This window comes from Lampetra planeri, chromosome 17 (genome assembly GCF_965212315.1).
Source record: "Lampetra planeri chromosome 17, kcLamPlan1.2.h2, whole genome shotgun sequence".
Classification (NCBI taxonomy): Eukaryota; Metazoa; Chordata; class Hyperoartia; order Petromyzontiformes; family Petromyzontidae; genus Lampetra; species Lampetra planeri.
Window position 1 is genome coordinate 3,092,658 of NC_136123.1, and position 142,274 is coordinate 3,234,931.

The window sequence follows — 142,274 nt, forward strand, 5'->3', positions numbered from 1 at the left end:
TTGGATGTGCCACCACGCCTGGTTATTCAATAGTTGATGTGGTTGGGTTGGCGTGGTCCCAGTCACCTCCCATTGGTGATGTATCCCACTTCCGATCAGCACGGTGGGCTACGTAACACGCGAAATAAGTTAAACATACCCCTGTGGCCACACGGGACCCGCTCTTGTGACCATGCATAGCCGGCAGCGACTGCAGTGGGGGTCATGACCACGAGATGCCCCCATGGTGCATAGCTCCTTAAGCGCCACTTGTTCAATGATTGATGACGTTGATTACCCTTTCCACAGTAGCCCCAGTAAGTCGGGCATCGTTTAGTCTGCGCCTTGCCTTTAATTATGTATACCTTCCTATTTTATTTCCATCTTAGTGCGGCCGATGTCTCCTCAAACTGCCGGTAGCTTAGCGGCGGGCGGGATGTTAATTTCGTTTTCTTTGTGGAGTGCAGTCGGTGTGTTTTTGAGAATTGCTGATTATGCTGCAAAGGCAGGTTGCAGATAGGAGCTGTGGTGTATTTCTTTCTGTAATGAGGCCAATTGCAGCTAAAGAAAAAAGGGGATGCGGGTCATTGTACGAGTCGACCCAACCTGCGTATAATTGGGAAGCGTTCCGTTACAGCTTCGACTTCCGTCGTGATGGGTAAAGCCATTTCCTCTGCAGAGAGGTGAAATCGGGTCGCATAAAAGTGGCCACTTCAGACAAGTTGATTCCCATCGTAGGCGCGGTTTGTGCATACAAGACGGTGGCATGTGTGGGCAGCTCTTTGCCAGTCCATCGCTGGTGAGGTCCCCCATTCTGTGCTGATCGTCGGGGCTGTTTGACCATACTTCGCACTTTCACTCTGGTCCGCCTGCGTTAATGAAGGCAGGGTGCTCAGACAATAGCGCAACGATTGATTCTTCTGCACTGTCCCCCTGCTGAACAACGTAGCCCCGCATCAGCCGACAAACAAGATTATATGCATGGCAATCGCCCATCCAAGCACTCTGCGGGGTAAGAACCGATTTAGCTTGTGAGTTGATTTAGTCATAGGCGTATACACGTGGTATACTAGCCTGCACACCCCCCCCCCTCTCTTTAATATGTAATTAGCGTGAAAGCAATTGGGATGGATATACCAATCAGGAATGCGCGTTAAATTCGATGATCCGTGACACCTGATTTTCTAAAAGGGTAAACTGCACGGGAGGCAGAAACGCACGGAACGTGCAAAGGGTGAGAGGGTGGGAGGGTGTTTGTGGCCCGTGATACGACGCGTGGCCAAAGTTGCACAGACGGAACATTCGACGAGGCGATGACCTGACAATTGAAGCATCGATGTGTTTTTTTTTTTGGGGGGGGGGGGTGTAAGTTAATATTGATGGTGTTTCCTTACCGTAAATCCTGTAGTAGGCACTCACTCGAGTTGCGTGCGTTCATAGAATATACGGATGTGATCGATTGTTTAATCTATTAACAAGGATACGTAACCTTTCTCACAAAACGTTACGTAATTATGCGCGCGCGCGTGTAGCAATTGATCATTTTATTCCAATATGTTCCAGTTTGGATGCTTTTGATGGTGTAATAGTGAGCACATACCAAGGCCGTAGCCATGGAGTCAACATTGGGGGGGACCAAATCTTCCAGGGGGTCTGGGGGTCCCCCCCTAGAAAAAAAATCTAAATTTGAAAAGAATTTCTTGTCTAAAATATAAAAACAAATCACTAACATATGGGATGGACTTTAAAAAAAATATTTTTTGCAATAATGTCTAATAGTGTATTGCATTACATTGCTGTTTTTTTTATTTTTTTACCTTGTTTCATTGTATATAATGGCAGAGATTCGGGATTAATAAAGTACAACCATAACCACAATCATATAAACATAAATCTATTTTATAGCAATATATTGGGGGGGGGGGCATTTTGAGCATATTTGAATATGGGGGGGGGGGGGAGGGGGTGTCCCCCCCCCCCCCCCAATATATATTATAATTACGGCCTTGGCACATACAATCCAGAGGTAGTGCGTCAATTTAAACAATGGGCACTTTTCTTATCCAAACTGGACGAACTCGGCGACCCGAGTTCGATTCCCGCTCGCGGCCACCAACACCCGGTGACGATTATCTGCACCGGTCCTGGGCCTCAAATGAGTGCCTGGTGCGGTGCGTAGACACCGCCACGGGCGTGGTGCTGGCCACCCACCCCCTCCCTCGTGTGCCGTGCCGGCCTTCATCGGTGCTACTCGCTAACAGCACTTTCCCCAGCAGTCTGTTAAGACTATACGGGGGAAATCTTTGTCTTTGTCCTCCCACCTCTTCCAAAGCGTCCGGTCAGCGTGTCAGAGTTGGATAACTAGAGCGCTTCTAGATCCCCCTCTAGTGGAGTCCCTTCTGACAGCAGTGGCGTGAGCAAGCGAATGCAGGGCTGCACCTTTACCTTCTTATTAACTTTCTTGTTTGCAATGGCATGGACACTCGAGGCCCGTACTGTCACCATAATGTTATACTGTTCGTGGAGTCATTACTGTGACCATTTGCGACAGTTGGCAATTATTACACCTTTAGTAAAAGCTACATTTTTAGATTGTCAACCAAAATTCAATTATAAATTTAATCATAACTTACAAATACAGTAATGAACAGACGTTTAAATATATTTATCACAATTATACTGGTTTTCACGCCTTTATTTTTGGTCAAAAAGAATGTGTCGACATGCAATCGTCTGCTTAATTAAGGTAGTCTGAATGGAATGTACGGGAAGAGTGAGCACTTATTTGCATTGCAAATCCTGGAAAATCAAGAATAACGGTGATTAATGATGAAACTGTCAAACCGAGCACGCTTAATTATTTAATCGCTTGGCCACCGCGTGGGCGTGTTAAGTTATTTGTAAAAGCCACTGGTGGTTGCTTTGCTCCTCGTCTTCAAAAAAGGTGGGTTTCTTGAACTCTGATGGAACGCCATCCAACAACAATAACAGAGCACGTCCGACACCCCGCGGTGCAACGAGTTGCAACCACGGGGCTTCGCGCGGGAATTCCTGTCACTTTGATTTAACGGGAATTCTAGTGCAAAACAAATGCATAATTGGGTTAAAAGTGTGCATCTGCTGTCTTGGAGTGAGTGGGGATTGTTATTATTTTCCGCGCGCGAAGTCGTAACGGCGTGCCAGTCCTCGTGTGTTATTAAATGCTCGGTGAAATCCTAAAATTGTATCCACTACAACCGTAGCGTCATCTTCAGCTGTGGTCTATCCACTGCTTGGCGCAGGTCTCTCCGAGCCGTCGTCAAATGTCGCGGTGTCGCGATGCGACAGCCCGCCTGGCATCTGCACACGAGGCGATTTCAAAACTCCGTCTACGCGGTTTCGCATCCCGTTGGATCGTGTGACCTCTTTCGGTTGCCACTCCGCCTCTGGTCCACCTTTGCACATCACCGCACGTATGTGTGTGTGTGTTGAACTTCTTTCGCACCGTACGTAGCCAACCCTGCTACTATATACTGCACAAACTCGTTACGCACCTCGACCCTTGGGTCATTATGGCTAACATCAAATATGATCAGAATTCCGTTCTGTGTCTTCACATTTCCATAATACAATACAAGATCATTGTATCAATCGTAGAGGGTTTTGGGTTAGATCGCGTAAATATAAATGCGTCGTTAAACCCGCAACCACCCGACACAGCCAATTAGTAGGGTTTGTCACGTAAATTAAACATGCTACATCGTTACGAGTACAGCACACAGGTGTGTTGGAGAGTAAACTCACAACATTTACAATTCGAGTGCAACGTTTCCCAACTAATTACAACTAGCTTTACCAGGCGACAGCGAGATCATATTAGTCCATCAGTCGATTGTCTATCAAGACCAATTTTATCAAACATTTGTATCAAGCAAGAAATCTCTGGACCAGTTTCAACATTATGGATCTCACCAGAAGAGTCGAGCTTGTTAAACAGCCTGTTAAACTCTGGGGAACTGTTAATGTATTTAAATGCGAGGACAGGATGGAGTTCTGCAAACGCATGGCTTAAACCGTACACGCACAACGTATTGCCCGTGCACAGGCGCGCGTGCCTCGGTCCATGTGACTGTTTAGTTGCTGACAGGCCAAAGTCTACTCGTTAAGGAGGAGGCCGGGATGACCCGTGACACGTTCACAGAGCATCGTGTGGCGAGGCGCATATTTTACCCGCGCGGCGATCGCATGCCGTGTCAACCCACGCGGTTTGAACCCGAATTCTTGTCCAGGGAAATTGAGTTTTCAAGTCCATACGGCGTACAGCCGTTTCAATACGAGCAACAATTAAATTGTCTGTTTGTTTGTGTTTCTCCCTTGTGATGGGACTTTGTGGGATTAACGTTGCGATTTATCAGGCGTACGGCAGGTGACCAATAAGGTCTGAATTGGTCCGTAATAAGTTAGGCACCGATAAGGGGTTGACAAGTATGCGATCAAAGTTCGATTTAAAGCTTTCGTGACTGCAGGGATTCATCTTCTTGGTTCTTTCGGTAAAGTAACGTAGAAGGGAAATAATAAAATAATAAAAATAAAACATAATAAAATAATTCTCACGACGTTTCGGCCACAACGCAAGCAGCCGAATTATTTTATTATGTTTTATTTTTATTATTTTATTATTTCCCTTCTACGTGACTTTACCGAAAGAACCAAGAAGAGGTATGCGATCGTCCGTTGACACATCACAAACCCGGGAGGAGCTGTCCAACATTTTCTTCAACGCTTTCCAACTTGAGAACGAGGGCCTTCTGTGTCTGTTTCGTTGCGAGGAGAGGAAGAGAGTCGCCGTAACTCGTAAATCCGTGAGCCAATATCGGTGAAATATTCGTGCAACGTTACGTGCCTCTTCTGGACTGTACCCTAAAAAGTTGCCCAACATTTTCGATACAAACCAGCACAAGGGAAATGTTTTACAGACACTCACCGATAGCCGTCAACCAATTATCAGTGCCCGACCTTATCACAAACCAATTCAGACCTCATTGGTCACCGCGTGCCCCTTATACATCACAGCATTCATCCTACAAAGTCCCATCACAAGGGAGAAACACAAACAAATAGACAAAAAACATGTCTTTGCCCGTATTGAAACGGCTGTACGCAGTACGGACCTGAACAATCGCGTGGGTTGACAGGTATGGTCAACCGTCGGCTCCTGTACTGCTAACCAAATACTGCCCTGTATCTACAAAGACAACCAATAACACGTGTTGGAAAACGCGACAAGAGAGGGCGCCACGGTGGCTAGGGAGATGTTAACTACCTCGCCTGGTGTACAAGGAGACCCTAACGCATGTATATTTGGAGTGTGAATGTTCTCCCCGTGGTCGCGTAAGATTTTTATTTTCCGGGTCCATCCGGTTTTTCCCTCCACAGTTGGGAGCATACGTTTATCGAGTACAGTATTTGACCGCTGTAAATGTCCACATGATAAGCCACTTACTGTAGTTGAGCAATCATTTGTGGCCCGCTGGCTTCCGGAAGAAGAACTATATAGCTCAGTGGACCTTACCTGGTAAAAGTAATAAACAAAGTTTAATTTAGACATCCATTGGGGCCGTCCATAAATGACGTCACGCACCTAGGGGGGGGGGGGTCAGTCATTTGTGACGATGTGTGACGAGGGGGGGGGGGGGGTTGAGATATGTGACGTCACATCAAAATGCGCAACTTTAAATACATATGGACAACACGTTCTACTTAATTTAATATAATTTAAATATGTTTTATCCTACAACATCAAAGTGCAGCACCACATTAAATACGCACTACAACGACAATAGTTTAAAGCGATTTGAAGCATGTTTCATTTTTTTTGGGGGAGGGGGGGCAGAACTTTGTGACGTCATATTTGAGGGGGGTTCTGACTTTTTGTGACGCCGTGTGACGAAGGGGAGGGGGGGTCAAGAATGGTCCAAACTCGCGTGACGTCATTTATGGACGGCCCCATACATGTGCATTCTTTTTTATGACTTGTTTGGAAGTGGACTTACCGGTGAGACACGTGCTCTGTTATCGTTTTACGACGCGTTAATCATTACCGTCCGTGTACAACTCCCAGGTGAGCGCCGTGCGAACTGCGCAGTGGGCGAAGTCGCTTCTCGAACGGGAATGTTCTTACCCCGTACACACACAGAGAGAGAGGGGGGGGCACATTGAACTTCTTTCACACCATTATGAGACCTCCTTTGCCAGTAGCAAGATATAGTAATAATGTTGTGGTTTCACGCTTCAACACACCGGTGGGCAAAAGCAGTGAAGTGTTTGTCTTTTCTTCTTCTTGGTTCTTTCGGTAAAGTCACGTAGAATGGAAATAATAAAATAATAAAAATAAAACATAATAAAATAATTCTCACGACGTTTCGGCCACAACGCAAGCAGCCGTCCTCAGGTGGAGAACAGGTCTGTCGAGGAGACAGAGTCTGACTGTCTTCTGAGGACGGCTGCTTGCGTTGTGGCAGAAACGTCGTGAGAATTATTTTATTATGTTTTATTTTTATTATTTTATAATTTCCATTCTACGTGACTTTACCGAAATAACCAAGAAGATGAATCCCTGCAGTCACGAAAGCTTTAAATCGATATTTGTCTTTTGTCAATGTGACACTTTTTTACTGATTGGCCGTGTCGGGTGGTGGAGGGTTACGACACATTTATAAATAACGCGATCTAAACCCAAAAACGTTGATTATGAATAGTAATAGGGTTTTACCCTTTTATCTTGCACCAAAACTGACACCTTTATACAAGGGATCATGTTTGCAATAACCACAACACAAGCAGTCGAAATGCAAACAAGAAGAGACAACTCTGGTAATGTATGCACTGTCCTTGAAATTGATTGATCCACACCCGAGACGGCTTTTCTTAGAGCCTAGTCTCCATTGGTGTTGGACCAGATGACGCCAAAAGGCGTACAACTCAAAAACAATGCACCATCAGAGTATTGAGAGCTCACCACCGTGCTTATCGGAGGTGAGGGGGTGGGGAAGGACATCAAACTAGAACGCAACGACAAGCAGTTCTAAAGAAAAGAGTTTTCAATCGAGATGATTTAAAAAGTGCGTAAGGTCTCAGTGGATTCCTAATATCGGAAGGAAGAGCGTTCCAGACGGCCGCAGAAGTAGCGATGCCGGTGACCGCCGCCTCCGTTCGATTTGTTCGCCAAAAGCCGCTCGGCGAAGATGACCGGAGGTCGCGTGATGGTGCGGGGAGCGGTGGCGCCGTGGTTAGCGCACAACGCCACGGAATGAATCGCGGGTGACCCGAGTTCGATTCCCAGCCACGGCTAACATAGGCGGCGAATGATATCAGAGGCCGTTCTGGGCCTTGCCCCGAAGGCGAGTCCACCCTCAAAATGGATACCCGATGCGGTGTGTAAATATCAACACGGAGGGGGGGGGGAGACAAAGGCGGTCGGGCGTGGTTAGGGGCCGTCCATAAATGACGTCACGCTATTTTGGACGATTTTTGACGATTTTTGACCCCCCCCCCCCCCCTCGTCACACGGCGTCACAAAAAGTCAGACCCCCCCTTAAATATGACGTCACAAAACTCTGCCCCCCCCCCTCGTCACACATCGTCACAAATGTCTGACCCCCCCCCCCCCAGGTGCGTGACGTCATTTATGGACGGCCCCTTAACCAACCAATACACAACCCTTGTCGTGCACCGTGCGGGCTTTGACAAGGTGCACTCGCGAACAGCAACTTAGCCTTGGGCAGCCTGTTGGAGGCTGGAGGAGTGGTGGGGCGCTGTTTGTCTTCGTTGGTGTTTGATGGCCGAGGGGGACACGAGGGTGGAATGGAGCAGGCGACAGGGCTTTGAGCCCCCCCCTCTCTCCGACAACCCACCCCTTCTAAAGGCTCAGCCCTCCCCCCCCACCTTGATATATCCTTAGTTGATATCGGGACAATAACACCAGTTATATGGCAGTATTTATTTATAATCAACGTTTTTGGGTTTAGATCGCGTTATTTATAAATGTGTCGTAACCCTCCACCACCCGACACGGCCAATCAGTAAAAAAAGTGTCACGTTGACAAAAGACAAATAGTTCACTGCTTTAGCCCACCCGGTGTGTTGAAGCGTGAAACCAAAACATCCAAATTTATAAATAACGCGATCTAAACCCAAAAACGTTGATTATGAATAATATTGGTCGCGAAAGCCTACGTGTTAAACTAAGTATTTATTTAGTTTGGAGTTTCACACTTGCGTTTAACGTTTGTTTAACACTTGTTTGACATTGACCGTGACCCCCCCCCCCCCCAAATATATTTTTAAATATCTCCCCCCCGCCCCCATTAAGCAAACTCGTGCTGCAGGGCTGCTTGCAGGGAGTCGGAAGTGGGCTGACAAGGTGGGGGGATGGTGGCGACAGGGATCGTAGAGAGGAACAGAGAAGTGAATGAATGGTTGGTTTGCGTGGGTGGAGTTGATGGGTTGGGTAGGAAGAGGAGGAGGAGGCAGTCACTCTAGGGGAGGGAGGGTACGTGGTGGAGAGAGAGAGGGTGGATTGTTGGGTGAATGGGTGGGTAGAGAGAGAGAGACGGGCGGTGTGGGTTGGGTCGGTGAGTGGCTGAGCGGGGGGGGTGGAGAACGCGAAGGAATGTGCACACGCACGCGGAGCGCACTAAACACGCCGCGGTCACATGACAGTGGCGCGCGCCGATGGGAGACGACGCCCGTGGAGCAAGTCTGTGCACCGAGCGGTCGTGCGCTCCACGGAGCAGCAGTAGCAGCAGCAGCAACGTGCTGGCCAGACTCGAGACCAGGGGCAGCTCACAAGCAGGAGGACACGGGCAAGGCGGCGGCGGCGGCGTTCTCTCTCTCTCCATCAGTAGCAACAGTCATGGCGACTTGCGGTGTCGGCGTGATGCCGAGGAGCGAGTTGCTGGAGGTGCTCGGGCGCGGAGGTCGCTGGGGCCGCGTGCGCGTGACGCTCTCCCGGGACGCGCTCACGCTCTCGGGCCCCGAAGAAGCGACGACGGCACTCGTCAACGGCACCGCCAACGGGGGAGGCGGCACGCCGCCGGTCCCCTCGCCGGGGACGGGAGGGTTGTCCAACGGGATTCGGAGTCCCAACCTGAGCCCCAGCCTTAGCCCGAGCCCAGGAGCGGTGGCGTTGAGCTGCGTCGGCGAGCCGCACACGGAGCAGAAGCGCGTCGTGCGCGTGTTGAAGCGGGAGTCGGGCGGCTTGGGGATCAGCATCAAGGGCGGCCGCGAGAACAGAATGCCCGTGGTCATCTCGAAGATCTTCCCGGGTCTCGCGGCCGAGCAGACGGGAGCTCTGCACGTGGGAGACGCGATCCTGGCGGTGAACGGAGCGGACCTGCGGGAAGCGACTCACGATCGAGCGGTGCAGGCGCTCAAGACGGCCGGCAGAGACGTGCTGCTGGAAGGTGCGGCGGGGAGGGATGGGGGGTTGGTTGGTTGGTTGGTCGTGGTGGTGGTGGCGGTGTTTGCCGGTCTTGTTTTTCTTGTTCGAATACTCTCCGCGAAATGTCGCCGAGACGTGCCCGAAAAAAGTGGCGTTGATTTTGGGGGAGCTGGTGGTCGCTACAAGTTGTAGCCAACTTAGCGATGTTTCGTCGCTAGTTGAAAGCGACTTTTTTTTTATGTGTGAATGTGTTCGCCCTAGCGGCTGTGTGTATATTTTGCCAAAGCGATGAGTGGTGTCGGCACGTTAAGCGACTTTGGGGAGATTGATGGCAGATATGAAGTTTGGGAGCGATTCCAGATTTTTGTGGCAAGTGTCTTCAGGATTGTAATTACAGCACCAGCGCGCACTGGGTTCTCTCTTACCGGGTATGTATTTAGAATGTTGCGTCGGATTACGATGTTTTAATAGTGGCAAGTTGCCTCGTGACGTAATTCCAGGTAGTTGTATTACGTGTCCTGTTTAAGTTGACAGTGTGTAATGCAGTTTACGTACCGTGTGCTTGGCTGTCGAGTAACATTAATCCGTTCTGCATTACGCACCCTGTATCAATTCACCACACCTGTCAACCCATACGGAATTACCCCGTGTTCTTGTACAGGGAAATGGAGTTTTCATGTTCCATACGGCGTACAGCCGCTTCAATACGGGCAAAAAAAATGTGTTTCTCCCTTGTGATGAGACTTTGTCGGATGAACGTTGAGATGTATAAGTGGCACGGGGTGACCACTACGGTCTGAATTGGCCTGTAACAATGTAGGGCACTGATGAGGGGGTTGACATGTATGTTCCGCTGTTAATACCTGGCCAAACTGTCCGTGGCGTGCGTTGTAATTATTCCACGGGCCCGTGGCCTCTTCTCAACCCAACTCCATCCAGCGTGAGAATATTTCTCAAGAAAAGCAAACGCGAACCTGTGACCGGTTTCGAACCCCTGGGGCGTCATCGGCAGAGCCGGGCCTTGTTAAAGCAAATGCCACCACTTTGACGGGTTGGTTCTCGGCCGCCGTTGAATCGAAAGTTTACAGTTAAAAAAATCTCACTGGCGCTGGGTGTGGTCAAAAAGTTTTGAGAGCTTCAAGATCTGACGACTCTTCTCTTGTCGGGCAACTTGTGATGGACGAGGCTAGCATCGCACGCGGTGCTGCCGTGCTCCCAGCACTCACGATGCCTGCTTCTCTGCAAGCATAGGTTCGATTCCCCGGGGCATGCGTTTTTAAATATCAGTGGGAAGTTGAATATTCGAACTTGACCTGTGGCTCTTATGCCATCGTGTGCGTAGTCCCCTGTGTGTGTCTGAGTGTATGTATCTGTGTGTATGTGTGTCTGTATGTATCTGCGTGTGTGTGTCTGAGTGTATGTATCTGTGTGTATGTGTGTATGTGTGTCTGTATGTATCTGCGTGTGTGTGTCTGAGTGTATGTATCTGTGTGTATGTGTGTCTGTATGTATCTGCGTGTGTGTGTCTGAGTGTATGTATCTGTGTGTATGTGTGTCTGTATGTATCTGCGTGTGTGTGTCTGAGTGTATGTATCTGTGTGTATGTGTGTCTGTATGTATCTGCGTGTGTGTGTCTGAGTGTATGTATCTGCGTGTGTGTGTCTGAGTGTATGTATCTGAGTGTATGTATCTGTGTGTATGTGTGTCTGTATGTATCTGCGTGTGTGTGTCTGAGTGTATGTATCTGTGTGTGTTTGGTGGGGAGCGGTGGTGCAGCGGTTAGCGCGCTGCGCTGCGCTGCGAATCCCGGCGACCCGAGTTCGATTTCCGCTCACGGCCAACACCAGTGACGATTATCTGAACCGGTCCCTGTGCATCTCCTAGGTCGACTCGGCCTCAAATGAGCAACCGGTGTGGTGTATCAACATAGCCATTAGGGAGACAAAGGCGGCCGAGAGGGTGCTCGCGAGAATCACTTTGCACTCAACCTTCCGTTAAGGCTATACGGGGGATTTTTGTCCTTGTTTGGGGAGCGGTGGTGCAACGGTTAGCGCACTGCCAAGGTCAGCGTGAGTGGCGAAGTGGCACTGGGTCGCCCCATGCGGCGTGTGAAGACGTCGGCAGTGGAGAGACGAAAGCGGTCGGGCGTGGAGATCCCCTGGCCGCAGCCACCTCTGTTTGGGCTGCACCACGAGGGGCCGTTCCGAGCCCGCGGCTCGGGATGAAGAGAGTGGCTTGGACGTTACCGACTCGGTGAGGAGTGGGTGGGTGGGTGGGGGGAGAGAGATCTGTGTGGCCAAGTGTTTCCTGTGTGGATGTGGGTGGGTGTTGTGTGTGTGCTTGGGTCTGCGTGTGTGTGTGCATGTGTGTGTGTTCTTGGGTCTGTGTGTGTGTGTGTTCTTGGGTCTGTGTGTGTGTGTGTGTTCTTGGGTCTGTGTGTGTGTGTTCTTGGGTCTGTGTGTGTGTGTGTTCTTGGGTCTGTGTGTGTGTGTGTTCTTGGGTCTGTGTGTGTGTGTTCTTGGGTCTGCGTGTGTTTGTGCTTGGGTCTGCGTGTGTGTGTTCTTGGGTCTGCGTGTGTGTGTTCCTGGGTCTGCGTGTGTGTGTTCTTGGGTCTGCGTGTGTGTGTTCCTGGGTCTGCGTGTGTGTGTTCTTGGGTCTGCGTGTGTGTGTGCTTGGGTGTGCGTGTGTGTGTGTTCTTGGGTGTGTGTTTTCTTGGGTCTGCGTGTGTGTGTGCTTGGGTTTGTGTGTGTGTGCGTGTGTTTGTGTTCTTGGGTCTGCGTGTGTGTGTGCTTGGGTTTGTGTGTGTGTGCGTGTGTTTGTGTTCTTGGGTCTGTGTGTGGGTGTGCTTGGATGTGGGTGTGTGTTCTTGGGTCTGCGTGTGTGTGTGCTTGGGTGTGTGTGTGTTCTTGGGTCTGTATGTGTGTGTGTGTGCTTGGGTCTGCGTGTGTGTGTGTTTTCGAGTCTCTCTGTGTACTCAAGTCTGTGTGTGTTAAGCAGTTAAGCAATGCTTTGAGCACTTGCACTAAGACCCCGGGCAACCCGGGTTTAATTTCCTTCGGTGGCGTAGTGAAGACATTATCAAGCTCAGGGGGTGCGGCGATCGGTCAGGTGGGGCCCCAATATTTAATTTGTCTCGCACGGTCGCACCTCGAGGCTATTTATACATCGCGGCTCCTCTTGCCCTGATCGCATCGTCGTTACGCTCACGGTCTCGAACATTTAGCGCTGTTGGAGCGTCACGTCTTCGCGAAATGAGAGCAACGACAGCTCCGTTGGTACCGCTTTGCAAGATTACGTTACCGCTCGAACTTAATTAAAATGAAACGTCGAAACGTTAAATGAAAGTTTTTTAATGCAAAAAAATGTAAACCGTGTTTAACATTTTTTTGTGTTCTGTTACACTTTTGTTGATGGATACAATCAATGGCGAGTGGTGCCAGAACTCTTCCTGAGCATACTCTTCGATCAGCACCTGATGTGATGCGTGTGACCATCAGCACTGGGGAGACGACGGCGGACAGGCGTGTTGGATATGCGGAGTTTTACTAGACATTTCTTTAAAAAAATAATTTCTTCAGAACTGCTTTTTCTGTGTTTAGTTTGTTGTCCTTCCCCCCGCACCTCCGATTAGCGCAGTTGCCTACGGAGCGGTGGAGCTTTCCAGACGGCCGCAGGAGCGCATCCGAAAGCGCGCGACGCGGTGACGGCCTTTGCTCGATGGCCAGCCAGAAGTTGCTGCCGTGGCATCATGGGTGGATGGATCAATACGTGCTAGGAATAGTGAACTAACGCATACCAGGAGCATCTTGTCGACCGATTTGAAGTCGTGTTAAGGGGGTCTTTTAGCGGCGAAAAAGTTGGTGACTGGATGGTCGCCAAAGGATTGGGAGAGAAAACGTGACCGGGGGGGCGGGGTGGGCACGGCCACCGTAGAGACGGAGCGATGGGGTCGGCTCACGTGCAGCAGCGAGATGATGGATCCGTGGCATTGTGCTTTCCCTTATCTACTACTTCCCGATGATGAAAAGGCCTTTCGTCCAGCAGTGGATAGACACCGGTTGAGGGTGATATGTAAATGTATAAACTATCGATGCCATCGGCAAATAGCGAACTGAATGAGCTGAGCTTTTACGATCGTGACCGACCTTTTCAAAACCTATCGCGGGCTTTTCAGAAGCCTCCCTTCGCGTTAAACACGGGAGGACATCGAGAGCCCGGCTTGTTTTATTGTGTCATGATTACATGGAACGGTTTAAAGTAAATACAAATAAATGACAGTGGTCAAGCAACTCGATTACATTATAGGACGCCGCTCATCTCACTCTCTTACAGCTCGTGCTCCGCTGTGGAAATCTTCACATTCCCTTGATGGAGCCCGAATTAGACATAGGCATCGCCTGCGAGTTGTGGAAAGGAGTTATTATTATATTGGAGCACGTCCATCGTGGAGAAGGAGCGATGAGATCGGCTCGCGTGTCGGTGCCGGGCGGTTTGTCGCATCGTGGGACCGCGATGGAATGGCGACGGCTTGAGGAGTGGTGTGGTTCGGTCATGTGGAGAGACAACAGGGAAATTATGTGGGTCAGAAAGTGGCGAGTGATGCAAGCGGAAGGAAAGAGATCAAGAGGAAGGCAGCAGAAGAAGAAGTGGGGGTGGGGGGGCGATGTGGGGCTATGGGACACGGTGGCCCGAGGAGTGGGAAGAGAGATGGGCGCAGGACAGGGCAGCGTGGAGAAGGTTGGCAAGGACAGCGGACACACACCACGTGAGTGGGACAAACGCGTGCAAGAAGAAGTAAGAATGGTCGTGGCTGATGATGACGATGTTGACGCTTTCAGATGCGCTTCTGCGGCCGTCTGAAACGCTCGTCCTTCCGACAGTAGGAAGTCACCGATCTTTTAAATCTAGATTTAAAACTAATTTCTTGAACTGATTTTTGTGTGTGTAAGCTTGTTGTCCCCCCCCCGTCCACGCACCTCCGATTAGCACAGTTTGCTACGTACGGTGCGATAGAAGTTCAACATAAGCACATGCGTACATACGTTGAGTCCGGGCCGTGACGAGCACATGGCTATCGATGGGCACTTAGGTTTAAGCGGTAGGCAAAGGTCACGATTATATCAATAATAGGTTGGATAACGTCAGATTTTGCCAGGATCCAATTCCTGAGCAGTGTTTGAGCAGCGTTAACATTACATTTTTTTACTTTACCGAGGTGGGCTGGGGACGGGTGCGAGCTATCCAGTGTGTAGGTGTCGCAACTCCAACCACGACCCACGGGGCTACAGGGGGCCCAGGTGCCAGGCCACGCCGGAGTTATTTTGGCAGGGAGGGGTAGGGCGGGTGGCCGGGTTGGGGCGATAGGAAGGGGAAATTGGACACGAGGCGCCTAATTCTAAACAAAATATTTATTTTTATTTTACCGGGTGAGGCCCCACTGAGCTGCATAGCTCTTTTTTTTCAGAAGCGACCTGGCCATCACCATGTATGTCATCATGTGTAGATTTATAGCAGCCAAATACTCGATTCTAAATGTGGAGGGAGAAACCGGAGGAACCGGAGAAGAATCCACACGACCACGGGGGGAGAGAGAATATGCACAAACTCCAAGTGTACAGGCATCAGGGTCGGGATCAAACCCACGGCCTCCTGCATTCCAGGTGAGGAGGTTAACATCTCGCCCACGCCAGCCACGCTTCGCCACCCGGCACCCGGCCTCATCATTCGCACAGCCACTCTGATCATTCCATCTCAGCGTCTTGGCATTGTGTGTCCAATGATGCGCTTGCTTGTGGGATTTGTGGGTGGGGGGAGAATGAAAGCTGGGGCGTGGGGGGGGGTTGGCACCTGAGCCCCCCCCCACTACATTCGTCGTGACATCGTCTAATCGATGCGCTCGATCCGTCCTCCGTGTGCGCCTGCCAGACCTCGCGAGATGAAATCACGCGGTGCGGCTTGAGATGCCGTCGATTTTTATTTTATTTTCTCCATATCCCGCCGCGGCGCGGTCGTGATGTTTGACGCCTGCGACGGAGGTCAAGGATCACGACAACGATGAGTGAGTGAACGTCATCTACTCTCCTGCACGGCACTGTGTCTATACTCCAGAGGTGGGACAAAGTCATTGTTATGCAAGTCCAAGTCGAGTCGCAAGTCATCAAATTCATGACTCGAGTCTGACTCGAGTCCAAGTCACATGACTCGAGTCCACATCTCATAGGTGGGACAAAGTCATTGTTATGCAAGTACAAGTCGAGTCGCAAGTCATCAAATTCATGACTCGAGTCTGACTCGAGTCCAAGTCACATGACTCGAGTCCACACCTCTGCTATACTCCGCTGAGTCGAGGGGCACGCCGGTGTGGTTTTTATGGTGAGGAGCGATCCACGAACAAGCCTCGTCTTGCTGGCGTGGCTCGGTAACGTTGAAACTGGTTCCGCAGAACGACGGGGGAGTGAGTTTAAGTCTTTTTTTTTTAAGTGAGACACAACAGGATTAAGAACGAGAATGGCTCTCTCATCTCGTCGTAATATTAGGGCGTTTCACGGGCTATCCGACGCACGTTTTAAGTGAACGAACTGGCCTGCCAGACCATACCAATATTACCAAACAGCATTTGTTTAAGCAAGCAAACTGCACTGGTTTTCACCTTTGTTGGGGGGCAGGGGTGGTGGTGTAATCAGCAGAGCCACCCAAGCTTGTTGAGTGCCTCACGTGAAATATCTGTCTCTGAAACTTCATACGGAGCGCCCTTGCCAATAAAACGTGGGAGTCCAGCAGCATCTGTTCATGGCAGTGTTCTTTACACAATTTCAGAGGCGGGAGGGGGGGGAGGCCCACTTTCGCCGATAAGACATCATCAGTGTGTGAGGGCCGCCACACATTCGAGACCATTGGGGTTCGGCAGCAGCACGATGATGGGGTGGGTGTGTTCACTCTGTGTATTATCGGGGGGGCCGCACTAAAGGCCACCGGTAAGGCCCACCGGTGGCCCCGCGTGGCCTTGCAATGAAGACCGCTGGTTTATGGCGTCCACCTCGGAGAGGGAGCGATGAAACCGGCTCGCGGTGCGGGCGCTCAAACGGCGCGTCGCTTCGCATGCACGCAAGACGTGGGGCGAGGCCCTTCTGCCAGCAGTGGATAGATCACGACTGACGACGACGATTATTATGGTGAAGATGTATTGCTCGGGGGTGGTGGGGGGAGGGGCTTTGGGGCGAGTGACAGCTATGGATAGGGGTTCGGGTTGGGGCATATAATCAGAAGCCATGATTATACCAATGATCGGATGTAATTACATGACGGGCCGACGGTGTTAATTTAATAAGCACGGGATTATGTACGCCGCATGCACATTCATGCAGCGGCTCTCGTCAATCTCTCAGGCTTCCTTGTGGGAGAGGTTTGCGGGTTTCTTTTGGGCGGCGGCGGTGGGGGGGGGTGCCTCCTTTATTTCTGCCTCTCGCTCCGCTCCCTCGCTCCTCACGAAATCCACCTCCTGAAGGTTCGTGCTCCTCAGAGTCTAATCCCCTTCAGAGCTGCCGGGGAGGCGTGATAACGGGGCGATCCTGTCTCGCGCCGTGCGTGTGGCATTTCGGAGCGAGTCTGCTCGGTCAGTGTGTTCACGTGTGTGCGTGTGTGTGCGCGTGTCATCCCAGTCAGTGAACCCATGGCACTGGGGTCTGTCCCGTGACCTGCCAGCGGGCGTTCGACACTTCACGTGGCCTTAAAATGCACGTAGCCTGGCACAAGTGCCCGTGGTGACGTCACCGTCGCTTAGCGGTGAATGGCGGTTGTTGTTGTTGTTGTGTGTCTGTACACAGTGGGGAGCGGGAGTGCAGCGATTAGCGCGCTGCACTGTGAACCGGCGACCCGAGTTCGATTCCCCGCTCCCAGCCAACACCAGTGGTGATTATTTAAACCGGTCCTGGGCCTCCCCTAGTTCGACTCAATCTCAAATGAGTGCGGTGTGTAAACATCGCGACTGGGGAGACAAAGGTGGTCGGGCGTGGTGCTGGCCACCCCCTCGTGTACCATGCCGGCCTTCATAGGTGCTCGCTAACAGCACTTGACCCCAACAGTCTGTTACAGGCTACACGGGGGATCTTTGTTTTTGGTGGTCATGAAACAGAACTTGCCCCAACAGTCTGTAATTACGAGAGGGGGGCTATCTTGTTGTCTATCTGCGTGCGCGGTTATATTGGGGAGCGGTGGCTTTAGTCAGTAGCGCCCTGCTCGACGGAAATCGCGACCGACCAGAGATCGATTCTCGCTGACCTCCACCACTCACGACGGATGTCCAAAACCAGTCCTGGGCCTCCTGCGAGTCGATTACGGGAAGTAAACATTCGGTACCCGTGCATACTGGGAAGACAAAGGCGGCCAGGCGTGGTGCTGGGCATTCCCGGCCGCCTCGTGTTTTAGTTGCTCGCTAACGGCACTTGCCCACAGCGGTCTGTGTGGCCACATTGGGGGGGGGGATCTGCCTTTGATTAGGTTGGCAAAAAACGAAAAGTCAAATTCTTCTGAAACATTCCTTCATGTGCTGCCTAGGGGGTTCTCAGGGACATTCATGGGGGAGGAAGGGGGGCAGGAAAGGCTAGCTGCCCCCCCCCCATCGGCCCCCCCCCATCGCCCCCCCCCCCCACCTCTCCTTGCCTTGAGACCAAAAATGTTGCCTCGCCTTTCTCCGGCTATCACGAGGAGTGAATCAGAATCCGAGTCTTTATTTATCCTGGAGAAATCCGAAGAGCTATGAAGCTCATTTCCTCCAAACATGTCCAGTAGTTTCACAGATGCCCGGAATTGCACCGATGCACGGACCCATCCGTTAATGTTGACTCGGTGGCGTAGTTTTGACGACATTATCGGTGGCGTAGTGACGACATTATCAAGCTCAGGGGGTGCGGAAATCGGTCGGTTGAGGCCCCAATATTTGATTTGTCTCGCACGGTCGCACCTCGAGGCTATTTATACATCGCGGCTCCTCTTGCCCTGATCGCATCGTCATGACGCTCACGGTCGCCAACATTTCACGCTTCAGGGGTGCTCTGTTTTCGCAAAATAAGTTGTTCTTATTTTTTTATTCTGCTGTTCAAAACATATCTCACGGTATTTGTCAAGGGGGCAACTCGTAGCTTTGGCCACTAAGGGAGTAGGGGGCCCAAGGCACCCCCTGCCCCCACGCCCATTCTAACATCCACGACACGCGCGTACGTAGGACCCCGTGTTTTCACCGTCGTCTGTGCAAACGCCACGCGAATTATTTGCCAATTTCTGCATTTCGGCCGACGGAGTAAACGTTGACGACGCGCAAAATGCGGGCGAGATTGCGGAATAAAATGAGACGGAAAGATTGCTTCATGCGATTTGCAACCCCCCCCCCAATAGCCTAGGGGTTTGATCGTTGCACTCCGAGTTACCTCCCTCAGGAGGCCAGAGGGGTGGAACACGTGATGGTACAAAAGTTCACTTGTAGGCCGCCAAAGGCAGAATTATGACCAATCCATTGATCCTCCCATCCATGCCTCGAATGTCACATGACCTCGCCGTACTGCGTGTGCAGTGCACGCGGCATCGTTTTAGGACCATCATCTGGCAAAGGGTGAACATTGTGGCCATGTGATTTTGGACGGGAACGGGAGGGGGTTGACGCAGCTGTACACTGGTTTCGCCCTCTTTTGGGGAGGCATCATTCGAGTCCGGCCGTCGTTGCCTCCTGCTGCTGCCTCGTGCGTCGAGGTCTCCGTGCGGAACGGCTCTTTTGTCATCGCTCCGGGCACGGCTTTGGCACTGCTTGAGGGTGGCAAAAACGTTCTAACACGTTTTGTAAATTAATGAAGAAATTCATCGCGTAGAAAAAGTGTAATAATTTTGCTTTTTTTTTTTTTCACGGCACCCCCGAGTTTGTCTTTCATTTTGCAGAAAGCGTTCGAATTCCGCTCATCGTCACCCTCGGCGAGGTGTTGGACGCTGCGGTGGCATCTCCCAGAACGAGGCCTCGCAAAGCCACTCTGCGGGACCCCCTGCCGTCCACACCCCTAAATATAGGTCCCCTCCGACGGGTCTCCCTTCCCGAAATGGAATCTTTCGGTCGGCCAAATGGAATGGTTTCTCGGTATGAGGGGTTCGGCTCGCGCGGCAGATGCAGCCTCCCGCTGCTGCTGCTGCTCATGAAGAATATTATTAACCAGCCCAGAGGCTCCGTGGCACCACCAAATGAGGCTGCCAAGGGTATGGAGGCTTCTGCTGTTCGTTCTCCAGTTATATTTTTTTCCCGACGGAGTTCCGAGCGCGCGTAGCGAAACGTTGGACATCGCGCCGAACAGCACGAGTCATAGCCCAGACACACGTCGGGGGAGCTGTAACGGCACAACTGCGGAAAACCTACGCAGGAGGGAAATCAGAAATGGTGAACGTCTTTCGATGCCACTATGGTGGCGGGAGCCGTTGCCCTGGAGACCGGGAGATCGTTGATCGAGGTTTGGTGATCGCCGGGGCTGATGACGCTATTGGTTGTGATTTCTCACTTAAAAGAGTGGGGCCCGCCTTCCACTCCAAATGCATCGGGAAGTTATTTTAGGCAGGCACAGGATCTATTCGGATATCACTCTCCATTGGCGCGAGCCCGTGGTCAGCAATCGAACTTCAAGACGCGGGGGTTCATAGCGCAGCATGCTAACCACTGCACCACCACTCCACCCCCCACGCTGGTATAGTTCATGGTACAACACAAAAACAAACAAAGGTGGAAATGTTCACGCTATCTCGGCAAAACAAAACAAACGCCATCTGAAAATAGGATATTAAATAACAGCGACAGGCCCAGCGGGATTTCGACAGGTACACATACATATCGTTTGGCGGTTTCATTTTCGTGCCACGTTATATAATTGAAAGTTAATTATCTTTTTTTCTCTATCAGCTTTTGAGGACGTGCATCATCCGTGCCCTCCTCCTCGGGGTCATTCGCTTATTAATTACTCGCCCGGAAAAGTGTGAAGAGAAGAAGCGTCACGCACGCACGCACACAACAATAACCGCCATTCGCTTCGCCCATTGAGGCTTTCATTGGTAAATAATAACCAGCTATGACATTTTTTTATTTTACCACCGAGCTGTGTAGCTCTTTTTCAGAAGCGACCTCACCAGAAATGATAGCTCCACAAAGTGAAAATGTACGGCAGCCAAATGCTCTGAACACATGACGTTGATTCTAAATGTGGAGGGAGAAACCGGAGGACCCGGAGAAAAATCCATGCGGCCACGGGGAGAAAGACACAAATTCCAATATACAGCAGGTGTCAGTGTCGAGATCGAACCCACGACCTCCTGCATACCAGGTGAGGCAGTTAACATCTCGCCACCATGGCAGCCCTGAAATTCCTTCCTCACACCACTGCTGTCAGAAAGGGCCTCCAACAGCGAGACCTCGAAGAGAGAAACCCTCTGGAGGTAACTCTTGCGTACTGGCCAGATGCCTTGTGAGAGATGGGAGTCCCCACACTGTGCCCCACCAAACACGTGGCCTGCCGACCGACTAATTCGGCAAGTAAAAAAACACACTCGTGATCAGCCATTTTCAATCCATTGCTGAACGAAGACCTCGCCAATTCGCCACCACATCCCCTAACGATCCTTCGTCGTAACGACCCACCTCACCACCTGCGCATGACCTCATCTCTTCGCTCCCATCTCCTCGGCGGAAGCACTTTCATACTCGAAATGTACATCTTGGGCTGTAGTGTGTGTGTGTGTGCGCGCCTGCACAACCGATTAGCCAGCCACTCGCTTGCGGGATTTTGCCCCGTTGCGAGGAGGGGGGGGAAGCTGTACCGATTACAGGGGCATTGGACCACAGTAAACCCACACCGTTAGCCACCAAAACAGCACACGTAATGCCCGTTAAATTGGGATCATTTTTAAGCGCCGTGATAACTCGTGGCACGTGCCTCTGCGTAAGAGAGAGAGAGATAGGCGGAGGAGGTTTTGAGACGCAGCCTCCATCTCTGGGGCCCAGGGGATTGAGGTGGTGGTGCTGGTGGGATTAGCGGTCGTGGTGGTGGAGGAAGTGGTGGTAGCAGAGGAGGTAGTGGAGCAGAATGTGGGGTGGCGTGAGCGATGATCGAGGGGGTGGTGCTTGTGGTATGAGGGGTGGTGTAGCAGTACTACGAACCGGGCGACTCGAGTTCAATTTGCGATCATGGCCGACATCGGTGACCATTATCTGAATCGGTCCTGGGCCTCTCCTAGGTCGACTCCGCCCCATGAATACCTGGTGCGGGGTGTAAACATCGCCACTACGAAGACAAAGGCGGCCGGGTGCGATGCTGGCAACCCACCCCCTCGTGTGCCGTGCCTACTTTCATAGCTGCTCCGCTAACAGCACTTGCCCCAGCACTCAGTGAAGGCTATACGGGGATCTTTGTATGTGTGGGTGTGTCTGCAAGCGTGGGAAGCGGTAGCCTCGTGGTTTGTGGGCTGAGCCACTAAACCCGGTGACCAGAGTTCGATTCCCGCTGACGACCGGTGGAAATATTTGATCTTGTCCTTCGCCTCCCCTAGGTCGACTTGGCCTAAAATTCAATAGCCGGTGTGGTGTGTTCAGGCTACACGGGGGGTCTTTGTCTTTGGTGGTGGAGGATGTGATGGCATTCGTGGTAGAGGAGGAGGTGGTGGTGGAGAATGTGGTGGCATTAATCATGGTGGAGAGGGGGAGGTTATTCTTAAGATATCAGTGGTGGAGGAGGAGGATGTGATGGTATTAGTGTTGGTTGGAGGTGGTGATTGTGTGGTGTATTAGTGGTGGTGGAGGAAGTGGTGGCGGTGTCTGTTACTAAATCCCCATTGCAGACGGTCGATTTTTGTATCGCCTTTCCCACCGTAAATTTAACTTAACTATTATTACATTTGTGATGGGGTAAAACATGACAGGAAATCGATGCGTCAGCCGTACGCGTGTTGCTGTGCACTCGCGCGGACACACAGTCGCCCTCCTTGTGAGGTCATAAAACAGACAAAGGTCCCCCGTGTAGCTTTCAAGCACTGTCGGGCACACAATGGGTGTGGTGTGAGCTGCCCCACGCCTGGCCACCTTTGTCTCCCCAGTGCTGTTTCCACACCTCATCAGGTACTCGGTGAAGGCTGCGTCGACCTAGGGAAGTCACACTTGCCGCTGAATATTTGCCATCGCCGGGAATCAAGACTCTCGAAACGCAGTGTTCGTAGCACGGTGTGCTAACCGTTGTGCCACCGCTCCCCACCAAGTGGTGAGCACAACACACAAAGGTAAAGGTTATCTCTATAGCCTGCACAGGCTGTTAGGGCAAGTGACGTCACCACGGCACTTGCGTCAGGCTATGTGCACTCTAAGGCCACGTAAGTGTTCGAACGCCCGCCGGCAGGAGGTCACGGGACAGACCCAGGTGCAATGGGTTGCCTGACTGAGATGACTGGCAGATGCACCCATGATGGCTGGAGCCAGAGCCATTCCACGGGAATTCTTGCTGTTTGTGGACTTTTTAAAATCCCAGCTCCCACAACTCTCCGTGTTTTCAGGTCGTGCCACGTGTTGCTTGTCGCGATGTCCGATGTTTCGCTGTTGGGAGCTTCGTCAGTGTTGGGTTGCCTGAGGAAGCTCTCGGCATCGTGCCGAACAGCACGCAGTACGACCCCGAAAACACATCGTTGAGCTGTACAGCAGCACGACCGCGGAAATCTACGCAGGAGAATTTCAGGTCTCCTTTGCAAAGTAGACCCGCCGTCTGAATCGTTTCTCTCGCTTGCTCGTGATTTGTTCATTTCACTCGGAATTCGACGAACGGCGTAGAACGTCTCCCACGTGGGACTTTGACATCCGCGTGTGATCGCAGCGGCTTCCAAACGCCAATCACCGCGATCCATCTGCACGGTCACCGACCTCTTCCCCGTTCCAATGCCAGCAGAGCATTGCCCGCCCCCCCCCCCCCCCCCCGATTGCCGAGCGTTGTTGGGACTCTCGAATTAACGCATGGGACGACGGAGCAGATCGCCCGAGCTCGCGTGCACCCGAGGTTTGGAAATCTCTCCCAGCCTCCCCACCCACCCACCCCCGTGTTGCGAAGTTGTGAACTCGCAAGCGAAGTCGTGGGCTCGCCGCGCCTCCGCGGAGCGTCAGATCCAAACGGCACCGCTGCACAGACCGCACGTCCGTCGTCGGCGTTCGTGTTGAGACCCCCCCGCGAGGTTTGTTTTTAATTCCCCGCTGCCGTCGGCCGCTCATTCGTTCGCAAGAGGGGGGCGGCCCGGCTCCAAATTCGCCAAATTTGGGAAAAATGACACCGCAAATGACTCTGAGCAATCACTGCCCCTAGCCTCCTTCCCCCCCCACGACCTCCCACCCCCTACTGGCAGCAGGGGGTGGCTTGGCGGTTGCGACATCATCACTCTCCGGGTTTGGTGCGAATAAGCCGTGCGCGTCTGTAGGAGCTCGTGGGTCCGTGCGCGATCGTCAGCCCGAGGAATCGATGGGCTCGTCAACCGATCGACGCACTCTCGCACCGCCTACTCCGTTGATGCGTCGCTAGCTCGCCGAGGGGTTAGTTCGGCATTCGAGCTCTGATCCTCGCACTTCCCTTCCAGGACCCCACTAATGTGGTCATAATCACTTTGTGCGGTTGTGATTTAAGAGGAGGAGGAGGCGGAGGGAGACACGTAAATGGGGGTTGGGGGGGGCATTGCGGGGGATAGTGGTAGAGTTAAACAAAGACAGATTCCCCTGTGTATAAGCCTTGTATGTACCGTGACCTTAACTGACTGTTGGAGCAAGAGTGCCGTTCGCGAGCACCTAGTGAAGGCCGGCACGGCACACGAGTGGTTGGGTGGCCAGCAACCCCGCACCCGACCACCGATGTTTACGCACTACACCAGGTACTCATTCGAGGCCGAGTCGACCTGGGGGAGGCCCAGGACCGGTTCGGATAATCGTCGCCGGTGTTGGCCATGAGCGGGAATCGAACTCGGGTCGCCGGGGGGTTCGTAGCGCGGGGTAAACGAACCTCGTGAGCGCCTCCGTCATCGCGCAGGGAGGCCACCTCTTTTCCCCTCCAGTGAGAGCCGTGAGACTAATTCACATTGCGAAGATTGGCAAACCTGAAATGTCAGATGTGGTGGGAGGTGGAGGAGGTAGCTGCGGCTGCCGCCATGATTGCGATTCGTGACAGTTTACTTATTGCCCCAACAACAACGACAAGTGACTCTTTTGGTTCTTTCGGTAAAGTCACATAGGAAGAAAAAGAAATTGAATAATAGCATACGACGTTTCGATTGCAACACAAGCAATCATCATGAGGTGCGAATGAATGAGAAAACAAACCGAGTAAACTTGGAAATATAATGCAATACAACACAGAGAGTCGGCTAACACAATAGTCAACACCCTAGCTGGTTGATTAACGTTCTTCCAAAGATTGCTAAATTTGAGAGAGAGAGACAAAACATAGACACGGAGACACATAGACAAACACATAAGCAGAGAGAGATAACACAGACACAGAGAGAGACACACACATAGGCACATAGAGAAACAACGCCTCTGTGTCGAGGCCTTAAATAGAGAGGGGGGGGGGGGTAGAGAAATTAGCGTGTCAATGACAGATTTGAAGCTTTCGTGACTGCAGGAAATATTAGAGGGACAACACGAGGACACACAGAGAGAGGGGGAAAGCAAAGAGTGATTTGGGTCACGGCGGTGTCGAACGGAATAACGCTGATTCTGCGCTACGAATAACTGCAACCAGCGCGGCAAAGTGGACGAGCAGCCACCCCGACCGAGGCACCACGGGCGTGGGGAGATGCCCTGGTCTAGCAGTGGACTTGCGCGATGGATCGGTTAGGCACCGATTCCTAAGCTGGTGGTGCGGCGCGTGCGACGAGTCGTGGTGCGCGTAAACATCGGCGTGGACTCGACGGTTGTACGCTCGTGGTTCCATTCGGCCAGTGGCACGGGCAATGCAGACGAAGGCTTGAAACATTGATTCTTGAAGCAACCTCGACCCTGAAACGTGACAAGTCGTAGAATTTGCCGAGGTCCGGGTTGAATTAGTGCAGCTACACGCAAAACCTGATTCGCGTGGGAGTGAATGGCTTCGCTCCGTTTCATGATTTATCGAGCACGATTGATTTAATTACGGCGAATGCTGATTTGATGATGATTCTCTTGGGGAGCATTCGGCGATGCGGCGATTCGCTGATGACGACGACGACGATGATGATGATGACGACGGCTCGGTGGAGATGATTGATTCATTAATGATTCGTTGCTTCATTTGTGATATAAATCGTGGAAGATGATTTCGGGATGGTTGATGACCGTCGTGAAGTTTTACAAATTGTTTGGCTGCCGCTGCTTGCGTTGGCAGTGGTGCAGATGCACAAACAACAACAACAACAACAAACAAAAAACTCAACATATTTGTCAACAACGCTGTGAACCGCTTTTTGTGTTTAGTTTGTTGTCCTACCCCCGCACCTCCAATTAGCACGAAAGAAGTTCAGCGTACGTACATGTGGCCTTGAAAATCTATAACGGGCGACGTTTCGGGCAACGGCTCTTCTTCACAGCACGTGGAGAGGCCAGAGAGGTCTGTCCATGACCACTTGGCTGCGATGAAAACGCATCGGCTGCCACGTTGCGTAGTTTCGAGAACGCCCTTGCGAGCACCGTGCGTGACCTCGCCCCGAAGTCGCACGTTCGCACGTTCGCACGCTTTAGGTAATCGCACACGGCAAACGCGTACATTGTTGGTCAATGGGCAGCCTGGTCGCCGTTCACCCGGTGGGCTCGTCAGGCGGGACAGAGGCCCAGGAAATGCCAGTGGTTTGGGCGAGGCTCTCAGAAATTATGTTTTGGAGAGTGTGCGTGTTTGTGTGTGCATGTGTGCGTGTTTGTGTGCGTGTTATGGGGAGCGGTGGTGTAGCGGTTAGCACGCTGCGTTACAAACCTGGCGACCCGGGTTCGATTCCCGCTCACGGCCAACACCAGTGACGATTAATATAAACCGGTCCTGGGCTTCCCCTAGGTCGACTCGGCCTCAAATGAGTACATGGTGCGGTGTGTAAACATCGTCACTGGGGAGACAAAGGCGGCCGGGCGTGGTGCTGGCCACCCACCCCCTCGTGTGCAGTGCCGGTCTTCATAGGCGCTCGTTAACAACACTTGCCCCGACAGTCTGTTAAGGCTACACGGGGGATCTTTGTCTTTGTATGTGTGGGTGTGTCTGCAAGGGTGGGATGCGGTAGCCTCGTGGTTTGTGGGTTTAGCCGCGAAACCCGGTGACCGCAGTTCGATTCCCGCTCATGACCGGTGGCAGTATTTGATCTCGTCCTTCGCATCCCCTAGGTCGACTTGGCCTTAAATTAAGTAACCGGTGCGGTGTGTAGACATCGGCATTGGGGAGACGAAGGTGGTCGTGCATGTTGCCAGCCAACCACCCACGCGTGCGCTTGTCTTGATGAGCAGCGCTAGCTTTCCCCATGTCTGTTCAAGGCTACGTGGGGCGGTCTGTTTCTTGGTTTGTGCCTGTGTGCGTGGGTGTGCGTGGGTGGGTGTGTGGAGCGATGTCGCGGTGATTCGCGCTATGAACCCGGCGACCTGCGTTCAAATTCTCTGCCACAGCCAACATCAGTTTCTCGAGATATCTGAACCCGTCCTGGGCTTCCATGGGCTTGACTCTTGAGTTAAATGAGTAGCTGGTGCGGTGTGCAAACATCGCCATCTGGGTTACAAATGTTGTGGTCTGGCCTTAATAGGTGCTCGCTAACAGCACTGGTCCCCAACATCATTTTCAGGGTTCGCCTAATATATTTTCGGGGTTTATTTTTGTTTTGCACAATATGCATGCCATGTGCAGTATGTACGTTATTGAACTTCTTTTGCACCGTACGTGGCGCAACCGTGCTAATCGGAGGTGCGGGCGGGGCAGGGAAGGACAATAAACTAACAGGCACAAAAAAAATCGTAGAAGATCATTTAGGGACGGCGATGACCACAGTGATGTTTACACAAATCATTTGGGTGCTGCTGTTGCCAATGTTGTGTTGGCAGCGGTGCAGAAGCACAGACCATCAAAAAATAATTTTTAAAAAACACTTTCGTAATTAGTGCTGCACGTGGCCTGCAATGTGTGTACGTTTGCTTTTGAACTTCTTTCGCACCGCATGTAGCCCAACCGTACTCATCGGAGGTGCGGAGGGGGTGGAAAAACTAAAACACAAGCAGCTCGAAAGAAACGAGTTTGTCCATCTGTATGATGATTTAAAAGCGCTTCGCTCCAGCGGCTCCCTAATATCGGAAGAGAGACTTTCGCAAGGTCTGTTGTGAAATTATTCACATCTCTCTCTCGCACTTCTAAGTTTCGTTTGTCGGCCACCGGGTTAGCCTGGCAGTGAGCCCCGCGCAGCGAACCGGTTTTCTCGTAGGCGTAGGTCGCATCCCCACATCCGCCCCCTTGAAATTTGCCCCGACGGTAATTACGAGCGAAGTGAATGAAGTGCTGTGAAGTGGAGCTTTAAAGAATGCCCCCCCCCCGCCCCGTGCCGTCATCTCTCACGAGAGTGCACGATCGTGCGCCCGCCTAAAGCCCAGACTCGTTCGTGTGCCCGCAGAAATGCCTCGCGAAGTGGTAATTTTTTGCCCTTAAGCACATCAGCCCATCTACGTGGGTGCACGGGTATCTTTTTCATAGTCAACGCTGAAGGCCTCTGGTGTGAAAGTCCGCAAGCCGCTCCTATTGCGCGGCACAACCCTCACGCCGCCTCCTTCTCCCCGCGTCTCCCCCTGACTTTGGACGGCATCTGTAGATGTGGCCGCATTTTAGACGAGCCAATTGCTTTGCACGTCCACAGGGCTTTGGTCAGCGCACTGCTGCATCGAGGGCCTCGCCACGTGGTGCAAATCACGAGGGGGGTTGTTTGACCGTACTTCGGTGCGGCCCGGTGAGAGTAGGGAGCATAGATGTGGCAGCATAGAAGAACGGTACAACAATGGATTTTGCTGCAATGCCCTTGAGGCCATAAACCCATCTCTATTTTACCAGGGAAGGCCCCACTGAGCTATGTGGCTCAACGAAGTGGCTTATCACGTGCCAATGTATAGCAGCAAAACTACTCTAAACGCACGTTGATTCTAAATGCGGAGGGAAAACACCGGAGGACCTGGAGAAAAGTCCACGCGACCACTGGGAGAGACACAAACTCCGAATATACATGTGTCAGGGTCGGCATCGAAACAACGACCTCCTGCATACCAGGCGAGGTAATTAACATCTCGCCACCGTGGCGCCCTAGCACAGCCCCGCAGTCAACTACAACAACCAGGAGCCCACGTCAATCAGCCATCCAAGCACTTGCCAGGCTCGGTGCAGCTTAGCTTTGCTTGCGAGATCGTGACGAGACTGGGCGCATTCCGGGCGGTTTGATGATCGGCGTAAATCCAAAGTGCGTTGTTATTAATCGTCTGCCGCGCGGTTCCATAAAGGATTTCGGTCACGTACTCATTGATTGCTTCATAAATAACGATGACAAGCTGCGTAAATATCTCTTGCGCAACGCATTCCACCTCTCTCTCTCTGTCTCTCCCCCGATAGGCGCTCGCAACTGCGGTGCCAAGCGCCGAGCTGCGAGTAATGCCAGGAATGATCCTTGCAGGTTTGAACGAGAGCCGCAAAAAAATTGCAATACAAATCACGCATTTAAAACAAGACAGCGTGGTTCTTTATTAACAGCGATGGTAATGAGAATAAGAATGTAATTCACGCCGCACAGCCCAATTGCCACCTGATGTTATCCAGACAGAATCCTGCGAGATAGCATTGCACACTGGCGATCACGCGTTTTCGAACTGCGAATTGTGCGCTGCCCAACGAATCCGGCAAACCGGCGTTCGATTCCAATCGGCGGCGAGTGACAAAGAGCCTCGCGATTCCGTCTCCCTGCCGAAGTGGATGCTCCCGAATCCACGAGCCCCTCTTGCCTGGAGTTGTGCCTTGGGGGTGTCACCTCCTCGTTCGAGACCTACGCACCCGTTCGGATCTCTCGCAGAGCGGTGCGGTCCTACACGTGGCAGAGCGGCCCACGGAAGCGAACGTCGCAGGGCCACCTCCTGAGGTTTGCCCCTTCCAGTGACGTCTGGTCCGCAGAGGACGGCACGTTCCCCGACCGCTCCGAGTGACGTTCACCGCGTCGCCGTTAACCGATAAACAACTCTCGGAGATGGAACTCGTCGTGATTCAGAATCAACATCTTTTATCATGGATGTCCACTCGGAACTGGTCAGAAGGTTACAGCAACAAATGCTGCTGTGATGTCGATCCGAATTAAATGTGGATCCAAACAGGCGGCAATGAACATCCGCTCCCTGCAACCCGAGAGCTCGCTGCATTCGAGAACCCAGTGGAGTCACGGGCGACCGTCTTGAATTCGTACCCCGCATCTCGGCGTTGTGACCTCCGCGCCGTCCGGCCGCTTCGTTCCGCCCCGCGTCGTATTTGATCGGCGCTCGCGGACAGTCCCGGCCCCCCCCCGCTCCTACTGGGAAGTCCTTGGGTTGTTGTACGCTCTGACAGCTGAGAGAATGGGGACACCTGGAGGGGGGAGGGAGGTGGAGCTTTTTGTACACCATCGGGGTAATTCCATCATTTCCCCCTCCCCTCCAAGCCTTGCAATTCTACACACACTTATCTAGCACCCAGCACTGCGGATTAACTTACTCGGCGGTGGGGAGGGGTGGAAAGGATGAAAAAACCGAATTCAAATTCATCTCGGATGGCGGTGGCAGCCCATGTGTGTGGTGCATGCGTGGGATGTGTCCATGCGTGGGGTGCGTGAGTGCGTGAGTGCGTGCAGTGCGTGGGGTGCGTGAGTGCGTGGGGTGTCGTAGTGCATGGGCTGCGTGCGTGCGTGCGTGAGGGTGCGTTCGTACGTGCGTCTGGGAGCCAGGGTCCCGTCGCGTGAACGGCTCTCCCTCGGCGTTCGCGAGCCATCGGCCACCTAGGCGTGCGTGCGAACGATGCAGATCGATCAGTTAATTGAAATGACTTCGCCGCGTTCGCAATTATCGCCGCCTTGGACATGTAAGGCGCCGCGGTGGCGAGATGTTACTGCCTCGTTTGGCATACAGGAGGTCGTGGGTTCGATCACGACCCTGACGCCTGCTGTATAATTAGAGGTTGCGTGTCTCTCCCCGTGGTCGCGTGGATTTTTCTTTGGGTCGTTTTTGCCTTCAAATTTAGAATGAACATCACACGTTTAGTGTGATGTTGATTCTAAATTGCGACTGCTATACATTTCCAAGTGATAAGCCACTTCGTTGAGCTATCATTGGTGGCCAGGTCGCTTCTAAAAAAGAGCTACATAGCTCAGTGGGGTCTTACCTGTTAAAATAAAAAAATTGTTTACAGTTCGTAAATGTACATGGGCGGCCTTCTTTGTCAAGTTTCATCGCGGGATGAGTGCGGGTTTGGTGAAAGCGGGGAATGTAGACGTGGGAGCTTAGAAGTAGAGTACAATGCGGGTTGACAAGAACGGGGGGGGGGGGGGCAGTGCCTGTTGATGTAGGTGCAAAGGAGACGTGTATACCAAAAACATGGAAAACGGTTGTCCGAAAGTTGCAAAGCCGGTCTCTCCATGAACACGAGTCCTGAGATTCAACGAGGCCTTCGGTCAGCACGCCTTATAAATCGCCTGTTTGTTTTGCTACCGCGCTTATTTCGATCGCTGGCATTGCAAATCCGCTGCCGGCGTGGCGAACCGTCTTGCGAGCGTTCGTCAAAAAAAAAGCCAACCCCAAAAGGCCGTTCGCCTAAAAGGACCCAAAAATTTGATGCTGTGGTGAGATATCGCACGGATATCGATTACGTGGTCACTTAGCTCCAGCGCCCTGGCTTTCTGCAGCAGCCCCCCTCCCCTCCCGCCTGCCCCCCCCCTCACTTCCCACACCATGCCTCTCTCCCCACCGTGGACAGCACCGTGGTAACCGAGGCTGAGTTTGCGTGCAGCGCCGAGACTCGAAGACTCACAAGTCAGCGCTGTAATTGAAACGGAGGGCGCCGAGTGAGATTGATGCGCGGCAATGGCTTTGGAAAGTGGGGGGGGGGGCGCACTGTGGGCGGTGATGGTGCCGCTGAGGGATGGGATGGGCGGGAGGGTGGGTGGTGTGGGAGGGGGGGGCGCATGCGGGGGCAGTGGCCAGTGGCGAAGCCGAAGAAATAAAAAAATATCTTTGGAGGGGTCAGAAATGGTTTTGCTATCAGATCGGGGATACGTTTTCCCAAGTCTGTTTATTTCGGCTGAAAACTGCCATTCCGTGACGGAATGGTGATGCAAAATAAAATGTGTAAGTCACTTAGACATTTGGTTTTGCAATTGTGAAAGAGCTCAAAAATTATTTCGCCTGTCAAAGCATGTTTGCAGGGGTGGGGGGTGGACGGGGCGGGGGGGCGGGGACTCGTGCCCCTTCACCCCAAACCACTCGGTTAGCCCCCCCACCCCCATGTGGAGGAGTCGGTTCAGAGCATGGTGATGGAGGGGGGCCCTTGCCGAGGGGGGTTTTGGCGGAGGGGGTCCCTGGCGGTTGATAGTGTCCGTGGGGGGGGTTGGCGACACCAGGGGGGGGGGATGTGGCGGAGTGGTGACGACGGTGTCGCGGTTATTTGCGCAGATGAGCAAACGGCGCCCCCCCCCACCCCTCCCCCTTAGTCCTCGGTCGGTCTCTCGTTGGAACCGGGCAATTCCCGAGGAGCTGGGGAAAACGCAACGCCGGCGCTACGGCAAACAAAGCCGCGGGCGCTTACGTGGCGGCGTTTACGCGTGCGTGTTGCTCGGACCTCGTCCTTGCGTTCAAACTTTAAAGGGGGGGGGGGGGGGTGAGCCCACGACCTCCTGCATACCAGGCAAGGTAGTTAACATCTCGCCACTGTGACGCCCCCGTAAGACGATAATTCACAGAGCATCCAGCTATCTTTCTGGCTTGGCAGATGGTGATGACGGTTGCAGGGCAGAAGAGCGAACGAAAGGCGGAAAGTGACGTGGGGGGACGTTGGATGCGAAGAGGGAAGAAGCAAAGAGTGGAAGTCACGTGGAAAAAGGAAATGTGAACTGCCAACCACGTTTGGCTGAGAAGACGGAACATAAGGGACCGTAGTTGGTTTTGGCCGCGAGGGTCGGCAAAAAGCCTCCTGGATTATTCATGCGGGCAGCGCCTGACCTTTTCCGCCTCGTTCAAGTTTTGCGCGATCCAGAAATAAGGCTCGGCAAAGGTCGCACTCGCCAGCAAGGCGGACGGGATGGAGGAAACCGGACAAGCTGCGGAGACGCTCTGAAGGAGTGTTTTTTTTTTATGTACGTACGTATGTCTGTTGAGCTTCTTTCGCACCGTACGTAGCCAACTGTGCTAATCGGAGTTCCAGGGAGAATGGCTCCAAACTTAACGCACAAAAAGGGATGTTAAAGAAATTAGTCAATCTAGACGATTTAAAAGTGCACAGCTCCAGTGGCTTCCTAATATCGGAAGGCAAGAGCGTTCCAGACGGCCGCAGAAGTGCATTTGAACGTGCGCGCGCGATGCATCGACCGTCTTTGTTTGATGGCCAGCCGTCGGAGGGTAGATAACGGTGTCCCGGTGGCAGTCCGCTGGCCGGCGGGTGCTCCTGCTTTTGTTCATTCGGATTTACGGGCAAGCGCTGCGACTGTCTTCGGCGCGGAGGTCACGTGCGGAGCTTACCGGATGAGCGACTGGCGCCGTCGCCAAGATGAGCCGCTGATGCTGCTGGTGCTGCGAAGGAGGAGGAGGAGTGGGAGGACCCGACAGATTCCATCGATTAATCTCCCTCGACCTCGTTGTGGAGTGGCATGTGCAAGCTTCGGCAGGGCGGCACTGTTGCATGAAAGCTCACGATGTGTGCATCATCGCACGTGTGTATACACACATATATATGTATACATGTATACACACATATATATGTATACATGTATACACATATATATGCATACATGTATACACACATATATATGTATACATGTTAAAACTAAACAAAATTGTATCGTTGCACACCAAAATATTGAGGCTCCAAAAATCCTGCTCGGCTTCCGAGGTCTGACGAGATCGGGCTCGCCCGGGGACATGGGCTCGTCACCACTCCCGTGTGCCCGTCGTTTGGCCGTGCAGGAGGCGGCGGCTAAGCCCATTTAATTTTCGTTCCGCGTAACCCCTTGCTGAAGGGAGCGCGGTCCGCTGCGTCGGATGTCCGGCGTTTTAACCGATCTGCGGAGGCCATTAGTGGGTTGGTGTACATCGGGCTGCACGTTCACGGCACAGCCGCAGAATTGGCGGCCTCGGGGGGGAGGGAGGGGGTCCGATGTTCACGGGGGGGGCGGCACACGACGTCGCTGCAATGGCCACTGCTGCCCTCTTTGTGCAGAGTTCCCTCTCTCTTTGACACCTACTGGATGAGAAAACCTGAGCTTCAGTCACCCTAAGCTGACACCAAGGGCTTAATCCCGTTTATGTATTAGAGCTTGGTTCCGATTGGATTCCAGATAACTGGCTCATAGGTGATGATGAAGAAGGCTGCTTACCATTGCTGCTTCCCATATATTGAACTGTTTCGTGTGTATATATTCGCACTGACCAGTGCGGTGAAGTATGGCGAAAAGAAACAGCAGTGACTGACATGGCGTAGGGAGGCCTTCATCGAGCAGTGGATGGAGAATGGCTGGAATTTATTTTTGATTTATAAAAAAAAAACATTGTGCATTGGTCATGAGTGGCTGATATAAATTCTGATGTTCAATGGGTGTCTACGGATTGAACATTTAAAAAATAAGTAGAAAAACCCCACTAATCTAAAGTAGCTTTTGACCTCCCAAACGTCGAAGGATTCCTTTTTTACTTTTAACTTTTTCATTTCTGAACCAAGGCCAACAAAATTTGCCGTCTGGAAGTTTGTGAAGGGTGATAAGTACAAATGTGGCTTCGGATAAAAAAAATTCCAGCATTTTCTATTTGAGATCTCCCCAAAATGGTTGGTCAAAGGTGTATTTATATAACTAGCCTTTTGCCCGTCCAAGGACGGGTGTTTTGCAGTCAATCTGAAACTTGCAATCGAAAAGCAGACCGCGACGTGATACATTGCATCCATTCGTGTGCAATTTGTATGGCCGTGTTGACACAGACTTATTTAATTTAATGGTTATAATCCCTTGTTCATCATGACGTCCTCTTTACTTCTATGTCTCAACAGCGTTACGGAGATCGCGTGACGTGAGGGTTCGGCCTTTGTCGTGAGGGTTGTAAGTTGATGTTGAAGAGGGGGGAGCAGGCGCCTCGCCCCCCCCCCCATGTGGAGTGACGTCACCCGCTAATTATTATTAATGAAGGTGGGGTGTCCATTTGGGGGACGTCACCTGTTCACGATTTATTAATGAGGGGGGCTGGACAACGTGGAGTGACGTCACGCGCGTTACACACAGACTTTCTTGGGTAAAATATAGTAGTCAATTTTTGAAAACCTAAGCCTACGGAACTTTCTTTCTTGAATGCTTTGAATGGTGAAGATGAAAGCAAATGTGCAGCCCGCCGTTGCTCGCTCTTGCCGCTGCTGGCAGAAACGCCTCTGCTCGAGGGAGCTCTGGAGAGTCCATCTACGAGGGTATTTGGCCTACTCCTCCACGCTGACCACTAACGTCAAATACAATATCCGTAACTCACTTTTCAAAAATCCTTTTTGAAAGACTACGACACTGACACATTGACAGAAGGTGGGCAAGGCCCCACGATCGATTACAGAGCTGGGATACAGAAGGGAAAAAAGCCCTTTGCGGTTTGTGCAGTTAGGGCCGAGTGGAAAACCGGGGGCGGGGGGGGGAGAACCTCGTTGATAGCGGAGGCAGAACATACAATGGAACTCCGTGATTTCAATGGACGGATATTATTTGTGGTTGATTAAACGGGCTTAGAGGAAACCGCGTCTCTTCAAAGGAATAACGTGACGCTGGGAAACGTAGGCTCTGCAGGGTGCTTGGCAGCATTTCACAGGGACCGTGTCCCCGCGAAAAACATGGGGCAAGGGTCTTGGATGAGCGGGAAGGCTCTGCTGCTGGGATGATAACAGCGCGAGTGATCCTGCAGTGCCACAAATTAGGCGACCTCAAGAGTCGTGATTTTAAAATGCTCATCGTTTCATGATCCTGCTAATGATGCATGTTGTGGGGGAGGCAGGCAAGCAAGCACCTGTGTATGTAGACAGGCGAGCAGTGTAAGTTGGTAGGTATGGTACGTTTGAGCCAGGTGAGAGCCCATCGAGTGAACGCGTGTCATTGGCACAGAAGACACGGGCCTGCTGTGCACTTGTGACAGGGCGATGTCCATCCCACGCGATAACTTACCCAAGCCATCATCATCATCGCCACTATCTTTACGTATGCATGTAGCCAACCGTGCTAATCGGGGGTGCGGCGGGAGGAAAGCAAGCTGAACACAAAAAGCAGCTCTAAAGAAATTCGTTTTCAAGCGAGATGATTTAAAAGTGCACAGCTCCAGCGGCTTCATGATATCGGAAGGAAGAGCATTCCAGACGGCCGCAGAAGCGCATCTGAAAGCGCACGATGCGATGACCGTCTTTGTTCGATGGTTAGCCAGATAGCCGCTGCGATGATGATGAGAAGTTTGCGTGATGGTTTACGCTCCTTGACGAGATCAGCGAGGTGTCGTGGTTCATTTGTGGCAAGCACTTTGTGTGTAACGAGTGCGACCTGATAACGTGTCCGTTCGGCAAGCGGAAGCCAGTGCAGCTCGGCGAGCACTGGACGGACTTGGTCGCATCTTGCAGTGCGCCTCGTGACGGGCACTGCAAGATCCCACCATGTCCGTCAGATGACCGCAGAAGCGCATCTGACAGCGCGCGATGCGCGGTGACCGTATTTATACCCCCGATGCTGACCCTGCTGACCCCCCCCCCGTCCCCTCCACCTCTCCGTCCCCCCCCCCCCCGCGTGCGCGGCTGCAGTCCAGTACATGCGCGAGTTCTCCGCCTTCTTCCACAAGGCGTCGCCGCTCTCCGACGTGGACTGGGCCGACGGCGATGTACCGTCGCCCCGGCAAGCGCGCGTCGACCTCCGCCACGGCACGACGCCGGGAACGCCGCCGGGCTCACCGGGCTCGCCGGGCTCGCTTGGGGGCCAGCGCCACAACGGCGGGGAGCGGCGCGTCATCGCGCTGCGCATGTGCTACGTCGCGCGCAACCTCAGCATGTCCGACCTGGAGAACAGGTGAGGCGGAGGCACGCGGCGTTGTGTTTCGCTCGCGGAGTCGTCGATGGTCGGGCGGGCGGGGGGGGGGGGGGGGGCGGGTGGGAGATTTTTATTTCGGGGGAGTGGGGGGGGTTGCTTCTTCCCTGGCACACGGAGCAAAACGTCGGACATCTAAACTAAACTATTTTTATCTTACCGGGTAAGGCTCCACTGGGCAATTTAGCTCTTTTTCAGAAGCGACTTGACTACCACAGATGATAGCCCAACGAAGTGGCTTGTCACGTGGAAATGTATAGTAGCCTCAAAGTACTCTCGAACCGGAGAAGACCCGGAGACAAATCCACGCGACCATGGGGTGAGAGAACACGCAAACCTCCAAATACACAGAAGCAGGCGTTAAAGGTCTGGATCGAACCCACGACCTCCTGTATACCAGGCGAGGTGGTTAAGGTCTCGCGCCCGCGCTTGGCGACGAGCGACGCGCGGCACGACCTGACGAAGCGTCGGAGGGCCGTGGTCGTACACAATGCTTGGCGGGGGAGGGGAGGGGAGGGGCCTGAAATAATTGCGTCAAGAAATTCTTACATTCGTTCAGAGAACGTTCAGAGGTCACACGAGCGGAGACGGAACAAATGTTGTCAAAGAGTAATCCATTCGTGAATTGAATCTTGACTCCCCAAGTCACGGCAATTATTTGAATTGTGGGCAGTGGGGCGATCGGTCTTTGTGCCTCACGGTGTCGTTTGCGACCGAGTGCATTCCCTTCAAAGCAAAGTCAAGTCAGAAGCAGAATATTTATTTATTTAATATACACTGCTTCCTCTGTTTGCGTGGGGCTGTGTGATACTCTTATCGAGCTCGCTGCCACAGCGGATTAGAGCTCGCGGCTCGTGATGGCAAGGCCGCAAGTTAGAGTCCCCGTTTTTCGGAAGCGCAACGACTCCATAATACAGGTTTTATTTGGCGTCTCTGAATATCACCATCCAGGGTCGATAAAATAAACGCTACCTTGTGAGAGTGGAGCGGTCCATGTGCTGCCCCCTGAACCCACAGACCTCGGTTCTAATCTAAACTGAAAACGAAACAATTGTATTATTCCAGGTAAGGCCCCACTGCGCCACGATTCTTTGTTTCAGGCGCGACCTGGCGAAATGATAGCTCAACGAGATGGCTTATCATCGTGCGGAAATGTACAGCGGCCAAGTACTCTAAACAGGTAACGTTGATTCGAAATGTGGAGGGAAAAACCGGAGGATCCGGAGAAAAATCTACGCGACCGCGGGGAGAGAGACACGTAAGCTCACAGGCGTCAGGGTCGGGATCGAACCCACGACCTCCTGTATACCAGGCGAGGTAGTTAACATCTCCTAGCCACCGTGGCGCTCATTCATCTTGAGCCCGGCGTCGCAGGCTTCATTGTCAGCTTCTTCGGTCGGCGCTTGCTTGGAATCGTACCGGATTTCCATTCTCGACAGTGGCACACACTGACCTGGTGATGTTATGGATTGTTTAGTAAATAAATAACATCAATCAGCCTTTTACACTCCTTGAAGCGCCTCTTAAGGGCGGCACAGCAGCGCAAGTGGGTGGCATGGCCTTTGAGGCTGCACGCACCTATACACACGTAACAAAGACAAAGATCCCCCGTGTGGCTTACACAGACTGTTGGGGCAAGTGCTGTGAGGTCAGAACAGCGTACGAAGGGGTAGGTGGCCAACACCACTCCCGGCCGCCTTTATCTTCCCATTGCTGATGTCTACACAACACACTGGGTGCCTAATTAAGGCCGAGTTGAGCTAGGGGGATAGTCTCAAGACCGGTTCACGTATTTGCCATCGTTATCGGTCGTGAGCGGGAATTGAACTCGGCTGGCCTGGGTTCGTAGTACGGCGCGCCAACTGCTGCACGTGCGCACACGCACACACGCACACGCGCACTCGCACGTGTGCATACCCACACGTGCGCACATGCACTCACGCACACGCGTGAACACCCACGCATGCGCAAGCGCACCCACGCGTACCCACGTGCGCGCACGCACGCACTCGCGCGCACGCGGTTGAGATGGCACACTACAAAGCGTGACGCGTCGCTCGCCCGCCCGCCCGGGGGATATTATTAGCGTTCGGATACTGAAGAGCAAAGTGGGAGGGGGAGGCAGCGGTGAATCGGAGCCAACCACTAATGAAAGCCCTTTGATTGGAAAGAAAAGAATGCCGGTCGGGAGGAGAAAGAAAAAGGAAATGATGACAGTGTGAATGAAGGGGGGTGTAGCGGCAGTTCTCGTTTATGTGTGGCAGCTGAGCGAGCCCCAGATGAAATATGCGTCGCGTACAATCACCGGTTCCCTTTGCCGACAAATCGTCCGGCATGCGCCCGACCATTGTCGCATCTCGGAAGCTCAGCAGGTTCGAGCCTGGATTGCGCTTGGCCTGGCGACCTTCCCTCGTGACGCGGGTTGTGTTGGAGGAGGTCGAGGGCGGAGCGGCAACATCCGTTGTTGGACACTGCTTCTGTGCTCCTCATGGATATGCTCGCTTACGCGCACTGACCAGCGTGGAAAAGTACGGCCAAATTAGCCCCCGTGCCCCGCACGAGGAGGCCCTCATCCAGCAGTGGATTGATAGGAGGGGCTCAACACGCACAGATAGACATTGCTAGGGCTTCACATTCGAACCCTGCTAAGCTGACTTGGAAGATGGGATTATCAGTGTAAGGCACTGCCACTAGATTACAAGGTACACCTGTCCACAAGGTGAAATCCTATTTTATCGTGCCGTGCGTTCGCACAATCCCGAGAATTGGTTCATAAATGTCGGGTGCATAGACGCAGTTTGACGGGGCACAAAACGAGGTCGATATGGACGTTGCGTGGGGCCGAAACACCTCCCTGGAATAGCACTCCGGACTGCCGCTGCACAAAACCTACAAGGAGGCCATGGCCAGTGCTGGATTATCCTAGTAGCAAAAGTAGCTACATATGTAGTAGCTACATGTGTAGTAGCTACATGTGTTGTAGCTACATGTGTTGTAGCTACATGTGTAGCAGCTACGGGCCCCACACTTTCAAGGGCCCCGCGCTAAATGCTTTCAAGCTATTCCGGTTCAGTGGTTCTGCACTTGCTCTATTACTATAGTACTATACTGCCTTCAACTTTTATGAACGACTGGGTGTTTAAGGTTAGAGATTTGTCGTATTATCTGGCTGTATTGCATTTGAAAAAATACAATTACTTTACTACGCAAGTAAAAAATCTGTGTTTGAATATTCACGTGTTTTTTTTTTACTTAGGGCCTTTTTATAACATATGCTACAGGCCCCGCACTAGCTTAATCCGGCACTGGCCACAGCGGTCGAATGTCCACGGTGGGGGGGGGGGGGGGTTGCGTTTGACGGCGACGGTGCGAACGTTCGAACGCGTCGACGGGACCCGGGCCATTCACACGCCGATGTCGGTACGTCACCGGGGGGGGTGTGCCGCTGACGGCGGCGATGACGACGGTGGCGATGTTGGCCATTGTTGTGTTGTCAGCTGCACGTGTCGCGTTGTCATGCCGGCGCACGCGCGGGGTCGTACACCGACGTCGTTGAGGGCTTCGTTTCTCTGACGCTCGAATACCCTGCTGGGACGCTCGCCGCAATCGCTTCCAGTGACCCCTCGCCCTACCCCCCCAAACCTCACCTACCACATTCACGTGACAAGAGGCTGCCTGGGGCCATAGGGGTAGAGAGTCAAAACGTGCAGCTTCCTCACTCCACTGCTGGTGGAAAGGCCTGCACAAGAGGGAGCTCGAAGTAGCTCCTTCGTCAAGTGATCTTTGGGTTTACTCTCCCGCAATGGCCAGGAGTGGTGGCGGGTGTAAGGTGGCGTTCGGTTGTTTTTTTTTCTAATGTAGCTCCGAATTCTTATTTGCCTCATTGCTCACCTTCATTTTATTTCATCGCTTTTGTCATTTCGGCGACCCGGGGTCACTTTGGCAATGAGATCTGGTGAATTCCCACGAGGTTAAACTAATACAAATTTTACCTGAACCCACAGACTTCATCCCCCACCACACCCCCAACCTGCCCATCGACCTGAGATTTTAGGAAAACTCGCCCCACTGCTTTCAACCGCCACGCCGAGAGATAGACACCGGGCCAGTGCATCGCGCGATGACCACGACACCAACACTGGCGTGGATTCGTATTGATTCTGAAGCCTTCAAAAACCCCTGTGGATAATCATCGATCGAAGTTCATTCGCCGCCGGATGTGTTGTGCTGCCCCCCCCCCCCCCCCCCAGCAAGCTGATTGAAGATGTTGTGCTGCCCTCCTGCCCCCCACCGCCCCCCGTGTACGCAGACTGATTGAGGTTCACTCTCCGGACGTGTCGCGCTGCCTGGTGCTCCGCGCGAGGGACGCGGCGTCGGCGAGCTCCTGGTTCTCGGCGCTGCGGGCCGCCACGGCGGCGCTGGTGCCGGCGGCCGTTGCCGAGGCCAACGAGGGGCCCCTGCACCACGGCGGGCTGCTGCACTCGCGAGCGCTCGGCAACCTGGGCTGGCTCGCCGAGCAGGTCAGAGGGGGTAGGGAAGGGGACGACGAGACGTGATTGGGGAGGAGGACGTTGGTTTGTTCATTTGCCGGTGTGCCGTGGTTGGCTGTGGCCCGAGACGCGTTTTTTCTTTTTGGGGCAACGTTTTCGTGTTAACATTTTTTTGAAGCACCCTGTATATGCCCAATGGCTGGGGAACAAAAGGCAAGCTGGAAGGCAACAGCTGGGCTGTGAGCCGCCGCGACCAACAAATGCCCAGGCTCTGCAGTCCTCCATATATGACAATGTTTTCAGGCCAATTAACGGGTATTTCCACATTTTTGGTTCTTTCGGTAAAGTCACGTAGAAGGGAAATAATCAAAAAAATAAAATAAAACTATAATTTTATTTTGTATTTTATAATGTTTTATTTTTTTATTTTATTATTTCTCTTCTACGTGACTTTACCGAAAGAACCAAGAATATGAATCCCTGCAGTCACGAAAGCGTTAAATGGGGTATTTCCACATTTCCGAGGAACACCGGAGCAACCGGAGAAAACCCCCACGCGCGGAGAAAACCCACGCGTGCGAGGGGGCAACGCTCTATCCCGTACAGACGGGACGGATGAGAGCACGCACTTTGCTGTGCCGCCTTCTCCGGGCGAGCGAGGGTGCGGTCACCTCCTCGACGCCCACGGGAAAGGGGAGTTTTTGACCAACCTCTCGCTGCTACCACCACAGTTCTGGATTGCAGGCAGCCACGTGCAGCGGAGCCGCCACCGCCACACGGTTATAGACGCTGCTCGAGCTGAAATTGTATTGTGGCCTGTCTCCCAAGTCCATTGGTCACCTGGCACGTGAGAAGTATATATTTTTGTTATATGGTTATCTTCCAGATAAGGTTTTTGATCATTAATGTATGGGCCCCTATTTAAGGTGGTTGCAATTTCAGGACCGCCCTCGCTTTGATGGGAAGTTTCTAGATTGCTATCTGAGCCACCCTTTATATAAATATTTATTTTGGTCAGTTAAGCCCGGTTCCCAGGCCACGGCCGACGTTTGTTGACGAGTGAGCTCTGAATTGGTCCTGAACTCCCCCCCTCCCCCCATCCCCTACCTTTTCTTCACCAACCCGTGGCACTCACTCACCAGTGCGGTGAAGTACGGTCAAACAAACCCCCATGACCGTCACGGTATGGGGGGGGAGTAAGGGAGGCGGGCGGCCTTCCAAACGAAGTGGTGGGCCTACAAAAGGGGTTGTCCACTAAAATAATGTTATTTTTTAAACGAACTACAAGTTTCCTAAAGCAAATAACACACCACCACCACCGCCGCCTCCTCCTCCTATCCGTTGTTGCTCATTGTGCTAGCGGTTTTTTATTCCTGCCATGCGGGTCTTTCCCTCCACTACTCCCCCCGTGTTTTTTGTTATTGTTCCCCCACTTCCAGAAATATGTCCGGTGCTTGCCGCCGCCTCCGCAGCCGTATAGCCTCCTCGCATGGGAATGTAAACACAGATTATATCAGGAGGCCCGGACCACATGGGTGGTGGGGGTGGCAGAGTGAGCGAGCTCTGTGCAGCTCTGTTAGTTGTTCAGTCTCTCCTGTGGATGTGTGTTTACCATGTTCTGTGAATTCTAAGGCACCACGGTGGCAAGATGTTAACTACCTTGCCTGGTATACAGGAGGTCGTGGGTTTGAGCCTGGCGTCTATATATTTGCATGTTCCCTCTGCCCGTAGTTACGTTGTTTTTTGCTCTCCGGGTCCTCCAGATTTTCCTTCCACATATAAAATGGACGTGCGTTTTGAGTATTTGGCTGCTATATATTGCCACGCGATAAGCCACTTCGTTGAGCTATCATTTGTGGCAGCCAGGTCGCTTCTGAAAAATAACTATAAAGCTCGGTGGGCTTTACCTGGTAAAATATAAAATAGTTTAGTTTTAGTTTAGTCTCAACGAGACTGCACCCCAGACTTGTGCCCGGTATGAATTAAGTTATGCGAATCTCCCAAGACCCGCGCGGCCGGCGTGGGGAGGCCTGTCATCTAGCAGCGGAGATTGGCGCAGACGGCTGCATGTGTGTACGAGGAGAGATAGACGCTCAGGCCCTCGGGGACATGAACCCAGGAGAAGCTCGGGGTTGCTGGTTCGTTGTTCCGGGTCGAACTGGGAATCGTCGCGCTCGTGTCGGCTCCAGCGGCTCACGAACGACCCTTCTAGGCCCTCGCACCGGACGCAAACTCATTTCTTTACAACCCGCTTTTTTGTGTTTAGTTTGTTGCCCTTCCCCCGCACCTCCGATTCGCACGGTCGGCTACGCACGGTGCGAAATAAGTTCAGCGTACACACGTCACACCCCCCCACGTGCTCTGAGCCCTGTCCTGACCCCGTGACCCCCGACCCCTGACCCCAAACTCCCCACGCAAGATCACGGGGGAGACGGGGCGGCAGACGTGGCGTCCGACGCTGGTGGCGCTGACGGACACGGACATGCTCCTGTACCACGCGTTGCCCACGACGCGCGAGGGCTGGCAGGCGCCCTACCGCACCTACCCGCTGCTCGCCACGCGGTAAGCACCGGCAATGCCGCCACAGCCACGACTCTCATTGCTACCAACGCCACCGCCGCCAACGACCAACTCCACCGTGACCACCGCTGTCATTACTACCGCCACGACCAAGACGATCATTACCACCACGTCTATCATTGTTGCAAACGTCGATTTAAAGCTTTCGTGACTGCAGGGATTCATCTTCTTGGTTCTTTCGGTAAAGTCACGTAGAAGGGAAATAATAAAATATTTTTTTTTTAATAAAACATAGTAAAATAATAATTGTATTATGTTTTTTTTCTTATTTTATTATTTCCCTTCTACGTGACTTTACTGAAAGAACCAAGAAGATGTTACAAACGTCATAAGCAGGACCATCGCTACTCGTACTACTATCGCAACAAGCACCCCAATGACTACCACGACAAGTATCATTACTCCTGCCATTGCCCGAATCAATGTCTTTTATATATACACATCTTGACTTAAAGCATTCGTGACTGCAGGAATTCATATTCTTTGGGTCTCTCGGTAAAGCCACCGTAGATAGAACAAATAAAAAATAGAAAAAATAAATAACTAACAATATCATATTTTTATTATTTTTATTATTTGTTCTATCTACGTGGCTTTTCCGAAAGACCCAAAGAATATATATATACATATTTATACTTTAAAGCAGTGTCAGTAAAAAACAGGCCTAAGCCAAATTTCGCTACGATTTAATTGTGCGTGCAGTGGCTTCCTAATATCGGAGCGGTGGAGCTTTCCAGACGGCCGCAGAAGCGCACCTGAAAGCGCGCGATGCGGTGACCACCGCCTTTCGTTCGATAGCTCGACAAAAGGCCGCTGCCGCCGCGAGGATGTCCGTTGCGTTGCCTGTGCGCCCGTGCCACGGTGGTGCGTGCTGCGCTGCCCGCGGTGACGCGTCACACGGCTCGCCACTCTTTTCGACATTAATCCGTACGTGCGTACGCTCCCAGGCTGGTGCAGGGCGGCATTCCCCGCGATGCTCCGACGCAGCCTGGCGCCGAGCTGTGCCTGGTGCTGCGCTCGGGGACCCCGCACGGCGTGGTGACGCACGTCCTGCGCGTGGAGACGCAGCGCGACCTCGCGCACTGGGGCCGCCTCCTCGTCGACGGCTGCCACGGCGCCGCCGCGCTCATGCGCGAGGCCACCGTCGGTGAGCGGCGGCCGCGTTCGTCGCGATCTTTTTATCTTTACCAGTTCACAGGGGGCGCGCCCCGGCGGCGAGATGTTAACTACCTCACCCGGTATGCAGGGAGTCGTGGGTTCAATTTCTGACTCTCTCCGCACATGCAACTTTTGTAGTTTGCGTGTTCTCCCCGTGGTCGTGTGGGTTTTTCTACGGGTCCTCCGGTTTGTCCCTTCGCATTGAGAAACAACATCACGCGTTTACAGTTTTTGGCTGCTCTAAATTTCCACGCAATGATGAGCCACTTTGTTGAGCTGCTATCATTTTCTTGGCCAGGTCGCTTATGAAAAAGAGCTGTATAGCTCAGTGGGCTCTTACCTGGTCAAAAACAACTTTTTCTATGTAAATAGTCATCCTCATCTCTCGCAGACGTCCGCAGAAGCGCATCTGAAAGCGCGCGAAGCGGCGACCGTCTTTGTTCGGTGGCCGGCCAAAAAACCGCCGCTGCTGCTGCGAGGACGAACGGAGCGAGCGAGTGACGCGGCGCCCCTGCCACCGCTGCCCCGCCGCGCAGTATAAGTCGACGATATTTTTTAAAAATTAGTTTAGTTTTCCTTTCTCGTGACGAGCAAGGTGTGTCGTCGCACGCCACCTCGGTTGCGCTACGTCAATCCCAGCGAGTTTCGCTGAAACGCCATTCCTCGTGGCTCACCACAGACCCACCCCTTCGCGATCACCAGTCGTTTACGTTCAAGTAGCAATGGAGTCGTTGCGCTGCGCGCATTTGTTAAACGGTGGCCCCATGCGACGGAGAAAATCTACAACAAAAATTGATAGAGATCTCGCGTGTGTGTGTGTGCGTGTGTGTGCGTGTGTGCCCCATGTAAAGTCGAGAATGCCGATTCAATTTTGAGATTGTGTGTGTACGTACGTGCGCGTGTGTGGGGTAGCGGGGGTGGTGCAGTGGTTAGTCCCGAAGTGCTGGAAACCCAGCGACCCGAGTTCAATTCCCGCTCGCGGTCAATACCGTGTGACAATTATCCGAACCGGTGCTGGGTCTCTCCCCTAGGTCGCCTCAGCCTAAAACGAGTACTCGGTGTGGTGTGTGCAAAACATCAGCACTGGGGAGGCAAAGGGGGCCCCGCGCGGTCGCTCGCCACGCCACCCAGTTCGCGTGCCGTGCCGGCTGTCACCGGAACTGCCAAACGGCTATGCGGAGAATAGAGGGTTTTTTTTTAGTTTGGCGTAAATATATCAATGTGTCGCTAAACCCGCCACCACCCGACCGACACAGCCAACTAGTAAGGGTTTACACATAAACGGAACATGGAAATTCGTTACTAGTACAGCACACCGGCGTGTTGGAGAGCCAAGCTACAACATTTACAATCTGAGATCGACGTTATGCGTGTGTCCACCACATGAAGTACGGAAGGACGGATTAAAAGTCGGCTTGGAGACCTTGGGTGTGCGTGCGTGTTCCACGCAATGTAGAGGGGGGGAGGTTGCTCAAATTAAGATGGAGATCTCTCGCGCGCGCGTGCGTTTGTATAAACGTATGCCTCCTATGATGTAGAGAACGACGACTCAAATTAAGATAGCGATCTTGAGTGAGTGTGTGTTCGTGTGCGCTTGCATGTCCGTCCCATGTGATGCAGAGAGCGCTGTGAACTGTAATCGGTGCTCTCCACATCATGTCTGAGCTGTCGTTTAGCAATCGTCGGGCGTGCGCTGCTTGTGACAACGAATGTTGCCTTTGAACGGGATAGTTTGGGTGGTAAACCTGGACAGGTGAACCGTGGTGAGTAAAAGTTTGGGAAACCCTGACTTGTACAATGGTCATATATCATCATCAGCAGCAGCAGCAGCTAAGCTCAGTCCACTGCTGGATGAAGGTCTCCCCAAGACGCAACACTTGATGTAACTTAACTCCATGGTGCGTTCCACTCCTTGGGCTGCTCTTCCGTCGCTAGTCTCGGCCAGCGGCCATCGTCCTCTCTAGAGACGTGCGCTGCCCAAGGGCCCTCGTAATAAAATACGGTGGTCAACTCTCTGTTATCCGTGGGCGGATTATTCGTGTTGCAGGTAAAACATGCCGCTAAAGGTGACTGACCGCCAGTGAGTGAGTAGCAGGAGTGAATTCGTGATCACCTTTTGCTCAATAACCATGATGTAATAATAATAATAATCGAGAGTTTGCTATAATCGGCCCCGTCACTTTGTGTTTAAAAAATGTACACGATTAACTCTTCGTGCGTCCCCATTTTCGTCGTCGTCATTGTTATTGTTATCATCGTTGTCATCATAATCGTCGTCATCGTCGTCATTGTCATCATCGTCGTTGTCGTCATTGTCATCATTGTCGTCGTCATCGTCTTCATTGTCATTGTCATTGTCCATCGCCGTTGTCATCGTCGTCGTCTTCATTGTCGTCGTTTTCGTCGCCGTCGGCGTCACTGTCGCCGTCCTTGCGTCACATCCGGGCGCAGCGTGCGTGTGGAAGGGCACCGACTGCCGACTGACGGTGCACTACGAGAGCGGCTTCACCCTGGCCATGGACCCGGGCCCCGGGGCGGCCGCGGGCGCCGCGCCGGCCGTGCTGCTCAGCTACCCGTTCGACCGCCTGCGCCGCTCCACGGACGACGGCGTCTCCACGCTGTGCCTCGACTTCGGCGGCCACGAGGGGGAGGTGGTACGTACTTTGGGCGCCGCGGCGGCTCGGAGATGTTAACTAGCTCGCCCGGTATACAGGAGGTCGTGGGTTCGATCCCGACCCTTGACTGCCTGTTGTATATTTGGAGATTGCGTGTGTCTCTCTCTCTTCCCCGTGGTCGCGTGGATTTTTGTCCGGGACCTCCGGTTGTTCCCCTCCACATTTAGCATCAACGTCACGCGTTAAATGTATTCGGCTGCTATACATTTCCACGTGATAAGCCACTTCGATGGGCTATCATTTGTGGCCAGGTCGCTTCGGAAAAAGAGCTACGTAGCTCAATGGGCCTTGCCTGGTAAAATAAACATAGTTTAGATTAAGTTCATAGTTAGATTTTTTATTTATTTCGCTGTTGCTAAGCGCAGGCCCGAGAGAGCCCCCCCCCCAATATGCCAAGCGGTCAGCAACAAACGGCACTGTCAAGAGTTGTAATGAAACGTTCAGGTGAAGGTGCAGCCCCTGCAATTGCCTTGCTCACGCCGCTGCTGGCCGATGGGTCTCCACCGGCGGGCGCTCTCGAGAGCCCCCTCTGCGGAGGGTACTTGGCCTACTCTTCCACGCTGTGCCTTGACTTCGGTGGTCTCAACCAGGGGAGGCGGAGGCGTTAGATGTCCTTTTTTTTAATGTTTTTGTAAAAAACAATAGATATATGTAAAACGTTCTCCGCGTACTGGCCCTTGAGGACCAAAAGGCCACACGTGAAGCGACAAACTGCACTGTTGAATGTGTAATAAAAAGTAAAGGTGCAGCCCTGCAATGCCTTGCTCACGGCCCTGCTGGCGGAATAGGCCTCCGACCACGGGAAGCTCTGAGAGAGCCCCTCTTGTGTTGGGGTGAAAGAACCCGAGAGATTTTACATCAAATGCGGTTGAGTGAACTTACCTCACCCACCGCTCATTCATGGCGTGCCAACTCTCTCTCTATCTCCGCTCGTCTCTTTTCTGTCTCTCCCCGTGCGTGCAACACCGCGCAGCGCATAGACCTCAAGGCCTGCCCCAAGCCCCTGGTGTTCATCCTCTACTCATTCCTGTCGGCCAAGGTGGCCCGCATGGGCCTACAGGAGGCGTGACATCGCCCGCGGTGCCGCCCCGGGGGCAGCCCACGGGACAAGACTCTCGCACCTGGCAGCTGACTTTGACCGGTGCCGGTTTTATTTTGTAACCCGCGCCTGGCCTGTCCACCACGCTTGGTACGGGGTCGTAGCTCACGGTCGATCCTGGAGCAGCAGACCTCACCCGGCTCCCTCGAGCGTCCGCCCGCGTCAAAGGCTAAAAACGGTGGGGGGGGGGGGGGTGGAGGAGGCTCAGGTTTGGAGCTCTTTGCCACGGATCCCGCCGCTCCATTCTGCGGCGGCCCCTATTAAGTGATGCAACTCGGTGAGCTGAGGGGAGGGGGGTGGGGGGGCTTGGAGGCGAGTGAGTGCAGAGTTTGCGGCGCACGGTGCCCCCCTCAACGCCTCCATGTAGCGGGGTTCATTTCGTCAGCACCTTCGTGTTTTGAGTCGGGGTCTCGTCGACGACAAGCTGCGGAATTGTCAGCACGTTTGAATTTGTGGATTTAATTTAGTCACGAAAATTTGTATTTTTTTAACGCTGACATAATTCAGACACCGGTGTTTGCCGTTGATTTTAGTCGGCGCTTAACGCCTGAGCTAAATCCACGGGCCATCGACTCGACCAACACAAGATTGTCACCGATATACGAATATGGAAGAGACTAAAATGCGGACTAAATGAACCACTGTGCCGGGGAGGCGGCTTCGGCCTGCACGGCCGGGGCCCTCCCGCCACGGGGCAGGATTCTCCGCGCTCAGAGCCATGGGACTCGCAAGAACTTGCCCTCCCGGAGGTTGTTACCGGGTGCCGTCGGATCCGGACAACGCCGTTGCCGCTGTGATTGATTGCCTTCTTCCCCCCTTCCCCGTTGCGCCCATGTGGTGCCAAACTAAACACGAACTGCTTGCCACTGATGTTAGCGTGGCCGGGAATTGAACTCGGCGCAATGTGCTAACCGCTGCCCCGCACTTCACTCCCATTGTTACATAGTCAGCCCCATACCTCCGACACCTCAGATTAGAACGGTCGGCTGCGTACGGTGCGAAAGAAGTTCAGCATACATATACGTACATTTGTTTCTGGGTAACTGTTGGCAAATAAAATTCCCAGGTTGGGGGGGGGGGGGAGTAACTTGGCCCATTATTCTCCGGTGGTGGTGGAGGAGGCAACACAAGGAGGGCCCTTCCACTTTGTGGAAAGTCCACGGCGGTCACCCTGTGGATTCAACGTCCACTTACAGCCACTCCTAACCGCATTATACATCGACATTGGAAACTCATTTCTTTCGGCACGGCTTTTCGTGTTTTAGTTTGGTGTCCTTCCCCCGCACCTCCGATGAGCACGGTTTAGCTACGCCACGGTGCGCAAAGAAGTTCAACCTGCGTACGCACAAGCCTCCCCCCGAGGACTGCGTGCCACTTGTCTTTGGCACCCGTACGTGTATATTTTGTTTTAAGATTCATTTCCTCGGCTTCATTATTATGGTGACGACTTCTAGTACTTTTCTTTGGATGCTGTCATCGGGGGATTTTGGGGACCTTCGTTGACGGGGCCCAAAGGCTGGCGAACTCTAGAAAAAACCCCGCGTCTGCTGAGCACAGCGTTGAGCCGACGTTGCATTTCAAAGTCCGGGAACGTTCACTCACTCATTTGTCAAGTCGGGAGTTTCTCAAATTCCAGCCGCATCGCTTTTGCCAGGTTCAACCGGGTGTGCGCGTCACGAGCAGCGGCTTTGATTTTCATACTTCGATGGAAAAGATTGGCGAAAGTAGACAAGGTTGGACCCCGAGATGTTACTCAAGGACTGGATTTTGCAATCTGCATCCACTCGGAAACTACCGAGACCCTCCGGGGCCACCCGCAGGCTTTTTAAGGGAGAATGTGTTGTGCTCTGCATCTACATCAGCCACGCGAAAGAAAAAACGGGAGAATAGGGTCAGGTGGACGGCCTTAAAGTTGTCGTGTTGCCGCCGGGTCGTGGTTCACGGTGGCTCAGCCCTCCGCAACGTCGCCGGATCGCGCTGCTCGGTGCACGATGCCCCGACGTTTCGCCCGCCTGCAAGTTACCGGAGCCGCATTTCGCTCTCGGCGGTCGCTGCAGGTGGACTCTCTCTCTCCCGAGTCACCGAGGAAACTCCTGCAGTGTGCGGAGCGAAACGTCTGAACGTGGGCGGCCGAGCGACACGCGGAAACGACCCGAAAAGACATTGGGAAGCGAGCCGTTACGGCACAAGCGGGAAAACCCACGCGGTGCCCTTCCACGGTGGGGTGGCGCTGCGTTGATTCTGCGGGTGCGTATTGTGCCGACGAGTGTGGGAACTCTGTGCTGCATCGGTGTCCAAAGAACAACTGCCTCTTTACATGGGGGCTGGCAGAGGGAGAAGGTTTAAAAATTGCTCTATAAATGGTTAAATGGTGCCACCGCATTAAATAACAAGCAGCACCCCCCCCCCCCGAAGACAACGCGCCACGCCGCGCCGCGTTGAATCTTTTCTCCGCTCGATTTTCGCTCCTCCTCTGCGAAACGCCGGCAGACCGCGGAGAGGACCCAGAGGCACTTGGGGACATCCGCCTGGGCCCCGCGTCCAGTGACAACAATTACCCCGCGGTGTCGCAGTGTAGCTGGCGCCTCCGCCGGGGCCGAGGTGAGACGTCGTGAGGTCGGCACAGGCGAAGCGTGGCACTTGCGGAACAGCGCGAGTGGGTGACAGGCTGATGGACCCGGACGAATAGACTATAAAGTGGAAATACTAACGTAATACAAATCTTAAGCCTCCTACTTGTAATGACAATCTTAAGCCTAATTCTAGTCATATGGCCCTAATTCTGGACCCTGACCCTAACCCTGAACCCTGGCCCTAACCTTAACAATAACCGGTAGCCTCTTAGTCTCTTTCTCATCATGTGATCCTAATCCTTAACCGAACCATGACTATAACTGTACTGTTCTTAGCCTGACTAATATAGTCCCGATGACCCAACCCTAAACCAGAACTCTGGCCCTCTAGCCCTAACCATAACAATAGCCCTCACTTCTACTAATCAGCCTCAATTCTAGTCGTAACTTAGGTCCTGGGCCGAACTCCACCGAATCCAAGCAATAGCGCAAGCCTGGTCACAAGCTCAACACGTGAGGCATGTGTGTAGCGATGTGGATTCTCTTCCACGCGACACATGCAGCGGGACCGCGCGGGAGAGGACCGATCGCGCGCGCATTTTTTTGCGATGTGCGCGATGGAAAAACGCCGGGGAGAAACTGAGGCAAGTGGAGCGGACAGGATTGCCGCAAACGAGAGACGGAACAATCGAGAAACGATACAAAAGAGGTGGTGGAAAAGAAACCGAGGAATTTATTTGTGAATAGGATCGCAACGCCTGATTGCGACCAGGTCATCGAATCGCGGCGGGTATTCAGTCCGCGGTAACTTGTCACAATGCACCTCTGCCCAACGGTGTCCTCGCTCTCAACATACCGTGTCAACGCATACGGTTTACCAGAGGTGGGACAAAGTCATTGTTATGCAAGTCCAAGTCGAGTCGCAAGTCATCAAATTCATGACTCGAGTCTGACTCGAGTCCAAGTCACATGACTCGAGTCCACATCTCATAGGTGGGACAAAGTCATTGTTATGCAAGTCCAAGTCGAGTCGCAAGTCATCAAATTCATGACTCGAGTCTGACTCGAGTCCAAGTCACATGACTCGAGTCCACATCTCATAGGTGGGACAAAGTCATTGTTATGCAAGTCCAAGTCGAGTCTCAAGTCATCAAATTCATGACTCGAGTCTGACTCGAGTCCAAGTCACATGACTCGAGTCCACACCTCTGCGGTTTACCCCATATTCTTGTACAGGGAAATTTCGTTTTCAGGTCAATACAGCGTATAGCCGTTTCAATGCGGGAAAATGTAGGTTTGTCTTTTTTGTGCGTTTCTCCCTTGTAATGAGACTTTGTAGGATGAACGTTGAGATTTAAGGTTTTAATTGGTCTGTAATAAAGTAAACACTTATAAGGGGTTGACAGATATTCCTCAACCAAAACCCTTAAGACCTGTGACCTCCTGTTCCTAACGCTGGCCACTAAACGCTAGGCTACACAAAAGCCGACCAATCGAAACTTTTGAAAAATCTGAATCAACGACCTGGGGGGGAGGGGGGGGTAGAGGGGGGCGGACAACTACAACGCCGCCGCTGCCGCACTGATGCCACGTTGAAAGATGAGCGAGCGAGCGAGCGGAGCCACCAGCCGGAGGACGAGGTGTGGAGCAGGAGGACGGGGAGAGGTCGCGTGGGTCACGCTCGGCGTCACCCCCGGGGGAAGCGTCGCCGGCGCTTCTCTGCTGCCACAAAAAGCCACGGACCGAAGTGGCCTTACGCTCGCCGGCTACGCGCCACCGTTGCTGCGTCGCGTTGGATCCGCAAGCGCCAAGCAGCCAGTGCGCTCGCGTCTGTCGCGCGGGAGGACGTTTAGAATGCGGGACGGTTGTCGCTGCCCGATGCAAGTGCTCGTGTTTCTTGAAGGCAGATTATAGTCGAGCGTGCGTGCGCGCGCGCCGCAGGAACAGCGGCGCAGCGGTGAGCACGCCGCGCTACGAACCCCGCGACCCGCATCCAATTTTCGGCCGCGGGTTGATAAGTGACGACGATTTTACGGCCCTGCGCGTCTCCCCCCCCCCCCCCCCCCCAAGGTTGACTCGGCCTTACAAAAAAATGAGCACCTGGTGCCGCGGCGCAAACGTCAGGCACGGGGGGGGGGGGTGGAAGACACGGCAGTCGGAGCGTGGGGCTTGCCGCACCCACCTCGTGCACGCCGTGTGTCGGCCTTAATAGGTGCTCGCTAACAGCACTTGCCCCCAACTGCCTGTGTAGGCTACGCGGGGAGGATCTTTGTGTGTGCGTGTGGGAAAATGTGTGCATGTGCACCGCTCGTGCAGTGCGTTACCTTGAAACTAACCCTGCTCACGGTTTTGGGGAATTTTCTACTCCTAATTTAGTATTTTATTTTGTCTGGCTCTGTATTAAATGTTGGTGCGCTTGACTGTTGTTTGCTGCCGCTGCTGCTGCTTCTCGAAGGATGATAATGATGACGAGGGCGGCGGTGCAGGTACTTGGCGACGGCGGGGTCTATCGACGCGGTATTTTGATTGTTGCGCAAAAAAATTAACAAAAACGGCGGAGGGAAAAGGGGCGGACCACGAGGAGCACTCCAGTGGTGATGGTGCAAATGATGATGATAATCACGGTGGTGAGCTGTTATTTGAATGTCAAAATGAGGCCTGGGACAACACTTACATAATTACACGTGCGGAGAAAGGACCGTTTTATATTAAAACGTTCAAGTATTACAACCGGCACACACTTTTTTTTTCCAAAAGCTTTATTCCAGTTTCGTTTTTTTTAAGTACACCCATATAATATTGAGATTTGACATCGCACTCGCATCCTTCCTTATGTTATAATAATAATAAACGCAAGTGTATACGGAGAGTTGTATGCCGTTCCACGTGAACCTTTGGGAAAACATTGTTCGCAGAGGATGTTTGTTGGTTTGTTGCGGGGAAATGTAGAGTAAATACAAAGCGTTTACTTGAAAACACTGGAAAATAAAGATTTGCTGGGAGGGGGGGGGATCGGGGTGGAAATAAAAATGTATTTTAACTACTAATAAATTAATCCTAGTTTTTCCTTGTCTCGCCACCGAAAGCCTCGGCTGAGTCTCGCGACTTATTTTCAGGAGGATGCTGCTCTTGAATGTTTTGGCAGTACTATTCTTTTTTTGAGCGCTGCCATGTCTGCTTATCGGGTTAATAAGCGGAGATCTCTGAGAAAAAAAAAACTATGCTAACGGGGGGGGGGGGGGGTTAAATTGTTCGGAATTTCACATGCAAAGCTAAGCGGCCTACTTGCTGAACTGCCATCTGCTGACACAAATCCGAATCTAGTTTCCACGCGTCTGTAGAGGATCCATTGCGGCTTTTCCAAATGCCACCTTGCCCTGGGCCGATGCGAGAGATTTCGGCCATTTAATCCGGCTCAAAGGGGCGCCTGTAAATCCCGTGGTGGGATCATTTTAAGTGGAACGGACCCTTGCAGTAGCTGCAAATGTGTAATAGACGTGCCCACAAATGGTGTCGATATTTTGTTTTCTTCTACAGGATCGAATGTTTAAGTGTGCAGAGCTGTGAAGGTTCACCCTCCCGCCTATATAGTCTTAAAGTCCATACAGCCAGTTAATGAATTCCCTTTCACAGACGTGCACGTGTGTGCACACATCCCACACACACAACCCTTGGCTTCGTGTTAACAGAGCCAGGCAGGTGTGATGTTGCTTTTTTAAAAGGTGTGCAAGACGACGGGGGTGCGGTGAGTCGCACGGCGAAGTGGTGACCGGTGCTAAACTTATCCTTTACAAGATTGGTGGCAGTCAGAGCAAGATGGCTCGTTGCCACCTTCAGACGTCAGTGTCGCCCGTATTCAAGACTTGCTTGCCGTGGTGTGTGACGGTGAGCACAGTTTGACCTTTAATGCAGGGTTCACCGGTATGACTCGATCTTCCGGCGCAGGAGTTGAAGCAATTGGCACGTTCCAAAAATCATGTCCGCCTCTGTCCACCCCTTCAGTATAAATGGCGACACCAAAGTCGATCGGCAAGGCCGCACGTGGTGGCTAAAGGGGTGGAAGGGTAGGCCCAAATACCCTCTAGAGCAGTGGTTCTTAACATTTTTGCTGCAGCCTGCACACCCCTTGGGTTCTCAGAAAGGGCATCTCCAGGGGATGCGTGCACCCCAGGTTACGAACCCGCTCCTCGAGAGGGACCTCCCTCTCTCTCTGGAAATGGTGCGGGCAATAAATGTGTAGGGCTGCCGACTTTAGATTTGTTTTTGTGTGTGTGCGTGTCTTCTTTATTCAAGACTCGAAACGCTCTTGCTTTGCTGGTTCTCTGGCGCGCACTTGCACTCTGTACAAAGTGTCCCGTCGTCCCATCGGCCAAGGCTTTCCGCGCCAGGGCTTTGCTTCTGCTCTAGCCCACAACAAAGCCATTAGCCGGGGCAGCTTTTATAACGTCTTATCGAACCACCGTGGCGAGGTCGCTACGATACCGGAGTGGCCGTTTACTTTTTGCTTTTTTGCCAAACGACGCGTCGTTGGAGGACCGATGTCGTTTGCAATTAAAGGGCGGCAGAGCGTTGATTGGTGGGTTGTTGGTCTCGCGCCTCGTGTGTCTTTTCGGAGCCGGCGTGAATTTGCGGTGCGCGCACCACGAGGCCACGCGCGATCGCGTACGAGCGTTGGGTAGCGCACGTGTGCGCTTACGTGCCATGTGTTGGGGGGGGGGGGATGTGTGCGCACCAAGGCCGTAATTATAATATATATTGGGGGGGACACATCTCCCCCAATATTCAAATATGCTCAAAATGTCCCCCCCCCAATATATTGCTATAACATATGTTAATATGATTGTGGTAATGGTTGTACTTGATTAATCGCTAATCTCTGCCATTTCATACTATGAAACAATGAAACAAAAAAAGGTAAAAAAAACAGAGCAATGTAATACAATCCACTATTAGACATTGTAAAAAATAAATAAATAAGTCCATCCTATGTGTTAGTGAATTTTTTAATATTTTAGGCAGGAAATTAGTTTTCAAATTTGGATTTTTTTCTGGGGGGGGGGGGGGGGTATCCCCAGACCCCCTGAAAAATTTGGTCCCGTCCCCCCCCCAATGTTGACTCCATGGCTATGGCCTTGTTGCGCACACGCGCACATGTGCGTACGGTATATCATCCTCTCGACGTGCAACGTTGGCCCAGCGGTGGCGTGTGGGTGGACAGAAATTGGCCGCAAGTTGGCCCAACGGCTCCACGTGTATTGGGTAATAAGAAGGTCTCCCTCGCTCGATGCGGTCGACGCGTTTCGAGAAAAGGGCGCACACAGCGGACACCGCACGAGACGGCTGCCTCCCGAGTAGCGCGCACAGGACACACACACGCATTTGCATTTCTGTATCTCTGTGTGTGCATCTGTGTGTCCGTGCTTATCGAGTAGGGCACAGAGTACACGCACACACAGTTGAATTTATGTATCTCTGTGGTTCTGAGACAGATGCCTACTTAGTAACGCACACAGTACACACACACCGAATGTATGTATTTCTGTATATCTGAGACAGATGCCCACTGAATAACGCACACAACACACACGCTGTTGAATGTATGTATCTCTGTGTGCATCTGTATGAGACGTCTGCCTACCGAGTAGCGCACACAGTACACACACACAATGTCGCTCCACGTCCGGCCGCATAGCCAACATCTGAGTGCACTCAACGCATCGTACAGCGAATTTTTAGGTAGAAATAGGTTACCCGCATATACGCAAAATCGCACCTCCGATCAGCGCCGTTGGCTAAGTACGGCGCGAAAGAAGTCCAACATACAGCGAGGGATACCTGCACTGTACACAAATACGATCGTGAGCGGGTGAGTGTCGATTCGAATGAAGGGCTTAAAAGAGCTGAAATTTGGCACGAAATTTAGTCGAACATATTACACTTACCACTGAAACAATATGTTTATATATATGGGCCCTCAATAAATAATATGGGCAGATGTACATTATATTTATTCGACAGAATACAAATTGGATTTATAGAGCGTCCAAATGCCACCGCATCTGACGATCAGAATCAGAATTCGAACTGCAGGAGGAATCCGACGAGCTGTAAAGCTCTTTTTCACAGACATCCAGTAAGGGCACGGGGTTAGCGAGTTACCACAACCAACAATACTACTACAACAACACCAACAATAAATAACGATAGACGTACAAAACAGAACAGTTAAGCAGGTCACTTCATAAATAATAATAATAAAAATACATGAGTGCAAATTGCATACGCCCATATAATCCTCACCTATTTTTCAAACACTGAATGCAAGCTTGGGGCAAGACCAGCAAAATATGCCGCACGGAATAGCGGGACTTGGGCAGCCTTGGGAAAGGAGCGTGTTTATTGATTTCTGTTTAGAGAGAGAGAGAGAGCCGAGGGTATTGAGCCTGGACATGCACAGGGGACAGGGCAGTAGTGGTCAGAGGACAGAGACAGCCCAATGCTCCACATTTATTTAATTCCCCGTGCTAAAGCGACACTCCTAACCACGTAAGTTGGCCTCCCATGGGGTGTAACACTTTGAGGCCGATATAAAAAACAAAGTGGTCAAGAGCACATCTGTCCACGTTAGTGTACGGTGTAATCTCAACAGACATTTGGAGCAAGTGCTGTTTGCGAGTAGCGCCTAAGAAGGTCGCTATGGCACTCGAGGGGGTGGGTGGCCAGCACCACGCCCGGCCGCCTTTGTCTCCCCAGTGGCGACGTTTGTACATCACAATCGGTACTCGCGTTTACAGAACAAGGACACGCACACCTACACACAAATACATGCACACATACCCAGGCATACACACATTTATCACACACATATACACACACACATGTACACGTACCCACACAATCTGCCTGCATGCATACAGAGGATGAATCAACCCCAACCCCCCCCCCCCCCATTTGAAACTAAACTTGAGATCTCAATGGGCTTTTATTGGATTATATATCCGCAGTGGAGCTACGTAGGCGTGCATACACACGTACACACGTGTGGGTGGTGCGGTGACGCAGTGGTTAGTTCACTGCTCTAAGCCCAGAAACTCGAGTGCAATTCCCCACCACAGAAATAATTAAGTGGCGAGCGATGTCATACAGCGGTGCCCGATTGCCAACGGAGTTGTAGATTTGCAGCAATCGTCGTGTGTTTTGTTAAATGGAACTAATTATTCTGAAGTACGCCGCTGCTTTTGGCAGCGGATCCATGCGCACGGTTAAACCTCAAACACAGCGGCCAACAGCACTGCCACCCGTCTGTGTGTCCCACCGCCGTTCAATAATTACACTGGCCGTCTTCACTTGAGGACGGCTGCTTGCGTTGTGGCCGAAACGTGGTGAGAATTATTTTATAATGTTTTATTTGTATTATTTTATTACTTCCCTTCTACGTGACTTTACCGAAAAAACCAAGAAGAAGTCTCCCACTTGTTCGCCATCGTTGTCAACGCGTGCCTGGAATCTTCTCCAGGTGGTCTCCAGAACCCGGAGGCACATTACTTGTGGCGTTGTTGCAAATTCTCAGAAGTGTTCACATTTTTTTTGAAGCACACCTGTAACAACGTGGAATGGATGGGACGGAATGGAAGACTCCCCCCGCGTGCCGAGCCCATGAAGTTTCCCAACGGAGGCTCACCGCGTGCCCTGGCTCGCCCCGATGATCCTGGCGCAATCCGCACGCCAACGTTACAATCCACGACTCCGCGATCCGTTCTTGAGTGCCGCTGCTTAAATTGCCCGTTCATTTCGCTCAAACAGAGAGCCATGTTGTTGTTTCTTCTTGTGTGTGTGTGCGCGTGTGTGACTTATGTGTCTGTCCTTGACTTGTTCAAGCATCATTTGTGATGTTGGTGATGGTTGTGGTGGGGTTTTTTTTTTCAAGAGGCACAACAGAGCAGCCTTTGTGACCCCCCCCCCCACAATCCTTGGCGAAGCGTCAAGCTAAATATTTGTTCTCGACTCTCTCTCTCTAAGAGTCCCCTTTCATTGTGTTTACCTACGCCTGTGTTCCCGTTTTATCCCGCGAGTTGTGTAAACCCACGCCGCTTGCTCGCCCGCCTGCCCGCCACGGACACCCAACCAGTACCGGATGAAGCGAGTGCCGGGGCCTTTGGCATCTATTATTTTTATCTGCATAATAAAGTACTGTAATTGTATTTTTTCATTTACTATACAGACAGATAATACGACAAATCGCTAACCTTAAACACCCAGTCGTTCATAAAAGCTGACGGCGGTATAGTACTATAGTAATAGAGCAAGTGCAGAATCACTGAACCGGAATTGATAGCTTGAAAGCATTTAGCGCGGGGCCCTTGAAAGTGCGGGGCCCGTAGCTCCTACACATGTAGCAGCTACTTTTGCTCCGAGGATAATCCGGCACTGTGAGCACGAAGCATTCATTGCGTCCCAAGCTGAAGGCGTAAGAATGTTAACTTCTGACCGCGGGTGTTGACGCACTGCAAAACTGCGGCGGTGTTTATTCTGGCGTCGCTTGCAAATTCTTGTTTAATTAGACGCCGCCGCCGCCGCCACTCGCCTCGTATGCGCGGTTGCTTTAGCGGTGTGTGCGTGTCCATGGGTCGGCACGTTTCGACTTGCAATCCAGGAGTCGCCGGTTCGATTCGATCTACCGGCTGGCAAGTTGTGAAACAATGCACGTGTCTCAAATCTTCGCCCCATCGCTTCTGACCACCCGGCAATATTAATGGGAACAACCAGTTAGTCGATGGGCGGTTCACGTTCGGCGAGAAAAAGCGTGGTGATGTCACACCTCTTCCAAAAATGTCTGGTCTACGTGGAAGAGTAGACCAAATACCATCTTCCCTTTCACCAGTAGTGGCGTGAACAAGCAATTGCAGGGCCACAGCGTTACCTTTTATTTTGTTAGCCAGTCGACGTGTGGGTGACTCCCTCTGTCACATCTCTCTCTCTCTCTGTATATTGTATGTACATGTCTGTATATTGATGTCTGTTTTTTTATTGTTGTATCTGTTTTAGTCTGTCTGTCTATCTCGATGTCTCCGCGCCAGTCTCTATTTGCCCGTCTCTGTTTCTGCGTCGAAATGTTAAACATTCCAACTTTCATCTCGTCCAATTAGCAAATGGAGGGAAATTTATGTCACGCAAAATTAAATTGGTTTGTCGCTTTGAGGCGTCTCAGCAGAAAGCAGAGCCCACTATTGGCAGAGGGGAGAGGGGGCATGGAGATCGACATGGGCAGAGACAGAGAGACAGACGCACGGAGACACACAGAGGTGCGTGCAGATAGACGGCGGGGAGAGACCGAGACACGGGGAGAGACAGGCACAGAGGCAGGGAGAGAGACAGACGAGGAGAGACACGGAGAGACTGGGAGACAGAGAGCCAGATGGATACAGACACAGAGAGACGTGGAGACATACACAGACACGGAGACACGGATATAGGGAGATACACAGAGGCATACACGGGTACAGAGAGGTGCGGAGAGAGGCCGACGGATACGGGAAGAGACAGAGACAGAGGCACACAGATACACCGAGAGACAAAAGACATTTTGGCAGGGACTAAAGAGAAGTAGGTCTGTCCCTAGTAAACATGGAACGACGGGAAAACCTTGATCCATCGGTTCTAACCACATGTCAACAACGTTGGTCCAAAGTTGTTGACATCTAGATTTGTGTATTGGGTCTGCACGTACACACACTGCACTTGCTGCTGCTAATGACTGCTTTATGACAATGATGATAACTGATAATTGTTTTTTTACCCTTTTATCTGGAAACAAAACTGACACCTTTTTTACAAGGAGTCATGTTTGCATTGACCACAATACCTGCGGTCGGAATGCAAACAAAAAAACACAACTCTGATAATGTATGCACTGTCCTTGAAATTGATAGGTCCACACCCGAGACAGCTTTTCTTAGAGCCTTGTCTCACATGCTGTTGGACCAGATGACGCCAAAAAGCACACCACTCAAAGACAATAAACCATCAGAGTATGAGAGCTCGGGGAAAGCATTTACATCATTGGAACCTCCTTTGCCGGTAGCAAAATATGATAATTGGTTTTTTACCCTTTTATCTGGCATATAGTCAAACTCCGCCTATACGTGTGACCGAAAATTAATTTTCCCCCAAATGTTATTTTCCTTTTGCATATTAATTTCTGTTTTAAACACTGTTAACCCTTACTTAAAAAAACACAAATTACGTTTTAGAGAATTAAATGGGGCTCGCAAGACATTCTTGGACCCCTTTGTACAATAACGCCCACAAAGCGTGACTCCCTCCACACGGACCGCCAGGCGGCGCGATTGAGCATTGCTATCTTATCGATCACGCGACTTGGGTCACTTTCACCCGCTTCCACCACCAACTCAGCCAAGGGTGAATTCCGGTTTAAATGGTTCTAATTGCAGAACCGCACTTCGCCAACTTCTCATCGATGGGCTTCATCCATTCCAAGCTAAGGAACTCACTGGCGCCCACGATTGTGGAGGAGAAGCTCCTCGTGTTCATCAAGACCAACCTGCCCGCCGCATTCTACGACTACCCCGTGCCCGACGGCCCCCCGAGTACGATAGCAGCACCGACGAGGAAGCAGCCTAAGCCTATCAGAGTTTCGTATTCATTAAACCAGGTTTTAATTCCCCGAAATCGGGTTTAATTGTATTAAAGAAAAAACCCGATGCCTGCCGCTGGAAAAATTGGGGGTTTTTTTCCACCCATGAACTCAGCAGCATTCCTTCCCCGGACCATCGCAACGTCAATCACTCCGCTAGTACCACACCACGTACGTGGGCTGAGGATCTCCAACCGACGTACTACAGCGAAGACGACGAGGCAGGGTTGGTGGATCACGCTGCGATGGAGCTATCAACTCACGTGTGATACGCCAACCTGGATGAAGGGATGGGGGGGTGTCATCATCGGCTATGCTTTATCCACCGCTGAATGAAGACCTCCCCAAGCTGTCGACGTCTTTCACGGCCGTGCGATGCAACGACCAATCCCGTATAGCTCCTGCACACGAGTTGAGCTCACCACTTCATTCTCTTTGGTAGACGTCCTCACGGGCGGGCAGATATGTTAACGCCCTCGCCTGGTATGCAGGAGGTCGTGGGTTCGATCCCGACGTCTGCTGTTTATTTGGAGTTTGCGTGTCTCTCTCTCTCCCCGTGGTTTCGTGGATTTTGTCCGGGTCCTCAGGGTTTTCCCTCCGCGTTTAGAATCAACATCACGCGTTTAGAGTATTTTGCAACTGCTATAAATTTCCACGTGATGAGCCACTGCGTTGAGCTATCATTTGTGGCCAGGTCGCTTCTGAAAAGAGCTATATAGCGCAATGGGCCTTACTTTGTGAATAAAGACAATTGACCATAATAAAGGTTTTTGGGTTAGATCGCGGTGGGCTGAAGTAGTAACTATTTGGAGTTTTGTTTACGTGACAAATCCCTTACTAATTGTGTCGAGTGAGTGGTGGAGGGTTTCGACACATTTATAGTTACGCGATCTAACTCAAAACCCTTTATTATGAATATTGGTCGCGAAAGCCTGCTACGTGTTAAACTCAAAACAATCGTTTAATAGTTTTTTTTTATTTGGCTGCCACTCGGTCTTCTCAACCCCTTATCATATAAATTTTGTATATATTTACATTTAATGACTTACTCTTTTGTTATTTTGGTAAAGTCACGTAGGTATAAAATAAAATACATTTGGTGGTAAAACCACAGCAATAATTTGTTTTGCTGTGGGTTTCCCACCTGATGATGATGATTGCTTGTGTTGCAATCGAAACGTCGTGATTTCATTTATTTTATTTTATACCTACGTGACTTTACCGAAAGAACCAAAGAGAATGGATCCCTGCAGTCACAAAAACTTCAAATCTAGATTTAATGACTTGCTTACAATTTGTTTTCAATCGTTGTTTTTGTTGTTGTTGTTTTTGTTGTTGTTGTATCGGTTGCTGTGTGTAACTTGCTTGCCCGCCCATACTGGACACCTGTGAACAGAAGATGCTTCCTGGCTCATCGGATTCCTCCCGCAGTCTCAGTGAAGAGTCTGATTCTGCTCTCGCCTTCGAGCGACGCGTCAAGGCTCAAATCCCACTTCGCGATCTTGCCTGTGTCGTCATCGCGCCGAATCCCGTCTCATCATCCCACGTGTCTCATTAAAAAAAAATGTAATTAACAGCATCTTTTTGCGCACTTTTCAGCCTTTTGTTCAATTTTCATCGCGATTGGCCATGTGTCTGGGTTTTTGTTTTAAATCAGTTGTCATACCAATTTAGTTTGCATTATTTACATTTTATTGGCTGAAATTGTGGACAATTGCCACATCAGACAGCGCATCTCATCGGCATAATCATTGACAGCAATTACATTTACCCTGCAATGTCTTGTCCCATGCCACCGCTGACGGCAGAGTGTCTGCGCGGTCACTAGAGGGCGCTATTGGACCAATACCGGACAGGCGACGAGACGTCTTGGCAAATGTGGGAGTACTGCACCCACCCTTTTCGCCAACACACGCGGCCTGCCCGTCGACTCTGGGTGTACACATTCATAACGGCTGCGTTGGACAGAGGCGGTGGGGGATGGGTGGGTGGGATTTAAGAAATGTGTCCAATATTTCAACATCGCATATCCCAGCGGGATATCGCATCGGACCGGCGAACTGTGGATTATACGTCTCCTGTACGCTACTAACAGTGACATCACGACAGCGTGGAGTTTATATTTAGGAGTGGTCTGTCTGTGCCGTGCCATGGTTAGCACGTGACCGCATCTCGCACGTGCGCAGCAGCTGATTTGCTTCGCACGTGGCATTTCAGCCGGCACGTGGGGGCAGGCGTCTATGGGGCCCACGTGGCCTCTCTCGGCCAATAGAATCGCAGGACGCAGCGCGCGTTGTCATTTCTGCACCCCTCCCCACCACCACGTGACTGCACCCCCCCCCGAGGTGGCCCCGCCCCTCGCTGCTCAGTGGAGCTTTGTCTGGAAGGATGGAGAATGATTTTATTATGTTTTATTTTTATTATTTTATTATTTCCCTTCTACGTGACTTTACCGAAAGAACCAAGAAGATGTATTTGTATGTTTTTATTATTACACGCTTTTATTTAACTCACACTCTGTTGTTGTTGTCGTTGTTGTATCCTCAAATATTGTAACTTAATTTTAACCCACTTCCGAATGTGGTATCGACTGCAAACTTGGTATACTTATATAAAAAATATATATACTTTTAAACATAATTTTTTATATGTTATGTTTCGGCTTGGATCTAATTGTCCACGGTAAACTGTCCACAGCCCCTTACGTTATGGCAAGCTTCGGGGCCACTTCCTGGAGTCGTGGAGTTTTTCCATTACTAGGACGGTACATTTCATTAAAGCGTATTTTAAAATATATATAATATTACTTATTTGGTGATTCGTTTACCTTTCCTATACTTTGCACTACTGTCGTGTTTTTTATTGTTTCTTGTTGTAACGTTCTTACCCCGTGCCCCTACTGGACATCTGTGAAAAAGAGCTTTGTAGCTCATCGGATTTTTCCTGCAGTATAAATACAAGATTCTGATTCGCTTCTCCCCTCTACTCGGCCCCGCCCCCTCATCACTTGGCCCCGCCCCTTTACCACCTGGCCACGCTCACTTCGCCGTCTGGTCACGCCCACTTGGTCGCCTGGTCACGCCCCCTTCATCACCTGGCCACGCCCACTTCACAACTCGACCACGCCCACTTCACCGCCTGGCCCCGCCCACTCCACAACCTGGCTCCGCCCACTTACAATTTGGCCACGCCTCCCTCCTTCATTCTGTTCCGCCCACAAACTTGGCCCCGCCCCTGTCCCCCCCACCCCACCCCACCGCAGCCGGCTCAGCCACACGTGTCAATACAGTGCACTCATTGTATACTGGATCGTAGCGACTGTTTACTGAACACTCTACCATTCGTATCGCTTACGCTACAGATATTTATTGTATTGATTGTTTTAACCATTGTATCGAGTATACACTGTTGTATTTATCACACAGTTGTATTGCCTTGTTGCGCACTATCGTATTAACCACCCTATTAATTATTTACAGTGAATATAATTACAGTAACAGTACCGTTAACGCACCGTTCGCTTGCCGATAATATTTACATCGTACGGTTGATATTCCTGTCTTGCGTGTGTGTGGTGGGTGTATTTAAGAATGCCGGACGTGACGGCGAGATTATTACACGGCTGCTTGAATTGAACAAAGCCGCTGTTTTGCGTCTCCTGTGTCTCGTCTTGGCCAGAGGAAGGGGTAAGAGACAATTCAGAAGGAGGAGGGAGGGAGGGAGGCTATAGACTTTGACTCTAGGCTGGGGAGAAGTCAGTGGGGTGAAGGGACATTCACTGGACACCACGACCGTGTTACATCATCCATCACGACTGGTCTCACGTCTTGATTTGTCTTTTATTTTCCGGGGGATTGAGCCACGGACATCGCTCCGCCTCCCACGTCGCGTTGCTGCTGTTTAGTCCATCACCACAACGCCAGTATTGTCTTGGGCACAGCGTGTTCGTGACACACGACATATACCGTGAGTGTGTGTCACCGTGTGTGTGGACAACACAGTCAAACACAAGCTGTATATTAACGTACACACACCGTGTAATTTCACGTATACACACACGTGTATAGGTTAGATTCTACACACAGATACAGTGTGATTTCACACGCTTAATACAGCACACGGTGTATATATATACACAAACATTGTGTACGTGTACATTGTGAGTATTTTATACAGACACGGTCACACACTGCACGCATCCATTCATTCACTCGCCACACACGGCGCAAGCAACACTTTCTGTTGCTGTCAACTAATACTATCGACTATAGTTTATCGGTATATTATTGATGGTTATAGTCTACGCTGCTTTGCGCTTGTATCCTATATGACACACACAGGTCTAACTGCATAGACTCCACGTACACCACACACGTGTGTCAATTGTAGACACACTACCACAAACGTGTCAATTGTAGACACACTACCACACACGTGTCAATTGAAGACACACTACCACACACGTGTCAATTGAAGACACACTACCACACACGTGTCAATTGTAGACACACTACCACACACATTAGACACACACACATCGAGACGACCGCGGTCACCAGCACACAACAGGAGGCACCAAAGTTCACACAACCACAGACAGACAGACACACAACCACACAACCACCATGGATCTGGGAAGATCGGGACTCCGGCTCCTGATGGCGAGGCTCTGCACGACGCACGCCGCAAACGCGTCCCAGCCACGGAGGCCGCTCGCCTCCACGCAGAGCCCCGCACCGGGGCTCGAACCCGGCCGGTCCGAGCGTTGGGGCGGCCTCACCCTCGAGTCCATGAACCCAAATGTGCGCGCCGTGGAGTACGCGGTGAGGGGTCCCATCGTGGTGCGCGCAGAGCAGGTGGAGAGGGAGCTCCTGCAGGTGAGGCTGGTGGTGGTGGTGAGTGAGTGGTGGTGAGTGATGGTGATGCTGTGGTGGTGAGTGTGGGGTGAGGGATGGTGGTGGTGAGTGGGTGGTGGTGGTGAGTGAGGGGTGGTGGTGAGTGAGGGGTGGTAGTGGTGATGGTGGGATGGTGGCTGCGGTGGTGGTGATGGTGAGTGAGTGAGGGGTGAGTGGTGGTGGTGATGCTGGTGGTGGTGAGTGAGTGGTGGTGGTGGTGAGTGGTGGTGACGCTGTGGTGGTGAGTGAGGGTGATGCTGGTGGTGGTGAGTGTTGGATGGTGGTGATGCTAGTGGTGGTGAGTGAGGGGTGAGGGATGGTGGTGATGCTGGTGGTGGTGGTGAGTGAGGGGTGAGGGATGGTTGTGATGCTGGTGGTGGTGGTGATGCTGGTGGTGGTGAGTGAGGGGGTGAGTGGTGGTGGTGGTGATGCTGGTGGTGGTGAGTGAAGGGTGGTGGTGAGGGGTGAGGGATGGTGGTGAGTGAGGGATGGTGGTGATGCTGGTGGTGGTGAGTGAGGGGTGAGGGGTGGTGATGAGTGAGGGATGGTGGTGCGTGAGGGATGGTGGTGATACTGGTGGTGGTGAGTGAGGGGTGAGGGGTGGTGATGAGTGAGGGATGGTGGTGCGTGAGGGATGGTGGTGATGCTTGTGGTGGTGAGTGAGGGGTGAGGGATGGTGGTAAGTGAGGGATGGTGGTGATGCTGGTGGTGGTGAGTGAAGGGTGGTGGTGATGCTGGTGGTGTGAGTGAGGGGTGAGGGATGGTGGTGCGTGAGGGATGGTGGTGATGCTTGTGGTGGTGAGTGAGGGGTGAGGGGTGGTGATGAGTGAGGGATGGTGGTGCGTGAGGGATGGTGGTGATGCTGGTGGTGTGAGTGAGGGGTGAGGGATGGTGGTGCGTGAGGGATGGTGGTGATGCTTGTGGTGGTGAGTGAGGGGTGAGGGGTGGTGATGAGTGAGGGATGGTGGTGCGTGAGGGATGGTGGTGATGCTGGTGGTGTGAGTGAGGGGTGAGGGATGGTGGTGAGTGAGGGATGGTGGTGATGCTGGTGGTGGTGAGTGGAATGGTGGTGGGATTCGAGCGCAGTGGTGGATGGGTTGTTGCCACCACTTTATTGGGATGGTTGGTAGCACTGTGGTACTTGGGAATTATTGGAAGCCCCACTCACTCTTATTCACGTGGACCCCCATGGCGTTTGCTTATATTAGTTTTGCTGCAATAATTTTTCACATGATGCAGCTACTTTGTGAAACTATCATTTGTGGCCAGGTCGCTTTTCAAAAATGTATTCTTTTATTTTATACCCACGTGACTTTACCGAAAGAACCAACGAGTATGGATTCCTGCAGTCACGAAAGCTTCAAATCAAGATTGACCTCGGTGGGATTCAAACGCAGTGGTGGATGGGTTGGTGCCACTGCGGTTGTGGTGGTTGTAGAACTGTGGTACTTGGGAATAATTGGACAGCTCCACTGATTGTTAATGGCTCTTGCTTAGATAATTTTTGCTGCTAGAAATTTCGACATTGTATCGCCACTTTGTTGACCTATCATTTGTGGCCAGGTCGCTTCTAATAAATGGGTTATTAAGCTTGGTGGGCTTTACCTGGTAAGATTAAAAAAATAGTTTAGTTTAATTTGAATACATGTTTTAGCGATTGTTTACCATTCCTATACCTTTGCATTCCTATCGTGTTCTTGTATTGTTTGTGATTGTAACGTTTTGACCCGTGCCCCATCCTGGGCATCTGTGGAAAAAATAACTTTATAGCTCATCGGATTCAACCAGTATATGAATACATATTCTGAAACTGGACATAGGGGTCACCACAGCTACGCATCTCCCACCACCTTTTAAATCTGTCCTTGGTGCCTGTCACCCGCAAGTGATGATTGTTGATGGCCATTATCCTGCTTCGGAAAGTTAATGTGGGTGGGTGTAATAGTTGTCAATGCTGCCACTTTCACTGATGCCACCTCCACTGATGCAACCGTAGTTAATGGTTCTGCCACCGGCTGCTGCTGACTTTGCCACAGCTGTTATCGACGTTACTGTTGTCGCTGCTGCTGCTGCTGCTAGGAAGTAGCTACTTCTGCTACTGATGTTACTGCTGATGTTGCTACAGACGTTGCTGCTGCTTCTGCTCCGTTGATTTTGCTGAGGTCGTTACAGTACTCCTGGCTACTGATGTACTACTGCCGCTGCTGCTGCTGCTACCAATGTTGGTGCTGCTGATGCTGCTGTTTTGGTAATAGCTGAGCTGTATGGGCCATTGGCTGGTGGCAGGCCACGTGCGCAACTGGATTTTAGATTAACCCTCAATAAATGCGTTGGCAGAAACATTGTAATGGCCATTGAGAGCAGAGGGAGTGGAAAAAAAAACGTACTGCCAAAGAGCATGATTTATTACTGAACTTGACAGTGTACACAATTGCCTTCAAAATACTGGGGACATTGAAGACAGTTTAAGCTGTTTCTTTCCTCCACACGATGTTTTTTTCTGTATGTTATTTCCTCGCATGTGTGGAGTTTCCCCGGGTAGTCAAGTTTCCTCCCATGTGCCAAAATAATAACGGTTTGGTCAAACGTCCCATTGCAGGACCCTCCTGAAAACAAGTCTTGAGACTCAGTGATGCTTCTTTCATGGATCCTACACACATTCTTAATTGTTTTCCCATGAGCCTGTTCTCACAATTCTGAATTTTGGCCTTGCTATACTGCGATATATGTAAACATTTGCATATATTTTATATACAAAATTATTATTAAGTACACCGTCATTTACATCTTGTACTATTCACAACATGTTTTATTTATCTTTGCGAGACTCTAATGAGATAATATTTTTCACGTTGGATTTGATTCTCCTCAAGGTGCCTCGGTGAAATGATAAAATTAATAACGGCATATTAAACACACAACTTGATATTGTTGTTAGCGGTCGCTGACCTGTAATTTATATTAAATATGTGAAAACATAAACAGGTAATTTTCTCAATTGGAATTTTGTTTACGACATTCGTGCCTGTGTTTGGATTCTGGATGTCTTGTACTTTTATAAATATTTAATATCCAAACTTGCCTATGAAAGTACTTTGTGTTCGTGACGTTTCTGCTATGCCCCCTGCTTACACCAAGCATGGTAAACTAGGACACCAGGATCCTAACTGCGTGGCAACTGCATTAACTGTTCTTCATCAGCCCGTATCGTGTAACCACGAGGGCTCATAATTCAATGCTGTCCAGCTGATTCGCCATCCGTCCAGGGTGCTGCGATCGCGAGACGTTAACTCCATCGCCTGGTGTGCAGGAGGTCGTGGGTTCGATCCCGACCCTGATGATGCCTGTATATTTGGAGTTTGCGCGTGTCTCTCTCTCTCTCTCCGTGGTCACGTGAATTTTTCTCCGTGTCCTCCGGTGTTTTCCCTCCACATTTAGAAACATGCATCAGGAGTATTTGGCCGCTATAAATTCCACGTGATAAGCCACTTTGTTGAGCAAGGTCGCTTCTGAATAGGAGCTATATCGCTTAGTGGCCGTTAACTGGTGAAACAAAAAAGATTGTCATCATCATCGTGATGATGAAAACATTGTGAGATTGGGCCATCGTGGCAATCAGTGTCTGTTTGGTGCTGCAAGTTGGGTTGGGTGCCAAGCTGGTTAACAGGCGTGTCACGTAATCACGCTTTATAGAACCAAAGTTGGATTTTTTTTATTTCTGCAGTTGTAATGAGCAAATAAAAAGATCATCATAGAAAGACTTGGACATCTTGTTTACAACACTTGGGTGGAAATTTGCCCCGTTCCTCTCGACACGATCACTTTTTGACTTTCCCCCAGCATGCCACCGATTTGATCGATGCCAATCGGACAAAGAGCTTGGTCAACAACGGACCAGCAGTTGAGCTCACGCTGCCTCTATCCCAATGCGCCACTCGTCCCAGTGTTGAAGCACATCTTTGTTTGCGCCGATCTGGAGGGTTATCGATCCGGCAGAGCCTATTTATCCGCATCGATGCATGGAAATTATGTAAAAAAATATGAATTTAGCACTTCTGGGAGATGACTTCGCGTTACGCAATAATAATTGTATACTGTCGTTTTATCCAGGTTACAAGATGGACCTTTTTCCCTTGTACGCTATCTTAAATAATATGTGGAGGGTCTCTCTTATAATCTGGTAGGCGTGTGTGTGTGACCAGAGTTCGATAGCTTTATTGACACCGGGAACACACAATCCAGAAAATACGGTAATATTACTTCACAGCGCTTTGTCAGTCCTGTGCTGCATGAAGGCCTCTCCTATGTATGTATGTTGAACTTTTTTCGCACCCTATGTAGCCAACAGTGCTGATCAGAGATGCGGGGGCGGCACAACAAACTAAACACGAAAAGCACCTCTAAAGAAATGAGTTTTCAATCCGGATTTAAAAGTGCGTAGCTCCAGTGGCTTCCTAATATTGGAAGGAAGAGCGTTCTACGTTACTTTACCGAAAGAACCAAAGAGTTTGATGTTACTTGGATACATTTTTGCATCTTCCCTGAGCTTGCTCAGCCTCCGTCGCTCATTTGGCTGCCACTCATTTGTTTGTCTCGATCCAAAGTGATCGTCTCTTCCCCAGACTGTTACCAAACAATAACTTGCCTCGTAAGCTGCCATTTAGGGCAGTGTTTCACCTTCAAAGCGGGAGTTGCCTCCACTGAACGGCCGTATTCTCTAGATTGGAATACGCACTTTTCTTCCCCCTTGTGTTTTAAGGTCAAAAGGTGAGGTTGCATCTTATAATCGGGAATGTGTTTGTGTGTGTGTGTGTGTTACCAGGTTTTCATACATTTACTCGCACCCCCACAGGCTTTCTGTGCACCTTACTCTCTCCAAAGCAATCTTCTTCTTTTCCCTCCGGAGAATACGGTATCTCCAGTCCTGAAGATGGACCGTTGCCGGAAACCGGTCGCCTCACGTTTAATTTACAACACATCACAGACGATGAGGCTGCTCTCGTGTCTTCACCGTGGTCGTGTTACAGTCCTGTCAATGAACATTCCGAAACGTTATTTTTAGGATGACCGCTGTCCCGTACAAGTCATTACTTCTCCGCCATGTGACCGATTGTATTGCCATTTGAAAAGTCACACTGGGTAGGTATTCGCGGTGTTTTGACGTGGGTCTCTCCGTTGCAATCACGGGACGTACCGCGTGTTGCCCGGCTCGATGTCCAACATCTGGATTCTCGTGCTGGGGGAGCGTCTTCAGCATGCGTCGCTACCCCAGGGGAGGTCACTTAATGTCAGTGTTACGTGTTTTATTTGTTATTGAAATACCATCCACAAACAAATCAACTGCCAATTAAGAAACCCTGGCCAAGAGGAGTACAAAATGAAAAACGCCTCCCCGCATTCATTTCGTGCGTGCGTGTGATCGAAACGCTCCACCTCCCCTTACAGAATGCCCTCCTTGTGCACCCAGAGGGACCTGAGGGCCTCGCAAAAACAAAACCGTGGTTCATTTTCGTTTTTACGTTGAGCAACACCTCCTGCGTTGCCGCCAAGGGTGCTTTCGTTGCGTTGCTTTGTGGTTGCGTCAGAAATTCTGAATTCCTCGCACTCGCCTTCAAATCCTCCACACCCCCCCCCCCCCGGGGATTTTCACTTCTTGGCCGCCCTCGTTTTGACCCTGGGTGTGGTGGACGCGGCTGGGCGGGTGGTCGAGCGACGCTCGCTCGGCTGTGGTGGTGGCCTGAAAAGATGGGAAATTGTCTCGGGTGCTGTGATTTGAAAAAAAACGAGAATCGGTGTCACGCCTAATTTAGTTTCATTCGCGTTGACGGACCTTTTGTTTTTCTCGTGAACACCTTTAGTTGATAGAGAACACCACTATTTATACTTTGCAATCCCATTCAGAGTGCACCACTGCATGAAGGCCTCCCCACGCCATGTCGGTTGGCCTGTGCAGGTTGTTAGGAACTGCCTCTGCTATTACTCGTGGCCGGTATTTTTACTTGGGTTGCCGGGATCACAGCGCAGCACGCGAACCACCGCTCGACCCAAACCCTCGATGCAAAACCACTGCGTTGCAAAACACATTAACTCGTTTGCACTGCGTTCCTCCGCCTTGCATGTGACCTGTGTTGTGGCCGTGGTGGTTCGCGCACTTGAATTGTAATCCAAAGGATGCTGGTTTTGATCTCCCGGCACGATAGTTGAGACAATGTGAAAGCTCCTGAAATCCGCGCCCCGCTTCTGTCCACGCGACAGTTGGTCAATTGTCAGTTTGCATGCGGTGGGTAATGCGTGAGCACTCTCCACGTCTTCCGAGTAATCCGGCCAGCCTGGAGGAGTATGCCAAATTAACCTCCAGAGGGGCTGTGTAGAGCTCCCTCGAGCAGGAGGCGATTTAACTAGCAGTGACCCAATCGGGCAGTCGCAGGGCTGCACCATTCCTTGCCTTTTTAACTCTTTATACCACTTGTGGCCGCAGCAGCCTCTTGTGACGCGACTGCGGCCGCTGAATAATTATCGGACGTACGTTTTGCTAAAACGGGACGGGCAATGGAGCGGTGCCTTCCCGAGAGAACGGGACATCACCGGGCGAGGCCGAGCTGTTAACGATGTCCCACGCCACCCTTTAATGGCCACAAAATATTCTCCGATATGATCGCCATAAATAACCATTCCAGCGGGACAGTGTTTGGCTGCGCGGCCAAATGAAGTTTTTTTTTTTCCAATCTGGGAACATCACCACTTGGCCCATCAAGGAAACCTGACCGTGTAATTTTTACTTTGGTATGTAATCATAACAGCGAGCGGCGCTGGAACTGGCTAGTCTTTAATTTGAGCTCGGGAGTATCGGAACGTCCTGAGCCGTGCAGACAGACATAGCATCTTGATGCAGTCTGTTTTGCTGTAACGCGTGTTGTTGTTCATAGCGTGAAATTGAATATACAACGCGATGATGAATGCAAATTGTATAGAACGCGATCGAGCGAACGGAACTACGTCGCGTGAGTAGGAATGAGCGGTTCGTACGGCTGCCTCCGCGTAGCGTCATCGCACGAGGCATTGGGATGCTGCTGGATGCTTCTAGACACTACCCACGCGCCTCGGTCTTTGTTCGGCCTACGTTACGCATATCACGCGTTATCGCGGACTGTGCTTTACCCCTACGTTATACATTACTTATCATAACGTGATTTTTCCATGCCGCGGGTGTTATTCAGCAACGCGACTTCTACCGCGTTCTGGGAGAAGAGACTGCACGACCAGAGAGAAAGAGAGAGGGGGATTGTTGTGCTCGGCGTGCGAGGGTGGTGCTGTACTCGCCCCTGTAGTCGAGGTGCATGCGGCGGATGCGGCCCGCGGTTGCATCGTTTTGACGGGACCTCGAAACGCTGGCCCGATGTTCGCTTTCCGCCCGTGCGTAATTCAGTGATGCAACCTGTCACCGCTAAGCCTCTGGCCACCCGGATTCGTTGACTGTGCCTCCACGTTTGCCTTGATGTTCTCCGGGCTAAGCTGATGCAAGTCTGAACAAGAACTGTCATGGGAAAGATGTCCATTTTTTTTGGCTATCACTCGACAGTCGGCTTGCGATGGCAGGCACTAAATAAACAACCCTACTACGGTTAGACAAGACATGCCGTTTATGTAGGTCAAGGTAAATGTGTACGCATGGTGAACTTCTTTCGCACCTTACCCCACGGACCGGCGGGACAAGCTGAAGGTCTTCCTGCAGGACTTCGACAGGGAAGGTGCGGGGGGAGGGGGTTGGCAGCCGTGGTTCTGTGGCTTGGTGATATGGGGGGTTTGGCAGCCGTGGTTCAATGCTTGGTGGGCTGGGTGGCGCGTCATCGACCCAGGGAAAAAAAAAACCACACCCCGGCACACCACATCAAGTATACAACTTGCCGTGGCTGCGGCTACTCGTCACCTATTGTATTATCCGGATTCTAAGACGCAAGGTTTTTTTTCTCGCTTGGATCTTTAAACGAACGTTGCGCGTATTGCATGTATGTCCCGTGTGGTGAACTTCTTTCGCACCGTGCGTGGCCGACCGTGCTCGTCGGAGGTGCGGGGGAAGGACATCAAACACGTGCAGCCCTGCAATTGCTTGCTCGTGTCAGTGCTGGCAGAAGGGCCTCTACTATTTGGTGTCCGTCACCAAATGTAGGAGGTGGGAGTACCCACACTTTACCCCACCACGTGCCGTACCCGTTGATACTGCCGGGATGACGGAGGTGGGGATGGGGGAGTCTAAGAAACTTGCCCCCCATTGTTGCAACCGCCGCACGAGGAGATCCAACCGAACCGGTGAACTCTGCATGGTATGTGTGTACGTTGAACTTCTTTCGCACCGTACGTATTCCAACCCATGCTAATCGGAGGTGCGGGCAAAGTCGTCGGCGCGCTGACATTCACACCACGGCAGCGTGCCCGCCGTTCGTGCAGTCCGTGCCGCTTGGACAAAACGTGTGGCGTTGCCGCTCGCGGATGGGATGGCCGACGATCCCCTGCCGCCTGCCCCTCTCGCTACGGCGAAAGGTTCCGTCGCCGAGTGGCTGAATGAGGGAAGAACGGGAGGCGCGAGCGGTCGCCTCGCCGTGTCACGGCCAGCCGTCGAGCAGCGGCCGACGGGGAACGTGCGTCGTCGTTATCTCGACGCTCGAAAACCGCGGCCGTCCGTGCCAAGGGGCATTGGGCGAATCCGGCCACCCGGGCCTGCGACGGCGCGTCACGTGTGGGAGCGTGAGCGGCCCGCTGTGGGGGCGAGGGAGGGAGCGGGGTGGGGGGTGGCAGCGGGCCGCGGTTGGCAGATTGAGAGCGCGAGTTGGGTTGGCACCGCTCCCACGCTAGCACGAGCGCGTGGTGTGACAACCAAACAACTTAAAAAACCCGGCAACAGCAGCGATGTTGCCGCTTGCTCAGCATGGGGCAGGTGATGAATGCTCACCGAGCAGGGCTTTATTTTTTGAAGTCGGAACAGTGCCCGGAATGCTGTACCGGGAATTGTTTTGGCACGCCGCATCCACCTTGCCTTATTTTGTTCTCATTGTACACTTGACTTCGAGAAACCTGTTCATGGTATAATAGGAATATAGGGTACAACAATCATGTAGGAGTATTATGTATAGGCATACAATCTGTGTTCTAGTGGTCATGCCTTATACCGGTCATCTCCAGCACCCTGGAAAATATCGAGCGGGGAAATTAATCCCTGCTTATCGGTGCGGCGTCTTGCAGCCACTCACCATCCCTCGGGGGTCTTGGGGAAAACTCACTTCGCAGGCAGTGTAGCAAGTGGGTTGTTGTCTTAAAACCAAAAAAATAGATTTCAGCCCCTTTGCCAATCCCCTCCTGGATGAGGACACTTTGTCTCATTCAATGCTGAGCACACAATCGTAAACAAACTCGTGGTGGTGGGGAGGGTAAAAAAAGCTTGCTTTGCTTTTTGTTGTTTTGATGCAAATGGCACAGTGTCGGCAGAAGGCTTCCTCGCACTCGTGACTGCACAAGCGGCCGAGTCGCGGTGGTGAACCGAGACTGCAAACAGGATGGGTGGTAAGCGTCAGCCAAGAACCTCGTGACCGCTGTGACAATGCGGCTCCCCCCTCGTGCGGCCCTGTTTTAGGAACGCGAGCGCGTGGAGAGGAGCGGGCACGCGCTCGTACGCACGCACGCACGTCGTGCTGACCCTCGCCTCTGCCCACGCAAGCTGAAGGTCACCCGCTTCGCTTCGGAAAATTGACGGTGGCCCGCAATTCAACGGCAGTCACTTGTTTCAAAAGGACGGGGACCGCGTGAGGACTTGCCACTGCGAGCCCGCTTTGATCGCTCAACCGGCAGAATTTTGGACGTTGGTCGGCCTACCCTTGCGGCCAGCATCGACGTGGACATGTTGCACATGTCTGATGGAGTCCTCACCATATGGAGGAGGAAGAAGAATAATAAAAAATCAAATGCCCCCAGTGCGTTGGCGCAGCCGTCGTCAGAGCATGCTGCCGTCAGTGGCAACAGCGTTGAATTCGGAGCGTTTGTCCATTTCTAGCCTTCCTCAATCCGAGGGCTGGCCACGAGGTGGGATGCACCCACAGGGCTCTCTGCCTTGGGGCGAATTGTCCCACACGGAGCACCGTCCAAGCAAACTGCGTCGTCGATCCAGGATCTTCTGGGCCGGCCGTGGGCCTCATTTTCCTGGAAGCCGTGCCTTGCGTTACTACCTCGCGTTACCAGCTCGCGTTATTACCTTGCGTTACCACCTCGCGTTACCAGCTCGCGTTACCACCTTGCGATGCCATCTTCTCCAGTCCGTCTCCTCCGGGTTTCCCCCGCAGGATCTGTCCCGGCGCACGATCATATTACTCTTTCTCCTTGATGAACTCAAAATAATTCTTCGTACCCCGTTTCATCAAAGATCGATGCAATTGTCTGGTGGGGCTTGTCTCAGGGGGTTCTACCTGAGTTTATATAGCAGTGCCTTTCAACATCTAAGGCCCTTATAAAGTATTTAATATCCAACCACAATGTAGTGATGTTATATATATATCGAGACAAACGGGAGACAAAGTCGATGCAATGAAGACAGACCTCGTTGCCTTTTGACTTGTTGAACGAGTGTGTTTTCAGGCGTGGTTTAAAAATGGACATTTAAAACCGGCTCGGTTTATGTTGCTGGCGTGTACGTGCGTCACGACGTGATTTTAACGGGCTCGCGCTTTGTCTTGATAAGAAAAATGGACATTCAATGGGCCAATCTTGCCGAGGGGACCCCTTCTGCCAAGGGGGCGCTTTATTGGTGCATCAGGGTTTACGTCAGTGCTAAAAATGAAGAGCACGCCCCAATGGAAAGAATCCGGAGTGATGGTTTGAAATTTGATGGGATAATGGCAACAACAGCAAAAGTTAAAAGGATTAGCAAGTTTTGTAGCGTGGCCAATTTTAAGTAGGACTGGTGAAAGCAAATCGTGGGGCAAAATGTTGAATATTTTTTGACTTGTCTTAATGTGTTTCCTTTTATTCCGGGGTTTGCATCTTTAACCAATTACGTCGCAAGTGCAGTCAGCATCTGGCCACGGAGATACACTTGGTTGTTTTTCTGGCAGCCTCTACGAAGGGGAGAGCTGTGTGGGGGTACGTTGAACTGGTCACGTGAGGCCCTGCTTTTACTCTTGACGATATATCACCCAAAAATCATGAAAGGGTCTCTTTGCTCACTGCCGTTGTACCATGTTGCTCTTCACTGTTTTAAAATATTAATAATAATGTCCTTTATTTGTCCGCGAAAGCCTCGCCTAGTCTCGAGATTTTTTCCGGAGGTACCTGCTGCATTGGGATGTTTGGCCATATCCATCAAGGCGTGTTTGTATGTATGTATATTCAGGCTGGCCTTAAAGTGCACATAGCCTGGCACAAGCGCCGTTGTGACATCACCACCACTTAGTGGCGAATGGCAGTTGTATGTATCTTGAACTTCTTTTACGCCGTACATAACCAACCGTGCTAATCGGAGGTGTGTCCAGCTATCTCCTGGCCAAGTTACGACCGAGCACTGCAACCAATGCCGCCCGCTATTCCCTGGCAGTCTTCTATCCAGCGTCACCCGGTCGTAACCCGGTCATTTGGGCGGTTTTTGCTCCGCTCTGTCGTACGTGCCCCTTGGAGCGAAAACCCCACAAAAAGTGGCTCCGACGGGAAGGCTGGAGTCCAACCGCGTCTAATTTTCGCGGCAGGTGTCGGCACAGTGTCAAATTCTCGAGCGCGCTGGCACTGTGCGGGCAAGGCTGGCATCGGGCCACTCTTCCATCACGCACCGTAGCGGCCACAGCTGTCGCGTGGGAGCTAATTTTGGAAAAACCTGTGGCCACCTGGCACCGCTGCCAAACGTTGGAAAACCTGGCTCTGAAATGATGCTTTCCACTCGCGCTCATGCGGCGAGTCCGGGTCAAACGTCTACAAAGAGCTCTTCCTGGGGGGTGTGGTGGGCTGGAGCGGTGGGGCACTGGTTAACGCCCCTCCGCTGCGGTCAAATCCGGCGACGCGGTTTGGAATCCCCGTCACTGCAACGTCATTGGCGAGTGATATTTGAGCCGGCCCTGGGCACACACCCACCTGCCCGCCCACCCACCCGCTTTCCCGTCACTAAGTTCCATCTCCTCTGAACAGCGAAGTGAATTATGACAGTTGTGGTGAGATGTTAGCGACCTCTTCTGGTATGCAGGTGGTCGTGGGTTGGATCCCGACCCTGACCCCTGCTCTATATTTGGAGTTTGCATGTTCTCTCCGTGGTCGTGTGGAATTTTTTTTCCGTCTCCTCTGGTTTTCCCCTCCACTTTTAGAATCAACGGCCGTTTAAGTATTTGGCTGCTATCCATTTTCACCTGATAAGCCACTTCGTTGAGCTATCATTTGTGGCCAGGTTGCTTCTGAAAAAGAGCCTTATCTGGCAAAATTTTTGTTTTAATAATTTAATTTAAATCCCTCCCCATGACAGACACAGCGTCGACATGGGGAGGCCTTCATCCAGCAGTAGATTGGCAAAATTGCTGTAAATTGAACTTTAATCTATTTCATTTGGACGAGAGGTCATTGAAACTACAAGTCTCTTTTTTATCAAGAGAGATCGCAACTCTTTTCAAAACTAGAGCTGCCCAATATTTGGCTGACTGGACCCACGCTTTGTTTTCAACGAATGTTTATTGATATAACCATTCGGCATGTAATAAACGCATGCCGCCCCACCCCACCACACCCCTACCGTGCGTGCCTGCAGGGCATGGAGAAGCCCTTCTCGGAGGTGATCAAGGCCAATATTGGGGACGCGCACGCCATGGGCCAGCAGCCAATCACCTTCCTGCGCCAGGTGAGCTCGCGGTGCGCATGCGGACAGAGCTGTCGCTGGTGGTGATGATGATGATGGTCATGTTGGTGGTGCTGGTGTCAGTGGTGATGATGGTGGCGGTGTTGCTTGTGATGGTGGTGGTGTTGATATCGCTGGTGTTGTAGGTGGATTTGGAGCTGCTGGTGGAGCTGGTGGTGATGATATCGATGGAGTTGTTGAAAGCATTGCTGTTGATGGAGCGCTTGACAGTGGTGGTGGTACTGATGTGTAGCTGCTGGTCATGATAATGGAGCCACTGCTGCTGGTGCTGATGGAGCTGGTGAAGTCGGTGCCTAGTGCTGGTGATGATAGAGTTGGTAGTTGCGTTGAAGTGATCTGTGATGTTAGCGCTGTTGGTGACATTGATAGAGCTGGTGGTGGTGGTGGTCTTTATGTAGCTGCTGCTCGTGATCTTGATGAAGCTGCTGATGCTGCTGCTTTTGATGTTGATGCTGGGTCGACTCGGCCTCAAATGAGTACCTGGTGTGGTATCTAAACATCGCCACTCGGAAGACAAAGGCGGCCGAGCGTGGTGCTTAACCATGCTGTCCTCAATAGGTGCTCGCTAGCAGCACTTGCCCCAACGGTCTGTTAAGGCTATACGGGGAATCTTTGTCTTGATGACGACAAAGCCGGAGCTGGTGTTGCAGACGGAGCTGGAAGCGCCTCTGCTCACATGGTTCCCTCTCTCCCACGTGTGCATACATGTGTGCGTGTGTATGTGCGCGTGGGGAGCGGTGGTGTAGTGGTTAGCGCGCTGCGCTATGGACAAGGCGACCCGGGTTCGATTCCCGCTCACGGCCAACACCAGTGACGATTATCTGAACCGGTCCTGGGCCTCCCCTAGGTCGACTCAGCCTTAAATGAGTACCTGGTGCGGTGTGTAAACATCGCCACTAGGGAGACAAAGGCGGTCGGGCGTGATGCTGGCCACCCACCCCCTCGTGTGCCGTGCCGGCCTTCATAGGTGCTCGCTAACAGCACTTGCCCCTACAGTCTGTTAAGGCTATACGGGGGATCTTTGTCTTTGTATGTGCGCGTGCATGTATGTGTGTGTGTGCGTGTGTGTGTGTGCGTGTGTGTGTGTGCGTGCGCGTGTATGTGTGCGCGTGCATGTATGTGCGTGCGTGTGTGTGTGTGCGTGTGTGTGTATGTGTGCGCGTGCATGTATGTGCGTGCATGTATGTGTGTGTGTGCGTGCGTGCAGGTGCTGGCGCTGTGCGCCTGCCCTGAGCTGCTGGAGCGCGACGGCTTCCCCGAGGACGCCAAGCAGCGTGCGCAGCGCATCCTGCAGAGCTGCGGCGGGGTCAGCATCGGTGAGTGAGGGAGCATGGCCAGACGTGCGTACGCACGCGCATGCACACGTACGCACGTGCACACACATACGCACACACACGCGTACACACGTATACACACACGCGTACACACACATACGCACACGCACGCGTACACACGCGTACACACGCATACACACATGCGTACACACACATGCGTACACACACATACGCACACGCACGCGTACACACGCGTACACACGCGTGCACATGTATACACACGCGTACACACATACGCACACACACGCATACACACACACGCGTACACACACACATGTACACACCCACACGGGCGATGGGGCAGCAGGGTGGCGCAGTGGTAAAACCTGTGCCCCACAGTAAGAAGGACCTGGGTTCGATTCCTGACTCGGGCGCCTTTTGGCGTCCTCTGGTCTAATACTGTTTAAGACTAGGCTCTAAAGAAAGCTGTCTCTGGTGTGGACCAATCAGTTTCAAAGACAATGCATTATTTTATCATAGCATGTTTTTGTTTGCATGTTCACCACAAGTACGTGTGGTTAATGCAGACAGGATTCCTTGCAACATGTTTCTGTTTGGTGTTTTAACATCTTAACACAACTGTTTTATTGCCAGAAATGGTTAAACCTATTCTTTGTACGTATGTACGTTGAACTTCTTTCGCACAGTACCTAGCCCAACCGTGCTGATCGGAGGTGTGGGTAGGGGAAGGGCAACAAACTAAACACGAAAAATTCGTTTTCAATTTCCAGTGTAGCTGTGGGTCGGGTGAAGCACGGTCGTAGGCCTCATCTGGCGCGTCGGGCCGTAGTTTTTCCCCTCCAACGCTGTCCGATCGAAGCACGCAGCACAAGCACACAAATAAAACACACGTGCCCCAGCCGTGTTCAAAGCTATCAAACGAAACATTTCAGCTTATTGGAAAAAAAAATATATATATAGTCATGGTCATGTGTCCTGCTCTAGTGTCATCACGAGGTTAATCTTGTTCAATAAAGCATGGGGGGGGGGGGTCACGGTGACATCTCTCAAGTGCCGTAGTAACGCAATTGGCCAGAGCGGTAAAGTTTTGTTCGTCACGCTTCCTCTTCCTCTGTCGTACGGCGTGTTGCGAAGATGATGAGCGATCGATTTTTGGAACGGCAACGAGACAAGATTTATAAATGGATGTCTGTGATCTCTTGCCATTTCAAGCTGTACCGACTGTACGCCAACGAATGGCTGTGGCGCCGTCGTTCATTGGTTTTGGTGGGCAGCAGTTGACCACGTGTGTTTTACAGTAACGAAGCTTCACAGTTGTGATTTAGTTCTCCAGAAACACAACCGAGATGTACTGGGCTTGCAATGATTCAGGAGCGAGATTCGCTTGAAGAATCGATTATTTTTGTGGTGTTCTGGCCTTGATGGGTGCTCGCTAACAGCACGTGCCCAACAGTCCGGTCAAGGCTACACAGGGGATCTTTGTCTTTGCCTGCAGGCTCGTACAGCGCCAGCCAGGGCATCGCCTGCGTGCGGGAGGATGTGGCGCGCTTCTTGGAACGCCGCGATGGCATCGCCGCTAACGCAGACGACATCTACCTGTGCACGGGCGCCAGCGAGGGTGTCGTGGTACCGACCGCGCGGGCACGGGGGTGGCATGCCAACTGGGCTCCACCATCGCGGAATCATCGTCACTTGGTTTTTTTGCTCAGTCGGTGTTAACCGCTGAGGTCGTGACAGGTTTTTGCACGCTCCTGTAACGCTCCCATTCTGCTGCCGTGTGCACCGATGCACCTCCGATTAGCACGGTTGGCTACGTACGGCGCGAAAGAAGTTCAACCTGCATACGTACATGCCTACATTATGGAGGGCGATATTGGCACAAGTACACATCTCAAAGCGTCCAGGACAAAGGGCCGTTTGAGATCATACCTCGGTCGGGAAAGATTCATTCTGACACGGCAGCGTGTGTCCCCCCCCCCCCGCCACTGCCGGATGGGAGTGGCACGTGGCCTGTGATCCAGCGCTGTGGAGGCAGTGCGGGTCGGTGGATCGCTGCACAAATGCTGCGAAACTCCCATCCCGTTCACGTCGAGGTGTCACACCCTGCCGTGAGAAGGCGGGACAGCGTAAAACCGAACCCGCATCAAGCGAGGGAAGCTTGTTAGGGGCGCCACGGTGGCGAGATGTTAACTTCCTTGTACACAGGAGGTCGTGGGTTTGATCTCGACCCTGACGCCTGTGATATATGGAGTTTGCATGTTCTCCCTGCGGTCGTGTGGATTTTCTCCGGGTCCTCCGGTTTTTCCCTCCACATTTAGAAACACGCATTGAAGAGTATCTGGCTGCTATACATTTCCACACGACAAGCCGCTTTGTTGAGCATTCTTTTGTGGGGTTGCTTTTGAAAAGAGCTACATAACTCCATGGGACTTACCTGCTAAAATAACAAAAAAATGTGCACGTTTTGCCAAAGGTACATGTGGTTAATGCAGACTTGATTCCTCGCAAAAAGGTATCTTACTTTGTCTTTGAACACCTTAACACCTGTTTTATTGCCAGAAAGGTTAAAACCTATTATTTTTTCACAAAATTAAAAAATAGTTTCGTAGTAAAAATGACGAATTGACCGCAGACGAATCGTCTTCCACCGATCGCCGCAGCCTCTCTCTCCGTTCTCCCCCCCGCCGCCCCCCCCCCCCCCCTCCGGCATCGAAGACGCTGCTCAAGCTGCTGGTGTCGAACGGCGGGCGCGTCCGGAGCGGCGTGCTCATCCCCATCCCGCAGTACCCGCTCTACTCGGCGGCGCTGTCCGAGCTGGGCGCCGAGCAGCTGGGCTACGAGCTGGACGAGGGGCGCGGCTGGGCGCTGGACGTGCGCGAGCTGCGGCGCGTCCTGGGGCGGGCGCGTCGCAGCTGCGAGCCGCGGGCCTTGTGCGTCATCAACCCCGGCAACCCCACGGGTACGTGCGTGCGTGTGCGTGTGTGCGCGTGTGTGTGTGTGCGTGTTGTGGGGAGCGGTAGTGTAGCGGTTAGTGCGCTGCGCTATGAACCCGGCGACCCGGGTTCGATTCCCGCTCACGGCCAACATCAGTGACGATTATCTGAACCGGTCCCGGGCCTCCCCTAAGTCGACTCAGCCTCAAATGAGTACCTGGTGCGGTGTGTAAACATTGCCACTAGGGAGACAAAGGCGGTCGGGCGTGGTGCTGACCACCCACCCCCTCGTGTACCGTTCCGGCCTTCATAGGTGCTCGCTAACAGCACTTGCCCCTACAGTCTGTTAAGGCTATATGGGGGATCTTTGTCATCTTTGTGTGTGCGTGTGTGGGTATGGGTGCGCGCAGCGTTGAGGGGGGGGGGGGAAACGCGGTGGTGGCCACCCGCCATTCTCGTGCACCGTGGCACCGGCCTTGTATGTAAACTCAAAACTATAAAGTTTTTATATTCTTGGTTCTTTCGGTAAAGTCACGTAGAAGGGAACTAATAAAATAATACAGATAAATAATAAAATAATACAAATATAAAACGATGAAATGTTTTCAGGGAAATAATAAAATAATACAAATATTAAACAATACAACTTTTTATTGTTTGATATTTGTATTATTTTATCATTTCCCTTCTACGTGACTTGACCGAAAGAACCAAGAATATGAATCCCTGCAGTCACCAAAGCTTTAAATCAAAATATAAAGTTTTTATTTACCAAGTAAGGCCCACTGAGCTGCGTAGCTCTTTCAGAAGCGACTCGGCCACGAATGATAGCTCAACTACAGTAAGTGTCTCATCACGTGGAAAATTAGAGCGGCCAAATACTCTAAACGCATGTTGATTCTGAATGTGGAGGGAGAATCCGGAGGACCCATTGAAAAATTCACACGACCACGGGGAGAACATGCAAACTACAAATATTACAGGTGTCAGGATCAGGATCGAGCCCACGACCTCCTGCATACCAGGTGAGGTAGTTAACATCTCGCCACCGTGGTGTGTGTGTGTTGGACTACTTTCGCACCGTGCGTAGCCCAACCTTGCTTATCGTAGGTGCGGGGGGAAGGATAACAAACTAAATGCAAAAAGCAGTTGTAAAGAAATTAGTTTTCAAAATAGATTTAGAAGTGCAGAGCTCCAGTGTCTCCCTAATATTGGAAGGAAGAACGTTCCAGACGGCCACAGAAGCGCATCTGGAAGCACGCGATGCGGTAACCGTCTTTGTTCGATGGCTAGCCATAGGCGCTCGCCAAAAAGCGCGTGCCCCAAAAGTCTGTTAAGGCTTGTACGGGGGATCTTTGCCTTTGCTGTGGGGGAGCGGTAGTGTAGCGGGTAGCGTAGGAATTGGAAGTCCTGGCCAACGAGGGGAAGATCGAACAGCAGATGGTCGTGTCGGATCTCGCAGTTCGCGTGTCGACTGTGCAGCGGCCGCGAAATCTGCCAGAGGGGGAGAGAGGGCGTTGGTGAGGTGCGGTGACGAATTTGGCCACGATGACGTCTTCATCTTCGCAGCGCTCGTCCGGCAGTCCGTGCCAAAGTGAGTATCTCTGGACTGCCGTGCTAAACCTCCAATTAGCACGGTTGGTTACGTCTGGTGCGAAAGAAGTTCCACGTACATCGCATACATACATGCTGCGCTCTTTCCCTGGCAGGACAAGTGCAGGACCGGCATAGCATCGAAGAGGTGATTGAGTTCGCTGCTGAAGAGGGTCTCTTCATCATCGCGGACGAGGTGAGAGTTGAATTTACTCCTCCCATGGCCTGTTCGTGCTGGATTTCTCTGTGTTCACTCTGATGTACCCGGTGAGTCTGGCCTGTGATACACTCTCTCTCTCTGTGTCTCTGCAACCGAGACAGATGATCAACTCACCCGCCCAAACCCTTCTAAGTCCAAGCTCAAATGAGGCGCTGAAAACGAGACTGAAATTCAAACCTTGGCCCTGATTCATGACCATTCATATTGAATGCCCCAGGTGTGTGATAGTTACATGCCTACAACCCAAACGAAAATGTGGCATTGACGCTCACGGAATACGCGAGGAAGACCAATGCCAGACAGGTGACTCAAAGTAGATAAGAACAAAAAGAGATCGATTCATGAATCCAATTCTGACCGTACGTGTGCAGTCGTCTTGCCAGTCCACAGCTCCAACAAGGTCGTGGGGGCAAATTCGACCGTACTCCCACCACGCTGGCCAGTACGGGTCGGTGAAAGCGGGGAGCACAGAAGTGCGGTCGGGCGACCGATTCCACCGCAGTTCCCTCCGCCGTCCCACCGCGTAGCCCCGCAGCGGCCCGCGGGTTGCCACCCACCCCACCCTGCTGAGCTTCCCAGGTCTGACGAAATCGGGCGGCCTCGCTGGCGATTGGGATCGCGGGAGCGAATCGCCACGCTCCCAACCGCCGTAGGTCTCCCCCCACTACCTGCGCAACAAACCCAACCCGGCGTGCTCCCTAGGTGTACCAGGACAACGTGTACGCCCCCGGCTGCCAGTTCCACTCCTTCAAGAAGGTCCTGCACGACATGGGGCCCGAGTACGAGCAGACGGTGCAGCTCGCGTCGCTGCACTCCACCTCCAAGGGCTTCCTCGGCGAGTGAGTGAGCAGCGTGGGCGGGCGGGCGGTACGGGCGGTACGGGCGGTACGGGCGGTACGGGCGGTAAGGGGGGGTTACGTTTGCCAGGCGAGCCGTGCTGCTGTTCATATAAACGCCCTCTCCTGTTCGTGTGTGCGTGTCTCCGTGCAGCCAAATGTTATATTGCTGTCCAGAATTGAACAAAGCCGAGGTTTATTTTGTAAAAGCCTCGCCGGCGCCGGTGGCCACGGAGAACATTTACGATGGATAATCTGAGCTTAGCATGCTGCCGGCTACGTTAAAACAGTCTTCAGGTTTTGTGTTTTCCAATGATGTTGCAAGATGAACCCGCTTGGTTTGATTCCGGGTCAATTCGCTTTTTTTTTCCCCCATTTTAAATTTTCTGGGTGGAAACCGGTGCAAACAAAAAGGGGGAACTCTGAATAACGGAACCGATAATCTAGTAGAGTAATCGATTATGCAAATAATGGGACAGGCCAGCTCTCGTTGTTTTCATGATCTAGGTAAAACATCTTTACACCACACAGGTGTGTGTGTGCACTTCTATTACACAGTGTACAGGTATACCACTCACAGGTGTGACGCACGCATACACCACGCACAGGTGACAGACATGTAGACACGTGCACACACCGCTCACAGGTGACACGCGCGTGTATACGCACCGCGTGCGTGCGTAGGTGCGGCCAACGCGGAGGCTACATGGAGGTGCTGAACCTGCCGGCGGGCGTGAAGGCGGAGCTCGTGAAGCTGGTGTCGGTGCGTCTGTGTCCGCCCGTGCTGGGCCAGGCCACCGTGGACGTGCTGGCAAACCCGCCAGAGCTCGGCGAGCCCTCGCACAGCCTCTACGTGCAGGTAGCGAGGCGTCGGGGTACCGAATCGCGCGTGATGCTGCACGATCCCGTCGGATCTCGGAAGCCGATCAGGGTTCGGCCCGGACGGTGCTCGGACGGGAGACCGTCACCGTGCACAATAGGGAGCCCTGTTTCGATGGGGCTGCTGCGGGGCTAACGCGGTGGTCGACAGAGGGGCGGTGCGGCAACAAGCCATTGTTGCGCCGTACTTCAACGCTCCCACCGCGTCTGTGCACCCCACCTTGAGCGACCCGCGCTGACCAGCATGGTGAAGTATCGTCGGGTCAAACCCACCCCCCCAACGCCCCGCGCAGGCGTGGGTGAGGCTGTCATGCCATTGACAAGTGGATAGCGCCACGCCGCGTGAGTCGTCGTCGTTGTGATTGTGCGGTGTTCTTCGAGTGGCTGGGAGGGAATGAGCGGGCGGGCGGGCGGCCGCGACGCTCGAGGCGCCGGCGGCGGCGGTGGGCATCGTCGTCGCCATCGCGCTGACGCCGCCTCCACACGCGCGCCCGTTCCCGCAGGAACGCGACTCGGTGCTGCGCTCGCTCGCGCGCAAGGCGCTGCTCACGGCTCAGCTGCTCAACGGCACGGAGGGGATCGCGTGCAACCCCGTGCAGGGAGCCATGTACGCCTTCCCGCGCGTGCACATCCCACCGCGAGCTGTGGCCGAGGCCCAGGTGAGCACGTCGCTGCGACAGATTGCGCGTCCGGGTGAGCGCGGCCGGCTACGCGAAAGAAGTTCGACGCACGTACGTACGCATGGACGTACGTACGCACGTCCACGTCAAGCTAACCCACGCCACCCGCTTCGCCATTCGGGCTTCGCCAGAGGTGTCCTGGGTGGTTCGAAGGTCGGGGAGTGTTGAGCTGCCATCCGTCGAGTTCCTGGGTTCGGCTTCAAGAGGTCGCCCGTGATAGATGCTGTACGGGTAGGCATGCGACGACTCATCCGTTGAACTCGATTGTTGTGCAATATTCACGAACGGGATCCCGTGTAACTCATTCTCTCTGCAATATTGACGCCTTTGTTTTTTGTTGTTGCTGTGGTCACGCGCCACAATTTTTCCCTGCAAAATATCCGGGAAACTGGCTAAACGGGACCATCCGTGCAATAAAAATGAACTCAACATTGCGTGTAGGAATCAATTAATTATAATTCATGTAAATGATATGAAAATTGAGTGGCGCGGCGGTGTAATGGTACACGCAGTGCTCTATGAACCCGGCAACCAGACTTTGATGCCCGGCCACCGTTAATATCAGTGGCGAGTGATGATCTGTTCCAATCCTGGCTCACCCCTTCACCAGCCAAGATTGACCGGCGTAGTGAAGTATGGTCATAGAACCCCTCTCAACGACATGGCGTGGGGGAGGCATTTACCCAGCAGTGCATAACGGTGAAAAGGTGTTTTCACCTGACGTTTCGGACAATGAACCTTCTTCAGAGAGAAGGCAATATGATTGGCCGACTCGTATTTGAAGATCACACGTCACCCGGTGGGACGCTCAGAAAACTAGGACACTGCAAAGAATTTGCACAATTTGAATTTCCATCTGAACAGATTTCATTCGTAGACGACGGTTGAGTATCGAGCTCGTTTAAAAAAAGCAGTGGCATCAACTCACTTAATGCCAAATTGAGTTTATATGTTACTTGTGATTTCTCCACAATTCTGGCTGTCGTCTTATGAGGCTGGTTGTAATGACCAACGGAACGTCAGGGTACTCGAATTGTAAATGTTGTTGTGGGTTTACTCTCCAACACACAACCGGTGTGCTGAAGTAGTAACTCATTGGCAATGTTCTGCTTACGTGACAAACGTTACTAATCGCCTCTGTCGGGTGGTGGTGGCGGCGGGTTTAACGACACATTGATATTTCCGCGATCTAACCTAAAAACTTGTTTATGTTACTAGAAATCTGCGTCGTGTGTCGTGTAGCCATGACCTTCGATCCTCACCCCCCCCCCACCCGCAGGCACGAGGCCTCCTCCCCGACATGTTCTACTGCCTGCAGCTGCTGGAGGAGACTGGCATCTGCGTGGTGCCGGGTAGCGGCTTTGGCCAGAAGGACGGCACCCACCACTTCCGGTGGGTCCCACTGCTCCGTTGCCATGGCGTCGTCTTCCAGGCAGGCGATTGGCTGTTGCAGCGAGAGAAAGGTTGACGCTCGTGGGGGGAGAAGGTTGCCGGTCTCACCGGGACTCCCAAAATTACCTTGAATTACGATCTGTTCTCTGTTATTTCGGACCAACTATGACCGTATGGTATTGACACACGACAAGGTTTTGAGAGCGTTTTCTAATACCAGGCCGCAGGGTACCTATTTTTACCGATTTGCCAGATGTGTGTAAGCTGCAACGACTAGATTGCCATTTGAATAGATCAGTGGGCCCTTCACCAATCTGCACTGACCGGCGTGGTGAAGTATAGTCGGACAACACCCCGTTGACTGGCACACGATCGCCAGGCCTTCTCCTGGCAGTTCGATCACCAATGAGCCGCGCGTCAACATGCACATGCATGACCACGCGTGCGTGCTTACTGTTCATCTTCTCGCGTGCAGCATGACCATCCTGCCGCCCGAAGAGAAGCTGAAGATCCTCCTGACCAAGGTGACCGAGTTCCACGCGAGGTTCACCGAGTTCTACGCCTGATCGAGGCCACCCACCCAGGGTCGCGACCCCCCCCACCCCCGCCTCCTCCCCCCCCCTCCCCACCCCCGCCTCCTCCCCCCCCCTCCCCCGTCACCCACCACACCGCGACCCAGCTCGTCGGATCTCATCGCTCCGACGTCGCGAACCCGACTCCGCGCCCTCCGTTTCGGCACAAAAGAAACTGGCTGCTCCCGGGATCTCTCGAAGACCGTCTTGCCGGACTGGGGACTAGGAAGGTGGTGGACCCCGTAACCTCCGGAAGCGCCGCTTCGAACCCGGCCTGCGCTTGCCTTCTGAAACGAACTCCTGGCCGTGTCGGCTGAACGGCCGCTGCGGTTGAGATTGCTGGGTGAGCCGACGGAGCCGGCTTGCGTTGGCCGCGTCGCCTCTTTGTGTAATCGTGGGCGGTGTCCTGTGACGTGCGGTGTGTGGGTTCGGCTCGATGGCTTACGCGTCGCACGCGTCGCACGCGCGCCAACGCTGTCCGTGCGCTCGCTCGCTCGCACAAGTGGAAGCGAACCTATCGCCAACGAATGAAGCGACAACAACAACAAGCACAACGTGCTGCTAAGCGGCGGTGAAGTCGCACGGCGCTCGTGCCAGCTGCGTTGCACCGGTTTCAAAGTCTTATCTAGCGCGTAGGCAAATGCACACACAGAGACGCGCGCACGGACGCAGCCGGCCTCGCGCTGTCCCTCCCAACGAGCAAGTCCCACGTGGCATCGCCACTTCTCTCTGTCCTGCCGTAGAATCCCCCGCCAAACGCGGCTGTGTTGATGTCAGGAGGCCTCTACCACACCCACCACCCCTTGACTGAAGTTCAGAATAACAGAACCGGGTTGTGGGGTGCGTGCACGCGGACGCGCGCCCCCCCGTAACGACGATGCCGTTAACGCGCGTACGTGCAGTCGGGCGCACGTTCGGGCCCGCCCGTGTGATACGTGCGGGCGCGGTCGACGTTTGCTCGCCCGCGCGCGTGGGTTTCTCCCGCTGCTGTGATTTCAGCAGCCAGAATTCTGCGCCGCTCGAAGAAACGGCTGGAACGCATCGTCGCCCGGGAGGTGATCCGTCCCATTCGGGGCAGTGGCGAAGTTGCCGCGTTGTCGTCGAAAATCGGACAAGCCGAGCAACGTTCGGGCTATACAGATGAATCGAGCCCTGTTGTGGACACGTGTTCGCTAGACGTAACGGGGGACCGGTCGAAAAGGTTTTGAGAAGGAGACGGGAACGGAGAATCGCACAGAGCTAATGGCGAGGCGTTTCGTGATGTCCCGTATCGGTGTGTAGTAAGCTAATGCTGTTGTTTGTAATGGTTGAAAACACGGCAGAGCCCGAAGTGCCATGGTGAGAGCGTTTAGTTTACCAACCTGCTCTTTAGCTAACCCTCTCATAATTAACACTTAACGAAGCTTAGTCACGTGCGTTGTATTACAGAACTTAACTCGTAGCATTGTAGCCGCTGCGGAAACCGTGCACGGATCGGGTAGAATTATTTTTTTAAAGGGATTTTTATTTCTCTAGTGGAGATGATGGTTATGGTGATTTTTTACTTGACTGTCCCCACCCTGTGCGGTTCTTCTAAACCGAGTACTCGTTTTGGTGCAGTTTTGAGCCTCTATGGTGGCAACCCCGGAGACAGTTTTGAATAACCGGACTCTCAACTGTAGCTGGCCAAAGACGTCTGGATTTTATTTTCCCCTTGTACCTCTTTTCCACTGCGCAACTGAGCCGCGCTGGGGCCACGCGGAGCCAGCCTGGCTCGGCTCAACGTTGTTTTTCCACCGCAGATGCTGAGCAGTGCCACTCACACCGCGCACGCAAAGAATGAGTCGAGACGCATTCAGGTGGACGCGGTGACGCTGAGCTTAACCCTTTTCCATTTCGATGACGTACGTGTACGTCATAGAAACGGAATCGGAAGAAAAAAATGAAACTTTATCGGTACCGAGGCTCCCACAAGGCTGTGCGGGGAGGACGTGTGGCTCAGTTTCGTGCCTGCTATCGTAGGGTGTGGTCGTGTCGCTACGGTTCTCCGCAGTGAGTACTTTAAAAACAACGGCGCTGTGCCCCTCTTAAGTGAAATGAACGCAGAGCTGCTTGTGTGTTCCAAGAATCAGCGGTGAACGGGACCCACCCTGCAACTTGCAGTCTTCGCGGAACGGGAGAGGAGTTAAGTTGCACTGACATCGCCCGCAATGAATGCATCATTGTCCCTAGCCCTGCTTGACCCTAAGCCAGATTCAGATGTCTGGTGAGGTGAGTGTAGGTAACACGGTTTATAGCCAGTGGAAATCCAGATGTGCCAGTGGATCAGCGAGTATTGGTGACAGAAAACAATTCCTGTTTTTTCAACGATTACTTTAGCGTACGTTTTACGCTGATGACGACAACGAACCAGTGCTTGCACGAGCGCGTGCCAGCGAGTCGCGCCATATAGCTGCAGACCGTTGTCTCTGTGGCCTTATTCACGCGCAAGACTGTTAGGTCCGACTTGTTTTGTTCCCATAATAGAGGTTTTGGGTTAGATCGCGTAAATATATAAATGTGTCGTTAAAACCCGCCACCACCCGACACAGCCAACTAGTAAGGGTTGTCACGTAAACAGAACGTGGCCAATTCGTCACTAGTACAGCACTAGTATATAGTGTAGTGTATAGTAGTGTATAGTAGTGTAGTGTATAGTAGTGTAGTGTATAGTAGTGTAGTGTATAGTATAGTGTATAGTAGTGTAGTGTATAGTAGTATAGTGTATAGTAGTGTAGTGTATAGTAGTGTAGTGTATAGGGGTATAGTGTATAGTAATGTAGTGTATAAGAGTATAGTGTATAGTAGTGTAGTGTATAGTAGTGTATAGTATAGTGTATAGTAGTGTAGTGTTTAGTGTAGTATACTAGTACAGCACACCGGTGTGTTGGAGTGCCAAGCCACAACATTTACTCAGTTTGTAAATGTTGTGCCTTGGCTCTCCATATTCTCCCTGTTTACGTTTAGGGTGGTGGCGGGTTTTAACGACACATTTATATATTTACGCAATCTAACCCAAAAACGTCTATTATGGATGATATTGGTCGCGAAAGCCGACGTGTTAAAACGTTTTATTCCACGCGCCTCTGGAGCAGCGCACACACCACGTGACAGCGCGGTGTTGAAATTCTCGCGTCTCCAATATCCACGGCTCCTTGATGGCATGACGACACGGGCATATTCTGGGATGATCTACAAAGGAGGCGACCTGACGATCAACATTTCCAAACCATCCTAATCACACAGACGAGGTGTAAATGTTAAGCTAATCCGTCTGTGGCATTAGAAAGCACGGCGTATTTAGGGAATAAGTCGGTGGTTTTGCCACGTACACGGAAACTGAATGCGCCATCACATTCCCAGCTGGGCGAAGAACGCAGTTCGTCCGAGTAACCTCCGACACCACGTGGTGTTTTTATGAGCATTTGACCCCCTATCAGGGTGGGTGGACGAGTTACTTATACCTCAATTGCGTACGTGGTTGGTTGACGCTATAGCCAAGGCGAAAGAAACTTGACGGCGAGACTTTTGTCTGCGCTCCGCTTGTGGTGAACGTCCGAAGTGGAAGATCTGCCCCCCTCCTGCGGGCGGCGCGAGGGCAACGGACAGCTGCGGCCACCGAGGTCTGCCCTCTTTAGCACAGGAACAACAGTTGCCCCCTACCGCTGCCTGCTTCCCCACTGCTGTTGATCAAAATGCGAAGAATCCTGGCCACGTTTGACAAAAGCGTACCGCAGTGGAAGCTGGTTAGAAGCGCGTAACCCCCGTAGGCGTCGAGGCACACGCACGTTCGCCGTATCCAAAGTTCGCCAGTGGAATGTCAGCACGCGTTGCTTAGTTTAGAACCGTGCTTATATTAGGTATGCTTATATCCAGGCTTCTACTTTGTTGGCTAACATTTTGAGCAACGACGCTTGCACGTAAAGAGCAATGTTGGTCTGGTTTCTTTGCTTGTTATGATAAACGTAATTTTTAACCTTGATAAAAAAAACATTTTTAGTTCCCTTTCTGTTGCTGAGGTGCCATTGCCTCACTCCTCCATTTTTGCGACACGGTTGCGACGTGAAACGCAACAATCTCTTTACCGGTGTATGTATTTTATTTTTTTGAAATCGATAAAATTTGATTTGTTTTTCTTGACCAACGCAAAGTGTTAATCCACGTCCTGCGGCAACCGCTTACTCACACAGCGATCCACTCGGTGGACCCGGCGGCGTTTTTATTTTATTTTAATCGACCGGAATAATTTTACGGAAACATCACCTTGTTGTGAGGCTGGGTGTGCAGTTACTGGGCATGTAACAATTGATCGATTAAAATTGATTCTCACGCTCAAGATACGTGCGTCCGAACCATTGCGTTTGGGGCTCAATTTAATGGTGTGTACATTACGTGCAGATTTGGTGGAGTGGTTGTGCGTTGGTGCTGCGCACCGCTTTGTAAACTCGGCAACCCGAGGTTTGATGTCCCAGCCACGGCGAATATATCCGTGGTGAGCGATATCTGAACCGGTCATATGCGCCTCCTCCATCAACCCGAACGGTCCCGCACGGTCCAGCATGGTGAGGTCCGGTCGTACGACCAACATGCACGGCATGGTGAGGCCTTCATCCAGAATTGTATTGGCAAAGGACTGAATTGTGTTTGACATGTTAAAATCATGTGTTGTCATGGAGGATCATGGGTAACACAATTAACCGTAGAAAAGTCAGTGGACTGCTCTCGCCAGTAACATCTGGTAACAGCAGTATTTATTTAACAGGCCTGACTTTGCCGATGAGACTCCAAGTCAAAACTGGCTCAGTGTTTGCCTTCTTAATGAAATGCTGCTGTTAGCAATTGATTCGTGTAAGCTGTTAGCAGATGGACTGGAAAAAAGCTACCGAATGTTCACGTAGCAAAAAACTTTTTCATGTTTATTCATTCATTGATGTTGTGGTATTTCCCCTTCAGGTTAATCGAATTAACAATGCCGAACGAGATGGGACATTCCAGATGGATAATACAAATCGGACGGTACAAATAAGGCAAGACTAATCGTTGATTCTCGATTCTGATTATGCATCTGAATTGTGATAATTCAGCAAACTGCTGCGTGAGCATGCGGTGTTGAACTGGTCCATGCCTGATGGTTGCACAGTTTTACCGCGGTTCTTTGTGTGGCGTTTGGCAATTGTGGATTTGCCCGGTGTTGTACTCGTAATGGAGTAACATCGAGCCTCATGGACAGGCGTCAACTCCACGGCCGAGTGGGCGTCTTTGTTTTTGCCCTGCACGAGTGCGTGACTTCGATCCCAGCTGACGGCCAACACCGGTGACGATTATCTGAACCGGTCCTGGGCCTCCCCTAGGTTGACTCAGCCTCAAATGAGTACCTGGTGCGGTGCGAAAACATCGCCACCGGGAAGAGACAAAGACGGTCAGGCGTGGTGCTGGCCACCCACCCCCTCGCGTACCGTGCCGGCCTTCATAGGTGCTCGCTAACAGCACTTGCCTATACAGGGGAGGGGGGGACTCTTTATCTTTGCAATGATGTAACGAAGTTGGCAACTTCCCCTCTTCGTAGCCTGGCACACCCAGCGCCTGTCTCGGCCCCCCGGCCCTTGAGTCTTGGCACAGAAGACTCGCCTGCAGGCTCCATCGAGGCATCACTGCACGTGTCCGTGTGTGGGGTGCGGTGATTGAAGCACTGTGAACCTGTTAAACCTGTTTTTCGGTAAAGTCACGTAGGTCAAAAAAAATCTATCAATAAAAGTAAAATAAAATAAAAATCACGACGTTTCGGAGGCAACACAAGCTTCCGTCTTCAGGTGGAACCGTCACAGCCCGACAGCTGTATCAGCTCCGAAACGTGGTGATTTTTTTATTTTATTTTACTTTTATTAATTTAGATTTTTTTACCTACGTGACTTTACCGAAGAACCTAAGAATATGAATCCTTGCAGTCACGAAAGCTTCAAATCTGTTAAACCTGCTTTCCGATTCCATTCACGTCCTAAGCGCTCGTGGCCAGCGATGTCAGAACCAGTCCTGGGCCTCTTCACTAGTTCGACCCAGCCTGAAATTAGTCCCGGGTGTGATTTGTGAAAACATCGCCAGCAGGAATTGCCCCCAACATTCTCTATACAGGTGATTTGACATTTGAGTGTGTGTGTGTGCATGCGTGCGCATCTCTGCAATCAGGGCCTTTTGTTGAGCTTGGAGGCTGGGCACTGGATCTTGTAACCGACCGTGTACGCCTGTACGTACACACGTACCTGGTTTATCCTGCACACGCGGACACACACACGCGTTCAGAGAGCTGCAAGCCTTCTCACTCGGTCTCGAGATCTTTGTAAATCCTAGGGAATGCGGCTCCACCAGAGCTCTCGACGCTTCACCATTGTGGGCCGAGTCACCACCCTACGTGCCACTCGCGACGTGCATCATGGCTGGTACAATCTGCTTTGTTGGCACTCAGTTGCACACTGACCGCGATTTTAAATTGGGTTCTCAAGTGTAGCGAGTTCGTGGCCTTTGACCCGACCACCACCGACTGAAGGATCTTCCTCAAGCCTCCTCCATCGTGACGCCGCTATTACAGCTCACGCAGCTCCACATCCACCCTGCCACATCAGTCCACCTCCTCCCTAATCCCTTGCCGTGCCCTTTTAGGCCCCTCTATCTGCCCCCCCATCACAAAGGCACAGATCCCCCGTATAGCCTTAACAAACTATTGGGGCAAGTGCTGTTAGCGAGCACCTATGAAGCCAGAACGGTACATGAGGCGGTGGGTGGCCAACACCACGCCGGACCGCCTTTGTCTCCCAAGTGGCGATGTTTACAACAATCGCATCAGCTACTCATTTGCGGCTGAGTCGATCTAGGCGAGGCCCAGGACCGGTGCAAATAACCGTCACGTGCGCATCCTCCGGGCTCACCTGTACTTTATATTCTTAGGTTTTTTCGGTAAAGTCACGTAGGTTAAAAAAATTAAAATTAATAAAAGTGAAATAAAAATAAAAAAAATCACCTGTACTTGGTGCAGAGCTGCACGCCAAGCGGGCCGCAGCGGTCCACGTAGCTCTCGCGCACGCCCTTACGCACCGCCCGGGACCCCAGCACGGCCCGCGTCACCAGAGGACAGACCCTGCGCATGCGGCAGGCAGCGCCGTGAGACGGCTCTCATTGTGTGAGCGGCGTTCTCCTTCGCCGCCCCGCACCTCCGATTGACGCGGTTGGCCACGGACGGTGCGGAATAAGTTCAACGTGCATTACAGGCTCAAGCCGCGGCCACGTGTGCTGAGCCCGGCCCACAGACGCCTCGTTGCCATGAACGCCGGGAGCTGGGAACTGGGAGCTTCTGGGGCCGGGGGCAGCCCGGGCGAGCGGCCCGGGTCTGTGTGACGCAACTTGACGTTCCAGCGGGCTAGGAGGAGGGCTGGATTTATGGAATATTTTCTTTCAAACTAAACGATGAAAACTGTTTATATTTTACCAGGTAAGGCACACTGAGCTCTACGGCTCTTTTTCAGAAGTGACCTGGCCACAAATGGTAGATCACCGGAGTGGCTTATCACGTGGAAATTTATAGCAGCCAAATACTCTAAACGCACGTTGATTCTAAGTGTGGAGGGAAAAATCGGAGGACCCGGATAAAAATCCGCGCGACCACGGAGAGAGAGACATGCAAACTCCAAATATACAGCAGCAGACGTCAGGATCGGGATTGAACCCATGACCTACTGCATACCCCGCGAGGGAGTTAACATCTACGAGCCACCGTGATGATGATGAGAGAGAGAGACACGCAAACTCCAAATATACAGCAGTCATGGTCGGGATTGAACCTATGACCTCCTGCATACCGGGCGAGGTAGTTAACATCTCCGAGCCACCGTGATGATGATGATGAGAGAGAGAAACACGCAAACTCTAAATATACAGCAGCAGGTGTCAGGGTCGGGATTTAACCCATGACCTCCTGCATACCAGGCGAGGTAGTTAACATCTCCTAGCCACCGTGGCACGCCTTGGGCCCCCTCAACGCCCTAAATCCCCCCCCCCCCCACCCCTCCCAGCCCCTCTGAACCACCCTTTGACAACAAGCGTCTTAAGATCAAGGTGCGCTGAGATGCAGGCGAGGCGATTCTGGACGGGAGTGGATGAGGAAGGGGTGTGGGGTGGGAGGGTCCAACTCACAGCTTTTCACAGCGGAGGCCCTCGGTGCCCTCGGGGCACGAGCACGAGTTGTGTGGTCCACACGTGGCCCCGTGCAGACACGGAGGGACGCACGGCTCCACCACGGCTACAGGCAGGGTGGGGAGCGAGAGAGGAGGAGGGGTGGGGGGAGACGGGAGCGGTCACGGCTGCCACCGTGCGTGACGGCTACAGGGTGGGGAGCGAGAGAGGAGGAGAGGTGGGGGAGACGGGAGCGGTCACGGCTGCCACCGTGCGTGACGGCTACAGGGTGGGGAGCGAGAGAGGAGGAGGGGTGGGGGGGAGACGGGAGCGGTCACGGCTGCCACCGTGCGTGATGGCGGGCGGTGAATTTGTGCGGGGATCGGTACTCCGGATGACTGCCGATGTGCCACTGGAGTGGTTCCGGTGATTGCGTGGGTGGTGTTTGGTGTAATTGCGCCGGTAGTGATGGTACTTGATAGGTGTTGTATAGTGCAGCGATGCCGGTGGTCGATGGTACTGTTGGTGAGTGGTGTGCTGACGGTGCTGTTAGTGGGTGGTGGTGGTGAGTGGTAGTGAGTATTGCACAAACAGTGGTGGTGGTTAGTGTTGGTCTGTGTTGCGTAGCGTTGTGGTGCTGGCAGTGGTGTAGCTGGCGGTGGTGGAGGTGGTGCAAGTGGTGGTGGTGGTGCTGGCAGTGGTGGTGGTGGTGGAGGTGGTCCTGGCGGTGGTGGTGTTGGTGCTGGCAGTGGTGGTGCTGGTAGTGGTGCTGGTAGTGGTGCTGGCAGTGGTGGTGGTGGTGCTGGTAGTGGTGCTGGTAGTGGTGCTGGTAGTGGTGCTGGCAGTGGTGGTGGTGGTGCTGGTAGTGGTGCTGGTAGTGGTGCTGGTAGTGGTGCTGGCAGTGGTGGTGGTGCTGGTAGTGGTGGTGGTGCTGGCAGTGTTGGTGGTGCTGGCAGTGGTGGTGGTGCTGGCAGTGGTGGTGGTGCTGGCAGTGGTGGTGCTGGCGGTGGCGGTGGTGGTGCTGGTAGTAGTGGTGGTGCTGGTAGTGGTGCTGGCAGTGGTGGTGGTGGTGCTGGCAGTGGTGGTGCTGGCGGTGGCGGTGGTGGTGGTGGTGGTGGTGCTGGCAGTGGTGGTGCTGGTAGTGGTGGTGGTGCTGGCAGTGGTAGTGGTGGTGCTGGCGGTGGTGGTGGTAGTGGCGGTGGTGGCAGTGGTGGTGCTGGCAGTGGTGGCGGTGCTGGCGGTGGCAGTGGCGGCGGTGCCAGTGGTGGAGGTGGTGCTGGCAGTGACGGCGCTGCCAGTGGTGGAGGTGGTGCTGGCGGTGGTGGTGCTGGTGGTGCCGGCCGTGGCCCGGCGTTGCCGCCGCCCTTACCGCTATCGCAGGCGGCTCCCGTGTAGCCGTGGCGGCAGCGGCAGCGGTTCAGCCCCACGCAGGCACCCCCGTTCCTGCAGGGCGCGCCGCAGCGCACGGGCTCTGCGGCACGGAGCGAGAGCGATCACGGTGCCCGGCGGACCACCGAGGTACACGGGACCCCCGTCGCAAATACCGCGTGCCTGTGAGTGCGTGCGTGTGTGCGTGCGGTTCGGCGTGTTTCGCACGTGCTTTGTGCGCGCGCGTGTGTTAAATAATGCGGCTGCGTGAGCACACTTGTGCGCGCGTGTACACGTGTGCACTCACCAATCTGACAGCGCGTGCCCTCCCAGCCTCCGGCACAGATGCACGTGTTCACGTCGATGCAGCGCCCAGAGTTGAGGCAGGGAGGGGTGCACGTGGCTGAGCAAAGACAAAGATCCCCCGTGTGGCCATCAACAGACTGATGCGTTGGCGAGCAGCACCTCCGAAGGCCGGCACGGCACACGAGGGGACGGGTGGCCAGCACTACGCCTGGCCGCCTTTGTCTCCTCAGCTCTGTTTTACACACTGCACCAGGTGCTCGTTTAAGGCTACGACCGGTACAGATCATCTTCGCCGGTGTTGGCCGTGAGCAGGAATTGAACTGGGATCGTACCACGACCCACACAGCCTACGTAGAATGCTCTTAGCAAGCGCCGATATTGAGGCTGACAGGGCACTGTTTGCATCTGTGTTCTTGCGTGTATGTGTTGAACTTCTTTCGCACCGTACATAGCCAAGAAGGACAACAAACTAAACACAACAACAGGCAGTTCTAAAGACGTGAGTTTGTCAATCTAGATGATGATTTAAAAGTGCACAGCTCCAGTGGCTTCCTAATATCGGAAGGAAGAGCGTTCCAGACGGCCGCAGAAGCGCATCGGGAAGCGCTCGAAGCGGTGACCGCCGTCTTTGTTTCATTGGCAGCCAAAAGCCGCTGCGAGGATGACCACCGAAGTTTGCACGATGGTTTACGAGGCATAGCTACCGAGTGTGCAGGCGGTGTGACTGCACCGGGGCCCATTGTTCCTGGCGACAACGAGTGGCTGGGAAGACGGATGGACGTGTGGGGGTGGGGGGGCCATTTATTTCATAGTAAAGTGTTTTGGGTTAGATCGCATAAGTGTAAAATGTGTCGTAACCCTCCACCACCCGACACAGCAGGTTAGGTTTGTCACGTAAACCACGCACCAGTTCACTATGAAACATCTCCTTTACCAGTGGCAAAATATAGTAATAGGTTTTTACCCTTTCAACTGGTACAAAAAACTGACACCTTCATACAAGGGATGTTTGCAAAAACCACAACACAAGCAGTCAAAATGCAAACAAAAATCAACAACTCTGATAATGATAATGATATGCACTGTCCTTGAAGTTGATTGGTCCATTGGTGTTGGACCAGATGATGCCAAAAGGCGTATGCAACTTCAAGGACAGTGCATATCATTATCAGAGTTGTTGCTTTTTGTTTGCATTTTGACTGCTTGTGTTGTGGTTTTTGCAAACATGATCCCTTGTATGAAGGTGTCAGTTTTTTGTACCAGTTGAAAGGGTAACAACTTATTACTACAACGTACCAGTTCGTTTAAGAGTAAATACACAACATAGATAATTTAACTACGACGTGTCGCTGGTAATTACATCGGGCGATTTTATTCCTTGCACAGGGGGGGGGGGGGGGCCGTGCCAGCCACGCTACGCCGATGTGTCTGTGCGCGCGTCCGTCCGTCCGTCCGTCCGCCCGTCCGCCCGTACGTACGCGAGAGACACTGTGGCCCCGTGTAGTCGGAGGAGCACTGGCAGACGCCCGGACCCACGCAGCGCCCGCCGTTAGCGCAGGGGAGTTCACACACGGCTGGGAGATGCAAAACAACAACAACAAGCATCTTACTAATAGGGTTTTTCCCTTTATTCTGGCAACAAAACTGACACCTTTTGCAAGGAATCATGCTTACATTAACCACAATACTTGCAGTCAAATGCAAACAAAAAACAATAATTTATGCATTGTCTTTGAAACTGATTGGTCCACATACTCTTAGTTCCTTCGGTAAAGTCACGTAGGTAAAAAATGAAATTAAAATTAATAAAATAAAAATAAAAATCACGACGTCATCAGGTGGGACCGTCACAGCCAGATTTGCTGCATCAACGGTCCCACCTGATGACGGAGACTTGCGTTGCCTCCGAAACGTCGTGATTTTTATTTTATTTTTTATTAATTTTAATATAAATTTTTACCTACGTCACTTTACCGAAAGAACTAAGAGTATGAATCCTTGCAGTCACGAAAGCTTCAAATCTAGAACTGATTGGTCCACACCAGAGACAGCTTTCTATAGAGCCTAGTCTCATATGGTGTTCGACCAGATGACGCCAAAAGGCGCACAGTTCAAAGACAACGCACTACCAGAGTGATGAGAGCTCGGGGTGAGCAGCCACATCATGGGACCTCCTTTGCCAGTACCAAAATATACTAATAGGGTTGTATTGTGGTTAATGTAAGCATGCATCCTTGCAAAAGGTGTCAGTTTTGTTGCCAGAAAAAAAGGGGGAAAACCCTATTAGTATATTTTGGTACTGGCAAAGGAGGTCCCATGATGAAACAAGCATCTTCTTGGTTCTTTCGGTAAAGTCACGTAGAAGGGAAATAATAAAATAATAAAAATAAAACATAATAAAATTACATTCTCACGACGTTTCGGCCACAACGCAAGCAGCCGTCCTCAGGTGAAGAACAGGGCTGTCGGAAATACAGCGTCCGAATGAACACCACCAAGCTTGGCAGCGTATTTTTTAAATGTATAGTCTTCTCACCATCACAGTTCTTCTCGAACAATGCCACTTATTCACTCGAGTCACTCTCGGGCATCAGTCAGCTGCTTCCTTATAAATCTATTATCGCTACTACCACAGTCATTGTTCCAGTGAACTTGACGCCACGGTTCCACCACCTTTCCCAAAAGATTGTTCCACCAGATTGACCTCGACTCCTTCCACAAGATGGACCGGCTCCTCTCATTCGTGACCGTGTTCAATCACCGTCGAGCAAGGTGGGTTTAGGGGGCCCGGGGCGACTCACCTGTGTGGCATCCTGGGCCGGTCCACCCAGGTGGGCAGAGACACACGTCCCAGCGCATGCACGTGCCCCCGTGGGCACAAGGTGGTGTGCACATGGCTGCACGCGGTACAGGTGCGTGTGTGGTACATGTGTGTGCAGTCCACGTGTGTGTGTGAATGTGTGCGGTACGCGCGTGTGTGTGAATGTGTGCGGTACGCGCGTGTGCATGCGTGCATGTGCGCGTGAATGTAGAGAGGGCAAAGGTTGGGGGAAGAATAGGGGATGGGGTACAGATTTCACATTGACACGTTTAGCATATTGTGTAAAAAACCATCACAAACTTTTTTTATCCCATGCACATGTTTAAGTGTACAGCATTTTGTCTACTGCTGGATAAGGGCCTGCGCACGCCGTGCGGGTCATGGGGATTATCTGACCATACTGCACCACGTGCTGGATCAGTGCCCGATGGCAAAAGCAGGGAGCATAGCTGCAGGAGCTTAGAACCACAGTACAACAAAGTATTTTGCTCCACTGCCCTCCGCTACCCACGAAGTATCCCTGCGTCAGCCTATAAGTGTACGCGTACAGTATAGGCATGTAGTTGTGTGTGTGTGTATATATTGTGTGTATATTGTGTATATATGTATAGATGAGTGTGCAGAAGCATGTGGTTGTGTGTGTGTCTATAATGTGCATATGTGGGGAGCGGTGGCGCAGCGATGAGTGCACTGCATTACAAACCCGGGGACCTGAGTTCGATTCCCACTTACGGCCAACATCAAGACGAATATCTGAACCGGTCCTGGGCCTCCCCTAGGTCGACTCACCCTCAAATGTGTACCCGGTGCGGTGCGTAAACTTCGCGACTAGGGATACAAAAGCGGCCGGGCGTGGTGCTGGCCACCCACCCCCTTTGAGTGCCGCTCCGGCCTTCATAGGCGCTCGCCAACAGCGCTTGCCCCAACAGTCGCTTAAGGCTATACGGGTGATCTTTGTCTTTGTGTGTGTGTGTACGTGGATGTTGCTTGTGCTTGTCTATCACGGCGCTTCTTCTTACCCGAGCAGCTGGGACCCGGGTACCCAGGGGGACACTCGCACGAGTTGGGCCCCACACACTCGCCATAATTCTGGCAGGGGGGGTCACACACGGCTGTGGATCACAGGGGTGGGGGGGGAGAGATTTGTCCACATCTGGAGCTTGCCGACCGCTGCAGGCAGCAGATCCACTCTCCCATTCCGTACGAAATTCCACACTCGAAATCCACTTCGCCGTACAGACTCTGAAAAACCGCTGTCCGTCGTGGGCCGCGGTGCCGGCCTACACCACCGCCTACGCACGCGACAATAAGCTACGCCGACCGTTCCGAAAACATCTTTGGTCAAACGGAGCACGGGGCCATCGTCCGGCAGCGGGCTCGTCCCTCCGACCCTCGCCACATGAAGTCCATCGCGCGAACAGCGGCGACGCCGCAGCTGAGTGACGAGCAGCGTTCGCGGAGAAGGCTCCGCAGCGATACGGTTCACCACGCAGATGGCCTTTTTAACGCATTATTACAATACGGTACACTCCGGTATTGATCATTATCATCACGATCCATGGGCAGATAGCTCGCTAGGTGTCCACCGCACATTTCGTTGTCTGTTTCCACTTTGCTCTCATCGTGTGCCAATACGCTCACGTGGTGGGCACATCTTTCTGGCACCAAGCTCTCGTGATGCCGTCGTCAAGCCATTCTCTGTTAGGCCTTCATCTGTTTCAAAGTTCCTTCACATTTTTTATTTTCATCTTGTTGTCGAGGTACCGATTCCCTTCTCACCACTGCCTGCATCAAGTCTTACGTGCGACCTTTCTCTTACATCTACGTTGGTCACTCTTTGGGTTCAGCTTAGTTGCAGCAGCATCCTTCCGTAGCAATACCTTTCAATGAGTTTGCGTGGCGTCCAAATGCGACCGCACGGCAATTCGCCGCGTTGCAGCCGGCTCGTTGCCAGAGCCGGCCGCAGGCCACGCACGGCCGCATCTCTCTCTGAAGAATTATGCCCGAGTCTCTGGGCGACTGCGGTTGTAGGCACGTGGCAATGGAGCAAGATAAAGACACTTTGCAGGAATTCTAGATTTGAAGCTTTCGTGACTGCAAGGATTCATATTCTTAGGTTTTTTCGGTAAAGTCACGTAGGTAAAAAATTTAAATTAATAAAAGTAAAATAAAAATAAAAATCACGATGTTTCGGAGGCAACACAAGCTTCCGTCTTCAGGTGGAACCGTCACAGCACGATAGCTGTATCAAGTAAATGAGAGATTACAAGAGATACCACTCCGTATTATATATACCGTATTATATATACCGTATTATATATATGGAGTGGTATCTCTTCTAATCTCTCATTTACTTGATACAGCTATCGTGCTGTGACGGTTCCACCTGAAGACGGAAGCTTGTGTTGCCTCCGAAACATCGTGATTTTTATTTTTATTTTACTTTCATTAATTTTAATTTAATTTTTTTACCTACGTGACTTTACCGAAAAAACCTAAGAATATGAAACTTTGCAGGAAGTGTTAGAATTGGTTTTGCCACTCTCCCCCGGTTGGGTGGAGAGTTTTCGATGTGTGTGTGTGAATGCCCGTACAGCTTTTGTTCGGCTGGATAGAGGGGGCTAAACGGGGGCGGCATGGGCTAGAGAAGAGATGGAGTGATGTGGTACAGGAGGACGTGGAGCTGAGTGGACTTGTCAATAACTGGTACCAGCGGTGTCAAGAACAGCCTCTGTGGAGGAGGCTCGTGAAGGACGCTACTGGGCAGTTGGAGGCAGTCGCCCTCCAACAACAACGGAGGGCAGAGAAGCGACGCTCACAACAACGAGCAGAGCGCCGGGCGGCTAAAACGCAGCAAGTTGGCACAGTAGGGGGCACAGGTGGTGCATCGACCAGTCATCTCAGTCAGTCGACCCGTGGAACCTGGGTCTGCCCTGTGACCTCCTGCCAGCGGGCGTTCGACACTTCACGTGGCCTCAAGGTGCACCTAGCCTGGCACAATCTCCGTGGTGACGTCACCGCCACTTAGTGGCGAATGGCGGTTGTTGTTGTTGTACGAAGTAGGGAGCGGTGGTGTCGCGGTTAGGGTGCGATGCCCGCTGACAGCCACCAACAGCAGTGACGATTACCTGACCCGGTCCTGATACCTCCCCGAGGTTGACTCAACCTCAAATGAGAACTAGGGAGACAAAGGTGGCCGGGCGTGGTGTCGGTCACCCACAGGTGTTCGCTAACAGCACTTGCTCCAACAGTTTTGTTAAGCCATGATACAGTTGTTGTTGGGTTAGATCACGTAAATATATAAATGTGTCGTTAAACACGCCACCACCCGACACAGCTAACACGTAAGGGTTGTCACGTAAACAGAACGTGCCAATTCGTCACTTGTACAGCACTAGTGTATAGTGTAGTGTATAGTAGTGTAGTGTATAGTGTTGTAGTGTATAGTGTTGTAGTGTGTAGTGTAGTGTATAGTAGTGTATCGTGTAGTGTATAGTAGTGTAGTGTATAGTAGTGTAGTGTATAGTAGTGTATAGTAGTGTAGTGTATAGTGTAGTGTATAGTAGTGTATCGTGTAGTGTATAGTGTAGTGTATAGTGTAGTGAATAGTGTAGTGTATAGTGTAGTGAATAGTGTAGTGTATAGTGTAGTGTATAGTGTAGTGTATAGTGTAGTATACTAGTACAGCACTAACCGGTGTGTTGGAGAGCCAAGCCACAACATTTACAATCCGAGTACGACTTTTCGCCAATAATTACAACCGGCTTCATCAGGCGACAGCCAGATTTGTCAAGGCTATACGGGGCAGGGGGGGGGGGGCCGGGGGGGATCTCTGTCTGTACGTACGCTCGCACTTGCTGAGGTCGTCCGTGCGCACGCGGAAGCCGGGTGAGCACGAGCAGTTGAAGCCGCCGGGGAAGTTGTCGCACTGCTGCTCACAGCCCCCGCGCGTGAAGTCGGCACATTCGTCCACATCTGGGGGGGGGGGACGAGAACACACGTAGTGTACGCGTGCGTACGCGAAGTGTACGCACGCGTACGCGAAGTGTACGCGTGAGTAGTGTAGCTGCGCTATAAACCCGACGACCCGGGTTCGATTCCCGCTCACGGCCAACAACAGTGACGATGATCTGAACCGGTCGTGGGCCCTCCCCTAGGTCGACTCAGCCTCAAATGAATACCTGGTGCGGTGTGAAAACATCGCCACTGTCGGGCGTGGTGCTGCAGCGGTTCGCGCGCTGCTGCGCTACGAACTCGGCCACCCGAGTTCGATTCCTGCTCACGGACATCCACACGGGTGACGATTATCTGGGGACGAGAACGCACGGGTACGCGTGCGTATGCACGCGTAGTGTACGCGTGCATACGTGTAGTGTACGCACGAGTAGTGTAGCGGTTAGCGCGCTGCGCTATAAACCCGACGATCCCGGGTTCGATTCCCGCTCATGGCCAACAACAGTGACGATGATCTGAACCGGTCGTGGGCCTCTCCTAGGTCGACTCAGCCTCAAATGAGTACCTGGTGCAGTGTTAAAACATAGCCACTGTCGGGCGTGGTGCTGGTCACCCGCCCCCTCTTGTGCCGTGTTGGCCTTCAAAGGGCACCTGCCCCAACAGTTTGTCAAGGCTATACGGGGGATCTTTGTGTTATCAAAGGCAAAGATCCCTCCCAACCCGTGTAGCTTGCACGGTGACCGCGACGACGATGACGATGATAACGATGGCGATGATTATGACAGCGGTGGTGATGGTGACGGTGACGACGACGATGACGACGGTGGTGAGAATGACGATGTCAATGATTCTGAGGGACCATCCATAAATGACGTCACGCCATTTTGGACGATTTCCCCCCCCCCCCTCGTCACACGGCGTCACATTAAGTCAGACCCCCCTCAAATATGACGTCACAAAGCTCTGCCCCCCCCCCCCCGCCCAAAACCATATTTCCATTTTTTAAATAACACATGCTTCAAATCGCTTTAAACTATTGTCATTGTAGTGCGTGTTTAATGTGGCGCTGCACTCTGATGTTGTAGGAGAAAACATTTATTGAAACGTCTATTTAATTAAGTAGAACGTGCTGTCTGTATTTATTTAAAGTTGCGCAATTTGATGCGACGTCACATTTCTCAAACCCCCCCCCTCCTCCTCGCCACACATCGTCACAAATGTCTGTCTCCCTGACGACGGGATGAGAAATGCCCTCGAGCCTCCGCCGACGCGGCCGCGTAGCGAGCGAGGCGGCGCCTTCTCACCGTCGCACGACAGCTTGTTGGGGTTGAGTTGCCACCCGGCGCGGCAGGAGCAATCCACGCCGGCCTCGGCGTGCACCGAGCACACGTGCTCGCAGCCGCCGTTCCGCTGCTCGCACGACGTGATGTCTGGCGGACGCGGGGAGCGGGAAATGGGAAGGGACCATTGAATTCTCCGGACAGACCGCAAACAGCATAACATTACCTAATTTAGCGTGTGTGTGTGTCTGTGCAAGTGTACGGCACGGGCTAGAGAAGAGATGGAGCGATGTGGTACAGGAGGATGTGGAGCTGAGTGGACTTGCCGATGACCGGTACCAGCGGTGTCAAGATCGGCCTCAGTGGAGGAGGCTCGTGAAGGACGCTACTGGGCAGTTGGAGGCAGTCGCCCTCCAACAACAACGGAGGGCGAAGGAGCGACGCTCACAACAACGAGCGGAGCGCCGGGTGACTAAAGCACAGCAAGTTGGCACAGTAGGGGGCACAGGTGGTGCATCAACCAGTCATCTCGGTCATCTCGGTCAGTCGACCCGTGGCATCTGCTGGGTCTGCCCCGTGACCTCCTGCCAGCGGGCGTTCGACACTTCACGTGGCCTCAAGGTGCACATGGCCTGGCACAAGCGTCGTGGTGACGTCACCGCCACTTAGTGGCGAATGGCGGTTGTTGTTGTTGTATCTGTGAGTGTGTGGGGAGCGGTACTGTAGTGTTTAGCGCGCTGCGCTACGAATCCGGTGACCCGAGTTCGATTCCCGCTCATAGCCAACATCAGTGATGATTATCTGAAGTGGTTTTGGGCCTCCCCTAGGTCGACTCAGCCTCAAATGAGTACCTGGTGCAGTGTGTAAACTTTGCCACTAGGGAAACAAAGGCGGCCGGATGTAATGCTGGCCACCCACCCCCCTTTTGTGACCTTCATAGGTGCTCGCTAACAGCACTTGCCGCAACAGTCTCTTAAGGCTACACGGGGGATCTTTGTCTTTGGTGAGGAGTAGTATTGGCTGGATAAAGGGGCCTTAAAAGAGCACGGCATGGGCGAGAGAGCAGATGGACTGATGCGGTTGGGGGGATGTGGAGCTGAGCGGACTTGTCAATGACGCCAGCGGTGTCAATATGGGGCCTCTGTGGAGCAGGATGCTCGTGAAAGACTCATCAATCATTGGTTGTTGGGGACAAAGACCACGAACTCGCTACGCAGACTCCAGATTTGAAGTTTTCGTGACTGCAAGGATTCATGCTCTTTGGTTTACGTGACTTTACCGAAAAAACCAAAGGGTATCGCGACACAGACGTCTATGAAGGCTGTGGCCGGGGGATCTTGGTCTCGTGTCCGTGCGTGTGTCCGTGCGTGCGTCCGTGCGTGCGTCCGTGCGTGCGTCCGTGCGTGTGCCCGTGCGTGTGCCCGTGCGTGTGTCTGTGCGTGTATCCGTGCGTGTGTCCGTGCGTGTGTCCGTGCGTGTGTCCGTGCGTGACCGCGTGTGTCCGTGCGTGTGCCCGTGCGTGTGTCCGTGCGTGTGTCCGTGCGTGGCCGCGTGTGTCCGTGCGTGTGCCCGCGCGTGTGTCCATGCGTGTGTCCGTGCGTGTGTCTGTGCGTGTATCCGTGCGTGGCCGCGTGTGTCCGTGCGTGTGCCCGCGCGTGTGTCCGTGCGTGTGCACGTGCGTGTGTCTGTGCGTGTGTCCGTGCGTGGCCGCGTGTGTCCGTGCGTGTGCCCGTGCGTGTGTCCGTGCGTGTGCCCGCGCGTGTGTCCATGCGTGTGTCCGTGCGTGTGTCCGTGCGTGTGTCCGTGCGTGGCCGCGTGTGTCCGTGCGTGTGCCCGCGCGTGTGTCCGTGCGTGTGCCTGTGCGTGTGTCTGTGCGTGTATCCGTGCGTGGCCGCGTGTGTCCGTGCGTGTGCCCGTGCGTGTGTCCGTGCGTGTGTCCGTGCGTGGCCGCGTGTGTCCGTGCGTGTGCCCGCGCGTGTGTCCATGCGTGTGTCCGTGCGTGTGCCCGTGCGTGTGTCCGTGCGTGTGTCCGTGCGTGTGTCCGTGCGTGGCCGCGTGTGTCCGTGCGTGTGTCTGTGCGTGTGTCCATACGTGTGTCCGTGCGTGTGTCCGTGCGTGTGTCCGTGCGTGTGCCCGCGCGTGTGTCTGCGCGTGCGTCTGCGCGTGCGTCCGCGCGTGCGTCCGTGCGTGTGTCCGTGCGTGTGTCCGTGCGTGGCCGCGCGTGTCCGTGCGTGTGTCCGTGCGTGTGTCCATACGTGTGTCCGCACGTGTGTCCGCGCGTGTGTCCGTGCGTGTGTCCGCGCGTGCGTCCGCGCGTGTGTCCGTGCGTGTGTCCGTGCGTGTGTCCGCGCGTGCGTCCGTGCGTGCGTCCGCGCGTGCGTCCGCGCGTGCGTCCGCGCGTGCGTCCGCGCGTGCGTCCGCGCGTGTGTCCGTGCGTGCATCTGCGCCGTGTCGTACGACTCACTGATGCACGTCTTGTTGTCCACGTCCAGTGCCAGCTCCATGGGACACCCGCACGCGTAGCCGCCGGGCGAGTTGGTGCACACGTGCGAGCACCCCCCGCTCTGCACCTTGCACTCGTCGATGTCTGCGCCACCGCACGCGCACAGCAGCAGCGGCAACACGGAGCTTGGGACGTTCCATTCTCCGAGATGCGGGGGGGTTGGGGGGGGGGTGGCGGTGGATCCGGGAAAGAATGTGCAGCTATCCACCAACACTGCTGCTGCTGCCTCCGCAGCACTGGGATACAGGCAGCCACGTGCAGCAGCAGCAGCAGCGTAGCCACCACCGTATAGCCTCGACAGACTGTTGGGGCAAGAGCTGTTAGCGAGCACACGCACGCACACACACAACTCTAAATAGCACTGTTGGCTATGTACGGTGTGAAAGGTTCAACACACATAACATACACCACACTCGATTACATAGCTACATACACAGACACATTACACACACACATTACACACACACATACAAAAAAGGTCTCCCGTTTAGCCTTCACAGACTGGTCGGGGAAGTGCTGCTCATGAGCACCTATGAAGGCCGGCACAGCACACGAAGGGGTGGGTGGCCAGCACCACGCCCGGCCGCCATTGTCTCCCCAGTGGCGATATTTACACATCGCACCAGGCACTCATTTGAGGCTGAGTCTACCTAGGGGAGGCCCAGGTACCGTTTCAGATAATTCAGGGTGCTTCAAAAAAATTTTAACACTTCCGAGAATTTGCGACAACACCACAATAAATGTGCCTGGAGATCACCTAGAGAAGTTTCCAGGGCACGCGTTGACAACGATGGCGATCAAGTGGAGACTCTTTGACTTTTTGAAGCTATTAACATTTACACTTGTTATCACGTTACATGACATTATCCGTTATTTTTCCATTAAAAAAACGATAGTCCCATATAAGTGTCAACATTTTCTTTGAAGCACCCTGTATACCAGAGTGTAGGTGCGCCTACCCACCCACCCACGCACCACCACCACCTACCCACCCACGCACGCACCACCACCACCACCTACCCACCCACCCACCCACGCACCACCACCACCACCTACCCATCCACCCACCCACGCACCACCACCACCACCTACCCACCCACCCACGCACCACCACCACCACCACCTACCTACCCACACACCCACGCACCACCACCACCTAGCCACCCACCCACCCACGCACCACCACCACCACCTACCCACCCACCCACGCACCACCACCACCACCTACCCACCCACCCACGCACCACCACCTACCCACCCACGCACCACCACCACCACCTACCCACCCACCCACGCACCACCACCACCACCTACCCACCCACCCACGCACCACCACCTACCCACCCACGCACCACCACCACCACCACCACCTACCCACCCACCCACGCACCACCACCTACCCACCCACGCACCACCACCACCACCACCACCACCTACCCACCCACCCACGCACCACCACCTACCCACCCACGCACCACCACCACCACCACCACCTACCCACCCACCCACGCACCACCACCTACCCACCCACCCACGCACCACCACCTACCCACCCACGCACCACCACCACCACCACCACCTACCCACCCACCCACGCACCACCACCTACCCACCCACCCACGCACCACCACCACCACCTACCCACACACCCAAGCACCACCACCACCTACCCACCCACGCACCACCACCACCACCACCTACCCACACACTGCCGCTTGTCCACGTGCAGCTGGAATCCGGGTGTGCACGAGCACCTGTAGCTGCCCTCCGTGTTGCTGCACGCCTGGCTGCAGTTGCCGTTGAATAGCGAGCACTCATCCAAGTCTGGGGTTGGGTGGTGGACGCAGAGGGGGTTCGGGGCCGTCCATAAATGACGTCACGCGATTTTGGAGGATTTTTGACCCGCCCCCCCCCCCCTCAAAACCATATTTCCATTTTGAAAATTAAACATGCTTCAAATCGCTTTAAACTATTGTCATTGTAGTGCGTATTTAATGTGGCGCTGCACTTTGATGTTATAACAATTCTATATTTGTTTAAAGTTGCGCATTTTGATGTGACGTCACATTTCTCAACCCCCCCCCCCCCCTCGTCACACATCGTCACAAATGCCTGACCCCCCCCCCCCCCCCCCAGGTGCGTAACGTCATTTATGGACGGCCCCTTAGCTCGTTTCTATGACGCTTCCCAAGGTTGAAAGCTGGAACGCGTTAGCGCTGTCCATCTATGCATGCATTTATGTTGAACTTGTGGGAGGTGCGGGGGAAGAACAACAAACTAAACACAAAAAGCAGTTCTCAAGAAACGAGTTTTCAATCTAGATGATGATGATTCGAAACTGCATCGCTCCAAGTGGCTTCCTAACATCAGAAGGAAGAGCGTCGCAGACAGCCGCAGAAGTGCATCTGAAAGTGCGCGATGCGGTGACCGCCTTTCTTCGACGGCCAGCCAGAAGCCGCCGCTGCTGCTGCGAGAACGACCGGAGTTCGCCTGATGATCGTGATGATGATGATGATGACGCTTCACACTCCTCGACGAGATCGGCGAGGTATTGCGGTCCATTTGTGGCGAGCACTGTGCGCGCAACGAGTGCGACCCTGCCATGCCGCGCGTGCCCGAGTGAGTGCGTGAGTGCCCGGGGGGAATCGGACCGATGCAGTCGCGCGCGTCGGGTGCCACCACGTAGCCCGCGTCGCACTCGCATCGGAAGCTGCCCGGCTCGTTCACGCAGAGCCTCGCGCAGCCGCCCTGCACCACCGTGCACTCGTCGATGTCTGCACGCACGCACGCACAACAAAGACGAAGGTTTCCCACCCCCCCGCTCCGTGTAGCCTAAAAAAAAGTGCTGTTGGAGAGTAACATCTAATGAAGGCCGGCACGGCGCACTAGGGGGACGGGTGGCCAACACCACACGTGGCCGCCTTTGTCTTCCCCAGTGGCGATGTTTACACACCGCGCCAGGTACTAATTTAAGGCTGAGTATACCTAGGGGAGACCCAGGATCGGTTCAGATTATCGCCATTGGTGTTGGCCGTGAACGGGAATCGAACTCAGGCCACCGGGTTCGTAGCGCAGCGCGGATTTAGAACTTAGGCACAGACCTTCAAGTTGTGATTCCGCACCTCCGGCGAACACGCCCGGGCCACGTACGGTGCGAAAGAAATTCAACGTAGATCGTACGCAAGAAGAAGAAGAACCACCACGTCGCCATCTCATCGTCATGGACATCATGCACCACCGCACCACCTCCATGGCTACCCACCCACCACTGCTCCCAGTGGCGTAGCTAGGATATTTTGCGCCCGGGGACGAACTATAAAATTGGTGCCCCCCCCCCGTTTAATCACATACCAATATGTAATTACATGACATGTAGGCTGTGTGTGGCGGGATATATAAACTTTTAGGTTGAGCTGTAGATTCGTGCAGTAGCTTCAGGCTGCCGCGCCCGCCGCAATAAGTTATAATGTGACGTTGTAAGCCTCATTTTGGCGCCCCTGTACCTTGGCCCCCGGGGACATATGTACGCCCCTGCCCCCCCCCCCTAGCTACGCCTCTGACTGCTCCCCCCCCCCTGCTCCCACCCCTCCCCCCCGGCGGTGCTGGGACTCTACCGAAGCAGGAGAACCCATCGCCGTTGAAGCCCTGGAGACACTGGCAGAAGTAGGAGCCGATGATGTTCCCGCAGCGCGCGTTCGCGTCACAGCCGTGCTTCCCGCTCGCGCACTCGTCCTCGTCTGCGCGACAGAGACGGGGGGGGGGGGGCACGTGACGAATGTGTCTCTTCTCAATGTGATGCCCGCGGTCGTGGCGGTGGTGATTTGCGAGGGCTGTGACATCGTGGGTGGTAGCAATTTGGTATCACGATCGAAGCGATGGTGGTGGTGACGGTAGTGGCGGTGATGGTAATGATGATGATGATGGTAATAATAGAAAAAGGGGGAAAACCCTATTATTTTATTTTGGTACTGGCAAAGGAGGTGTAATGATGATGATGGTATTGGTGGCATTGAGTGCGTGTGATGCCCGTGATGACGGTGGTGCTGTTAGTGATGGAAGCGTTGGAGGTATTGATTGTGCACGATGTTGATGATGATGGTGGTGGAGTTAGTGGCTGTGGCATTGCGAGTGAATGCGCGTGATGCTCCTGATAGCAACGAAGGCGAAGATCACAGTGGTGCTGGCAGTGATTGTGCATGAGACTCATGATGATGCTGATTATGACGACGATGATGATGCTGATTATGCAGCTGATCGTGACGACGACGACAATGCTGATGACGATGGCGTCGATTCGGAAGACGCTGTTTGCCTTCGCAGGTGGTGCCGTTGCCGCGGTAGCCCGGGGGACAGGAGCAGCGGTAGCTCCCGAGTGAGTTTTGACACACGCCGCGTCCTGCACACAGCCCCGGCCTCTCCACACACTCGTCCACGTCTGCGCACACGCGTACATACACACGCACACACACACACGCGTACGTTCACACGCGTGTACGTACACACGCACACGCACACACACGCGTACGTACACACGCACACACACACACACGTACACACATTCACACGCGTACGTACACACGCACACACACACACACACGCGTACGTTCACACGCGCGTACGTACACACACACACACGCACACACACACACGTACACGCACACACACGCGTACATACACACGCACACACACACACGCGTACACACACACACACGCGTACGTACACACGCACACACACACACGCGCGTGTACACGCAGCAGCTTCGTGCACATTAGGGGGCAGCGCTTTCCCCTCCCGACGCGAGAGTGCAGAGTAATGTTCATCACACGACAATCGGACGGATATTTTCAATGCTCACGGTAGGAATCTAGTCCGATTAGCTGGAAACCCGAGTTTAATTTTACGGGGTTTTTGTGTGTGTGCAGTCCGTAGTCGGTAGCGGTAATGTAGCAGTTAGCGCGCTGCGCTACGAACCCGGGGACACAAGTTCGATTCCTGCTCATGACCAACACCAGTGACGATTATCTGAACCGGTCCTGGTCCTCCCCTAGGTCGACTTAGCCTCAAATGAGTACCTGGTGCAGTGTATAACCATCGCCACCCGGGAGATAAAAGCAGCCAGGCGTGGTGCTGGCCACCCACCCCCTCATTCGCAGTACCGGCCTTCATAGGTGCTCGCTAACAGCACTTGCCCCAACAGTCTGTTCAGGCTATACGGGGATATTTGTCTTTGTTTGCAGTCGTTCGTGAGATGAGTGGCCATCAACTCGCTGGACCTAAGAACCAGGTGAAGAGTATTTGGCTGCTATACATTTCCACATGATAAGCCACTCCCTTGAGCTATCACTTGTGTCCAGGTCGCTTCTGAAAGAGTGCAAGAAAGCTCAGTGGGCCTTACGTGGTACAATAAAAAAAATAGTTGAGTTTTATTTTGTTTGTTTAGGTGTAATTCAGGGCGGTTGAACACCATGTTTGAACCCAATTTTTTTTAAGTAAAGCGGAATCATTCCACTCCGTAAAACGGGTGATGTCATCTTTTTTTTTGCTTCGACAGCCTACCGTGAGCACGTGCGCGCGCGCGAACATGTGTGCGTTTCACGCACGCGAGTGCACATGTGCGAGTGCGCGAACATGTGTGCGTTTCACGCGCTATTCACCGATGCACGCAGCCCCTTGGGCACGGAAGCCGCCCTGGCAGACGCAGGCGTAGCTGCCGAGGTTGTTGACGCAGAGGTTGCCCAGCTCGCGCCGGCACGTCTCCTCGAAGGTGCACTCGTCCACGTCTCCACGGCACCACGGCGGGGGTTGGGGGGGGTGCGGAGTGGGACGGGTTCAGCGGAGATGGGCGGAAGCGACGGCGAATGACAGAGGAGACAGCGGCGGAACGAACGCAAAACAAATACATTGGGTCGTTTAAAATCAGAGGGAATAGGACTCGTCATTAGACAGGATACGGGAGAAAGTAGAGGACGCAGGGTACTGAGAATAGGGGATATATGATGCATGTATGTTGAAGTTCTTTCGCACCGTACGTAGCCAGCCGTGCTGATCGGAAGTGCGGGGAGGGACGACAACACGAATGTATGCCACAGAGGTATTTCCAATGTTTTTTTTTTGGGTGAATTAAACACATTCCTGCGGAGAGAGCTGGTAGGAACGTTGGGTTGCTCGGTCAATGGCCAGGGTCAACGGCGGCGTGGTGAATTCCGCAAATATGCCCGACTGTGAGGGCGTGCACAAGCCGGCGTGAGTAGGTTAAACATTGAGTTTTATAAGAGCACCACGGGGTGACCAGCCCCTCCCCACCCAGCCCCACCCCTCCCACCCCCCACCCAGCCCCACCCTCCCCACCCAGCCCCTCTCCACCCTCCCCTCCCCACCCAGCCCCACCCTCCCTACCCAGCCCCTCCCCACCCAGCCCCTCCCTGCACGACGGTGGTGGCGGTGGTGGCGTCGTGGCTGTGGTGGGGGCGGTGGCGGTGGTGGCGGCAGTGGCGGCGGCGTCGTGGCTGCGTTACCGATGCAGGCGCGGCTGTCCAGTGAGAGCACGAAGCCCGACTCGCATGCGCACGAGAACGAACCCGGCGCGTTGCGGCACACGCCCCTGCCGGAGCACGCCTGCAGCCCCGTGATCCGCGCCAGCGCGCACTCGTCCACGTCTGCACGCGCGCACACACAAAGATCCCCCGTATGATACAGGTTTTATTTGGGGTTAGATCGCGTAAATATATAGAAATGTGTCGTTAAACCCGCCACCACCCGACACAGCTAACTAGTAAGGGTTGTCACGTAAACAGAACGTGCCAATTCGTCACTAGTACAGCACTAGTGTGTAGTGTAGTGTATAGTAGTGTAGTGTATAGTAGTGTAGTGGATAGTAGTGTAGTGGATAGTAGTGTAGTGGATAGTAGTGTAGTGGATAGTAGTGTAGTGTATAGTAGTGTAGTGTATAGTGTAGTGTATAGTGTTGTAGTGTATAGTGTTGTAGTGTAGTGTATAGTAGTGTAGTGTGTAGTGTATAGTGTTGTAGTGTATAGTGTTGTAGTGTAGTGTATAGTAGTGTAGTGTGTAGTGTATAGTGTTGTAGTGTATAGTGTTGTAGTGTAGTGTATAGTAGTGTAGTGTGTAGTGTATAGTGTTGTAGTGTATAGTGTTGTAGTGTATAGTGTTGTAGTGTATAGTGTTGTGTATAGTGTAATATACTAGTACGGCTTCACCGGTGTGTTGGAGAGCCAAGCCACAACATTTACAATCTGAGTACGACGTTTCACCAGTAATTACAACTAGCTTCATCAGGCGACAGCCAGATTTGTATAGGTGCGCAGATGTGACGACAACACTTGTGCACTCTTCTTGCGCAAAGTGGGGGGGGGGGGGAGATTAATGAATCAACGTACTTCATGCATGTGCCTTATGCGAGCCCATTGATCTTGTACTTCCATCCCTCGTATAGCCTTCACAGACTGTTGGGGCAAGTGCTGTTAGCGAGTAGCACCTACTAAGGCTGACGTGGCACACGAGGGGGCTGGTGGCCAGCACCACTCCTGGACCGGTTCAATAATACGCCACTGGTGTCGAACTTGGGTTGCCGGGTTTGTAGCGCAGTGCGCTAACCACTGCACTACCACTGCACTACCACTCACGTGCACACGCAGGCGCACCCACACACGCGCACACAGCGCAGTAGGGCAGTGGCAGCGGCTTGAGCAGTGGCAATACAAGGAGACACAGAAGAGGTGTTATCGATACGTGTCGTGCGGAGGCTTTCGTGACCAATATTACGATTCGTGATTGTCTTCCTGTGCGTTCGATCACCGTGTGCGTATACAGCAACGTTGATTTGAGCTGCAATGCTCGACCGCCTGGCAAGGCCAAACAAATCAAGTTGTCACGTGGGCAAATATGCCAATTGATTTAGATTTTTTTTGGCAAACCGGTACGTAGATTTAAAAGCAAGTCAAATTTTGATAGGTGGGTCAAATCATTTTTTTGTCTCGCAGGACATTCATTGGCCGCGTTGTCTTCAGCGGCGTAGCTGGCTGTGTCGCGCAGCATCGCTCCACATTGTGCTGAGTGACGCTGCATTGTGCTGCTCTTATCACGTATGCTGGACTTCTTTCACGCCGTACGTAGCCAACCGTGATAATCGTAGGTGCAGATGAAGGACAACAAACGAAACACAAAAATCAGTTCTAAATAAATGCGTTTTCAATCTAGATTATTTAAAAGTGCATAGCTCCAGTGGCTTCCTAATATCGGAAGGAAGAGCGTTCCAGACGGCCACAGAATCGCATCTTAAAGCGCGCGATGCGGTGACCACCGTCGTTGTTCTATGCGCGGTCGTGTTGCGCTTCACGGTGCAGGACTTTGCTGCGCCGTGTTCAGCGGTGCGGCCGGATGCGTCACTGCACGCCGATCTGCTACGTCGCGTCACGCGTTGCTGCACCGCGCGGTACTGGTGCCACACTGCGTCGTGTTGCATCATGTCGTGCTGCGCTTTGTGCTGTCGTGTTGTACTACATCGTGTTGTGCGGTACATCGCATTGTGCCGCGTTGTGCCGCGTTGTGCCGCTGCACGCACCCTCGCACCCTGCGGGCCCCATGATGTAGCCACGCGTGCACTCGCACAGGAAGGAGCCCATGCGGTTCGTGCAGTTGGCGTGGAGGCCGCACGGACCCGGTCCCAGCGAGCACTCGTCCACATCTCCCACGGCAATGCAAGAACACACGGGGGAGGGGTGGTGGGCGGGGGGAGGATGAGAGGGAGGGGAGAGGAGAGACACAGGGAGAGGTAAGCGGCAGAGATGCAAGGGGAGATACAGGGATAGATAACAGGGGAGAGACAGATCGAGACAAGATGGGAGCCAGGGAGAGAATAAAGGGGAGGTAATTGAAGAGATGACAGGAGAGATACAGCGATGGGAGTGGAGATGAGGGGAGAGGAGAGAGTGGTAAATGGGTCAGTCTGTCACTGGGTTTGCAATTACAAGTTGATGCTTCATCCGCTCATGCCTCTCTCACTGGGTTTACAATTAGGCGCTTCGTTTGAGCGATTCAAGTGTTACACCAGCAGATATTATCTGCTGTGACACACGGCGTAAATATGGAATGGAAAAAAAATAACCCATCAGTCGAGAGAACGTCCAACGGGGACTAAGTCGAGAGAACGTCCGACGCACCCAATAAAGAATGGCGCAGGGTGGTTGGGCTTGCGACAAACGGGCGCGAAACAACAACAATCCGCGTACGGAACGTTTCGCCGAACGTATCCGAGACGTTGGCTGTCAAAGTTGGGGGGGAGGGGGATGGTGTGGGGGACGACGACACACGACTGGGAAAAACGCCGAACGCGACGGCGAAACGAAGAGGCGGGAACGAGAGCTTTGTTTTTTTTCTGCAATTCCCGGGCCGGCAAAGAAAATAAACGGAAGACCATCTCCGCGCGTCCCGTTACCGACGCATCCCGGCCCCTGGGCTTCGAATCCGGCGGGGCACGTGCAGTTGTCCCCCTGGCGGGTCGTGCCGTCCGGGCAGCCGCAGCCGCCCCCGTTCAGGGGCACCAGCTCCCCGGCGCACGGGTCCAGCTCGCCAGGGTCGACCGCGAGCTCATCCACGGTCTCCACCGCCGTCTCCGCCGCGGTCGTCCCGTTCCCCTCAACTGGGGGAGCTGGGCAAGTGGAGAGGGGTCAGGGGTTAAGAGGATGGAGGTGGAGCAAGCTCTGTAACGTCGGGAGCGGTGGTGTAGCGGTTAGCGCTACGAACCCGGCGGACCCGAGTTTGACTCCCGGTCGCGGTCGACACAGGTGACGATTATCTGAACCGGTCCTGGGCCTCCCCCTAGGTCGATTCGGCCTCAAATGAATACCTGGTGCGGTGCTTAAACATAGCCACCGGGGAGACAAAGGTTGGTCGGGCGTGGTGTTGGCCACACCACCGTCTCGTGTGTCGTTCTGGCCTTCATAAGTGCTACTCGCTAACAGCATTTGCCCCAACAGTCTGTGAAGGCTACGCGGGGGATCTTTGTCGTTGTCTTTGTGTTGTTAATAAGTTGCGAATACATAGCCAAGGACGTGGCAGAGCTTGCTAGGTGTTCGAAAACTGGGAATTTTAACCCCCCCCGCTCCTCCACGCTAGAGATACTTTTAATTCACCTCTGTGTTCCCCCGTTGACTAAAAACGGCTCTAAACTCCGTTAGAATTGGGCTTCACAGACCCCACCAATGCAGCCACGCGGCGCAGTGGTGACAGCGTGCGGGCGACTTGCATTCGGAAACGGCTGCGAGTTACAAAGTCCTGGGCGGCGGTCGACTTGGTCGTTCATCCCTCCAGGGTTGATTTTTTAAAAAAAATGAGGACTGCTTTGTGCGTCGGGAGGACTGCCGGAGCATGGGGGAGACGTGCGGTGGTGCTGGAGGGGGGGGAGTGGAGGGAGAGTTGTTTTGAGAAAAGTGGAGAGGTTGTGGCTGAGTTAGGAACGGGGAGGGGGTGGATAACGTCGTTTCAGTCGGTGACCGGACCTTGACAATTGGACCATCTGGGAGTGATTTCGGGGCCAGAGGGGAAAACAAACAAGAAAGTCTCCAAAAAATCTGGTATGTGCACATGGACACGCGCACGCACTCACGCACGCACACATGTGGGGCTGCGTCCCACTGCCGGTTGTCGGTTGATGGACAGAGAATTATTTCTGGTCTGGTCTGCGCTGCGCTCTGCTCTTACGACCAAGTGAAGTATTTCCATTCGCATCGGCAAATTTTTACTTTTCCCATTTAAGAAATATCGTTATAACGATTTAATAGAACCATCTGATGAGAGGAGAACTGAAGAGTAGTGTTAGCGGAGTGACGCTTTAGAGACATTTAACTCCGGAACATAATTCCGCACGCAAAAATAGAACTTGTATGGCAGGAACCGAAAGACAGTGTGATCGGCCAATAATATATCAAAGAAAGTTTCGGTGAGTCTCAAGACTCCATTTCAAGAGGGTCCTGCATTGGGTTGGTTTTGACGAGCGCTTGGCTACATGTGTAAGGAAAAAAAATGCACGCACGCGCATATAAAGGATAACATTCGACATCCGCACAGATGGATGCGAGAATCTACTTGCTGTACTGCCAGTGGTGTGGCATGGTTGTTGACGTGTGCCCTGGTGCAAGGAACGAAATGGGACCTCCTCTACGTAACTGGGCGCTTGGGCCGCTCTGACCTATTGGCCGTGGTGCAGTTGCACCGCCTGTACACTTTTTATAGCTGCAGCACTGGGGTACTGGCATTTTCTGGCCACCCCGACAGAATCGCGAAGTTCGGAATTTCGCTCATCGGCGTGATCCACCAACCGATCACAGGCGGTGTGTGTGCGCTGGTGACGTGTGATTGATGAGGGCGAGGGGGTGGGGTGGATGGTGGTGGATGATGGGTGTTGGGAGATGGAGGTGGGAGACGAGGTGGAGAGAGACACGTACCCCTGATGGGTTCTGCTGCGGTGTCTGCCACGCTCCGGATCACGTCGTCGATGTCGGCCAGTTCCTGCGTGCACACACGCCAGCGCGCGTCCGCACGCACACAAAGCTCAATGAGGACGCGAGCAAAAGTGCACGCACAACAGAGGTCGCAAACGGGTTTTGATTCCTTACCCGTACCCGGCCGCACCAGGGTCGCAAATGGGTACCCGCACCCGTACCCGGCCGGGTACGGGTACTCGTTCCCTACCCGTACCCTACACGAAATTAGTGACAAACGGTTACTCACCAGTGACTCACGGCCTACCCGTACCCGGCCACACCAGGGCCGCAAACGGGTACCCGTACCCGGCCGGGTACGGGTAGCCGGGTATCGGGTAGGGTACGGGTATCGGGTACCCGGTTGCGACCTCTGACGCACAAAGCCGCGCTACGGTAAAACCTCTCGAAGACGGAGCCATGGGGGGGGGGGGAGATCTCTTTGTGTTCTGGATGATGTCTGGCATCCTGTGGATCTCATAATCAGAGGCAGGCCCGTTCAACATCGGAAGCAATGCCACGTGCGTGTATGATGAGAACAGTTCTCCCACAAGCAAGGCACGGCCAGATGGCTGAGGGGTCGAGCGAGGAGCTCGAAATTCGGGAGGTCGCGAGTTCATATCCTGGCTGCGGGTTGACTCAGCCCATCATCTCTCCAGGGTCGATAAATGTGCGCTACTTCTTTGCGGGGAAGTCAACGTTAGTTGTGCTATGGACACTCTCCACAGGGATAGGAATGTGCAATTTCCTCCATCGTGCTCAGGGCCGGGAATCACCTCCGAGAAAAAAACAAAGAGAGGAGCTCTCTGCTTCTCAACTTTTGTTTGTATAAGAATCGTGAACAGCTGCACACAGGCAGAATGTCCGCGTGCCTTCGGAAGCAACACAAGATTTCGTCTTCAGGTGGAACAGTCACAGCATGATAGCTGTATCTCACTTGTCGTGATTTTTATTTTATTTTTTATTTTACTTTTATTAATTTTAATTTTTTACCTACGTGACTTTACCGAAAAAAACCTAAGAATATGAATCCTTGCAGTCACGAAAGCTTCAAATCTAGGGGGGGGAGGGGTCAAGTATTGACATATTTTTGCGTACCTACTAAATGGATGGCCCCTTATCGATCAAGAGACACAGCAAGGAATTGTTTTGCTCAGTATTGCTTTTCCACGCAGGTATTTATGGAGCCATTAAGAGCAGCAACCCCGTTTTACGTCGGGGACGCGTTCCCGAAATGCGCGACGACGAATATTGAAAAAAAACGACGTAAAATCGAAGCGATTTTTTTCCCCCTCTCCAAATCATCACCAAAATCACCCAAAATGCTTGTGCTGCGCATCAACAAAACAACGCACTCCGCGGGAAGTTTCTTTCGATGCGCGACGGCACTCTTTAAGGCTGAGTCGACCTAGCGGATGCCCAGGACCTATTCAAGTATCGCTCGCCGCTGATGTTAGCCGAAGAAGGAATCGAACCCAGGTGGCGCAGCTTCGTGGCGCAGTGCGCTTAGCACTACGATACATAACAAAGACAAAGTTACCCCCAATAGCCTTAGCAGACTGTCGGGGCAAGTGCTGTTCGCCAACAGCACCTACGAAGGCCAGCAACACGCCCGGCCGCCTTTGTCTCCCCTAGTGGCGACGTTGTTGACGCACCGCACCAAGTACTCATTTGAGGCTGAGTCGACCTAGGGGCAGCCCTGGACCGGTTCGGATATAATCGTCACTGGTGTTGGCCGTGAGCGAGAATCGAACTTGGGTGGTCGGGTTTGTAGCGCAGCGTAGCGCTAACCGTTGCTCCACCGCTCCCCACACGATACACACACACGAAACACACACACACGATACACACACACGTGTCCTGTCAAGTGCTTGCATATTGTTAATGCAGTCACGTGATGCCGTGTACCTATTGTGATACCAAATTAGTGCTGCTGCTGTAGCATCTATTGTGTGCTGATGTTGTGTGACCTGTACGCCCTTTTCCCTGTTTGCGCTGTGCCATCGCCTGTTGTGTGTGTCTGCTGTGTGTGTCTGCTGTGTGTGTCTGCTGTGTGTGTCTGCTGTGTGTGTCTGCTGTGTGTGTCTGCTGTGTGTGTCTGCTGTGTGTCTGCTGTGTGTGTCTGCTGTGTGTGTCTGCTGTGTGTGAACTGCTGTGTGTGAACTGCTGTGTGTCTGCTGTGTGTGTCTGCTGTGTGTGTCTGCTGTGTGTGAACTGCTGTGTGTCTGCTGTGTGTGAACTGCTGTGTGTCTGCTGTGTGTGTCTGCTGTGTGTGTCTGCTGTGTGTGAACTGCTGTGTGTGTCTGCTGTGTGTGTCTGCTGTGTGTGTCTGCTGTGTGTGTCTGCTGTGTGTGTCTGCTGTGTGTGTCTGCTGTGTGTGAACTGCTGTGTGTCTGCTGTGTGTGAACTGCTGTGTGTCTGCTGTGTGTGAACTGCTGTGTGTGAACTGCTGTGTGTGTCTGCTGTGTGTCTGCTGTGTGTGTCTGCTGTGTGTGTCTGCTGTGTGTCTGCTGTGTGTGAACTGCTGTGTGTCTGCTGTGTGTGTCTGCTGTGTGTCTGCTGTGTGTGTCTGCTGTGTGTGTCTGCTGTGTGTCTGCTGTGTGTGAACTGCTGTGTGTCTGCTGTGTGTGTCTGCTGTGTGTCTGCTGTGTGTGAACTGTTGTGTGTCTGCTGTGTGTGTCTGCTGTGTGTCTGCTGTGTGTGTCTGCTGTGTGTGTCTGCTGTGTGTCTGCTGTGTGTGAACTGCTGTGTGTCTGCTGTGTGTGTCTGCTGTGTGTGTCTGCTGTGTGTGTCTGCTGTGTGTGTCTGCTGTGTGTGTCTGCTGTGTGTGTCTGCTGTGTGTGAACTGCTGTGTGTCTGCTGTGTGTGTCTGCTGTGTGTCTGCTGTGTGTGTCTGCTGTGTGTGTCTGCTGTGTGTGTCTGCTGTGTGTGTCTGCTGTGTGTGAACTGCTGTGTGTCTGCTGTGTGTGTCTGCTGTGTGTGAACTGCTGTGTGTGTCTGCTGTGTGTCTGCTGTGTGTGTCTGCTGTGTGTGTCTGCTGTGTGTGAACTGCTGTGTGTGTCTGCTGTGTGTGAACTGCTGTGTGTCTGCTGTGTGTGTCTGCTGTGTGTGTCTGCTGTGTGTGTCTGCTGTGTGTGTCTGCTGTGTGTGTCTGCTGTGTGTGAACTGCTGTGTGTCTGCTGTGTGTGTCTGCTGTGTGTGTCTGCTGTGTGTGTCTGCTGTATGTGTCTGCTGTGTGTGAACTGCTGTGTGTCTGCTGTGTGTGTCTGCTGTGTGTGAACTGCTGTGTGTCTGCTGCGTGTGTCTGCTGTGTGTGAACTGCTGTGTGTCTGCTGTATGTGTCTGCTGTGTGTGAACTGCTGTGTGTCTGCTGTGTGTGTCTGCTGTGTGTGAACTGTTGATTGTCGTGTTTAGTTTGTTGTCTTCCCCCCGCACCGCCGATCAGCACAGTTGGCTGCGTACGGTGCGAATGAAGTTCAGCATACAGTACATATGTCCTGTATGTTCTGCCGTATCATCTCCCATGTTCTGAGTGTTGTCATGAATCTTCCGCTCTTGTGCCCTGTATCTCATGGTTTCCAGTATCCACTAATCTGCACCATATATCCTTCATGGCCCATGCCCTCTGCCGTGTCCTGCTTTCTGTACCGTGTATCCTCCGCGTGATGTATCCCATGTGTCCCCGCACCTCTGATCAGCACGGTTGGCTAGGTACTGTGCGAAAGAAGTTCAACATACATCACACGTCCCATATTCTCAGCGCCCTGTGTCCTCTGCTCTGTGTCCCGTAATCCTGTGCGATGATGAGTCCTGTTCCTTCTGCCCCTCTGCTCCGTGTCCCGTATCCTCTGCAAGTCGGATACTTCGTGGTGTCCTGCATTCCGTCCCGTATCCTCTGCATCCTTTGCTCTGTCCCGTTTCATTCGCGTCCCGTTCCCTCTGCACGATGTCCAGCGTTCCCCGTGTCCCTTTATCCCGTCTGATGATGCGTCCTGTTCTCCCCTCTGCTCAATGGCCTGTCATCCCTATCTCTGTTGTACCCCATGGCCTACATCCCCTTGCGCTGTGCCGTGCCGGGGTCCTGCCTTGCCTCCATACATCCACCTACCTTGGCCGACCATCCCTGCGCCACGGGTCGTGGTGCTGCGGGCAGCTGTTGCTGTGCCTCGACAGTGGACGCGCACAGCGCCACGCAGAGAAGCAGCAGCAGCATCTTCATCGTCGTCATCATCGTCTTCATCATCATCCCCGCGCACACAGGCGCAACCAGGCGGAGACAGCAGAAGCTCCAAACACAGCAGCCAGGAGCAGCAGCAGCAGCCAAACTCGAGCCGGCGTAACTGCGCGAACGCACGGAGTCAAGCCTCTTTCTTCCCGATGTTAAAGAGTTGATCCGAGTGACGCACGAGTTGATCAATGTGACACGCGTGAACGACTTGAAGCTTTCGTCTTCTCGCTGCGTCTCCTTTGATTGCGTTACTTGAAACAGGACACGATCCTTGAGAATTCCACGCGATGATGCTGCGTTGGTGTTGGTTGATGATCGCGAAGGCGCTTTGCGAGACAGAGGCGAGGGCTAAGCCGATGTTGGTGTTGTGCAGCAGGCAGCTCTAAGATTATGCCGGGACAGGACTAGGATTCGAGGCTGTGGTTGATGTTGTTGTTGGGTGGTTGGTGTTGTTGTTGGGAAGGGGGGGGGGCTGAGGAATGGGGTGGGATGGTAATTGGGGGAGGGGTGGGGATATGCATGCACCACCACCACCAACCCCATACAACTTCATTCTTACAACTTTGAACACAACCACCACCAACCCCCCATCGGCCACATGCCCTTCCAAGCATTCCTGCCTCGACTCCCCTCTGAGACTCTCCTCCGAGACTCTCCCGCTCATAGGAAGTGCATGGGAGGCTGTTTGTCGTCAGGCTGACGATGTCCATGACAACAAACACCCGCTCTGCGCTCGACATCGTCGGCTCTCGGAAGCTAAGCTAAGCAGGCGTTGTGAACCTGGATAGCGAGACGGTGATTTTGATGGGGCGACCACCACCACGTGCCTGCCTTCGCTAACCCGACATGAACGTTTTGGGTGAAGTATGGTGGAAAATATCCCCCACCACCACCCCCCCGCTCACGATCCGCATGGCGTTGGCATCCCCACATTCTAGATTTGAAGCTTTCGTGACTGCCAGGATTCATATGCTTAGGTTTTTTCGGTAAAGTCACGTAGGTAAAAAATACAAATTAATAAAAGTAAAATAAAAATATCGTGGTGTGACTGTTCCACCTGAAGACGGAAGCTTGTGTTGCCTCCGAAACGTCATGATTTTTATTTTATTTTACTTTTATAAATTAATTTTTTTTACCTACGTGACTTTACTAAAAAAACCTAAGAATATGAATCCCCACATTCATCAGTGGATTTATATCGTATCGGGTCACTGCGACGTATGTTTTCACGATACGATAATTTCCACGATATGACGATTATCGCGATATCGTTTTCCCCATACGTTACGTAATTGCGTTTTGTATTGCGATCGCGGCCGCCGTGTTGTACTTACCAGTCAGAATAATAAAGATTCGATGGCAAGTTCTTCAACCGCAGTTCACCGAGAATCAGAATTTACATTTCGACTGGAGAAATCCGATGAGCTATGAAGCTCTTTTTCACACGCAAATGTCCAAGATAATATTATCACTACACATACAAAAGTGCTCGAAATGCAAGCTAAATGGAAACCATCAAACCGATCATCACTGACTCCATGTGCTCACCACGAGGTCCACACACACACACAACACGTGTGACCAACTATTATCGTAATGAATTGGCAATTACAATTAGATAACACAACTGCGCATCATAGCCAGAACACTGAAACAGACACCCATCCCCCCTTGGCTCCCTGTTCTGACGAACATTCTTGCAACCAAATATCCGCAGAGATTTGCAAACTGAAAGGGAGTTCGCACGTTGTGTTGCCAACTACAATCACCACCAAGACCTCACCAACGTCCCTCGCCGCCACCAGCTAAAGTCCCGATGCCCCCTTTCTGGGATGGATGGCGCTGCAGTCACCATACCCTAGAATGTCACCTAGATGCGGAGGAACGCCGGGCGACGAACAAAGAGTGGAAACAACGCGCACGACCGGAATAACAAACACCTCCAATCGAGACCCAAACATCATCGCGACTCCTGACTTTGAAATTCCTCCTCCTCCTCGACGACACCGGAGTTACCATCAACTGCATCAGAACATCAATAGGCCAATGCGCACATCTCGAACTTCAATGTAAAATTAAAGACCCATAACAGGAGTGCGATTGTGTCCGTGCAACCCAAATTATGGCCCATATAGTTAAACCCACAGTAAGTCTGCGCTCCTTCAATGGAGGAATCACAAAACTACACACACTTTCCACTCCTGAAGCGCCCTTTCGTCGTGGCGAGCAGATCTCGACATTGGCAATTAGCTCCTGAACCACATTGCTTCCATTCGCAACAATAGAAACAGAATGGAAATAATAAAATAATTAAAATTAAACATTATAAAAATAATTGTGAGAATTATTTTATTATGTTTTATTTTTATTATTTTATTATTTCCATTCTACGTGACTTTACCGAAAGAACCAAGAAGATGAATCCCTGCAGTCACGAAAGCTTTAAATCGAAATAGAAACATAGTTAATTGGCCGATTAAGCTAAATAATTGGCTAACGGGCCAGTGAATGATTGTTGATTGCTCAAGCGGTGATTGTTGATTGACCAGCAAGTGATTGGTGATTGAACCACCATCAGGTGGAGTGGAGGTCTAAGTGGAGGGAATAACAGGTTTGGTTCACTTGCCGAACAAAGCCAGACTTGTGTGCGCTGTTTGCAGCAATCGTCCTGCCATACTCTGGAACCAAACCGGGTGAGTTGTTTGTTTTGTACGGGTACACACGTGTGTTCTGCAGTTTTCACATACGCCGCAGTACAATTGCAATACCTGTCAACCCATACGGGTTATTCTCATATTCTTCTACAGGGAAAATTAGTTTTCAGGTCCATACGGTGTACAGCCGTTTCAATAGGGGCAAACTTTGTTTTGACTGTTTGTGTTTCTCCCTTGTGATGGGATTTGGTAGGATGAACGTTGCGATTTGGAAGGGCACGGGGTGACCAATATGGTCTGAATTTGTCTGTAATAAGGTAGGGCACTGATATGGGGTTTGACAGCTATACAATTGTAACTTTATAGGTCCTCAATCGGGGCTTCATTTAGGACTGTATACAGTATTCTGGAATGTTGCTTAGGCTGGCCTAAGCAGTGGCGTTAAGGCACGGCCACTATATGTGCAAGGTCCGTCTATCCATAACTATACCTATTATCACTGCCTACTTGTTACAGACCAATGCAGACCTCATTGGTCACCCCGTGCTCTTGATAAATCTCAACGTTCAACCTACAAAGTCCCACCACACAAGGGAGAAACACAAATTGACAAAAACGAATGTTTGGCTCTTATCGAAACGGCTGCACGCCGTGTGGACTCTGTGAATACTCAACGTTCCCTGTACAAGAATTACGGGGTAAACCGTACGGATCGACACGTTATGCGTAATCCTTCACGTGCCGTGCTCGTTTAAAAGGCGTCCTGGCCAGGGCACAAACATCGGGCGAGGTGAAATGGGGGCGACGGCCTGCATCGAGCAGTGGATCGATCACGGCTGATGATGATGGTTGCGTATAAAGACACTTGACCACTTCACTTGTTCTGTCGACATTTAAGCCACGAAGCTGCTGCTGCTGCCGCTGCTTGCTAGAGGTCGCCTTTTGAGTCGGGAATGTTGACCCAAGTCCAGTGCAGGGTGGTCCAGATGTCTTGTGACCCCCCCCCCCTTCCAATTAATTGACCCCCCCTAACATTTTTCCTTCTTTCCATGTTACTTTCTCTATTTAAATAAAGTTTACTTTTAACGCTTTTTTTTTAGAATTCAACGGTGGTCACAAGATGTCTAGGAGCACCCCCGTACAGTACTAGCTACTGTACAACTATCCATAATAATTGATTTTAATTAGGATAAAATAAGAGATTGATGTGGTTGATGTGCCAGCGTAATAAGTGGGAATCGACGTTCCCCGGGACCGTCTTAAGCCGAAATGGAAGCAACTTCTTGTCCGTGGTTAGCAATGTTCACCTCCTTGTAATCAGTAACAACAACAACACAACCACCACGATTGCAACACCACTACAAAGCAATGTCCTTCACTACATTCGCAGAGTTTGAGGGTGCGGCGGGGGGGGGCACTTTCGCCGAGAAGACATCACCAGTGTTGCCCGTGTCGCCACACATTTGAAACCATCGCGATGATGATGATTGTGATGGTGGTGGTGGTGGTCGTGGAGCGGTGTTTTCACATTTGTCTATTGTTATGGCCCATCGGGGCCTTTGCAATTTGAAGAACTCACAAACTGCTCGCAGAGAGAGGCGAGCAGATGCGCACACAACGCTTACCTGTCCCAAAACCCAGAGCCGGCCCAGCCACTAAGCGACCCTTGCAATTGCAAAGGGCCCCGTGGCCAGCAGAGGGTCACTGCTAGCTCGTGGGTGAAAAAAATCATACATCAAAGAGGCCTCCGACCAAATTTTGCTTAGGGCCCCCAAAGGTCTAGGGCCGGTTCTGCCAAAACCCCTTCTATCAACAGCGCCCTACCCCATTACAGACCAATTCGGACCTTTATTAGTCACCCCGTGCCCCTTTTATAAATCACGACGTTCATCCTACAAAGTCCCATCGCAAGGCGAGAAAGACAAACAAATAGACACGCATTTTTTAAAAAAATCAAATTTCCCTGTACAAGAATACGGTTAAACCGTCTGGGTTGACACGGTATGGGCACGTCTAACTTCTACATCATGCGTGTGTCCAGTTAAGGCGCACGCTTTTCAACCAAAACAACCCAACCAAATCTTCTACTGCAGTCACGAAAGCTTTAAATCGAAATTTAACCGCCACTACGGGGTGGGATTCCATAAAACTTTAAGATCCTTCAACAAGCTCCGTGATAAGAAGGCTCGGCTAATCGAGTCTCTCACCTTTCTGAAGAGATGCCGCTACTCTAAGGTAATACCAATCCTCTTGATATGCAAATTCTTTTGTCAAGGTGCTCTTTTTCCCCCTCCAACCCAGCTTAAATATACGCTCCAAGCTTGGTGGTGTTTAATTCTTCACCTGAGGACGGCTGCTTGCGTTGTGGCCGAAATGTCGGGAGAATTATATTATTTTATTATGTTTTATTTTTAAATCCTTTATATTAAGTTCACTTGCTTGCTTGCCTGCTTATGACCGTGCAAATCTTTCGGTCGTTTTTTAACCCACTTCCTGTGATCCAATCGAGCTGACATTTTGCACACAGACTCGCTGTGCGTGACAATTTATTTTCGTGAAAATTTTTTTCCATAACTTTACACTTTTAGGAATTTTTTTTTATATTAATTACCAATTGCTTAATAGTGGCAGGCAATCATCTGACCCATAGGTGGCAGCCATCTCAAGCCAGAGGACGAGAGGACTCTAGCCGCCACGCATATAAAGGATTTATAGTGAAAAACTTTGTTTTTACGGGTAAATTTTTTTTATTTTATTATTTCCCTTCTACGTGACTTTACCGAAAGAACCAAGAAGACAAATCCTCTACCCCATGGCTTCCCGACGGAGAACCAAGACCTCGGGCGGGGCCCGTAAGTCGGGCGGTGGCGGCAGCGTGAGCCGAGGAGGTGGCGTGAGAGGGGCCGCCCGCGCGTCTCCCTGGGGCCCGCGGGAGAGGGCCTGGACCCTGCGGACCGGCGGGACAAGCTGGAGGTCTTCCTGCAGGACTTCGACAGGGAAGGTGCGGGGGGGTTGTTTGGCAGCCGTGGTTCTGTGGTGGGGGGGGGGGCAGCCGTGGTTTTGTGGCTTGGTGATGGTGGGGGGGGGTTTGGCAGCTGTGGTTATGTGGCTTGGTGATGGGGGGGGGGGGCAGCCGTGGTTCTGTGGCTTGGTGATGGGGGGGGGGGGTTGGCAGCCGTGGTTCTGTGGCTTGGTGATGGGGGGGGGGGGGGTTGGCAGCCGTGGTTCTGTGGCTTGGTGATGGGGGGGGGGGGGGGGGTTTGGCAGCCGTGGTTCTGTGGCTTGGTGATGGGGGGGGGGGGTTTGGCAGTCGTGGTTCCGTGGCTTGGTGATGGGGGGGGTTTGGCAGTCGTGGTTCCATGGCTTGGTGATGGGGGGGGGTTGGCAGTCGTGGTTCCATGGCTTGGTGATGGGGGGGGGTTGGCAGTCGTGGTTCCATGGCTTGGTGATGGGGGGGGGGGGGGTTTGGCAGTCGTGGTTCCATGGCTTGGTGATGGGGGGGGGGGGTTTGGCAGTCGTGGTTCCATGGCTTGGTGATGGGGGGGGGGGGGGGGTTTGGCAGTCGTGGTTCCATGGCTTGGTGATGGGGGGGGGGGGGTTTGGCAGCCGTGGTTCCATGGCTTGGTGATGGGGGGGGGGGGGTTTGGAAGTCGTGGTTCCATGGCTTGGTGATGGGGTGGGGGGTTTGGCAGTCGTGGTTCCATGGCTTGGTGATGGGGGGGGGGGTTTGGCAGTCGTGGTTCCATGGCTTGGTGATGGGGGGGGGGGGGGGGTTTGGCAGTCGTGGTTCCATGGCTTGGTGATGGGGGGGGGGGGGTTTGGCAGTCGTGGTTCCACGGCTTGGTGATGGGGAGGGGGGGGTTTGGCAGTCGTGGTTCCATGGCTTGGTGATGGGGGGGGGGGGGGTTTGGCAGTCGTGGTTCCATGGCTTGGTGATGGGGAGGGGGGGTTTGGCAGTCGTGGTTCCATGGCTTGGTGATGGGGGGGGGGGGAGGGGGTTTGGCAGTCGTGGTTCCACGGCTTGGTGATGGGGAGGGGGGGCTTGGCAGTCGTGGTTCCATGGCTTGGTGATGGGGGGGGGGGGGTTTGGCAGTCGTGGTTCCATGGCTTGGGGAGGGGGGGTTTGGCAGTCGTGGTTCCATGGCTTGGTGATGGGGGGGGGGAGGGGGTTTGGCAGTCGTGGTTCCATGGCTTGGTGATGGGGGGGGGGGGGGTTTTGGCAGTCGTGGTTCCATGGCTTGGTGATGGGGGGGGGGGTTTTGGCAGCCGTGGTTCCATGGCTTGGTGATGGGGGGGGGGGGGGTTGGCAGCCGTGGTTCCATGGCTTGGTGATGGGGGGGGGGGGTTTGGCAGTCGTGGTTCCATGGCTTGGTGATGGGGGGGGGGGGTTTGGCAGCCGTGGTTCCATGGCTTGGTGATGGGGGGGGGGGTTGGCAGCCGTGGTTCCATGGCTTGGTGATGGGGGGTTTGGCAGCCGTGGTTCCATGGCTTGGTAATGGGGGGGGGGGGTTTGGCAGTCGTGGTTCCATGGCTTGGTGATGGGGGGGGGGGGGGTTTGGCAGCCGTGGTTCCATGGCTTGGTGATGGGGGGGGGGGGGGGTTTGGCAGCCGTGGTTCCATGGCTTGGTGATGGGGGGGGGGGTTTGGCAGCCGTGGTTCCACGGCTTGGTGATGGGGGGGGGGGGGGTTTGGCAGCCGTGGTTCCATGGCTTGGTGATGGGGGGGGGTTGGCACCCGTGGTTCTGTGGCTTGGTGATGGGTGGGGGGGGGGTTGGCACCCGTGGTTCTGTGGCTTGGTGATGGGGGGGGGGGAGTTTGGCAGCCGTGGTTCCATGGCTTGGTGATGGGTGGGGGGGGGTTGGCAGCCGTGGTTCTGTGGCTTGGTGATGGGGGGGGGTTTGGCAGCCGTGGTTCCATGGCTTGGTGATGGGGGGGGGGGGATTTGGCAGCCGTGGTTCCATGGCTTGGTGATGGGGGGGGGGGGGTTTGGCAGCCGTGGTTCCATGGCTTGGTGATGGGGGGGGGGGGGTTTGGCAGCCGTGGTTCCATGGCTTGGTGATGGGGGGGGGGGGTTTGGCAGCCGTGGTTCCATGGCTTGGTGATGGGGGGGGGGGGGGTTTGGCAGCCGTGGTTCCATGGCTTGGTGATGGGTGGGGGGGGGGGTTGGCAGCCGTGGTTCTGTGGCTTGGGGATGGGGGGGGGGTTTGGCAGCCGTGGTTCCATGGCTTGGTGATGGGGGGGGGGGGGTTTGGCAGCCGTGGTTCTGTGGCTTGGTGATGGGGGGGGGGGGGGGTTTGGCAGCCGTGGTTCCATGGCTTGGTGATGGGGGGGGGGTTTGGCAGCCGTGGTTCCATGGCTTGGTGATGGGGGGGGGGGGGGGGTTTGGCAGCCGTGGTTCCATGGCTTGGTGATGGGGGGGGGGTTTGGCAGCCGTGGTTCCATGGCTTGGTGATGGGGGGGGGGGGTTTGGCAGCCGTGGTTCCATGGCTTGGTGATGGGGGGGGGGGGGGTTGGCAGCCGTGGTTCCATGGCTTGGTGATGGGGGGGGGGTTTGGCAGCCGTGGTTCCATGGCTTGGTGATGGGGGTGGGGGGGGGTTTGGCAGCCGTGGTTCCATGGCTTGGTGATGGGGGGGGGGGGGGGTTTGGCAGCCGTGGTTCCATGGCTTGGTGATGGGGGTGGGGGGGGTTTGGCAGCCGTGGTTCCATGGCTTGGTGATGGGGGTGGGGGGGGTTTGGCAGCCGTGGTTCCATGGCTTGGTGATGGGGGGGGGGGTTTGGCAGCCGTGGTTCCATGGCTTGGTGATGGGGGGGGGGGGGGTTTGGCAGCCGTGGTTCCATGGCTTGGTGATGGGGGAGGGGGGGTTTGGCAGCCGTGGTTCCATGGCTTGGTGATGGGGGGGGGGGGTTTGGCAGCCGTGGTTCCATGGCTTGGTGATGGGGGGGGGGGTTGGCAGCCGTGGTTCCATGGCTTGGTGATGGGGGGGGGGGGGGGTTTGGCAGCCGTGGTTCCATGGCTTGGTGATGGGGGGGGGGGGTTTGGCAGCCGTGGTTCCATGGCTTGGTGATGGGGGGGGGTTGGCAGTCGTGGTTCCATGGCTTGGTGATGAGGGGGGGGGGTTTGGCAGCCGTGGTTCCATGGCTTGGTGATGGGGGGGGGGGGGGTTTGGCAGCCGTGGTTCCATGGCTTGGTGAGGGGGGGGGGGTTTGGCAGCCGTGGTTCCATGGCTTGGTGATGAGGGGGGGGGGTTTGGCAGCCGTGGTTCCATGGCTTGGTGATGGGGGGGGGGGTTTGGCAGCCGTGGTTCCATGGCTTGGTGATGGGGGGGGGGGTTGGCAGCCGTGGTTCCATGGCTTGGTGATGGGGGGGGGTGGCAGCCGTGGTTCCATGGCTTGGTGATGGGGGGGGGGAGTTTGGCAGCCTACGTGTATATATCGTGGTATCGCGATATCTCGGCAACGCTAATATGTATAGTCTACGCATGGAGTACATTATGCAGTGAGTTCAACAGAGTCGCAGACGTATACTTGGAGGCAACACATTTATTTAACTACAAACACATCGGGTAACTTCCCATTAACAGAACAACCTATGGTGGTAACCACTAGGCTAACTACTACGTAACTAGTGTAGTTTTTTGGGGTTAGAGCGTGTGTGTATATATATATACACACAAATGTGTCGTTAAACCTGCCACCACCCGACACAGCCAATTAGTAATGATCGTCATGTAAACGGAACGTGGCACATCCAGTATAGAACTCGCCGTGGCTGCGGCTACGCGTCACCTATTGTATTATCTCGATTATAAGACTCAATATTTTTCTCTCCTCGCTTGGATCTTTAAAAAGGAACGTTGCGGGTGTTGTGTATGTATGTCCTGTCGGTTGTGGTGAACTTCTTTCGCACCGTGCGTGGCCGAGCGTGCTCATTGGAGGTGCGGTGGGAAGGACAACAAACGAAAAGCCAGATTTGAAGCTTTCGTGACTGCAAGGATTCATATTCTTAGGTTATTTCGGTAAAGTCACGTAGGTAAAAAATTATAATTAATAAAAGTAAAATAAAAATAAAATAAAAATCCTCTCACTTGATACAGCTATCGTGATGTGACGGTCCCACCTGAAGACGGACGCTTGTGTTGCCTCCGAAACGTCGTGATTTTTATTTAATTTTTATTTTACTTTTATTAATTTTAATTTTTTACCTACGTGACTTTACCGAAAAAACCTAAAAATATGAAAACGAAAAGCCGTGCGTAATAAATCAGTTTCCAATGTAGATTTATAATGCGCTAGGAGTGACTGTGAGTGGACATTGAATCCACATGGTGACCGATGTGGACTGCCTCCTTACCACCACTGATGAATAATGGGCCAAAGTTACATCCCCCAGGTGGGAATTTTAAGTTGCCAAAAGTTACCCACAAACACGTGTCCCCCGTCACGTGTCTGAGTGCTGACCATGCTTTGTAACAATGGGAGTGAAGTGCGGTGCAGTGGTCGTAGCACATTGCGTCGAGTTCAAATCGCGGCCACGGCTCCCATCAGTGGCAAGTGGTATCTCAACTGGTCTTAGCCCCCCCCAACCCTGCACTGACCAGCTTGGTGAAGTATGGTTAAATAACCCCCACAACCGACACAGAATCAGAAGCCTTGGTTCAGCAGTGGATTGACGAAGTGCTTTATTATTGTTATATAACAATTAATTTCTCGACGAGGCAAGCGTATTGTTAAACGTGTAACTGGCGATTCGATGAATTGTTAAGATTGATTTTCGTGTCTTGTTTTACGGTCTCATTCGTACAGTTGTATTCGTTTCATGAGCACAAATGTAACATTACCATACTGGTCAATTTCGAACATAATTCGTAACTAATATTACTTACCCCTCCCCCACACTTTTACCGGGGTCGTGCACCGCCCTTTTTAACAAATTCACTGCTGGGCGAAGGTCCCCCCCCCCCATCCCTTCAATGGAGAAGGTTATTTTACCGTCCCACTGGTCCATGCGGGTTGGTGAAAGCGGGGCGCATAGACGTGGGAGCGTAATACAGCACAACAATGGGGTTCCGCTGCGCTGCCAACTGCTTGCGAACCACGTGGCCCACGTCGCGACGAAACCTTTCGCATGACGAAATATTGTGGTGGTGGGGGTGGGGGTTGTTTTTTGTGTGGCTCATTTGTGAGTCCACGTAGTGTATCTCGAGCGACCTCTACCGCTGGTGGCTGGTTTGCTCTGGATTCTTGCAGAGCCGTCAAAGCGGTCGGTAAACTAACTCCAGGTCACAATTCTGCGGCGTGCGATAGGCGGACTACAACCATGGCCGAGTTTAATCGCAGCCCAGGCGTGCACTGCTAAGGGGCCGTCCATAAATGACGTCACGTACCGGGGGGGGGGTCGGACATTTGTGACGGGGGGGGGGGGGTGAGAAATGTGACGTCACAGCAAATGCGCAATTTTAAATAAATATAGAATTGTTATAACAACACTAATTGTTAAAACAACACTCCTACAACATCAGAGTGCAGCGCCACATTAAATACGCACTACAATGACAATAGTTTAAAGCGATTTGAAGCATGTTTTATTTTCAAAATAGAAATATGGTTTGGGGGGGGCAGAGCTTTGTGACGTCATATTTGAGGGGGGGGGGGTCTGACTTTTTGTGACGCCGTGTGACGAGGGGCGGGGTCAAAAATCGTCCAAAATCGCGTGACGTCATTTATGGACGGCCCCTAATGCAGACGTTGGTGTCGGCTGGGCGGTATGCCCCCCCCTCACCCTGTGTGCCCTCTCCCCGCCACCTTGTGCCCCAACCGCATGTCCGTGCTGCAACACAAAGTGTTGGCGCGGAAGCAGCAGATCCAAACCCTGACTAGCTCCATGCTGGAGGGGCTGAACATGTGCTACTCGCTGCGCATCTCCTCGCTGCCAGCACGTGTGCGTGCCATGAGCCTGCAGGAATATAAAGGTGCGAACTTTGACCCTCCCTTTGTTCTCAAGTTATAGCCATATTTTTGGTTCTTTCGGTAAAGTCACGTAGAATGGAAATAATAACATAATAAAAATAAAACATAATAAAATACAATTCTCACGACGTTTCGGCCACAACGCAAGCAGCCGTCCTCGGGTGAAGACCAGGTCTGTCGGAGACAGCGTCTGAATGAGCCATTTAAAGTTATAGCCATTTAAAGCTTTCGTGACTGCAGGGATTCATCTTCTTCGTTTTTTTGGGATGTTGGCTATCAACAACAAGGCAACTCCTATGACTAATTGGGCATGGGACGCAAGCGTAGGATTGATCACCCTGTCGCTGGCCGCCTTTGGGGAGGGTGTATAGTGTGAAAGGCCCAAACACCCTAGGAACCAAAGGTACACTACTGACGATGCGCTCCCCAAATTTCACCAGGCTCGCTGTTCATGAACTCTTGGAAGTGCTTGCACAAAGGATAGTAACATCTCATCCTGTGTTCTTGGAATCGGTAAAGTCACGTAGATGGGGGGGGGGGGGAAACATAATAAAAAAAACCCTTTATTTTATTTATAAAAAAATAAAAAAACGTTTATTTTATTTTTTTATGTTTCATTATTTTATCATTTCCCATCTACGTGACTTTACCGAAAGAACCAAGAAGTTATAGCGATTTCGATTTAAAGCGTTCGTGACTGCAGGGATTAATCTTCTTGGTTCTTTTGGTAAAGTCACGTAGAAATGGAAATAATAAAATAAAAAAAATAAAACATAATAAAATAATTCTCACGACGTTTCGGCCACGACGTTTCGGCCACAACGCAAGCAGCCGTCCTCAGGTGAAGAACAGGTCTGTCGAGAAGACATGGGAAGACAGACCTGTTCTTCACCTGAGGACGGCTGCTTGCGTTATTGCCGAAACGTCGTGAGAATTATTTAATTATGTTTTATTTTTATTATTTTATTATTTCCATTCTACGTGACTTTACCGAAAGAACCAAGAAGAAGTTATAGCGAGTTAATGATCTCGGCCTGGTCCGCGAATGACTGCCCCGAAAAACCCCACCAGCACGTGGCACCTGTTCTGCACTCAATTGTGTGGATGTGGTTCAGCTCTGAAGCTGACAAATGTCGGGCTTCTACTATCGTGCGATTGAACATTATTGTCTGTAGCAGCAGGGGCGAGGTGAGATAGTGCTGCAATCTACTACGCGCAATCAATCAAACTATTTCTATAGCTATATTCAGGCAAAACATGCAATACAGAGTGCTTTATAGGCATGAATAATAAGTGAAATTGTAGGCAAATGAAAATCACATTAACACATTTCAGGCAAAGACATAATAAAACTAACACTGACAGAATCCTAATTAAAAGCAAGTTTAATAAAAGTTAATTTTTAGATTTAGTTTAAAAGTGCTTAATGATTCTGAAGCCCTCCGATCCCCTGGCAGGCTGTTCCACAGTCGAGGGACCATACACACCAAAAGCCGCTTCTCCGTAGGTTTTGGTGCTGCCCTTTGGGACGACTAAGACCGATACCAGAGTATCTGAGGGATCTTGTTGGTTCATTTCTTAAGCATGGAAGACGTATACATGTGCCCAGATCATTCAACGACTTGAAAACCAATAGGAACATTAAAAAAATCAATTCTATGACTGACTGGCAGCCGGTGCAAAGATTGTAAAATGGTTTTCGTCGGTACACGTGCTGCTACATTCTGAATTAGTTGCAGTTTATTTGTTAATTTATTCGAGAAGAGCATTACAGTCGTCTTGAGTCTGCTGGTGTCTTGAAGGCATGTCAGAAAAAAATAGCTGTGATATCTGCTTCCGCAGGCCATTCTCTCGCTATGCTACGAGAGATCCGAAATAGATTCTTCATCTTGTGGCGTGAAACTGATTGGCCAAATAATTGGGATCAAACTGTGGGGAAAAGTTTAAAGAGAAATTATTACCCATAACACAGGTTTTTTTTGGGTTGGATAACGCAAATGTAAATGTCTCGTTAAACCCGCCACCACCCGACGCAGCCAATTGGTAAGGCTTGTCACGTGAACAGAACATGCCGATTCGTTATTAGTACAGCACACTGGTTATGTTGGAGAGGAAACTCGCAACGTTGACAATTCGAGTACGACGTTTCGCCAGTAATTTCAACCAGCATCAGGCGACAGCCAGATTTATATGAATATATAAATTTCGTTGAAATTATTAGCTGAATTAAATGCCTTTTAAATTGTATTCTGTCTGCCTACAGCTATGAGTCTTGGGAATGAGCAATTGGAGCCTCCACTTGAGGTGAGGCCCCTCCCATCTGCATACCAAACTATAAAATATTTTTTATTTTACCAGGTAAGGCTCACTGAGCTATATAGCTCTTCTCTTTTTTTAAACGCAACCTACCACAAATGATAGCTCAACGAAATGTATATCATCCAAATACTCAATGCATAGTAATAGGTTTTTACCCTTTTAACTGGTACAAAAACTGACACCTTTATACAAGGCATCATGTTTGCAATAACCACAACACAAGCAGTCAAAATGCAAACAAAAAGAAACAACTCTGATAATGATGTGCACTGTCCTTGAAGTTGATTGGTCCACACCCGAGACAGCTTTTCTTAGAGCCTAGTCTCCATTGGTGTTGGACCAGATGACGCCAAAAGGCGTACAACTAAAAAACAGTGCACTATCAGAGTATTGAGAGCTCGGGGTAAGCATTTACACTGAGACATTTCCTTTACCAGTGGCAAAATATAGTAATAGGTTTTTACCCTTGTATAAAGGTGTCAGTTTTTGTACCAGTTGAAAGGGTAAAAACCTATTACTATATTTGCCACTGGTAAAGGAGATGTCTCATAGTGTAAATACTCAATGCATGTTTCTAAATGTGGAGGGAAAAACTGGAGGACCCGGAGAGAAATCTACGCGACCACGGGGAGAACATGCAAACTCCAAATATGCAGGTGTCAGCTTCGGGATGGAACTCGCCAACCTCTTGTACACCAGGCGAGGTAGTTAACATCTCTCCACCGCGGCGCCCCACCCCATGTATGTGGTTGGCTGTTGCGCTGTCGTATTTGCCCCGCGTGTGTGGTTGGTTGTCTTGTGTAATTGAGCAGGAGCTGCTGGAGGCCGATATGGTGCTGGACAAGGCGATGCGGCTAAGGGGAAAACGCGTAGGTGGGTAGGGGCGAGCCCCATGGAGCAATGTTCGCATGGGTCCCTAGGTCTTGGTATATGGTCCCTATGTCTTCGCCTGGGTTCCTAAGGTTTAGCATACAGGTCCTCGCACCTACTACACCGGCTTTCCACATCCTTTCCCGCACATTCTACTCGCATCTGTCTTCCTCCCTACTCCCTCTCGAACCATTCCTACTCCCGTTCTTCGCTGCCTCCAATTCCACAAACCTCCGTAAAAGTCTCATCTGTTCCTTCCTACCTCTCCAATCAACCCATTTTTTTTTTTGCTTTTTCTGTCTGACCCTGAAGCCACCGGTGACTTGAGCTGTGTAGATTGTTGTGTGATATCCCCTCGTGTGTTTGCTTTCCCATGCGAAAGCAGTGAAAAGTTCCACCGGTATCTAACCTGCTTCAATCAAGGACATTGATTATTTTATTTGAGGAAGCCATTTACTTTTTACGGGACGGAGGGGGGGGTGGCAGTGGTGTCGTAGTGGTTCGTACACACTGCGCGATTGAACCTGGTGAACCAGAGTTTGATTCCGAGCCCCCGATCCCCTTAACGTGCGTTTTAACGTGCGTTTTTATTAAACAAACCAGGCGGTGTTAAGCTGGAGAAACAAGTGACGGTGCAGGGATCGAACAGAGGAGCGACCGCAGGAGAGGAAACGGAGAAGCTTGCTGCCCAGGAGGGATCCAGTCTGCGCAATAGAGGTTCTTCACGCAAGGTGCCACTGCCCAAAAATCGTAGAAAATTAAAACTAAACATTTTTGTTAAATGTTATGGCCCACTGAGCTATATAGCTCTTCTTCAGAAGCGACCTGGCCACAAATGATGACTCAACTAAGTGGCTTATCGTTGTGTGGAAATTTATAGCAGCCACATATTCAAAAACGCTGTTTTCTAAAAATGTGGAGGGGAAAAACTGGAGTATTCGAAAAATCTACGTGACCCGGTTCTGGTCCTTCCCTAGGTCTGCTTGGCCTGAAATTAGTTCCTCGTGTGATGTGTAAACATCGCCACTAGAGCCATAAAGGCAGCCCGACGTGGTGCCGGCTACCCCACTCCCTCGTGTGCCCTGCCGGCCTTCATAGGTGCTCGCTAAAAGCTATGGCCCCATCGTCTGTTCAAACTGTACGGGGGATCTTTGTCTTTTGTACTTGTTAATGAACTGAATTAAATAAAAGGTAGTGGTGAAGTTACTGCTAATTA

At 52.5% G+C, this 142,274-nt stretch overlaps 4 protein-coding genes across 9 annotated transcripts in view; 3 read left to right on the forward strand and 1 right to left on the reverse strand.

Annotated features, from left to right (window-relative positions):
- Nucleotides 1-8,603: 8,603 nt before the first annotated feature.
- Nucleotides 8,604-55,864, forward strand: LOC144723262 (beta-1-syntrophin-like). The gene is made up of 7 exons (XM_078601853.1): nucleotides 8,604-9,422; nucleotides 36,439-36,700; nucleotides 41,028-41,238; nucleotides 43,628-43,770; nucleotides 44,736-44,935; nucleotides 47,398-47,600; nucleotides 48,595-55,864. The coding sequence occupies exons 1-7, from the start codon at nucleotides 8,630-8,632 to the stop codon at nucleotides 48,688-48,690; spliced, it is 1,908 nt and encodes a 635-aa protein (XP_078457979.1). The 5' UTR covers nucleotides 8,604-8,629; the 3' UTR covers nucleotides 48,691-55,864.
- Nucleotides 55,865-65,225: 9,361 nt separating this feature from the next.
- On the forward strand, nucleotides 65,226-90,136 carry LOC144723263 (alanine aminotransferase 1-like). 2 transcript variants are annotated; one of them, XM_078601855.1, is made up of 12 exons: nucleotides 65,226-65,913; nucleotides 66,288-66,824; nucleotides 79,606-79,695; nucleotides 80,921-81,029; nucleotides 82,504-82,634; nucleotides 83,724-83,967; nucleotides 85,651-85,730; nucleotides 86,457-86,593; nucleotides 87,275-87,449; nucleotides 87,973-88,128; nucleotides 89,429-89,541; nucleotides 90,017-90,136. In XM_078601855.1, exons 2-12 carry the CDS (start codon nucleotides 66,573-66,575, stop codon nucleotides 90,105-90,107), a joined length of 1,578 nt encoding a protein of 525 aa, XP_078457981.1. In that variant the 5' UTR covers nucleotides 65,226-65,913; nucleotides 66,288-66,572; the 3' UTR covers nucleotides 90,108-90,136. The 2 variants fall into 2 exon arrangements, with proteins under 2 accessions (XP_078457981.1, XP_078457980.1); XM_078601854.1 differs by having other exon boundaries at nucleotides 65,226-66,824.
- Nucleotides 90,137-94,211: 4,075 nt separating this feature from the next.
- Nucleotides 94,212-128,589, reverse strand: LOC144723265 (uncharacterized). 2 transcript variants are annotated; one of them, XM_078601857.1, is made up of 21 exons: nucleotides 128,440-128,589; nucleotides 121,984-122,047; nucleotides 119,976-120,188; nucleotides 119,103-119,225; nucleotides 117,040-117,180; nucleotides 116,179-116,304; nucleotides 114,836-114,958; nucleotides 114,138-114,260; nucleotides 113,175-113,297; nucleotides 112,225-112,347; nucleotides 110,485-110,607; nucleotides 108,045-108,170; nucleotides 106,633-106,761; nucleotides 103,806-103,898; nucleotides 102,767-102,862; nucleotides 101,444-101,539; nucleotides 99,967-100,062; nucleotides 99,661-99,762; nucleotides 98,313-98,418; nucleotides 97,144-97,260; nucleotides 94,212-96,398 (listed from the first exon to the last, which is right to left on the reverse strand). In XM_078601857.1, the coding sequence occupies exons 1-21, from the start codon at nucleotides 128,485-128,487 to the stop codon at nucleotides 96,311-96,313; spliced, it is 2,379 nt and encodes a 792-aa protein (XP_078457983.1). In that variant the 5' UTR covers nucleotides 128,488-128,589; the 3' UTR covers nucleotides 94,212-96,310. The 2 variants fall into 2 exon arrangements, with proteins under 2 accessions (XP_078457983.1, XP_078457982.1); XM_078601856.1 differs by lacking the exon at nucleotides 128,440-128,589 and adding an exon at nucleotides 126,128-126,709.
- Nucleotides 128,590-128,788: 199 nt separating this feature from the next.
- Nucleotides 128,789-142,274, forward strand: part of LOC144723266 (uncharacterized) — a 27,212-nt gene continuing 13,726 nt past the window's right edge. For 3 of the 4 annotated variants that reach the window (XM_078601859.1, XM_078601860.1, XM_078601861.1), the window contains exons 1-6: nucleotides 128,789-128,940; nucleotides 131,688-131,902; nucleotides 137,743-137,871; nucleotides 140,133-140,173; nucleotides 141,001-141,061; nucleotides 141,662-141,789. In XM_078601859.1, the coding sequence (XP_078457985.1) occupies nucleotides 137,784-137,871; nucleotides 140,133-140,173; nucleotides 141,001-141,061; nucleotides 141,662-141,789 (318 nt within the window). In that variant the 5' untranslated portion in view covers nucleotides 128,789-128,940; nucleotides 131,688-131,902; nucleotides 137,743-137,783. The remainder of the gene's footprint in view (nucleotides 128,941-131,687; nucleotides 131,903-137,742; nucleotides 137,872-140,132; nucleotides 140,174-141,000; nucleotides 141,062-141,661; nucleotides 141,790-142,274) is intronic. The other variant, XM_078601862.1, reaches the window with a different exon arrangement.

Coding starts and splice junctions, on each gene's coding strand:
- LOC144723265 (XM_078601856.1), bottom strand. CDS start 126,265: ATGATGATGAAGACGATGATGACGACGATGAAGATGCTGCTGCTGCTT. Junction 112,348..113,174: donor CGACGCGCGCGACTGCATCG/GTCCGATTCCCC, acceptor ACCCAACCCCAG/ACTTGGATGAGTGCTCGCTA. Junction 103,899..106,632: donor CGACCTCAGCAAGTGCGAGC/GTACGTACAGAC, acceptor TGTGATCCACAG/CCGTGTGTGACCCCCCCTGC.
- LOC144723262 (XM_078601853.1), top strand. CDS start 8,630: ATGTGCACACGCACGCGGAGCGCACTAAACACGCCGCGGTCACATGAC. Junction 41,239..43,627: donor TGGGCTGGCTCGCCGAGCAG/GTCAGAGGGGGT, acceptor TCCCCACGCAAG/ATCACGGGGGAGACGGGGCG. Junction 44,936..47,397: donor CATGCGCGAGGCCACCGTCG/GTGAGCGGCGGC, acceptor ATCCGGGCGCAG/CGTGCGTGTGGAAGGGCACC.
- LOC144723263 (XM_078601854.1), top strand. CDS start 66,573: ATGGATCTGGGAAGATCGGGACTCCGGCTCCTGATGGCGAGGCTCTGC. Junction 66,825..79,605: donor TGGAGAGGGAGCTCCTGCAG/GTGAGGCTGGTG, acceptor GCGTGCCTGCAG/GGCATGGAGAAGCCCTTCTC. Junction 85,731..86,456: donor TCTTCATCATCGCGGACGAG/GTGAGAGTTGAA, acceptor CGTGCTCCCTAG/GTGTACCAGGACAACGTGTA.